The sequence below is a fragment of the Eretmochelys imbricata genome, chromosome 1 (genome assembly GCF_965152235.1).
Source record: "Eretmochelys imbricata isolate rEreImb1 chromosome 1, rEreImb1.hap1, whole genome shotgun sequence".
NCBI lineage: Eukaryota > Metazoa > Chordata > Testudines > Cheloniidae > Eretmochelys > Eretmochelys imbricata.
The window spans coordinates 159129830-159245710 of NC_135572.1; the positions used below are offsets into that span (position 1 = coordinate 159129830).

The following is a 115881-nucleotide window of genomic DNA, read 5'->3' on the forward strand; positions in this document are numbered from 1 at the left end:
TTAGAGAATTAATATGGTACACCTTAGGCTTTCGGTTGGAGGTGGGAAATGCTATGAGATAATTAACAGCTCCCAGGCGCTCCTGGACTATGAATGGCCCTTACCACGATGCTTCCATTTTATGGGCCTGGAGCGCCTTTAAGACCATGACCTGGTCCCCTACTTTGAAGGAACGCTCTCTGGCATGTTTATCATACCAGGCTTTTTGCTCTTTTTGAGCATCCTGTAAGTTTTCTTTAGCAAGGGCTAAAGAGGTTCAGAGGGTGTTTTGTAGTTGGTTACAAAGTCCAGAATGTTAGTTCCCAGAGAAGGTGTAAATCCCTCACATTGCTGCTTCACCAACTGTAATGGCCCCTTAACCTCACGGCCATATACAAGTTCAAATGGGGAAAACCCTAAACTGGGATGTGGTACAGCTCTGCAGGCAAAGAGCAACTGCTGCAACACTAGGTCCCAATCATTGGAGTGCTCATTTACGAATTTACGTATCATGACCCCCAAAGTTCCATCAAACTTCTCCACCATGCCATCTGTTTGATGGTGGTAAGGAGTGGCAACCAAGTGATTTACCCCATGAGCTTCCCAGAGGTTTTCCGTAGTTCCTGCCAGGAAATTAGTCCCTGCATCTGTGAGGATGTCGGAGGGCCAACCTACCCTGGCAAAAATGTCTGCTAGTGCCTGGCACACACTTTTAGCCCTGGTGTTGCTTAGAGCTACTGCTTCCGGCCATCGGGTGGCAAAATCCATGAAAGTCAGTATGTACTGCTTTCCTCTGGGTGTCTTTTTGGGAAAGGACCCAGAATATCCACAGCTACTTGCTGAAATGGAACTTCAGTGATGGGGAGTGGCTGGAGAGGGGCTTTGACCTGGTCTTGGGGTTTTCCCACTCTTTGGCATACTTCACAAGACCGGACATAGGTAGAAACATCCTTGCCCATTCCCTCCCAGTGGAATGACCCCCCCAAACGGTCTTTGGTCCTGTTCACTCCAGCGTGGCCACTAGGGTGATCGTGGGCTAAGCTCAAGAGCTTGGCCCGGTATTTAGTTGGAACTACCAACTGTCTCTGAGGATGCCAGTCTTCCTGGTGTCCACCAGAAAGAGTTTCCTTGTATAAAAGTCCTCTTTCTACAACAAACCTGGATCGATTAGAAGAGCTGAGAGGCAGTGGGTTTCTCCGTGCCGCCGTCCAAGCTCTCTGGAGGCTTTCATCTGCTTCCTGTTCGGTCTGGAACTGTTCCCTTGATGCTGGAGACATCAGTTCCTCATTGGATTGTGAACCTATGCTTGGTCCCTCTGGAAGCGATGTAGGGGATGGGGCTGTTTCCATTGACTGTGAACCGCTCTCCGCTGGGACACTATGTTGGGGTTCAGGCTCCGGCTGAGCCTCTTGTGTAGGGTTATGGGCTGCTGCCGGTTCAGGTTCGGTGGGGCCCTCTGGTGTTGAGGTTGCAAGTACTGGATTCAGTGCTGGCAATAGGTCTGGTGCTGGTTGTTCCGCTGGTTCTGGTTCTGGGACTGGTTCCGTCTGAGTCTCTGGGACTGGATCCACTACTGCTGTTGCAGACATTGGCTTGGGGTCCGGGTCCATCACCTCTGACTGGGTCCTGATAGAAGTTTCCGGAACAGAGCTAGGCCTCATGGCTTGTTTAGCCTGGCTGCGGGTGACCATTCCCACCCTCTTGGCCTGCTTCACATGATTGGCCAAGTCTTCCCGCAACAGCATAGGGATGGGGTAATCATCATAGACTGCAAAAGTCCACGTTCCTCACCAGCCCTGGTACTGGACGGGCAACTTGGCTGTAGGCAAATCAAAAGAGTTGGACTTGAAAGGTTGAATCATGACTTGGATCTCTGGATTGATTAAATTGGGGTCCACTAAGGAAGCATGGATAGCTGACACTTGTGCTCCGGTGTCCCTCCATGCGGTGACCTTCTTCCCGCCCACACTCACAGTTTCCCTCCGCTCCAAGGGTATTTGGGAGGTATCTGGACCTGAGGACCTCTAGTGTGATTCCGGTGCAATGAACTGTAATCTGTTGGGGTTCTTGGGGCAGTTGGCCTTTACATGCCCCAGCTCATTACATTTAAAACATCGTCCAGCTGACGGGTCACTGGGGCGAGGTGGGTTGCTGGAGAACAGGGTGGTGGGACGATAAGGTGTCTGGAGGGTTCTTTGGGAGGTAGGTGGGGCCTTGGGCAGTCCCCAGTAATAGGGTGTTGTCTGGGGTTGTGCCTTCTGGTCTCTGCTCCAACTGCGACCAGTTTTCTTCTTCTCTGCCACCTCCACCCGTCTGGCTCCAATCTCTCCTGCCTCGATTACAGTTTTGGGTTTCCCTTCTAGGATGTATCTTTCTATTCCTCAGGAACACCCTCTAAGAATTGTTCCATTTGCATTAGGAAGGGCAAATTTACTGGAGATTCAACACTGGCTCCTGATATCCAGGCATCCCAATGTTTCACAATGTGGTAGGCATGTTGGGTAAGTGACACGTCTGGTTTCCACCTTAGGGCTCTGAACCTCCGACGAGACTGCTAGGGTGTTATCTGACTCTCGCTTTGGATTTAAACAGTTCATACCTGTTCATCTGTTCTTTAGGCATTTCAGCTGCCACCTCAGCTAAGGGTCCACTGAGCTGTGGCCTCAGCTCTACCATGTATTGGTCGGTAGAGATGCTGTACCCAAGGCAGGCCCTTTTGAAGTTTTCTAAGAAGGCCTCCGTATCATCGCCTGCCTTGTAGGTGGGAACTTTCTGGGATGGGAAGTGGTACCTGGAGAAGGATTGCTAGGGTTTGTTGGTATATTCTGCTGAGCCTTTATCTTCTCCATCTCCTCCACATGCTTCCTCTTTTTCCTTCTCCTCCAGTTCTTTGGCCCTTGCCTCCATTTCCCTCCTGTGGGCAGCCTCCTGTACCTCCTTCTCCAGCTGCATGAGTTCTATCTGTCTTACATGTTCCTTTTGTTTTTCCTCAGCCTGAAATCTGGCTAATTCCAGCTTTTGTTGAGCCGTGGATTCTGTCATCCTAACCTCTCTGTTTTTAACTAACTTTACACCCGAGGTTTAGAAATAAACAAACAAAACTTGGCTGTAAAATTTTGCTGTGCTGGAATAGGATACCTATTCTCTGATAGTGATTGTCAGCCTACAGAAAAAGATCATTCCCTTTGTCTCTGCTCTGGCCCCAAATCAAAGAAAAAACCTCCAACTACTTGGAAACCTGCTTACCAGCAGCCCAAAGGAAAAAAAAAAATCCTTTCAAACCTGTGCTCCATGTAAAAAAAAAAAATAAATAAAAATCCTAAAAAAAAAAACAACCTTGCCACTTTTGTCTCCAGGCAAATGGGTCGAACACCACCTATTTACTTTTAGGAAAAAAAAAAACTTCTGGTTTGTGAAGACTGTGAATTTCCGTGCAGGAGGTTAAGTACCCTGCCTCCAGGCAAAGAAAACCTGCAATTCACAAAGATAATCCCCTTTTGTCTCTGCTCTGGCCCCAAAGCAGAGAAAAAACTAGCTGCTTTCAGTTGGACCTCCTTTTCAGCAGCCCCAAAGGAAAAAAAAATCCTTTTTAAAATCTGTATTTCTGGTTCAAAAAATCTCAAATTGATCTCAAAATGATTTCAGGTTAATCCCACCTCTGCCACCATGTCAGGGTTCCTTCCCCACTCTGAACTCTAGGGTACAGATGTGGGGACCTGCATGAAAGCCTCCTAAGCTTACTTTTACCAGCTTAGGTTAAAACTTCCCCAAGGTACAAATTAATTTTATTCTTTGCCCTTGGAATTTCCACTGCCACCACCAAAGTTTAACTGGGTTTACTGGAAAACGTGGTTTGGACACGTCTTTCCCCCCAAAAATCCTCCCAACCCTTGCACCCCACTTCCTGGGGAAGGTTTGGTAAAAATCCTCACCAATTTGCATAGGTGACCACAGACCCAAACCCTTGGATTTTAGAACAATGAAAAAGCATTCAGTTTTCTTATAAGAAGACTTTTAATAGAAGTAAAGGAATCACCTCTGTAAAATCAGGATGGTAGATACCTTACAGGGTAATTAGATTCAAAACATAGAGAATCCCTCTAGGCAAAACCTTAAGTTACAAAAAAGACACACAGACAGGGATAGTCATTCTATTCAGCACAGTTCTTTTCTCAGCCATTTAAAGAAATCATAATCTAACACATACCTAGCTAGATTACTTACTAAAAGTTCTAAGACTCCTTTCCTGTTCTGTCCCTGGCAAAAGCAGCATACAGACAGACACAGGCCCTTTGTTTCTCTCCCTCCTCCCAGCTTTTGAAAGTATCTTGTCTCCTCATTGGTCATTTTGGTCAGGTGCCAGCGAGGTTACCTTTAGCTTCTTAACCCTTTACAGGTGAGAGGATTTTTCTTCTGGCCAGGAGGGATTTTAATATTTATGACAGGCCCTTTATATTTATGACAGGCCCTGTCCTCCTTCCTTCAGGGGTAGATGAAGAACCCCTATAGGGGCCCAGTGCGTTCCTGACCAAAAGAACCCCAGAATCGATGTCTGGAGGTTGGTCAGGAAACCCGGGGCTGGGACCAGGGTGTTGAGCGGCTACCAGAGCATGGACAGGACTAGTTGATTAAGCACCAGCGCTCTCCCTCGGAGGGAGAGACATTGGAGTAGTCCTGTCCATTTCCGGAGCCACTCTGTCATCCCGCCCTCTAAATTTTCCCAGTTCTCCGGCGGAGAGGGATGCATGGCAGAAAGGTAAACGCCGAGGTAGAGCAGAGGACCCGCGCTCCACCAGATGGTCTGAAGCGCGGGTGGGAGGGAGCTCACCTGCCGCCAGTCTCCCACCACCAAGCCAGAGCTCTTGATCCAGTTGACCCGGGTGGAGGAGGCTGCCGAATAGATGGCCTGGCAAGCCTCCACCCGCGCCAAGTCGCCGGGGTCCTGGATCACGAGGAGCACATCATCGGCGTACGCCAACAGGACCAGCCACACCTCCGGCTACCGCAGTACCAATCCTGTCAACCTCCTGCGGAGGAGACAGAGGAAGGGCTCGATTGCCAGAGCGTACAGCTGGCCCGAGAGGGGGCACCCCTGCTGTACTCCTCGCCCGAAGCTGACCGGTTCAGTCAGAGTCCAGTTGAGCTTAACCAGACACTCTGCGGAAGCGTACAGCACCCGGAGAAAACCCACGAACTGGGGTCCGAAGCCAAACACCTGCAGAGTGCTCAGGAGGTACCCATGGTCCACCCTATCGAACGCCTTCTCCTGATGTAGGGACAGGAGGGCGAACAACAGACCGTCTCTACGCCCGAGTTCCAAAAGGTCCTGAACCAGAAATAGGTTATCAAAGATATTGCAGTCCAGGACGGTGTAGGTCTGGTCTGGGTGGATCATGTCCGCCAGCACAGACTCTAGCCGCAGCGAGATTGCTTTCACTATGATTTTCTAGTCTGTGCTGAGGAGCGAGACGGGACGCCAATTTCGTAAATCGCGGAGGTCCCCCTTCTTCGGCAATAAGGCGAGCATAGCTCGCCTGCACGAAAGAGGGAGGACCCCACTCTGCAGAGACTCGGCCCAGACGGTGACTAGGTCTGGGCTGAGGACGTCCCAAAACACGCGGTAGAACTCCATGGTCAGACCGTCCATGCCTGGAGACTTATTAGTGGGCATACGATGGAGGGCTTCCGAGAACTCGGCCAGAGTGAGAGGCAACTCTAGCCAGTCTCGGTCGCTCGCGCTGACCGTAGGGAGCTCCTCCCAAAGCACTCTGCAAGTGCTAGGGTCGGTCGGATCCAGGGAGAAAAGACTTGCGTAGAAGGCTTGGGCCCTTCCGCACATCTCCACCGGTTCCGTGACGGGGGTGCCGTCTTCTGCCAGGAGGCAGGTGACATGTTTCTTGGCCCCCCTCGTTTTCTCCAAGGCATAGAAGAAGTGGGAGCCGCGATCCATCTCCCGAAGGAGGCGGATGCGGTGTCGAACAAAGGTGCCCCGGGCCCGATGGTCCTCGAGGGCCCAGAGCTCCTCCTTCTTCTTCCGGCACGCTCCGCAGAGGAGCAGGTCTTCGGGGCTGGTGGCCAAATGCCTCTCCAGCTCTAAGACCTCCCGTTCCAACTGCTCTATCGCCTCATTTCTCCGTCGGCTGGTGCCCTGCGGCTGAAAAGCTGGGTGCGCACCTTCCCCAGGTCCCACCATCGCCGCGCCAAGGGAAAGGCATGCCGCTGCCCTCGCCAGGCCAGCCAGAATTCCCAGGAGGACGTCACAAAGCCCTCATCCTCCAACAGGCTGTTGTTAAAATGCCAATAGGCTGGCCCCAGCCTCTCCGCACAGAGGGAGGCTGTCACGGTGGCTAGGTGATGGTCAGAAAATGGGGCTAGCCAAATGCTGGAGGAGTGGGCTCGTGAGAGATGGAAGCGTGATAAATAAATGCGGCCCAACTGGGAGTGGCTCGACCGATGGGCTTCCCGCCGGACAAAGGTGAATGTGGAAGTGTCATCCGGGAGGTGGTCACGCCAGATGTCCACTAGGGAGTGATGTTCAACTATCTCCCGGAGGGTGTCCGTGGCGGCTGGGCACTGCTTGGTCCCCGAGCGGTCTCGCTCCTAGAGGGTGGTATTAAAATCCCCTACCAGGACCAGGCACTCATGAGAATCCAAGGTGCCGAGGAAGGCAGACACCTGCTGATAGAATTGCAGCCACCTCGGGCCCGATGTCGGGGCATAGACGTTAACGAGGTTAACCACGAGCTCCTCTATATGGACCTGGAGATGCAGCAGGCGACCCGGCATGGCCTCGGCGACCCCTAGCACCTCGGGCCGTAGGTCAGGGGAGAACAGGGTCGCCATTCCAGCCTGCTGAATCGTGGAAAGGCTAAAGTAGACCCTGTCCCCCCACTCCAGCCGCCAACTGTCTTCGGCGGTCGGATCCGTATGGGTCTCCTGCAGGAAAATCACAGAGTACCCTCCCTCCCGAAGGAAGGAGAGCACCTGGGACCTGCGGAGAGCCATCCTACAACCCCAGGTGTTCAAAGTTGCGATGGTGAGAGGTGTCATGGGGGAGGCCGGGGGGATCCTCACTGGCAGGGACGCTCGCATCCCCCAGCGGGCCGTGCAACAGTCCTTGACCCATCCTGTAGGTGAGTAATTGGTCACAGAAGACGCGGACCTGCCAGTAGGCCACGGCATCCTGCTTCCCCGTCCCTTTATCTTCCCCCATGAGGGCCCTTGTGGCCCGGAGGATTTGAAAAAAATCCCCCCATTGCTGGAGAGCAAGCTGTACCTTGTTGCGGGAGCCACGGACATCCTCTAAAAACTTCCGCAGCTCTCCTCGCAGCTCATGGGGGGGTGGGGTTACGGTTTCCCGGTTGTTTCCCGGTGGGGCCCTTGGTGCAGCCCCGTGGTCCACTAAAACGGACAAGCAGGGTGCGGACCCCCGACAGGGTGCCTGATGGGCTGGAGCTTCTAGGCCTGCCTCAAGCTCTGGGGCGATAGAGGGCGGTGGAGGGAAGATAGCAGCTCCTAATGGGTCGGGGCAGGAGAACACAAAGGCCGCTCCCTGGGGGTCATCAGTTGGGAAAGGGAAGGAGACAGTCCTGGTGGCAGCAATGACATTGCAGGAGGTAAATTGGATAGGGGCAGAGGCGAGGTTCTGGGTTTTGGGAGGCAAGCAGCTGGATGGTGGCGCCTCCCGATCAAACTCGAGGGTTAAGGGGGTGGAGAGGGAGCTCTCAGTGATATCGGGCGCGGGCTCTATGGTGAAATTAGCGGCCACAGCATCGGGAGGTGGATTATCTTCTGTTGGGCCCCAGCCCGGGAAGGAAATCGATTGCTCCGCACCAACGGGGGTGCCCCTGGCGACTCGTGTCCCAGCCGCGTGGCACCGGTTGTCACCTGAGCAGGCTCGGTGGTCGTCAGCAGGGTGCCATCAGCGGCCAGGTTGGTAGAGGAGTCCAAGGGCTCCTCGGAGGTGGGAGCAGAAGCAGCAGTTAGGAGGAGGGAGCATGGGGAAAAGAGGGGTGGAGTGAGGTCGCCCAAATCGAGGTTTGCTGGCAAAAGGTTGTCCTCCCCTTGGGCAACAGGGGTCAGATCTAGGGCCTCGAACATGGAGGAGAGGACACTTTCCGTCGCCCCAGGGTTCTCCCCGCTGGCACCTGCCATGACAGCTTCCTCGGGGTTCACGGGGGTTTCGGGTAGTGTCAGGACAGAAGGGGCTTCCTCGAGGGTCTTGGAGGGGAGGGTCTCCCATGGAGGGGAGACACTACCTGCTGGTGCTACCACGTCTTTCCCGGCTGACACCGATGGATGGGACGCACTCGTGGGCAAAGCAAAAGGTTCGGCTTCCTGGTCTTCCGGAGGGCCTCCGCCTCAGCTAGATGAGGCGGAGCTTGAGCCTTCTGCTTGCCTTGCTTCCCCTGGACTAGGGCCCAGCCCTCCAAGGCATCATCTGGGGGCTGGTTAGCAGGAGTCGTGTCAGGGGGTAAAGGCGATGGCTCAGGGATTTGGTGGGGGGATGGTGGGGCGGCATAAGGGAGGGAGGATTCTCCCTGGGGCAGGCTCTCTCCCATGCCTGGTGGTATCTCTGCCACACCCTCCTCCATAGGCCCCGCCAGATTGTCAGCAGCGAGGGCGGGGCTCTCCTGCTCGTCTGGGCGTTGTAGGGTAGGTGCCCCTGGGGCCTGAGCGGGAGAAGTGGTGGTCCGAAGGAGAGGAGTGGGGTTCGGGTATCGGGCGGCCAGGGGCATCGGCAATGACGGGGCCGATGTCCTGCCGGGTCTCGGGGATCCCAGGTGCCCCTCCTTGCCGGGCTAAGGGGCATTGCAGCCCAACGGGAGATGGCTGATGACAGAAACCGGTTTCCCCAGGGTGGAGAGGGCAGGGTAACAGGGCAGCATTTGGGAGAAAAGGAGGGACAGAGGTCAGGACCAGGCGGACGCCCAGGTCCTCTAGCGGCTCTAGGGGGACAACCCCCTCCCCCACCGTCAGGTCTCTCCCCACCGCCTCCTGGGCGGCAACCTCTGATGCTAAGAAGAAGACGACCTTCCCGTACATTTTGGACCTTCCCACCACCCTTGCCAACGCCCGCACGTAGGTCTCCACGTGGGGCGAGGCGGGCACCAGGAGGCATCGGACACCGTGCTTCCTTGTCATGGTGGGGAAGGGGCCCCGGCCCCTGTTGATGGTGGCGGAGGCGGTGGGCGGGAGAGATGACGAGGCGGCAGGCGGGGGGGCTGCCGCCGCCCAGGCATACGTCCTGGGGGGTGAGGGAGGGACACCCGCAGAGCAAGGCAGCAGGGAGGGACGCCGTGGTTGGTGGCGGGGGCACAGCAGTGGGGGTGGCCCCTGCCATGGAGGGCCTGGTGGTTTTAGCGGGGCCCTTCCCCTTCTTTTTGCCCTGGCCTTTCCCGCCGGCTCGGGGGGCTCCCCTAGAGGCTGGGGAGGCGGTGGGCATGGCAGCGGTGGAGGTCACCCCCGTGCCCTCCATTGCCGATGCCCCGGCGGTGGCGGTGGCAGGTGGTTAACAGGAGTTGGGGTCAGGTAAAAAGGGACAGGCTGCGGGATGGGCAGTTCGGGGAGGGTGGAGGGGCGGCACATGAACCACCATATGCTTGTCCAGAGAGTCCTGTTTGGTTGGCTGGTGCTTCTGGCCCACACGGTGGAATCAGGGCGAGCAGCTAAGTCCAGAGGCAGATGTTAAACAGCCAGCAATGACGATGGAGGGGGCAGTGATGAGGATAGTACTGTGGGGGTTGGGAGGACACAGATGGATCGGGGGGCAGCTCCGTGCCACACCCCCTGTGTCCCTACAAACACAGTCACAACACAGTCAAGGCCTCCCCCCACACAAGAGCACAGTTCGAAAGTTACTCAGTCTTGGGCCCCCTCCACAGCGATTTGTAGATTCCCTGGGCATTGTTCCTCCGGTAGACGGCTTTTTCTCTGTCTGTTCTGGGCTTTCTTTTTTGCATTCCAGAAATGCCGGAGCAAGTGATAAGATTCCTCTCAGCCAGAGATGGGTCCGCAGACAAACAGCAAGCGGTTGGGTCTGGGGGCTGGATCCCTCCACTCCCCCCCTCTGGGGAGCAGGCCGGTAGCCCCCCCGCTCTCGGGGGGCGTGTTTCAGCTGGAGCGGCAGCAGCATCTGAGGGCGGGCAGGCGGGGGGGCTAATAGCCAGCCGGCAGCCGGCCAGCACTCTAGCAACAGCAGAGAAAGAAAAAAAAAACAACAAAAAGAAAAGAAAGGGGGAGAGCATCTGGCCCGGTCAAGGGGGAAGCCGAAAGCAGGGGCAAAAAGCAAGGAAAGCCCAGGCCAGAGGGCAGCGGCAGGAGAGCAGGCTAAGTAGGTCCCTTTTCCCTGGGTAAGGTAACAGGGAAGGTTCCAGAAGAAACTCGAACCTTCTGGAGACAATTAAGACAGGCTGATTAGAACACCTGCATCCAATCAAGAAGCTGCTAGAATCAATTAAGGCAGGCTAATCGGGGCACCTGGGTTTTAAAAAGGAGCTCACTTCAGTTAGTAGTGTGCGTGTGAGGAGCTGGGGGCAAGAGGCACTAGGAGCTGAGAGTGAGAACGCAGACTGTTGGAGGACAGACGTGTACAAGCATTATCAGACACCAGGAGGAAGGTCCTATGGTGAGGATAAAGAAGGTGTTGGGAGGAGGCCACGGGGAAGTAGCCCAGGGAGTTGTTGCTGTTGCACAGCTGTTCCAGGAGGCACTTTAGACAGCTGCATTCCACAGGGCCCTTGGCTGGAACCCGGAGTAGAGGGCGGGCCCGGGTTCCCCCCAAATCCTCCCAACTCCTGGTCAGACACAGGCTCAATGATCTGGACTGTGGGTTCAGAAAAACGGCCAAGCTGAGGGCTGCCGTGAAGCTCTAAGGCGAGCAAATGCGCCAATAAGCGCAAGACCCACCAAGGTAGAGCAGAAACTTTTTCACAGTACCCACAACTCCACAGTACCCACAACTGAATAGTATTGGGGAATTATTTTTCTTCTTGCTTTTGAGTGTGGTCTTTCAGATCTGTTTCTGACTACCTGACCTATTCTAGTTATATAATAAAAATAATAATGCCTAACTAGAAATTACAAATATATTTTTAGCTTAGTATTTTGGTTTCAAGGTAACAAACATGCTGCATTTAGTTCAGAACTTACTCTTTTTCTATATTGCCTGACATGCCAGATCTTAGTCTATTACATGCTATTTCAAAACTTCCAGTGAAACAATTATTTCAAATATAATCTCACCTAAATGAAAGTTTTGGGCAATTTGTAATGCTTTTTTTCTTCAAAAAGGGTCTTTCTAATTTTTCCATCTTTCTACATTTAACATGTCAATCTAGTTCATGTTTATTTCTTTTCTTTCATTGATTTGCTCAGCTAATACAACTAAAGGACAAGAGAAAGGGCAGCAAAAAGCTGCCTTCTGTTCCAGGGTATGGGAACCCCCACACCACTGAAGGCTTTATTTTCATAGAGCCTAGTGTAACAGAGGTACTCTCTGGGTTTTAATGAAGTGTTAAAACTGAAAAAAAAAAAATGAACTCTGCTGCATGGTTTTCCCACATTTAACAAAAAAGAGGAGTGTGGGAAACAAAATCTCTTCATAATATCAGTTTCAATGAGAAACTTTTGCTTTACCTGTAAAATTTAACTCCAGTTGTTCTTGTTTGTTAAGACCTTTGACAGTCTTAGCCCCTAACTATAGCATTACTCTCAAGTGAATCCTGTGATTATTTTTTACTGTAGGTCACAGTGCTGTACTCTCATTATAGTAATGAGAATAAACAGTCAAAACTTTGCTCGTTTGCTGTAGTTGAAATAGTTGTAGTACAAGACTCATTTTCAAATAAAATTGATTTAAGAAAAGTTAGCTTTCAGTACAGCTAGCTAGTCTATTAGTTAAACTCTCCCACTTTTGTATAAAATAAATCATTCTTATTTGTAAAGAAAGAGACAGAAGGGCTGATATTGAGAGCACAAAAGCTCATGTACAATATTACAATCTTCATAAGTTTCATGGATCTTACCTGAGCACAGACTGCACAACCATGAGAAGCAGAGAGCAATTTTCTCTTGCTTGCCTATTTGTGTAAGGGGTTGGGACAGAAAGCTGTATCATCCCACTGGGAGAACCGGGATGCATTTTCCCTCTGTTGCTGAATGCCTCTGTGAGCTCCCTATGTGCCAGATCTATGGTGTAGGCTGGTGTGGAAAGGAGGCGGGTAATGATCGTGCCTTCTCTCCTTTCCATCCCTTTTGTGGAGTTGGGAAAATGGAACAGCCCAGTCTCTGTAGGTACTGCTCTTAGGCTAAGCCCTTCTGAGAGTTGCAGAATGATTAAGGAAGAAGGCTCTTTGGGGCTTCATGACACCCTGTGTTACCTGAATTTAAGCATAAGAAAGAAAGGAAACTAGCCAAAAAAAATATTAAATTTTGAGACCAACATTGTAACTAACTAACTGACTGCCTCCAAGTTTTCTAGCTTGGAATGATTTACTCTCTCTTCTAAAGTTTGTGACTATTAATGTTGTTCGGTTGTTGTTACATACTGGTACCTTACTCTAAAGGGCTGTATTGTTACCATTTCAAACTCAGGATAAAGAGATTTCAGTACATGCAAACAGGCTCGTAGTCATTACCTTCACATTCCTAAATGTGATGCTAGATTTTTTATGTTTTTTTAGGATAAAGGGGAGGAAGAGGAAGAGGAGGAATCAGTGTCAATTATTCCAAAATGGAAAGCAAAAAATATTACTAAATTAACTCTGTGGACACCAGGGGTTGAAAAACCACCACCTCCTGAAGAGCCTCTAGCAGCAGAAGAGATGCCAGCAACTGCAGGTTTGTCCCAATGAACTGTTGGAAACCCCTGCCCCCCAAAATTCCCCAAACTGTTTCTGCCTGATTAATTTGAATATATCGTAATGAGAGAGTTGTACTTTTTGTCAGTTTACAAGGTGCTGGATATTAGTGACAGCTAAAAGTTTGAAGGTTCATCTTATTGCAGCACATTCAGTATGCATTGTGCAGCATATGAGTATACTTCCATTTGATATAATGTGTTATTAGTAACAGACACAACTGTCCTGGGAAGCCTGTAACATTAGAGAAATTATTACAATCTGATTCAGGGCTTGATACTGCAAACCGTCTATAAGCATTCCCCATGAAATCAGTGGGACTACTCACATGAGCAAAGGCTACAGGATTGGGCCTAAGATGTTAGCTGTTACTTAAGAATAAAAATAATGGCAATGAGCAGATCTATACAATTCTTCTCCCCGCTCCCCCATAGTCTGGCATATATCTCCTTTTCTCCCATTTCAGTTACTGAGGAACCTCCTGCTGAGGAACCTGTTGAGGTTGGGGAACCTCCTGCTGAAGCTACAGAGCCCATTGAAGAGCTGTCCTCACTTAAGGAGGGAGAAGAAGAGGAGGAAGGGGGCAAAGACGATCAAGTGGATCAGGGTGAGGAAGAAAGAGGAATGAGTGATTATAGTTGGTCATCTGAAATGGTGCATGTCAACTAGCTGAACATGTGTCACTGTGTGGGGGTACATTATCATTCTGAAAAGATAGTAAACTCTTGTTTTTCATAAAGGGCCAAATCTTCACAAGGTGGCTTCTAATTTTGTATACTGAATTTTATGTGCATTATTGTTTGCACATAATGGATATTTGAAACTTGCGTGTACAAGGAGGCCGGGCTACATGCCTTACCAAATTTAGCCCCTCAGAGTGAAGCTTTTCCCCCTTATGAGAGGAATGTTCTCCTCACTGGAATGAAAAAACAAAACAGAACCAAAACACCCTAAGAGATAATGAAACAAACCTTTTATATTAATGTAAAATTTGTTGAGTTAGAAAGTTAAACTGACACACAGGACTTCAAACGATATCACATCACACAAAGCTTTGTTCTGAAGAAAAGAAATATCATTACTATTGATGGGTCTGATCTTTGTAATACACTAAATGGAAAGCCAGAGCTAACCAACACCAGAACTTTGGATGTTTGAAATCTACATATGGATTTGGAGGTTGATCCCGTTGGTGACACTTGCACACTCTCATTCAGAAAGCTGAATGAATTATTAAAAGAAAATGTTTTGTTTTAGTTTTGAAAATGAAGTTATTGCTTTTTAATGTTTGAATGTTTTAAGTATAGTTTCTGAATTTTCACTATTTTTTAAAAAAATATTTCAAATTATTAAAATTATTAGAAGGTATTATAAAATGAGGCCTGTGTTAAGCCATATTTTATGAGTAAATCTCTGCCTAATTAAAATACGGACTGCATAAATTAAAACATATCCAGATTTGTAAACTTTTATTCTAATGTTTCCAACCACCAAGTGTTTGATTCTCAGTTTTTCATCAATCCATTTCACGTTAAGGTAAGGTGCAAAACTGACAACAGGAGCCGGAAAAACAATTAAATGGCTTGAAAATATGCTGAAACATACCCTAAACATGTAGAGCTAAGTTCTTTGATTTCAGTGGAGTTATGTCCACAAAGAATTTGGCCCCTAATATACAGAATGGGATGATGCTGAATATACTTGTAATTTTTAGGCCTCATTATTACTTTATTGATGAATGTTCTCTAATAATGAAATATTTATTGAGCAGCCCACACCTCAGTAATTAATAGTTTTTGTAATGAACTGAATCCGTCCATTTAAGTCCTGCAGCAGTCTGTTGATGAACCTAGGACTATGAGTATGGGTTATATGGTTATGTCCTTATTCGTTTACCATAGGGTCTTTACTTTGGTAATGTGAATACAGTAAGTGGACTCTAAATTTAAAACAGTTTAACAGTAATAGGGATTTTGTTATACCCCATATATGCCTATCTTCTAACAAGAGTAGGATTTTCTAAAGCACTCCACTTTGGCCCACTCCTAATAACTAACTAGACAGTATATGTAAGGAGCTTGCATTATATTTTCCAGGATAAAGTATTACTACAATGAGTGAATTAATTAAAAAAGATTTAAAGCACTGTTATTTTATTAAATGTACCCCAAATTTCATGTTTTTCCCCCAACAGTAAATACTAGTTTAGAAGAGAAGGAGGAAGAATCAAAGGAATCAGAGGAGGCAGAAACAAATAAAGAAGAATAAAACCAAATAAGGAAATTACACGGAAAAAAGCTAGGTACCATAGCCCTGTATTATTCTTATTTAATTGAAAGGTCTGTTACATTGTTTTGAATAAACATATTCTTTGGGATACTTTGTATAGAAAATGCCTTTTTGGGTGTTTTTCTGAACTCAGAGTTTATGATTTCTAACTCCAAGGCCATTTTATTTGCTATATACAATAGGTGTAACCACTGGTTGAACTCAGTGGGACTCCTCACATGGATAAAGTTACTCATTTGTGTAAGTGATTACAGGATCGGGCAATATCTTTGGACTCCTTCATATTATTACTTTAAAATGGAGTTTACACAAACAAGAAGAAAAATTCTCAGTAATTTCCCATAACATATCAAACCATTGTTCACTGAAGTCTGTATCTTAACTGTGGCATTGGTCTATGCCTAATTTTTCGCGGGAAGGTGAACCTTGGATCTTATAGTCCTCAAAGTCCTGAAGAGCAGTACCAAAACAAAGCCTCTACGTTGGAAACTAATTCACATCATCAAAAATATTTTTGAAATTCTGATGTTATAAAGCAATTAAAATGACATTTGTACGTGCTTCTTCAGCAGTTTTACTAACTTCAAAGACTGTGGCAGTGTGGAGTTGCACAAAAAAAATTGCACTAGTGTACAGTTTTTGTGCATCTTCAGTGATTGAGTGGAACAGCACAAAAACAGTTGCAAAATCTCAGTGCTTCAGCTGTGGGGTTTTTTCCCTTTATAGAAAAACAAAATAAGAAGAAACTAACCACAAAATGCTAAAATTGCAAATTTGACTGCACAAAATTCAGACAATACAAATTTAAGGTTCTCATAACAACACTAACTCCCCCATGTTGATACAATGTTTAGGCCCTGATCCTGCAAATACTTCAACACTTGTTTAACTTAAAGCATACAAGTAGTCTTATTGACTTCACATAGGATTACTCACGTTCTTAAAGTTAAGCCAAGTATGTATGTATTGGAGAGTTTGTTCCTAAGATATTTTACAGGTCTCTTTTGGGGTAAAGTAGCTGTTTCTAGCTCTGGTGAGTCATGAGATATCAATGTTACTGAAACAGGACTAAATATTTTAGTCCTAGACCTCAGACCAGAATAATTTGAGTGACATTCCACATTAAGGGGAAAAGGAGTTAACATTTTAGTGTCAGGTTCTTTTTATTGTAACACAGAACATATCTGAAGTTGTTGTAGAGGTTTGGAAATTAATAGTAGAGATAGTTAAAAAGGAAGTGATAGGTGTAAAATAAATACAGTTTATCACTTGGGTTTGCAATCTTTCTCCTGTCTACAATTTCTTATTAAGGAAATGCTCATTTAATTTTTTTTCTCCTATCCTGCTTGGAATTTTGTTTGCAATTCCTTATTACATTTTAAGTTGAGCTTCTTATGTGGTTATCTTGTTTAGTTATTGAATATTCTTCCCTCTCCTTACATGGCTTCCTGGGTGAATGGAAATATTATATTTCCATTAATGGCACGGCTAGTGTAAATTTTCCTTCTTTTTTAGAAGAACTCACATAAATTAGAATTCTATTATATGCAAGCATTAACATAGTCAGAGGCAAATTTGGTGAACAGCTGCATGACCTAGTTAATCAGTCCCTGCTATCTCAAGGTTGTCTTCCGTTCAAGCTGAGTTCATTCTTGGTTGGTTTATGAAATTACTTTTTCCTCAGGCTTCAGAGTAGCAGCCGTGTTAGTCTGTATCCACAAAAAGAAAAGGAGTACTTGTGGCACCTTAGAGACTAACAAATTTATTTGAGCATAAGCTTTCGTGAGCTACAGCTCGCTTCATCGGATGCATGTATGGTAACACCCATTGTTTCATGTTCTCTGTGTATATAAATCTCCCCACTGTATTTTCCACTGAATGCATCCGATGAAGTGAGCTGTAGCTCACAAAAGCTAATGCTCAAATAAATTTGTTAGTCTCTAAGGTGCCACAAGTCCTCCTTTTCTTTTTTCCTCAGGCTCATCCATGAACTGACTTCCAGGAAACTAAAAGCATTTTTTGTAAGTGTATTTACTGGTGCATTTGGACTGCATTCCTGTTTCTGTAATCCTTACTGGGGTTTATGGTACAATCTCAATGTGCAGAGCAAACTATAAAACCTGCACCCACCCAGAACAAATAAGGATATAGCAACTAAAGTTCAATCCACAGACTTATTTTATAATACATTGTTCCCCTTTTCTTCCTCATGTTGCTACAGCACCATTTCTACCCTTTGAACTGAGACATGCATGACCTCTAGTGGTATGACACGTGCTTCGCATCCTCTTACATATAGTGTAGCCAGGGCTGCTAAGAACCTTTCCCTACTTTCCTCAGAGGCCTGAAGTTATACCATCTTTGTTGTTTCAACATCTTTCAGCAGTATGTTTCAGCTTGCTTACCGCTAATGACTAATCAGAGCTCTGACCCTGAAGTCAGTAAAAAGTTTGCCTGAGTAAAGACTACAAGATCCGGCCCTAAATCAGAAACAAGCACCTCAAGAGCCTGAATAAAACTGATTTATTAGCAGGTACCTGTGATAAATGTTGAAAGATAATGCCTCTCCCTCTCTCTCTCCTTCTTGTGTTCCTCTCCATTCTCCTGCTGCTGCGCTAGGGGATGTTCATGTTAGAATGGTGAGATTATGACATCACAGTCTGTGGGCTCAGTGATGGAGCACAGTCAAAAAGAGTTCTGCACATGGATTCTGGAATCAGATTAATTTACTTTGTTTGTTGTTATTGTGCCACTTCTCTTGCAATGGAAACTACACTTTAGCCCAATTTACTGATAAACCCTCTTTCCCAGCCCTCTGCATGTTCTGAGTCATGGCTGACAGTCCCTGTTTTGTTCTTCTAAAAAGACTTCACAGGCAGCAGATCTTGAATGGACATCTTTCTCATCACTTTTCTAGCAGGAGTCTGCTGCAAAAGGTCCTGCTGCCAGTTTCAGGCATTTACAGAGCGTGTGGGTTCTTCTAACCTAGCAGAAACATTTTTTAGGTGTTCAGATTGGGGTCTATCTTAGCCCATAAAGTTCAGAAACTAGGAAAAGATACCAATGTTAACACTATTTTAAAAGACTTCAGAGATCAGAAGTTAAGGAGAGGAAAATGGAATAAAGAAACATGAAGTTGCTTTCCGAATTTTATACACATATGTGTATATATTCACAAAACACACACACGGTCTCTCTCTTACAGAGTTATTTTCATTGACTGCAATTTTTTCAGCCAACTTCTTCACAAACCACTCCTTGGAGATTTTCAAATAGCACAGTTATTCTCCTGTGCTGTACTTATGTTACTCATGAAATATCTTCTATTTTAGTGACATAACAAATGATTTACATCCTGATCCTGAATACCATAGAAGATAATAAATTAATGATTTCCTCAACTAAATTTATGGGACTACATATGCATCTGGTTCACTGGTTTTTAAACTGATGTTTTGGCAAACTTGTTTGCCTGTATTGTCACGGGAGATAGATGATACTTCATATATTTTCCATTTAGTGTATTACTCATTCAGTTTGCCAGCATTCAGGTGGCAAGATGGAGAAGAACTGCTGGAAATGGCTTCTTAGCATAAGATTTCGGAACAAGCTGCTTTTGCCCTCCCTGGACAGTGAATGAAGGTTGAAATATTTTAAAACCAGACTCCTGGGCTTTTGTGAACAGATTTACAACACAAGTACCCACTATGAATCAAAAGGATGATTTTAAATCCTCTGAGGTATACATTTTCCTGTAGAATCAATAAAGAATTTAAAGGTGAAAAGTTTCCCCCCCTTATTTCAGCTGAAACCTAAACAAGATACAGACTTAGTTCCAGATCCTGCAAATGCTTATGCACATAAGTAGTCCTATGGACTTAAATAAGACCATTCATATCAGTAAAATTACTTGTTTAAGTGCTTCCAAGATCGGGGCCTTAAAATTTCTTTATTACATTCTTATGGGCAGATCATCCCCTATGCAGGATTTCTTCACCGAGAGTACAGAAAACTCAGTAAAATCCCATTTACAGAGTTCTCACCTGGTTGTTCATGGAGGGGAGGGGCATGGAGCACACACACCACACACATGCAGAACTGGCAGCAGGTTACATCAGTTCTCGAAAACCATGCAGACCTTGGATGATCCACCAGAGTTATCTCCATGGAGGTCCTGTGGCCTCCACACTGCTACAGGTCCTCCTACCACACGAGCGGGAACTATACGCCCATGAACTTCCCCAGCTGTTGTACACAATCCCCCTTCCGAGAGAGGATAATGGAGGAGGAAAGCAAGTAAAATAAATGTCAACACACTCAACAGGGTTTTTTCCTCTCAGCATTTGGGTGATTGTGGAAGATGATTTGGAATGAGGCCACCCCACCCTCATGGAACCCAATCTCTGCAAAACACTCAGGTCCTAATCACAAGCCCAGGTAAAGGATTGAGGAGCACTTATTACCTTCTATCCTTCTATCTCCACTATAAACAGAGTGGGTGGATGAGGTGACCTAAATAATTTGGTGATTCATTAACTCCCTCCCAATGTGACTGGACTGGTCTGAGTTCTGTCCTGAGCTTTTACACTGCTTTTTCGATCGTTCTTCATGTATAAGGAAGAAGGCTTCCATAGGTAAATGTCTACTCTTAGCAGTCTGTTGAGCTGAGGAACAAAGCCCTTGTCTACATGTATCTTTTTCTTAAAATTTCCTATTGTTACTGGGAGATTTTAAGCAAAATCGTAGTGGAGACATAGCCAAAGGTCTGGCTCACTGATTTGCCCCTAGTGTGATAATTATACCTGTGCAAAGTGAGGGAGTATGTGTGATTGGATAGTGTTTTAGACTCACTTGCACAGGTATAAATGACTGCACAAGGTGCAAGGATCTGTATTATCAAGCCCCAAACAACTACAATTTACCTCCCTTACATAAGACCAGAAGAACTGATTTGCAGTTTCTACTTCAAACTTTTTCTTTTGCCTATATGTAAAACAAGAAATTATTAATTGATCACTGGAAAAATGAAAAATGTGTAAACAGTGAGGTGGCAAAGTATGCAGGTGATACAAAACTATTCAAGATAGTTAAGTCCAAAGCAAACTGCGAAGGGCTACAAAGGGATTTCACAAAACTGGATGACTGGGCAACAAAATGGCAGATGAAATTCAGTGATGATAAATGCAAAGTAATGCACATTGGAAAACATAATCCCAACTATACATATAAAATGATGGGGTCTAAATTAGCTGTTACCACTCAAGAAAGAGATCTTGGCGTCACTGAGGATAGTTCTCTGAAAACAACCACTCAATGTGCAGTGGCAGACAAAAAAGCTAACAGAATGTTGGGAATCATTAGGAAAGGGATAGATAATAAGACAGAAAATATCATATTGCCTCTATATAAATTCATGGTATGCCCACAACTTGAATACTGTGTGCAGATCTGGTCATCACATCTCAAAAAAGATACTGTAATTGGAAAAGGTACAGAAAAGGGCAACGAAAATTATAAGGGATATGGAACAGCTTGCATATGAGGAGAGATTAAAAAACTGAGACATTTCAGCTTGGAAAAGAGACAATTAAGGGTTATGATAGATGTTTATAAAATCATGACTGGTGTAGAGAAAGTAAATAAGGAAGTGTTATTGAAGGGTTAAAATCCATTGCTGATGTAATAACCTGGTATACGGATTTGTATACAGGCCCAAAGTCCAGAGTTCGGTCAAGAGATCAGAGGCCTAGCAATAGCTAAAAGCAAGCAAAATAACCAAAGATAACCTTGATTTTGCTAAGATATGCCTGGTCAGCAAAACATCAGATGTTGGGGGGCAATAATTATGTTTTCTTCAAAGTTGCAAATAGAACAAAGAAGCCCTGTTTCCGTTGTGTTAGTTTTTTCTCTAGGGAGATGTTTTTCCCACACATTCAACCTTGAGTTTATAAAAGGTTCAAGCATGTCAGTATAAGATATGGCCTCCTCCCACCTCCCTTTCCCAGGGACCAATGCCTGCCTTAAAACACAAATGAACAACTTGAAAGACAATTTTTATTGCCATATACTTTTACTGTTTCTTTGCTTTTACCCCTAGATATATATCTGTTGAACAATCAAAGGAGCTACTTCATTCCTATGAACCCCAAATCAGAATTCAAAATATCTATATATATTATACTAATACATTTATTAAAGTACTAATTAAATGTTAAATGTTAATTTGTCGACTTGAGTCCATGGGCGGAGACACTGTGTAACCTTTGACCATTGACTACTGTGCTATCATGTCTTGCTGTTAGCCCTATCCAGGGAAGTGGGACTGCCTACCCTGTCACTTTCCCCCGCCCATGAAAAATCCATATATTCCACTGTAATCAATTGATTAACTGTGTCTCTGAGCCTAATAAGCAAGGTAACACTCCCTCAGCGCTGTACGTAATAAACTTCTGTGCTTGACCTCTACACGGTGTGGATTTATGTCCTTCAGTTATTTACTCCTTCTCATAACACAAGAACTAGGGGTCATCCAATGAAATTAACAGGCAGCAGGTTTAAAACAAACAAAAGGAAGTATTTCTTCACACAATGCACAGTCAACCTGTGTAACTCCTTGACAGAGGATGTTGTGAAGGCCAAGACTATAATAGGGTTAAAAAAAGAACTAGATAAGTTTGTGGATTTCCTGTTCTGTTCATTTCCTCTGAAGCATCTGGCATTGGCCACTGTTGGAAGACAGGATACTGGGCTAGATGGACCTTTGGTTTGACCCAGTATGGCTGTTTTTATATTTCTATTTCCTATCTCTTTTGCTTCAAAACATGCACACGAGATTGGCTCTTAGACTATTGTTAATTTTTGCTCAAAACAAGAAATGCTATATTTTCCCTATTAATCTATGGGGCAGTATGTCACTTAATCCAGGAGATCACATTTAGACACATGAGTTTTTTACATTTCCAGTATATTCCCCCAGAGTCCTTGTAAGTTAATGATAGTACTGAATTCTTATATAGAATTTCTCAAAAGTAACTGCAAAGGGAAAAAAGAATGGATTGCCTTTTTAAAAAATTGGTAATTTTTCTTTTTTAACGTTATATATTCAAGTCTTGTCTGGCCTGTGAAAGACTTTAGTGAAATAATGATATCACAAGAGCCAACAGAGTGAACCATGAGTAATTAAAAGGGAAAGGGATTTTTAGATAGACTGTTAAAAATGAACAGCTGTTTTTTTTGAACACATATTTAACTTCAATGACTAATTAACATTTTGGAGAAAGGAAGCGTTATTGAAGATTCAACACCCTCACCCCTTTAATAAAAATTAAAGCGCTAACAATATGCATTCTTTCAGACATCCCACAGAGAAGAACAGTGTTGATATTCCTAATATTTCTAAACCAAAAAAAGCAAGCAGAATTTTTTAATATAAAAACATTCAGGTTCTTTTTATACACTATTAAACACCCCCCACCCCCAAAAGTATATAACCCTATTTAAAAAATTCCTTTTCAGGTTTCCTTTAAGTAGCTAAACAGAGAGAGATCTACGTAAACCAAATTCAAATGCAATAGGTTAAAGTCTATTTTGAAAGTTTCATAAGAATGAAGAAGTTGGAAAAGACTTCTTACCTTTTATCTACTCACATTAATCAAGCTGAAAACTTTCAAAGAAAAGTCCAGGGTTTTGCAAGTATTCCTCAATTGATTTCACATTTATGAATGTATCACATTGAAGAGGGAGTTGATTTTCAGACGTGCTGCTGCAGGTGCTCAGCATCTATTAAAGTTAGGTCACTCTTATTTTTAAGTTTGAAAATATTGGCCAATTTTTTTAAAACAAGTCTTCTTATCATTTGAGGCACTGACAAACGGTTTTATGGAAGTGGACCCCGGTGTGGGGGTTCTCATGAAGGGAGCAGCTTATCTATGTCCTTAAATTGTTAAAACTGGAAGATGTTTAATTGTTCTTCATTTATGGTGTTTACTCTTTCACCACCCTTGACATGGACAAAAGTAGACTGCACAGTTTCAGTCTGTGGTTCTCATGCATTAGCACAATGCTGCAATGTTTGTATTAAAAACAGCAAAAAGAAGTGTTTAAATCCAGAAAAACCTTCTATTTTCATTTAATTTAAATAAGTTAAAGTGTAGGTCTGCTCTGAGAAATGCATATGAAACTAGCACACTGTGGGAGTCCATGTTTAATGTCTCATTGATTTCCATATCAAGTATATGCAGCCGACAGATAACACAAGTATTTATAAAATTGCCAGCCCTACAACCACAAGCTGGAAACTGAGACTCAAAGGATGTTCTTACACATCATGACCTGTAATAAAAGGTCTGTTAGATATATCCTTCAGATACACCTGTGCTAGTCCACTATCTTTAAATTGTGCTCTCAGTGACACCTGTGGAACCCTCACCCCACGCCTGTCAAGGAGTTTGTACAGGTGTAACTGATGGAAATTTAGTGGACAATTATGTTAATGATGCATAAGCAGGAATAGATTACAAGTTGGTGTCTCTCAGCTCCATTAGCTGTGCAGAGGTAATAGGAATAAAATGTAATGGATTTATTTAATCCTTATAGTCACTAGGTGTCACCAAAAGAGCAGTTCTATTGAGTGAAAAGATGCTATTTTTTTCCAGAGTTGGAAGACTTTTAAACATTTCTATTTTTTTTTAAAGCAAAACTTATTTATGAGCCCAAACTACCTGACAATGTCTGTAGTGTGCCCTGAGATCCTTGCATGAGAGATGCTGTAGAAGGGCAAACCATAATTATTTCAACACAGGTAAAGGAAAATTTCCACTGTGTTTTACAAGACAGACCATACTGACCGATAATTATATATTTTTTAAAAAATATCATTTACAATTTAAAAAAATTCAGAAACTGAGCAAGTTTTGCCTTCTCCACAGCTGATAGTTCCAGTCATATGTCCTGCAGACAGGTATGTTCGTGACAGGTAGAAACCTGAGGTGGATCTTATAAACTTTCTCTCTGCACTCTTTTGGCTGTATCTCCAAACAGGGAGCATTCCACAACTCCCCTCTCTTACAAGGTGTCATTTAAGGAACAAATCCCACCCCTCTTGCAACCTGGACTTAGAGCACAGCTATCATTCCAGCTCTGACTCACTCTTGTTACATCTTGGTAAGTCTCCATACCTGGTTCATCCTTCTTGAAGCAAGCTTGGGAGGCTTGCAGATTCCCTCTCCCCTAGGACAGCGAGCCAAGGCCGTTCACTGGGTTTGTAGAGGGGACAAGTGTGTTGAGGTGACTGACCTGGCCATTTTTTCATAATAGCAGGGAAAAGTGAAGTGGGATATGAGGTGGGAAAGGAGAGCAGAGCATGTGGCTACAGAGCAAGGAGAGCAAATTGAAGCAGGCTTGCTAGGATCCAAGATCAGGCTACAAACTCAGTTTGCTGTCTATGTCAGGCCTGGATGGAGGAGTGCTAGAAGGTTACTTGGTGGGGTACTATTGTTGACTGATTACAACATATAAAATTGAATGGAGAGACCTTGGGTCCAGAACAAGACTAAAAAGCACCCGTCCAGGTGCTGGGTGCATTGGGTGTAATTTTAAAAGTGCAATGACATTTTAAAATTGTGACACAGCAGGGCCAGAAGGCAGCAGGAGAGTGGTAGATGGGAAGTATTTAAGCCCTCCTTTGATGAAGGCCTTAGTCCCTGGGGACTAGGGAAAGGTTATTACAGTACAGGGTAATTGGAGCACCTGGAGCCAATTAAGGCCCCGCCCAAGACCTAATAAAACTCCCCTGCTTTGGGAAGGATCAGGAGCAGACTAGTGTTTGGAGGAGTGTTGCTGCTAGCTTGAAAACCATACTAGGGGAAGGGAAACCCTATCCAAGAGGAAAGAGGGTAAGCAGCTCACAAAATTGAAGGGGCTGGGACCCAGAGTAGTAAAGCAGACCTGGATCCCCTCCCCTCTTTCTCCCACTGGGGCCCAAGTAGAGTCCATAATGACCAAGATTAGGGGCAAGGAGTGGCACCCTGACTCCCCTACGTGAAGGAGAAGCATGGGACCCACCACAGTAACATTGGTTATTTGCCACAAAAATAAATAAATAAAATAAATAAAAAAATAGCTTCCTCAAAACCAGAAAATCAAAGCGAACCATCCAGAGGTTGACACTAACCCACCCACGGCACTTATCACAGTGAAAATCTAGTCCTAAATATAGAAAATGTTTTTCTGTCCCTCTAATGACTACTCTGACTGTTACCATCTAATTTTAGCAGGCTGTTTGGCACCTATTTTTGCAAAGATCTCATTGAATTTTCCCCATACCTCTGTCTCCCCAGAAGCCTGAATAAAAAGATAGGCTTTGCAGCATACCCAGAAAGTCAATGGAGACAACGTTAAGGGTTTGTGAGATGTAAGGAAGAATTAGAGCTGGACAAATAATGGATTTTTTGGTTTGGTGGTTGAACCGCTAAAAAATGTTTTGGATCAACCCACCCATTGTTCGGTTTCCAACTTTTTTGACCCTTTTAATTATTTAAAAATAAAATGGAAGTAATTTTTTAAGAAGTTGTTTCAACTTGCAAAACAAATGTTTTTTTAAATTATTGTTCATTTTTTTCCAACCAACACAATTTGCTGAATTCAACACATTAATATGCTTCAGTTGACCCAAATATGGGGGGGTTTGGAGGAAAAAAAGTTAGGTCTGAAAAATTTTGCTCAGCTCTAGGAAGAAACGGAGAATGAGTCATGTCTAAGAGTGAAAAATAAAATGATATCAGACAACATAAGAGAGGAATTAGGGACCTCATTTATTTCTCATTGAAACAAAATCTCCCATTTTCACATGGGATAGTCAGGGCATTATGAGGAGGATAGTTTAAAGAGGCAATATGAATCTTTTGAAGAAGTGTTTGTGAGCATTTGGGTTGGTATCCCTTTAAACAAACAAGGAATGGATAGAAATGGTGTACATGGTTTGTGAGTAACCAAAAAGTTTGTCATCTCAGGTCTGGGGGTAAAACAATAAGAAACAAGCTGTGCGGTTCTGTTACGTGACAGTCATCTCAGAAAACCTTCAGCGGGTAGAATTACCCACAACATGGCCTTGTGACCATTAGGACAATGTATTGTACAATCTTTTTTAGCAACAATGAGGCCATAAATTCAGTTTTCTTAAACTTTTTTTCTGCAAGTCATTTATTAACAATGATGCGATATTTGCATTGTGAGTTGCTTGATGGAAAAGCTCCTGTGATGGAACCCTATTATGCATCAGAAGAAAATAAATAGTCTGTATGATACATCATGTCCACTCAAACTCTGGATAAACTAGAAGCAATCAATAAGAAAACAAAATGTCTACATGTCTGAAACAAAATGTCTAAATCTTTATTGATTGTACTTTGTTCTTGAAGACATAACCATATGTTTTCCTGAGTGCATCAAGCAATGAGACTTATAGTCAGTTATATATATATATATATATATCATTGCAGATGTTAGTCTAAATACAGAGTTTTAAAAGTTCATTCTTCAGCACTGGATGAATTATCGTTCATTTTTATGTCAGTTAATAGGTTTTTTCTTCTGTGTCGCTGTAACAAGAACAGAACTCAGGCACAAAAACTTCAAAAGTGCTTTCCGTGCGTTGACAATTCATACAAGTAGTAGAGGAAAATACCCTCAAGTTCTAAATATTTTGGACAGACCACTGGCCTGTGTTGAGCCAGGAGGAAGAATATTTGTCTTTGCTTCTTTTTTGAAATATATAATGAATGAGTATAGATTCTAACTGTCCAGTATGCCATTTCTCCAGTTAAATGCTGCATTTGATCCATGGGTTAACGTTTTAACTGGTGGGTTAATCATCTGCCATCTATTCTCCTCTTTAAGCTCTTCACAGAAACACATGCCCAGTGAAGGTATCTGGAAAAACAGAGAGATTTCAACAGGACTTTGTATTAGAACTTTCCTGAATACACTGGAAATGGGGAAGACATACCATATAGATTGAAAGCACAGTGTAATTAAACAGTTTTCATTGTGGAACAGGGGTGTGTACCTTGAGAGTGTTTTAGGAATACATATCAAGATATTCTCCCACTTGACCTAAAATGAGTTGGTAGCATGAGGGAGTCTTATCTGTTGGACAGTAGTGTCAGCTCCACAGGCTCTTCCAGAGATCTGATGATCAAGCTATGTTCTTTCTATTTCATTCATCATCACAGTAATAAACACACTGCTGACCAAATTCTCCCCTCCCTAACACCAGAGCAACGGGTAAAATGGAAGGGAAAATTTGGCTTACAGAATCTTTGTTATCGGTGATTCTGGTACAAACCAGAAAGCATTGACTGGTCATCTGATCCCAGGATGAGCTTGTAGTGCTGGCAACACAGATCACCTTTTTATTCATAAAGTGAGCAAATATGATTTGGGCTCACTGAGACACAGTGAACATGGCACCTCACTGTACCGCTTTACAGACCGACTTTTCCAAATGGGAGCTGTGGTTTCTTGACGTAGGCCGCACAACACCTTGGGAGATGCAGAGGGGACATAGTTATCCATCTTAGTGACAGACAAACCAAGACCCCAAGGGGTAGATTTTCAAAGGCACACCTGGCAGTTCGGTGTGTACCTCTCAGTGACTTTCAATGGGAATTTGGTGCCATGGTGCCTTTGAAAATCTTCACCAGAGAGGGCATGACGTGCCCAAGGTCACATGGCAGTTGACTGGTAGAACTCACATCTTTTGACAGCCAGTTGTGTGCTAGAACTACGGAGTGCAGTCCCTCCAGAATCAGAGAGTAACTCTCGTTCGTGAGCAATTGAAAAAACAAACAGCCCATTGCTTGACTATGTTCCTTACTGAAAATATACCAAGGAGAAAATGGTGGGCAAGAGCTTCCTGTTGGAAAAACTTCTTACCTTTCTAACCAATGGGGCAAAATCCTTGCTGTCTCTGGCAGGGAGCCCTAGTACAGGTCGAGTGAAGGAATCCAGGGATGAGCCATGACCCACTATCAGGATAATACCTGCGACACCAAGATAATTAAAAGAAGGAAAAAAGAAAACTGTAACTTTAGAATTCACTGCGTGTTGGTTATGCTTATTGGCTGTTTTTGTGTTGTTCATCTTTGCAGAGCTGTGTGACATATAGACTGGGCAGGTGTAAATATCCTGTTTGGTATGTTTCATGCAATTCAACTAATGAGAGCAAGCATTTGCTTCAGGGGGGGAATGAAGCTTTCAAAAAAAAAAAAAAAAAAAAAAAAAAGAAGAGAAAAGAAGCTGCCTTACAGCATCAAGTCACATCCTGACAAATTAAGACTCTGCATATAATATGATTTAGCAATGGAGTATTTTACTGCCTTATGTTTAGTCTTGTCTATTTCTATTTTAAGTAATAGATATATTAATTTAGTATGATGTTCAATAATCTACCTCAAAGACAGGGCAATACCAAGCATCCACATTAAATGTATTTCATATGGCAAAGCTGTTTCTGATCCTGTCATTGAAAACATGAGGCTCTGAACGCGAGAATGTGAAATATTTACCGTTTCTTGTACAGTCACTGACAATCTGTTTTATAACTGCAGAGCATCTGCTTATATACTCTTCATAACTTTCCGATGGCACCAGGGAGGAAAGTGGGAAAGTACATCTGATAATAAAAACCACAGAGGAGTCACTCATCTAGGTAACATTTGTTTGTCTGTTGGGACATTATCAACATTATCAAAGCTCAGTAAACAAACCGGTACCTCTACACCATCTCTACCGGAGAGACTGCACTGATCTGAAGCATGGTACTTCAACTCACACCAAACAGTAGCTTTCTCTGCAAGTAGTCCAACTGAATCCAATAGAGGTACTCACAGAATAAGATACTATCCAATGTGAATAAGGGTAGCAGAAACCATCCCTTAGTAAACCTCACAATGGATCATGCAGTTTATAAGAATTATACCCGAGAAATGCTTGTGTTTGAAAAAACAAAAAACAAATATAGGCTCCTCCAGGCAAGAATATTAAAAAAAAAATCATTGTCCAGGTAGGATGGATTTTAAGCTTAAAAACTGAGCCAAATCCTGAAGTCTGTACTCAGTTCTTACCTATACAGAACTCCCACTGACACCAATGATATGGCTGATTCCAGGATTTGGCCCCTTGGCTTTAGTGTCCCTTTAAAAATCCCTACCTGTACCTGGTTTGACAAAGCAAATTAAACAATCCTTGTTTGCTTTTTACTTAAAAATAAATCTTTATAAAGACCAGTAAGAATATTTATTAATATCGGGCCAGTCTTAGGATTTTGGGCAGTTTTGCCTTCAAGATCTGACCTGATAGTTTCTTTTACATATAGGTGTCCCCTGCATGTAAAAAATATTGTTTAAAAATTAAGGGCCAGATCTTCAGCCGCTATAAATCAGCGTATCTCCACTGAACAGCTGAGGATCTGGCCTGAAAGATTTAGGGTTCTGCCATCAAGTCTCGAGTAAACGGACAAAGGAAAGTTTTTATTTCCTTCATTATTTCTTCCTATAAAGTCACCTCTTCTGTTAGCTGGAGACCTGCACAGCTACATGTTGCTCTGCCACATACAATGACTGTGTTCCGGGAAACTATATCAGCTAACTTCTTTCAACCACACAGAAGATCAGAATCTGATCATCTTATTTCACCCATTTAAAACCAGCGTGCAGCATGAGCAGTGAAAATGTAGAAAGTAGATTGATGTACGGTAGGGCTATTGTACTATACCTGTCAGACAGTACAAAAGTGAATTTCAGACTGTCCTCAGAGCTTTTAAACCATGGGACCAACACTGAATAAGAGATACAATGACTAGATAGGCGATTAAGTGTTCCTCCTCTACTTTTACAGGGACCCATTCAACAGAGTATCCAAGCACCAATTCAGATAGCAGGGAATAAGTAGTAACTAAAAACCTGTGAGGAATGCAGATATCTTTCAGTGTGTGATCATCGATACTACGTCATTCTGTGTATTACAGTAGTGCCAAGAGACCTCAAGTGAGATCAAAGCTCCATGCTGTAGGTACTCTACATATTGGATATGTGTGGAAGCAGTCCCTGCCCCAAGTAGCTTGCAATCTAAATTGACAAGAAAGACAAAATGTGAAAGAGGAAACGGAAGTAGAGAGGTTAAGTGATTTGCCTAACACATCAGTGGCTGATTCAGGAGCAGAACCCACGTATCCTGATGCCCAGTCCAGCACCCTATCCATTACAATGCTGCTTCTTTAATGCCATTAAAGATCAGTTTAGTTTAGACTGAGTACCTCTACTGATGGAGAGTGATCAGGGACCTGACCAGAAGATGATCATGACTTTTACTTAAATAATCTAAATGTGAATCAGTGGGTAGAGATATCTTACTTGACTTTGCAAAAATCTCACCACTGAGAACAGTCCTTTCAGGAAGGTTACAGATTTCACTGACTCTTCTGTGACCTAGAGATGCTATCTTCTGCAAAAAGTACTCGAAGTGATGTGAAACCTTGATGGCGTCTACTAATTTGGAGAGCCCCCATGGTGATGGAGTATTTGAGGACTATAATATTTGTATATCGATAGCAAGGGTCAGCATTACTGAGCAAGAGTCAGCGATGGAGTTAAAAAGCAAAGCTTAGACCTCAATTGGCCTGGCCATAAACATGGAAAAGAAACACGTGCAATGGCTCTTCCCAAAAGAAATAATAGTGAGGATTCTGAAGACAGGAGGAGCCAAAGGAGTTGGAAGGAATGGTGTTGCAAAGTTACATGTATCCGGAGAATATGGTAACAGTAGCTACTGGAGACAGTGGATTTTGACCCTGGCCATGTGACAGGAATTAACCTTTTTTAACTCTGATTTATGGCAGATGACTGGGGCTAGGACATAATAGTCTCTTATAATCACTCACGTGGGGTGGGGATAGAGCGAATAGAAATGTGAGCTTTACTCCTGAATGACACTCGGAGGAAGGAGCACAGGTTTCAGCAGGGAAGGGTTTGGAAAAGGTACCAGGAAGCCAGTCTGTGTGCATATGACTAGAATGCTAGCTGCAGTTGCAGCATCTCTACAAACAGTTGTCTTATTAAAGAGCCAGTTTTGTTTTAGAAACATGGAGACTTCTCATGTTATTATCCAGCACGCCGTACATGCAACATCTGGGGAAGGACGCTGCACTGTTTTCACTGATGTACAAAATGCATATTTATGGTTTATTTAGATATTTCAGTTGCTGGCTGGCTGCACTGTTGCAACACTTTACAGTTTTCCCCTCCACCCATTAAGCACTTTACCCATCTTCAATCATGGCCTGACTTTGTGGAGTCTTATAACAACTGTTTTTTTTTTTTTTTTTTTTAGATTAGTGAGTTTGTATGGAAAGTGAGAAACTAGGGAAAATAGTAACTTTGCTGTGAATAATTTTGAACCTAGGAAAATGAAAGGGGTTGTCTATTCACTCACTCTGAAACTAAGGATTTTGCTCTGTGTTGAGAAATACTATAAAGGCACAACACTTTTTCACTTGTCCACACATGGGAAACCCCAGAGTTACGGACCTTTATTGACCGAGTGATTTTTCTGGGTTTGGCCATGCACTGCAGGGGTAATGCAGCATGGCACTGTGAACAAGAAAAGAGGCTAGAATAGATTCAAGGCCTGTTGTCGTTTCCTGTTCTGCTGTGGTTTACAAACATTCAGAACCTGCACCAAACCACAGAATTGCATTGTGGAAGGCAGGGACCAGAAAGGAGACTTTGCCGAGTCCAGTGATTATTTTTGAGCAAAACAAAAAACAGCACAGAATGCAATACAGAAATCTATTTTAATGGAACATTAACATCCTGACAACCTATAAAATTAGAATGACATATGCCTTGCTTTGTTCATCTCTGTTCCCCCAACACCTTTGGGCTGCCCCTGGTTCCTACAACTCCCTGCTCCAGCGTGTGTGGGACATGGGGTCTGTCTCCCTTACACTTGCTGTTTAGAGGGGCTTAGTTGAAAATTGGTGACTTTTTCTTACTGTTGAGAAGTTCACATGTGGACCTGGGCGAATCTTGGCAGCTACGGGATCATGTGAGATCAGCCCCCATTGGGACAAATTCTGAAATCCTCACTCAATTTTGAGCTGTGCACCAAGGAAAGGACTTGACCTCCCCAGCTCACCCCCCATCAAAATGCAATACAATTCTTTCTTGGCTGAAATGTGACATGACGGGAATTTTTTCACATTTAGCAAAACATGGCTCATAGTTTTTAGCTAAAAGTAAAACAAAAATATGGATGTCCATCATGAGAGTCTAAAATATTTAGATAATCAGCCATAGGCCTGATCTTGCAAACTTGAAGTCAATGCCATTCACTTTGATAGGAACAGGATTCAGACCCTACGCACACACTCACCCATCTGTATACATGTAAGAATGATTTGCCCGTTAGTATGTCACCTTGCCCAAAAGCAGTGAATTATGTCGTGAAAGAACTAACTATATATCTGCACATCATATCTTGGGACCAAATAGGCTTTACTCAGCCCCTAATCTCTCCGTTGAAGTCAATGGCCTAAATCCTGAATCACTCATTGCAACACTGTCTTGTGGGACTTAAGAACTGCCAAAAACAAGAGAAGTATCAGAAATACACATTAACATACTGTACGTGCAGCATTTACCTGTAACTGGGATCTATATTGTAAGTAGCCTCTGTCAGTTCTGTCAGTGCCATAAAAGAGGGAATTATTTTGTTGGCTTCCCATTTGGTCCATTCAAAGAGTCCAGGTTCTACCCTGATTTTAATTTTTTGTTCTAATTTAAGCCCTGCAATAAATAAGAGATTTTTAAAAAGGAAAAGAGCATTCAGAGCTTTAAGCTTTGACTTCACATGGCACCTTATTCCTGGTAATAATTTTATTAACAAAGTAAAAATATAATGTAGAACAAAGACCATTAAGAACACATAATGTTGACTACATGGAGTCTCAGTCCTTCTAAATACCCTTCTCCACATGCATAAACAATACTTGGTAAAGTTCTGAAGCTAGCAACCCAGGGGGAGGAGAAGAAAGTATATTATATTCTTGCCAGAGTGACTGTAAGTGTAAATGCTCAAACCATTATTCTCAAACCTTTGTTATTTGCAGAGTGATGCCACTGTGTTCTGTGGGGTACAGAACAAGATGGAGACAACAACTCGCTCCTCAAAGGTGTTACAGGGTAAGTAAATATCAAGAAGAAAATTGTTTCATGCTATTTTTATATACCCTGTAGTTCACTGAGCCTATGTGGAGCAGTAAATCCAAACTATAAACACAGTGTTAAAGAAAAATCTCCCTGTTAAAGAGGTAACCTGAGTTTTACTCTGTATTCTCAGAAAGCCACAGTGATGTGAATTCCCAGCAGAAACGCAGTGTTCCTTCCCAGTTCTGGAATCACAGAGTCTTATCATCCATGGCTTTGTGATTTTAAAAGAAATTTTATGAGTCACCTATCATGCGGGATTCTTCATTTAAAAAGACTAGTTTTTAATAATGTGGTGGTCTCAAACCTCTTGTTGGCAAAGGCAAACTTCCAGGAGAAAGTCTCAGGTTTCTTTCCCCTCAATGGAATGGAAACACTTGATTTTATGACCAAAATCATTCATGGAAGAGTTAAGTATAACAATTTGAGTCTAGCCAATAAGTTAAATTCTACTTATTCTGATATGTCTTTGTCTTATACAACATTAGATTCTGTTTTAACTTTATTGGACATAATTCAATTGAATATGATTGTACTATTATAGCAGGGAAACTTTATTACTTCCTCACTTATCACCTAGCCCTTGCTCTAGACAGAAATATCTGTCAGCCCTGATTAAAGGCAAAAGTAAATTTTCAAAAAGCCATGCAACATTTTAGCTGCTCCACTGTCATTGGCTCAGAAGAAGATTGACTCAGAAATGTCCAGTGTGGCATAAGAACATAACCATTCTGCTAACCTACCTTCTAGCACGTGTTGAGCTGTCTGTATGCAGCGGAGTGCAGGGGAACAGTATACATGGCTAACTGCCTCTTGTTTCTCCAGCAGAGCTTCTCCTGAAATACACACGAGAGTTGCTCTTTACAATCATTAGTACTACTGCAAAATGTTTCCCACAGATATTAGTTTGAACTTTACAATAAACTGACTTTGAATGCGCTCATGCCTCTCTTTAATTCACTTTCCAAAAATACTTAATTCACTTTCCACAAATATTCTGGTGAACAAGCTTACCAGAAGGGATATTTGTTGGGAAGAGGAAATGCTTATGCTCTAATAAATGTGTTAGTCTCTAAGGTGCCACAAGTACTCCTGTTCTTTTTGCGGATACAGACTAACATGGCTGCTACTCTGAAAGTAGAAAAACAGTCACAGAAAGTAAATTTTAAATTTGTAAATGGCACTTAGAGAAAGACAGGTATTTTCATCACAACCCTTTTTCTGAGAGTTATACTCATCAAAGCAGGGAACAGAAACACATCATGGATAGATGTATTCAATCTGATTATCCAATACAGCTCAAATATCAAATACTCCCAATGAACTGCTCTCACACAGTCTACAGACCAAGAAACTGCATGTCCTGCCCCACTCTAGCTAGCCAACAGAGATGCTACAGTTCACTGCTCCGGTTCAGACTAGAAGCGGAATGTACAGTGTTGTGGCACGTTGCTCTGACCCTTCCCTGACATAAGGTAGCAGGCTGGCTCTTGCACTACATGAGAAATTGGCCCTGCTCTCCACTCTGCTGTAGAGTTCCCACGTGAAAGAGCAAGGTCCCTTTCCTGCTGCCCATAAAGGAACTCTACCAGTTACGCTGCCAGGAAGCATTCCTATGGTAAAGCCAATGTGCACTTTCGCAGATTACAGAAGTCTTTCTTCCACCCCTTTTCATTCCTATTAGAATAATATCTAACTTACCTACAAGTCTAGACTGGAAAACACCACAGCATGATAAAGGAGGATCATATTCAAAATGTTTGATGCTGTCTCTTCGTTTTGGCAGACTGGCAGGGAAGTTCAGATCTGCTCTGTGGTAATTTCCTAAAACAAAACAGAACATTTCATCCCTCTATATAAAGGCCGTAGTAATACATACATAAAGCATTTCTGTTATGCATGCACAATAATTTTCTTCTGCATTTTAGGCAACTATTTCTGAAAACCCGAACCTAACTGTCCCCTTGGTGAACAAAAGGAGTGAGTGATTCCTTAATATTACCTCAGGGATACTGCATTTTACATTCACGAAAGCAAACCAGGGAAATTGTTTATTCACTATGGCCCAGTTTCATTAGGTTCTGGGAAAGACAGCCAGGGGGAGAATCCTCTGACAGAATGACACATGTCCTCTGAGTTCCAGAGTGGCAGAACACCAGAGAAAACAGACGCTCTGTAAAATTCACCGGAGACATATATTCACATCAGAGTGGTGGAAACCCTTTTTTTCCATTGCCAAAGTTATCAAAAAACAATGTTTTCATAGCAAAATAGAAAAGAAAATAATTCACAGATTTTAAGGGCAGAAGGGATCATTATGGTCATCTTGTCTGATTTCCAACATAACCCAGGAGACCATGAGCAAAACACAATTCCTCTCCCACCCTCATGCCCAAATGTATACATATAAAATTTTTTTTCACCTCAGAATCATGCTTTGAAGGCCAAAAAAACCTTCAACCTTGACTTTCCACCTAAGACAGTGTTAACATTTGGTCATTTCCCCACAAAATCTCATTGTCTACTCCAGTTATTCTTGACTGGGTTTGACTAGCACAGCGTCATGATTTTGATCAGCACTGTAATGTTGAAAAGCTATGGCTATCCACACAAAATAGGGAAATTTGGTCATTGATCAATTTTTTAAATTTCTGAAAATGCTGGTAAAAAATTCATGTTTTGCACATCAACTCGAGACAAAAATGTAAAGTTTCACACAGCTCTATTTGTGCAGTATTGCGTATGTAGGATGACTACATGGGAAGTACAGTGACTATAGATAGTATATCGATTGTGCATATCTCAAATACAGTAGAACCTCAGAGTTCTGAACACCTGGAGAATGGGGCTGTTTTGTAACTCTGAAATGTTTGCAAAAAGAAAAGGAGTACTTGTGGCACCTTAGAGACTAACCAATTAATGTATTAAATGTTTGTAACTCTGAACAAAACATTATAGCTGTTCTTTCAAAAGTTTACAACCAAACATTGGCTTAATACACTTTAATATGTGTATTGAACTTTACTATGCAGAAGAAAAATGCGGCTTTTTAACCATCTTAATTTAAATGAAGCAAGCACAGAAACAGTTTCCTTACCTTGTCAAACCTTTTGTTTAAGCGTTCCCTTTATTTTTTTAGTAATTTATGTTTAACACAGTACTGTACTGTATTTATCTTTTTTTTCTTTTGGTCTCTGCAGCTACCCAATTGCATACTTTTGGTTCCAAATGAGGTGTGTGGTTGACCAGTCAGTTCGTAACTCTGGTGTTCGTAACTCTAAGGTTCTACCATATCACTTTGACTCTATGATACAACTAGGCTTTCTGTGTAGGAAGGGTATTTCTGAATAACTGCTTTCTTCAGCACTAAAGTTAGTCTGGTCTGCAGACATTTACAAGTAGTAATTTAGACTTTACGCATCACTGCCATCATGGTACAATATTTTCTTTTCAGTCTGGTTTGCCAAGGTCCAGTCCTCCTGTTCTTTTATTTACCATCTGCAGTTAAGCATTGCTGAATCCAGGACTTCCCAAAAACATGATCCACTCTCTCCCCATGGCGCATCACCAACAGGCCTCTTCTGAGAGCAACAGTCTGAGAAAGCTGGATGACGTGACACATTTACATTTTAGTGTTATTAGTTAATATTATTGCAGTGGCACCTAGAACCTGCAACTGAGATCAGACTTGCAATGTGCTGTACACACATACTAAAGGACAGTCCCTTTCCTGAAAGGCTTACAATCATTTGAATAAACTAGACAGACAAAGGGTGGGAGAAAGGAAGTCGTATTATTCCCATTTTACAGATGAGATGCTTAGACACATAGAAATATAAGGCCTCCTCTACAGTCCACTGAAATCAATGGAAAGAGAACTATTACTTCAGTGGCTATAGATTAGGTTATAAGACCATGTTTACACTAGGAAAAAGCTGTTTTAACTAACACATGTTAAAATACTAACATAGACAGAGCAAGCTGGATAAGGAGAATTTGAATCCTTACAATACAGACAGACCTGCATTCAAATTTTCCACTGTACACTGCATCTTATTTTATCTCAGTAGCGACAGATTTTGTTTTGCGTCTGAGGGTGTATTTATGCGTCTGAGGGTGTATTTATGACACAAATGGAGGAGTGATTGTAGCACAGAGAGACACACCCATGTTAGCTTTAATCTAGCTAGCACAAGGTAACGATAGCAGTGAAGATGTGGCCGTATGGTCCCCAGTGTGGGCTAACAACCCAAGTATGTACTCAGGGTCCCCGGTGGGCTTGTACTGAGGCAGCTAGTCTGAGCTGAAATCCATGCCACTATGATTGTTACCCACGATAGCTAGATTAAAACTAGCATGGGTGTGTCTACCCATGCTACAGTCACATCTCCATTTGCTTTGCACACATGCAGTACCCTTAGAAAGAGATATTAATAAACTGCAGTGGGAAGATTATGATTCAGGGTTTTGCAGTCTTGCTTTTCTGTTTTGAGGGAACTTGAGTGCAGGAGCAACTTCCATCATAGGGCCTCTCAAAATGAACATGTGAACTTCTGCAAGAAACATACAGCAGTTCAAATTAGAACTCCAACATGGAGCTGGGCTCTGTGAGAGAAGGGAGGAGGAGCACACAAGCTATGGTGTCAAGGAGGTGTTATGCCCATGGAAGTCATCATATTTTCAGGGTGCTGAAGGGAACACGATGAGGTCTGGTTTTGAGCAGGACATCCTCTACATTCTGGCTGCTAGCTACATTCTTCTGGGGATTAGTATTTCTAAGAGCCTTTGTTTCTAATGTGCAGGGTTCTTGCAAATTTCAGGCTCCTACCAGGTCACAAGAAAGGACTGCAGACACAATATACTAATGGTGCTACACACACAAATGCACCCAGGTCACATGAACATCAGACCCCATGCACCCAAGTGAGGAGCCCATCTGAGAAGCTGAGATTTAGTCAAACTCTTGCCCTTTGCTGGGCGATCTGTTAATAAATACTGGGTATACACTGTAAAAAATCAAAACCAAAACAACCCCCCCAAAAAACAAACCACATCAATTTTGAGGGCAGAGGTTAAAAATTTAAATCTGCCAGTGTTGATGGTGAGCCTTTAAACTAATTTACTCTGCTATTGTCTTACACACCTATTTATTATAGATATATATAAAAAACACATAAAGACATTACAGACTAGGTGCTAAGATCCTACTATAAGGCATATAAATATCTAAAATAAAATCAGTTTGGCCAAGGAAGTACAAACAAAGGGCCTAATTCTGCTCTCAGTTACACTGGTGTAAATCCATTGAAATCAGTGGTGTAATGCAGGCCTCAGACTGGTATGAGAGACGAATTAGGCCCAATGCCTACTGTTAGCAATATCTGCACATTGCTCCCCAAGCCGTATCTCCACAGTTGGACACAAGCCTTGCTTATACTTAGAGGATCTGTTTACTCCTTGCACATAAAGAAAGCTGACAGCTGGAAACTATGTATTTTTTTCATTTGCTTTGCTATTTTTTACAGGCAGAGGTAAAGAGTCATTAAGAAATGTAAAAGCAATTTCTCTATAGAAAATATTGAAATTTGATATTAAATGTTCATTTAAAAACATGTATTTGTATAAGCATGTTACCTGCACTGATATTTATGCACCTGTCAAAGAGTAAGAAATGAAGAATTATTACCTGGAAAGCAAGCGTTTGGGTTACACTCTTTGTCATTATTGGGTTATGGACTTCACCATTCAGTTTAGGTCTTGGCTCATTTTCATTCTTGGGGAGCAGTCCTGAAGCTGGAGTTAAAGTGTATTCTCTGTGGGAAAAGTAGAAGCAACAGACAGATGCACATAGAGAGGTGGGATTTTTAAGGCCTGATCTTGTATCCAGGTGAAGTCAAAGGCAAGATTCCCATTCACTTCAGTGGGAGCAGAACCATAAAAAGTTTTGACATGCTTTGCAAAATTGTATATGAGAAAGTCTGATCCCACAGTACTAATATAAGTGCCAGGCTATTGCCAGATTGCGGTTAATAAATAACGTTGCCCCTTTTGATCTGAGTGGCTAGTCAAAGTTTGAGGTCCTGGAGATGTTCCAGTTGGAAGCAGAAATTGAAGGAGTCTTATTGATGTAGTTTTATTTATGTACAACGAATGTACAAAGTCCTGCTTCTCTGAATGCCAGAGAAACCAACAACAAAAGAGCAGTTTCTTAGTTTATGGCACCAAGTCTCTTTAGCCAACAAACCCACAAGATCACTCTCTGACTTTTTCCAGAATCATACTACGCTTACTGGCTATTGCTTCACTTTCTCTCTCTCTCTCTCACACACACACACACGCACTCACACGCAAACGCACACACCCCAAACCTCCTCTGCCCACTCAGTCCAAACTCCTGGGCAGGTTCACAATCCCTGTTTGCCTTAGGGGGAGCTTCTGATTAACTTATCCAGACAGTTATGTTAATTGAAGGAGGCGTTCACTCCCAGTCTCAAAGAGGTTTGTGATCGATGCAGTCACCAGTACCTCTCATCATAACGCTCCTCCTGTTTTAGCACTGTCCATAATTCTGATGGTACCCAAAATGACGATACCCTCTATGACCCACGCCAAATGATACAAGGCTATCTACATATGACAGGTTTCAGAGTATCAGCCGTGTTAGTCTGTATTCACAAAAAGAAAATTTTCTATCTACATATGACCGCTGTCTTTCTGTCAAGATGTTTTCACCTCATCAATCCAAATTGATTTAATTCCCACCCAAAACCCTTTGGGATTTTTTACTCCCTGACGGACTTTCCTTCAATCACCAGGGCAATCCCTATTGTTTCTGTGGAATTTGTTGGCTGAAGCAGACCCTGCTCATTCTGTTTGAATGGGGGTTGTGGGCTTGATCTCTATAACAACTTTTCTAGGCCATGTCTACACAACAACGCTACATGAGCACAGTTAGGGCCGGATTTAGGGGCAAGTAACCCAGGTGACTGCCTGGGGTGCCGGGATTGGGTGGCGCTGAACTCAGGGTGCAATTTTTGGTTGTTACTGAAAAAAAGGAAAATAGAAGGTATGAAGTAAAATGTTTCAGGTATTCCATATGTGGATTCATTTTTCACTAACCTCCTAGAATGTTCTGGACCTTGTAGCATCTCATGGAACCTTCCAGACTTTGAGAACTACATTTTCCTCGAACCTCCTAGAATGTTGTCAGCCATGCCCTCACTAGTATATCGGGGCGTGGCATTGCCAGTCAGTCAGTGAGTGAGATATAAGAACAAACTGATCTGAAGTGAGAGCCTAGCTGCAATATTGTGAACCTTGTTTTATTGTGTAATTATGAAAGTGTACTGCATTTTAAAACTTAAGAGTGTAAGTAGCAATTAATAAAGGACATATTTAATGAGATGCCAGAGATATCTAGTGAACCTATATCTATGCAACAATATAAAAGAAATACTGTTTCTTCTTTTGCCATGCTTTACACATAATGTTTGAGGACTTTCTAAGACTGCGGAACACAGGCTTTTGCTCTCCCTAATACTGTTTATTTTCCCCTGTACAAAAAAGATGCCCATGAAGAAGACTTCAGGAGCTCAGTATAGGAAGCGAAAATCTCAATTGCAATCTAGTTTGCAGTCAGGGGTAAATTTAATGGGAAGATATCTGAAACAGAAGAACATAGACCAGACTTTAAGCAGTTGTGATCGTCCCAGTGCAGAAGAAATTGAGGAGTGAAGCGTAAATGATGGAAATCTTATTACTTAAGGAATTAGCAGATTTACCTGAAGATAAGGAATGGAAATGTGAGGAAAGTGATGGAGAATCATCCAGTTTTCCTGGTGGCATAAAGGAGAGTGATGATAAAGAAGAATGTGGCTCACATGAAAAGGAGAATAATGACAAAGAAAAATCTGGTTTACATGAAAAGGAGAGAAACGATAAAGAAGAATCAGCCTTGCATGATGACAGAAACAGCAGTGAGAAAAATTGCACATCACAAATCAATACATCAGATCCTTCTTTATGGCCAGTGATCCTAAATGCTGCCCATACTGATTGCACAATTTTGAAAAGGTCAGACAAAATCAAGGATATGAAATTTCCATTAAATGAGCAGAAGCGACACTTCTCAAAGTCACACTGTGAAAGAGTGCTCAAGTATGGTGACAGGTTTCAGAGTAGCAGCCGTGTTAGTCTGTATTTGCAAAAAGAAAAGGAGTACTTGTGGCACCTTAGAGAATCCGATGAAGTGAGCTATAGCTCATGAAAGCTTATGCTCAAATAAATTGGTTAGTCTCTAAGGTGCCACAAGTCCTCCTTTTCTTTTTGCAAGTATGGTGAGAAACTGAATCGGCATTGGCTAGTTTACTCGAAATTAACTGACAAAGTGTTCTGTTTTTGTTGCAAAATATTTGACAAGAATGCCAAATTGTTGCTTTTGCTTTCTGGGTACAATTACTGGCATAATTTAGCTGATGCTCTAAAACAACATGAAAAATCACCAGGCCATATTACAGCCTACTCTAAATGGATGGAGGTCAAATCCAGGCTCAAGATGAATAAAATACATAGATGCAGAAAACCAGTGCGTTATTAATGTAGAAACCCAGCAGGGGAGGAACGTGCTTGAGTGTCTAATCTGAATTACCCTCTTCCTTGCAAAGAAAAATTTGATTTTCTGGGGCTTGTCAGATAAGTTGTTCAGTGAACATAATTGTAATTTCCTCAGTCTGGTAGAACTCCTGGGAAATACGACGATGTCATGCATGAACACCAATATCTAGTAGTTCATAGAGACGCAATGGACCATTACTGCAGCAAAACAATTCAAAACGAATTGAGTGACCTTATGGCAAGGAAGGTGCTTGATAACATATTGATGCAACTTGGCAAAGCAAAGTACTACTCTGTAATAATGAACTGCACTCCTAACATTAGCCACAGTGAAAAGATATCATTTACAGTAAGATTTGTTGATGATGAGAATGGCCGTATCCAAATAAAGGAACGCTTTATCTGTTTCTGGTCTGTGGACGACTCTACTGGGAAAGGCCTAACAGAACTGTTTATGAACGTTTAGAATTAGAATAAAATAAAGCTTCAGGACTGCCACTGGCAAGACTATGACAACAGTGTGAACGTGAAGGGAAGAAACAGTAGCATCCAGGCAAGGATCCTTGTGCTGAATCCAAGAGCTTTCTTTGTGCCTTGTGGCCGCCATTCCCTCAGCCTGGTTGTGTCAGATGCAGCATCTCTCTCTTCAGAGTACTGCAAAGGAGATACGTCCTGTTTTCAGCATCAGCTCTCAGATGGAAGATCCTCGTGGGCAATGATACAAATCTGACCATGAAGCCACTAAGTGACAGTTGCTGGGAGAGGCACATTGACAACATAAGGTCACTGAGGTACCAAGTAACTGAGGTTTACGACGCCCCGATGGAACCGGCGCAGTAGAGTAAAGCCGAGGCCTGAATCCGACACGAGGCGCAAAGCCTGGCAAACCAGATCACTGACTTCCAATTTTTGGTCTCAAGTGTGGTTTGTCACGATATCCTGTTCCAAGTAAATGTTGTAAGCAACGCATTACAAACTTAGTCAGTGGACATCGCAACCACTACTACTTGGATGAGAAGCTGCCTTGATTTCATTGTGGCCTCCAGAGACACCAGATTTGAAAATGCCATCACTGCTGCCAAAGAAATGGCAGAAAACTTAGGAGTTGAGCCTGTCTTCAAGGAAACAGGCGTTCATCAGAAGAAGAGACAGTTTCGTTACAAGGGCAAAGATGAAGTGAAGGGAAGCTTGGAAGAAAAATTCAATAGGGAGGTTTTTTTTGCTCACTAGTTGACGCTGCTCAAGTGTCCATTGAAGAAAGGTTCAGACAAATGAAGCACCACGAATAGAGCTGGGAGTTTTTGTAGCTGCTGGCAGATAGGAAAACATTCTTGAACAATTGTACAGACCTTCACTGGACGCTGACACATGGAGAATGTTTGGACATCAATGATTAAAGACTTGTTTGTCAAATTAGACAACATTCATCACATTTTGCCACCCGGGAAACACTCTCCATTCAAAGTTCTCCAGTTCATTCATGATGCAGAGCTGAAGGACACTTTTCCTAATGTGTGAATAGCTTTGAGGATTCTGCTCACGCTGCCATTCACAGTCACGAGTGGTGAGTGCAACTCTTCGAAGATCAGGCTAATTAAAACATATCTTTGTGCGACACTGGCCAATGACAGACTGACATCACTTGCTATTTTATTGCTTGAAAATGCCACTGGCCAATCTTTGAATCTCTCTGAAGCTATGCTTCAGTTTGTGGGGACAAAGGTGAGAAAAGTGACCTTTTGAACTAAGGGACTAGGTTTAAATTCTAAGACTGTCACCTACTGTAACACTAATTAATACTGGTTCACCCAATGTTGGTGCACAGTTCAATTTATTGATTTTAGTATGTTTCAGTTATTCTTAGAATTAAAAAGTTTCTATAAGCTTAGAGGAAACAATTTTTTATTTGGTTATATATGGCATGAATAAATAACAGATTTACAGATTCTACCATGCACATTTATCATCTTATATGACAGGGTTAAAGAGTGTATGCAAATCGTGCATCAAAGTTGTGAAATGGGCTACAAATACAGTAAAAAATAAGATATTGAAAAGTTTAACAAATGGGGTGGGGGGAGCGCCAAAGACACTCCTCGCCTGGGGCACCATTTGGTCTAGGGCCAGTCCTGAGCACAGCTGTACTGCTGTAGCACCATAGTGCAGATCCTTCCTACAGTGAGAAACAGGGTTTTTCCATTGTTGTAGGAACTCCACCTCCCTGAACAATGGTAACTAGGCCAATGGATGCATTCTTCTGTCTACCTACTTTGCATCTATGCCATCGGTTAGATTGTCATGGCTATGGTGCTCAGGGTTGTCAATTTTTCCCACCCCTGAGCACCACAGCTATGTCGACCTAACTATTAAATGTAGACCAGGCCCCAACCTCAACTTCCTCAGCTACATTTTCAAATGATTCAAAAGGAGAGGAGGGAGGGCAGCCAAGCTGAAATTCTCCCTCCGCCCTGCCTCCCCCCCCCGGAACAGTAAGCACTAGGATCTGTGTCCAATATGAAAGGGGCAGTCCCAACAGCCTTTTTCAGCTGTGACAATGCTAAAGCTCACCCTGCTGTCCACTGAAATGGTTTCCTTGTTTTGCTATTTGCTGCTTGTCGGAAGCACTCAGCAAGCAAACGGGGATCAGTTCTTCTTTCAGATCCACAGGAGCTTTAGCTGCTAAGATTCCTCCTAAGATGCTGGGTCTCAAACTAGATTTCAGCTGCTCCCTATTTTTCCTGTGCTGCAAAGCTACCACAGTATGTAGCTGGTACAGTGGTTTCTGGCCCCTGGGGCAGGCCAATTTGTTCATTGCAAACAAACAGCCTCCAAACCATTTTTCTCATCTGCGCTATATCTTTAAAGGGAACATCCACAGACTGAATTTGTAAAACACCTTTCCTGGCACTGATTACGCAGTTATTAGCCATAATCAAATCCAAGCCAAGCTCAAATCCGATTAGCTCAGCCACTATTTCAGCCACCCAGACCTCTGGCTTGAATTCCAGAGGTCCAATCTTCAAACCCAATTTTCCCAGTTTTTGGATGGGTTTCATTGCCTCAGTCACTGTCTCCATTTGAGACCAAGGAGGGGGTTCAGTTCTGGATCCCCTGTTCCCTAGCTTTTTTAACAGGTCTGGTTTAATAACTATTATATTTGAGGCAGTGTCAATCACCACTGTGCATTTTGCAGATCCTACTACACACTCAATAGCCAAACCCCCATGTTTGTTCAACTGCGCACATTGAAACGAAAACTGAGGGGCTGATGTTTGTACCCTCCACCACCCGTTGACCCTTCAGCATGGTGTTCCACCATTTCCTGAACTGAGACAGAGGCTTTCACTACACACTGGTGACAGTCTGTCTTGACCTGAAATACAGTTTTAAAAGTCCTTCTTGTTGGTGGCCAATTTTGTCAGCATTTGTCAGTATTAGCATTTAACTGACTGTTTCCTTTAAATTTTGTATTATTGCCAATTTCCCTTCTTTACAAACCAAATTAATCAGTTTTTCTAATCGTTCAATATGGTCATGAACCAGAATAGAATCTCCTCTTTCATCGTATATATTAGACACAGAATGGTACTTACAAGGCTCCTGGCATTCAACTTCTATCTTCCTCACTATCAGCTGTTTCCTCTACTGGTGCATTGCTGCAAAGAAATGTTCGAGTTCTGTGGGAAATTCCACAGGCTCTCAGAGTGTCTTTGGTCTCCTTTCACTGATCTTGATCTGCAAGTCCAACTCCAGCTGATCATCTAGAAATTGGTCCATCGCCAATGTATCCTGGAAGGCCTCATTCCTATCTGGGTATGCTACGAGCACAAGCCTCTGCAGGTCCTCTGCCAGATGGGGTTTCTTCTCTCTTTCTAGCTGTTAGCTGCATTCTGGACAGCTCAGATTGATGGCTAGCTTCAAAGTGCATGACCAGGGCTTGTACCAGGTCTGGATAACTCTGTCTCTTTTCTGCAGGTAAGTTCTGCAGCACTTTCAGAGCTGGGTCACCCACGTTGGCTGCTAGTAACCCCCTTTTCTGTCCATCTGCCATTGATTTGAGCTATAATGTTGAACTGAGCCAAATAAGTGTCCTAGGGGGTTTCCCCTCCCTTTTGCATTATCTGACCTGGGACAGGCTGAACACTCCCCTCTGGGCCTTTGTAGATTACAAACGGCGTGAAATCTGTTGCAAACATCTGGTCTTACCCAAGTCCTCTGGCTGGCTCAATTTCTCATCCAGGTGGCTGCCTGCCACTGTGTTCTGTGATATTTAGATTTCCTTCTGGAGCCGAATTTTTCAACTCGTTAAGTCCTTGCTGCAATTCATTTCAGTTAGCAAGTTCCAAATTGGCCAAAGCCTGTTTGATCTCCACTATTTTGTGGAAAAACTTCTGGTGTATGGCAGTCAGACTGTTGGTCACCTCATCAAGCCATTTTACCGTTCCAACCCAAGCGTGTTTCCCAGTCTCTCGAGGCACTTTGTAGTTGCTCCTCCAACAAGGATCTTATCTCATCCTCCAAATTTTCTCTAAGCCCTTTCTTGGAAATCTCTTGTTTTAGGCCTTGTTTTAATTTCTAGTGGCCATTTCCGATTTCTGTAGGCATCTCCATTATTTGTTCCATCTTGGTTCAACAGGAATACCATAATCTGTATCCTTGGAAACTGGATCCTACTACTACTGTGCATTTTTTGACCCATGTGACTAGTCAAAATTCAGAGCCCTGGCCATATTCCAGCTCAAAGTAGAATTGATGGAGTCTAGTATTTTCTTTGATGCAGTCTTGTTTATGTACAAAGAATGTACAAAGTCCTGCTTCTCTGAACACAGGAGAAACCAAGAACAAAAGGAGCTGTTTCTTAGTTTATATCCCCAAGCCTCTTTTAGCCAACAGACCCCAAAGCTCTCTTTGTGTGGGTCACACTGTACTCACTAGCTACTACTTGGCTTTCTTGCTTTTTGCCTCTGCCTCTCTTTCTGTTCTGTTTGTTCTCCCTCCCCTCATATGCACAACACAAACAATACTCAGCAAACCCCCTCTGCCCTCTCACTCCAAGCTCTTGGGAAGGTTCACAACCCCCATTTATCTTAGACCTGGTCTACACTTAAAAATTAGATCAACTTAGCTAGGTCACTCATGACTGAAACATTTTGTGCCTGGAGGACCACAGTAAGTTTGAACTAGCCCCCCACCCCTGGTGTAGACATTGCTAAGTCAATGGGAGAATTATTCCACTGACCTAGCTATCACTTCTCAGAGAGGTGGATTAAGTACATCAATGGAAAAACTCCTCCTGTCAATGTAGGAAGCAGCTACATTATGGTGCTACAGCGACACAGCTGCAGTGTTGTATCTGTGTCACTGTGGCTGCTGTAATGTAGACATGGCCTGTGTTGGGAGGCTTCTCATTAACTCAGCCTGGCAGTTACATTCAAAGAAGGGGACATTCACACCCAGTCTCAAAGAGGTTTCTGAATGATGCAGTCACCAGTACCTCTCAGCATAACAATAATAACACTATCATACCATACGCATTCAATGAAGGTTAAGGTAGTAGCTACCATATGTCCACCTCTGTAATCTTGTGAACTGGCACAGGCATGTGGCGGGTGGGAAGGCAGCACATTCTGCACCTCCTGAAGTCAATGAGAACATTTCACTGGCTTCAGTACTGGATCAGGCTCTATATAGTTCTAAGGCTCACCCCAATATTTAGCCTAACATTGCAATTTTGCCCCATGAAAGGGATGCAATAATAATGTGCCAATCAAGGAGACTTCAGAAGATGCACTTTTACGCTTTTCTAATACTTGAAATCCCCAAAACATGTATATTTAAAAAAATCTGCTCCCTTGAATAAATAGGCCAATAGACTATGCAATGATGTGATGATCTGGGATGTATGTATATATTTTTAGCTGCAGTCTCAGTACAAGGAATGAATATTGAAAAAATCTGATTCACAAATTAGAGTAAAGCCAGATCTGTACCAAACCTTCCAGTTAGCTAGTTTGTGATTCAGGCAACCACATGAGCAATGGGTTAAGCTGAACCACACTCTGGGGCCTTCGGTGCAATATAGCAGTGTCCACACAGGACAATACTGGATAGCAAGCTAGTGCACTACAGATTCACACCTGGGCTTGCAGCACAGTAACTTGTCATGTAGACAAGCCCTAAGCTGCACACCTCAGGAATAACTGCAGGAGGATTGTGCATCCTGAAGAGACACCCATCTAATACAAAAATTTCCTCCTACTTCCTCCTGGTGGATAGTAATTTACTGCTGGTCTACACCAGTGCCAAATTACTACAGCTCATGTTCCCCCCATGCTGGCTCAGCTCCTTGGCCATTGAGTGAAGGGTGGTGGAGCTAAGGCTTCATCCCATCCCCACCCACCCACCAGTTGGTGGGACAAGTAGGTGAGTAGACCTGCTTTTCCTATATAGTCAGATCTAAGGACTGTGTAGCCCCAGGAGGGACATAAGTGAGTCCTTAGTCCATGGGTATGCTTCCTGTGCCAAATTATTTTATACACTTACCAAAGCATGCTGTTTCTGACCTACGAACTGTCCCGTATAATGTTAAACAGATATTAATTCATGGCAAGGAGAGTGTGTAAACCCTCTTAAATGTGTCAGACAGGAAATGATACACAGTTAGCTCCCTCCCTTCAAGGATACAGCAAGGACTGTTTTTCAGCTTTTTGTGTAGAAGCTAAGCTCTTATCTATAAATACCATCTGCAGAGCTTGCAACTTCAGAGCAAAATGCAGCACAGAGACAGATGCCTTTGAAATGCAGTAAAATCATCAAGATCAAGGTGGCACCTATGTGGGGAAGCAGCCTCCACATTTCCTCATTTCTAATTATCACTGTAACCTCTAACAATGCAAAACAAGAAGAAAGAAGATGCAATAAGCAGAACATAGGCTAAGGGGCCGATCTGTATTGCAGAATATTTTCTTCTAAAATTCATTAAGATTTTTAAGTTACACAGGGACCAAAAAGCATCTGCAGCCACAATTCTTTTATTTTAATGTTCCTAAGCCCTCTAAAAACAACTTGCGCCAAATTTGGTATGAAAAGTGTTCCTGGGTTGAGTCTTTGAACGCCAAATTTCAGTGTAGAGTGAGTAACAATCACTTATGTATAAGACACAAATTGGTCTCTGCACTCATGAAAGAGGCTCTTGAATTGATAGGACAGACACTCCTCTTCTGTGACACAGGCACAGGGGAACAAACTGGTGAGTAAATGCAACAGGGAGCATGGATGTGGGAGACATTACAGTTCCAGTGCATATTTGTCCCCTGCCCTGAAGTCCATGGAAGCCCTCACGCAAAATCTCTGCATGCTAGAGACCCTGCAGTTTGAGGGGTCATACCAGGGCGGCTGGAGGGCACAGCTCTAGAGAGCATTCTTCAGGGTGTGTTCCCCCTCTAACCTAAGATTTGCTAGCAGAAATTCTTGAAAGATGATCCTTGTCTATATTTTAATAGCTCCAAAAGATGTTTTCCAAACACATAAGCCAACATAGTTCTTGCTCTGAAGAAAATTAAAGATCAAAACCGAAGGTGAAATATGGGGGAAAGGAGGCATCCCACACAGAATGTGAATATAGGCCTGGTCTCTAATTCTGTTGGTTTGTTTGTCTTTGTTTTGTTAAGTTATGGAGGCAGAACTGGGATACAGTGAATAGCATGAGAGAGAGAGAGAACTAAGAGAAAACAAGAGTAGAAAAAAGAAAGGAAGGAAAAGAGAGCTCCACAACTCAGCCACACACTGTATAGGGTCAAAATTAATTTCCTGCAACTTGGCTTAATTACAAATAAACTAATGACAGCATGACATAAATTCCAAGCTCAAATCCCCCCCCCCCCCCCCCGCCAAGTTTCCTCCTTAAGGACTGTTGATGCTTACTGGCTTACGCTGTGTAATTGTGGATGCCACTTCGCTATAAATGTGTACACTGCATGCTATGTTGTGTATCAGACCCTATGCCAGCTCTGCCCAGAGAACCACTCTCACCTCCTTATTTCCCAGGTAGTGTTAAGGCACCCACTTCCTGTAATGGGTCAGCAAGAATCAATCAGCATCTTTGCAGGGTTCCAATACCTTCCAACAGGGTGGGTCAAAAGACCTCAATCACTGCATTTGGGAGCTAATATAGAACAGTACCTATAGCCATGCATGGAAATTACAGAGAGGAGCTTTACTAACCTGTGTTTGACCCAAGTATCTGACTCATTGGCTTTTTCTGTGTAATTTTCAGGAAGAAATCCTCTGCAGCCAGTCCGGTGCGAGGTACCAATCACCCAGCCATCACTAACATCGGATTGTTGTGATCGGTCAACATATATCAAATCTCCAGTATTCAGCATTAGTTCATCAATGTTCTGAGGCTTGTATTGGAAGAGTGCTTGCAAGATCTGGTGGGTAATTTAAAAAAGGAAATGTCTTCAAATGCATGCCAGGTCTCATTTCCAGAACATTAATGTTATCAGTGATGGAGCATTTCAGAGAACAGCTGCTTAACTATGTACCGTAAATTGTTTCTCTATTTTTTTTTAATACTGTAGCTTATTCTTTAATGACATTTTTCGTTATCATAGAGAAAAAGAGTGTAGTGGACTCTTACACTATATATAAAAATAGACGTTTGTTCAGAAAAATCTCATTTTCTGTAACAAGTGTAGAATAGTTTAAAAAAGACAGAAATATTTGTAGGTATGTTTTCCATAATTTATAATTATCTGGCATATGAAAAAAAATACTGTAAGTTTCATAGTGTTGCACACTAGGCTATCTCTTATCTTGTACTTAGATTGTAAGATCTGTGGGGCAGGGACTGTCTTTGTGTTTTGTTTGTACGGTGCCTAGCACAATAGGGTCCTGATCCTTGACTAGGGTTCTGAGGTGCTACCATAATTCAAATGATATGCTGTACTTATCTGGTTGAAAAATGGTGAAAATGTCATGAAAAAATTTAGACTTCTTAATGAAAAAACTTCATTGAAAAGTTGAAAAATGTTGACCAATTTTAATCAAGAATCCTTTGAGCAGAAAATCCACAGGGATATAGTCATGCCCTACATTAGGGTATTCAGCCCTTACCGGTTTTTCCAAGTTAGGTACAGTCAACTAACTTATGTTTTTACAGTTATGCAGTGATCTTGCCTGGAAAAATGCTGGTACTTTCAAATACTTCATGCTTATTTTCTGTCTTCTTATTTTCACACTCCATAATAGTCTAAAATTAAGTTTTCCTGTTTGAGTTTGGAATTAGATCTGACTGGTCTGCATATCAACAGCCACACAATGTCGCATGGTTATCTTCCACTGATTTGAGAATACAATTTTTCAGCCAAAAGAAGCACCTTGCATTGTAATGTATACTGAAACTGAGTTATGCACACTTTTTTGTTCATAAATAAAAAACAAATCTACTTTAGGAAGGCTTTTAAATACATGACTACAGAAGACTAAGTAATGTTGAACGCTGTACCTGGTAATTTACAAAGCGCATATCTCTAGAATACAGAGCAGCTGTCCAGAGACAGCTTTGTCCTGGGTTGATAGATTTGGCTAATTGTTCCAAAGTCTTTTGATGGTGAGGATAAAACTTATGAGCCAGGGTAAGGTGCAGCTGCTTTGTGCAGGGTTTCACGCGGCAATCTAGGAATAAAATAATAATCCTATAAGGTCACAAAATGAGGTGAAGTGTACCTAGGCTGTTTATTTAGCACCATGAAGCAGAATTTTATTCCATAGGCTTCTGCACAGTATATGAAACAATGTAGTAATCAAAGGCAATCTTTCAGACTATTACACTATTTCCAAGTGAACATTCTTAATCTGGTGATGTGCACAGTTCACCCTTGCTCTAAAAAAATATTTCATTCTTTCTGGTTCACCAATGAATACTCCCTTATTTTCTTCGACAAAATATTACTTCTCAGAAATGAAAATACTATCAACCAAATCCTGCTAAGCCATCAGCTGGTGCACAGTCCACTTGGGCTCTGCAGTTGCATATAACTCCATGGACCCTGAGAGAGGTACTCTCTCTCTCTCTCTGATGCAGCTGCATAGTGCCTATCCTCCATGATCTCATGACCCCACCCCAAAGTCCTTTGCACACTTGACTCCTCTCCTTTCCCTGCAACTGTCCTGACTGCCAAACATAGAAATCAGAGTGTTGGAAGATGACATATGGGCAAAGGAGCTGGACCTAGGGATGCTGGGGGTGCTGCTGCACCCCTTGGCTTGAAGTGGTTTCCATCATATCCAGGGTTTACAGTATAGTTCAATGGCTCTTAGCACCCCAATTATACAAATTGTTCCAGCCCCCCTGCATATGGGGAGGCCGTGCCTCCCAATTAGGGTAGCGAGCTGACTGTGAGGAGGAGGTGGCATTACAGCTTGGAGAGAATGAATGGGACACATGGTCAAGAAGAGGTTGCTTAGATAATGGCTTTGAAACAGCCCCCTCCCCTTAGCCCACCTTTCTCTCTCCCACGAGGAGATAGCTGGAACCCTTAACCCCAAGGCTATCTCTTTCCCTTCCTCACACAGGAGCAGTACTGGGTGACTGGAGCCCTAGGCCTGCAGTAACCTCTGTTATCTCTGGAGCAGGAGAAAGGAGGTCAGGATCTATGGAGATTGCTTGGTGGGAAATCCATGGCTCCTACCTGCAGAACACTTGTACGCTGATGTGATGAGTGCTAAGGAAAACTCAAAGAAAGACAAATATACAGATCAATCCCCCCCTTGACCTCTTTTGTATCAAGCCTTATTGCACCCATTATTGTCTATATATTATAAGGCTATTTATAATACTCATCACTGTAATATCCAAGAACATACCAGAGCTGTACTGCAAAGTCCTTATTGGACTTCATAGAGTCTTCAGTTCTTCTGCCTTCCCCAGCATAAGAAACATTGCTTTGAATATATACCTACCTTTCCCTCCTCTTCTTATTGCAGTGTAAGATGGACCCAGCATTTGGCCTTTTGTCTTTTGAATTACACTTACAGATGCTTAACATTAGTCTTTGGCATTCTTAGCGATATTTATTGATTTGATCTGTGACATCAATGTAGTAAACTTCTATTTCAGTATTTCATGTCTCACTTATGCAGTTTTCAAGGATCACTGCGAAGCACAGGTCCCTGAAGGGAAATCTGTAACTCAGTAACAAACCATGAGAGCTGACTAGTCTGTGGGGGCATTGCAGGAATTCCAGACATTTACAGATCTGTTTGGATGCCTATCTTTCTTCCTGCCTCCCTTTCGTCACAGCATGACCTTAGTAACCTGAATGTCACCAAAAGCCAAAGGGGCCCATCACCTTCCCACACTGCCATAACTAAAGAATAGAGCTAGAGGATCTGACATGATAAGGCTTTGGCTGATGTATTGCTTCTGGACTCATTTGTTTTCTCTTGCATTTCCTCATCCATGATCATAAAACTCACCATTATCCTAAATTATGTGCCAGGCTTCAAGTTTAAGGGTGGTGAAGTTTTATACTCTCTGTCCCTTTCCATTTTGGAGGCTCAGAACATTAATACTTCACATTATGCTTCCACTTTATGCATTAATTTATTTTTATAAAAAACCCATGACACCTACTAAGGTAACCCCTTGACCTGAAACTGCTGTTTAGCAATGCAACACTGAACAGATATCAAGCCTGCCTCAGAAACCATGGAGATGACCACAGTTAAGTGCCTAAATACAGAGAGATACACAGTATATATATATATTACAGATAAATCTACCCAGTAATTGCCTACAGAATGTTACAAAGTGAAGGCTTTGCTTAGATTTCTCAAAGATAATAAGAACACCATGAAGTGTTTCTATTAACTGCCATTTTATGTGTCTGGCTTTTGGGAAAAAGAGATATCTTAGGCTGATACATTATGTCTGCTGGGTAAAATAAGCGAGAAAGCAGGGCCCCCAACTCTTCTCATCCCCTGCCCCTCACTTTCCCCAAGCATGATTTTTTCAAAACTTTGGGGCAGGATGGTTGCATGAAGCGAATACCAGAATCTGATCTGAGCCCCATCAGAAATTCAGGAGATACTTAAATTACTACAATTTCCAATTGACATTGATGGTACCTGCCAAGATTGAAGCCTCAGTAGCAAAAGCCACAGCAAACTCTTTGATGACATTTGCATGGGCATCATTAATGAAGAAACCAAGGTAGCTGACAGACGAATGTAGTGATACAGAAATGACAGGTGGGAACAAATTTATAAACCTGTCACCAACTTTCTTGAGGGCTTCATGCAAGAATTCCACTTTCCGGTCTTCACACTAAAAGAAAACATATGGGGGGCATGCATTACAAACCATCAGCGGCACCCACTGCCTCCTAAACAATTCCTACTGGTCAGTATCCAAACCATAAAACCACTACCATCGTTCGGTATTAGTTGGCACTCCGGCTGGCAGTCACAGCAGAAAGAACAAGTACTGAAGATTCACAGAGTTTACATTACTTTCTTATCCCCTGAAATATTCCACCTATGATGGGGTTGAGATACATTGTACGGAAGCTTGACAGTGCTGCTGCCCATACATGCTTTCTGTGGTTAATTCAGACTTTGACATCTGACACCTTGCAAGAACACTCTACGTGCATTACAAATTAATAAATGTTTATTTCCTATAAATGTCGTTAATGGCCAACTAGTTCCACGGTGTTTGACATTTTGCTATGACACTTGTTCTCTTTATTTTGTAGTCTCAGCAGCATTATACAGTATGAAAGTATAATGAATATAATTTCTTTGTCCAACTGCTCCATCGCGGCACTTTCCATATTGCTTCAATAGATCGTTGTCTAAGCTAATGGCGAAGTGCTGCAAGGATGCTAATGTGCAACTTTGCCAGCAACGAAAGGTCTCTAAAACTTTTACAGATCAATATAGTTTTAGTGATACCCATGCCATTCTTCCACTGAAGTGTACACATTGATCCTTTGGGGGGATGCTGTTTAAGACTCATTCTGTAGAGAGGTTTCAGAGGAGCAGCCGTGTTAGTCTGTATCCGCAAAAAGAAAAGGAGAACTTGTGGCACCTTAGAAACTAACACATTTATTTGAGCATAAGCTTTCATGAGCTACGGCTCACTTCATCAGATGCATGCAGTGGAAAATACAGGGGGGAGATTTTATATACACACAGAAAGTGAAACAATGGGTGTTACCACACACACTGTAATGAGAGTAACCATTAAATTAGGCTTGAATAAAGACTGGGAGTGGATGTGTCATTACACAAAATAAAACTATTTCCCCATGTTTATTTCCCCCCTCCCCCCCACTACTGTTCCTCACACGTTCTTGTCAACTGCTGGAAATGGCCCACCTTGATTATCACTACAAAAGGTTTTTTTTCTCTCCTGCTGGTAATAGCTCACCTTGCCTGATCACTCTCGTTACAGTGTGTATGGTAACACCCATTGTTTCATATTCTCTGTGTATATAAAATCTCCCCCCTGTATTTTCCACTGAATGCATCCGATGAAGTGAGGTGTAGCTCACGAAAGCTTATGCTCAAATAAATTGGTTAGTCTCTAAGGTGCCACAAGTACCCCTTTTCATTCTGTAGAGAATATCTCGATATTCATAGGGCGTATTATTTAGATTATATTATCTTTAGATTCAGAAAACACTCTGATCACAGGTCAAATTTTCAAAAGTGCCTAAGTTATTTAGGAGGCTAAGTTCCATTTTCAAAACTGACTTAGGTACTTAGGATCTTAAGTCTCATTGATTTTCAGTTGGGCTTTGTCTACACTGGAACTTTGTCTGCAAAACTTTTGTCATTCAGGGGTGTTAAAAAGACAACATGTTAGGTTAAAAGGCATGAACGACAAAAGTTTTACTGACAAGAAATACCAAAGTGAACAGCACTTAGTCGGCAGGAGTGCTCTTCTGCCGACTAAGCTGCTGCTGCTTGTCGGGAGCGGAAATTTTTTGTGGGCAGGAGAGCTCTCTCCTGCCGACAAACAGCAGCTACACTGCGCACCTGTTAGCGGCTTGGCTGTGTCACTGAAAGCTATGTAGTGTAGACATAGCCTTAGACTTAGGCTACTAACTGCCAAAGGACAAGATAAATCATAGATAATGTAGACATTGTGGACAACTAGTTTAGACACACTGAATTATATTGAAGCAGAAAACAGTTGCCTGGTGTATGTAATTGCTGTGACTATCTAATATGCAGCAGTTAGTGCATAAAAACTCAGTGCAAAATTACCCTCCTGGGTAGTTTAGGCTTTACAAAGATATTTTGGTGCCAAAAGCATCTAGGTGAATTTCCTGTTTAGGAGCTTTTGAAAATCCCCCTAGGTACCTATCAGCATCTTTAGGCCCCTAAATCTGTAAATCTGTCTCTAAAGTACTTTTGAAAATAGGATTTAGGCTCCTAAGTCACTTACACACTTTTTAAGATTTTACTCCATGGCAATACTAAGGTATAGAATGTGAGCTGCGATGGGCAGGAGAGCAAATGGAGCCCCAGCCAAAGCAGGAAGAAAAAGCAAAGAGAACCAGCTTTTTTTCTATACCTATTTTTAGTATGTGAAACTTTCTCAACAGTGAGCTGAGAGCAACTACTGTTCTTCCAGTCAGCATCCAAAAACACTGACAAACGAATGCACAGAGGATGTTAAGTAGATAATATGGCTGAGGGTTTGCTTTTCTGTGCACACTGCGTATGCAACTGCTTGCCTAATTTGTATGCTCAGAAGGCAAAAAGAGATACTATTGACCACTTGCACATGCAAATACATGATTTGCAAATACAGCCATGTTAGCTGCATGTACAAATTAGGTGTGCAGTTGCACTGACATATTCATACATAGAGTTTAAACGATCAGACCTCAAAAAAGCCTAAATCCAGCCACTCTGCTCTCATGAGATTTGAAAATCTCCCTCTAATCCCTACTTCCAGTTCATAACATTTGTTGGCCTGACTATTCCTCAATATCCACCATCTGAATATTTTTATTGATATTTGTAAATGTAGAGGGGAATAAATGCAATTACCTTAGCCTGTGTCCCAGCATACTTTGTGATGGGATACTATTGCTGGGTTTTCAAAACATGACATTTATTTGAACACACTGACCTTTGCATATTGAATTCCTCATCCATATAATTTTTACACACTACCATTTGTGCTCCTACTTGCAGATAGAAAACAATCACACCTGAGTTTCTCCAATTATGTGAGGAATTATTAGTGCAAAATAATTGTAAGAGCAAGTGAAAATACATGCTCAAGAGAGCCCAGATTTCAATCTTAATTTTACATTAGCATGTTTTTTGTGCTCAATGGAATTGTTAAAGGCTTTCTTACCGTAAAGAAATCACAAAGAGTTATGTGTGGGAAAATCTCATGGGCTTTGTTTCTTGCACATTGGTTCTTGCTCTCTTTCCAAAATTCCTGCAGTTTGTCAAGCAAGGGTCCAGTAGGGCACAAATAGAGCGCGTACTCCTGAGGGATTGGATCATCCAAAGAAGGATCATTACAATGAGAGTGCAACCTGAAATTGAGAGTGCATCGCACAGGGTAAGTTAAGGCACGATTGTGTACACATTCCTCCGTTGCTCTGGTGAAGACATCCACAATAAAAGCAGAGAAAGAAAAGCGACCAGTCATTACATGAGCAGAAACTCATAATGAAATAAGAACAGATTAAAACTAGAGTTAGTCAAAAAATTCCCCCTTATGATATTTATTGATGGGATGAGTTCTTTTGGTTTTTAAATGAAAATTTTTATTTTTTTTTACATTTGAAAATGAAAACATAATTTTCAGTATTTGAAAACAGAAAACTTGTGCTATTGTTTATTTGATTTTCTCCCCCATTTTCTATTTTGCCATTGGAAAAGGGAGGAAAAGGGGTGGGGGGAGCAAACCACCAAAAAATGAAAAAAAAAAATAAAATTGGGAGGTCGTTTTGAAAAAATAGGTTTTAAAAAAATCCTTCAAAAAACAATTGGCATTTTTATCCACCTCTAGTTAAAACAACAACAACAAAACAAAACACCCCCACCAAAAAAAAAAAACCCCAAAAGAAAATGCATCAACTGAAATTAATAAATCGTAATCCAATCTGTAATAACAGTCATTTTGCTTTGGGAACTGCAGCACGATCCGCTTCCGATTTTTTTCAATTCACAGCATGAAGTAATTTCTGATGGAGCTTGTTTTGTAGCCTATGTTGAACTGGACATATGCTGGGATGAACATGCAATCCACCACTTGATCACCACTCTGGTGTCAGAAGTATATGCCACATATCAGCATGGTTTGCAACACATGGACCCAGATCCAAAAAATCCAGAACCACCTTCTTTGTAGTATAAACTCTAAGTAAAAGTCATAACTTGTGTCCTCTCAGCCTTGCTGGAAACACAACAAAGAGGAATATACAATAATGCATATTTCAACTGTGCAATGTTCTCATTCTAAGCCTTTGTATCTGGATGATTAACTGTATTTGCCTCACATTGCCCCACTTGAAGCAACATCAGTTGCTTTGTAGGAGGCATTGTTGGTGCTGCGTGCTCTTTTATCTCTCTTCTGTGTCTCACAAATATCAGCACAGAGTGTGGGTTTGAGATTTGACTCAGGTCTGGTCTACATTTAAAAATTAGATTGACCTAGCTACGTCACTCAAGTTTGTGAAAAATGTTGTGGCCTGAATGGTGTAGCTGGGTCATAGAATCATAGAATATCAGGGTTGGAAGGGACCTCAGGAAGTCATCTAGTCCAACCCCCTGCTCAAAGCAGGACCCACACCCAATTAAATCTCCCTTGTGTCAAACTAATCCCTTGTGCAGTCGACAGAAGGATTCGTCTGCCCATGTCACTGCTGCCTCTCAGAAAGGTGGAATAACTACATCAACCGAGAAACCCCTTTCCATTAACGTAGGAAGCATCTACACTACGACTCTCTAGTGGCACAGCCGCAGCCTTCCAGCTGTGCTGCTGTAGGGGTATAGTGTAGACATGCCCTTAGATTTGGGATTTAAATTGCAAAATAAATCAGCATCAGCAACATCTCCATACTCCATCACCTGTGTCTCAAGCTGGAGAAAAAAATTCAGATGACCCACGAATAGCAATTGACATTACCCATGGTCATGCCTATCCTGGATTCTTATTTTTAAAACCGTAAACTCTTAGCCATTCCGCTTGATTTTATAGCCTTTTCCCACCTGGGGTTGTGTTCCCTCCAGTCAATGCCTTTTAACCTAACATGTTCCAAATTCATTTACAATTGTAATCTCTCTGATCTTGAACACCTCCTTTTCTACTTTTGCCTCATGGGCTGAGTATCTAAGCTTTCCTCTCCGATCTATAGTCACCATCCAGTTCCGTGAGAGCAAGAGTTTTTTGTGCACGAGTGGAGGTGTGAGAAATTGGACACATTTATTACATAATGATTCCTCACAATCCTCCCTTCTTTGACTATGTCAAAATTAGGTGATCATGACAGCATCCATCCGCCACACCCACAGGTTCTCTCATGTTCCATAAAATAGAACCATCATCTAGGAAGCAGTAACTCTGCTCTTACTTTGTGCAAATAATTTTATGCCTACAAGAAACAAGATTGAATAAAACTATTCCCATAAAGCAAAATAAAGATGAGTTCAGATTTAATTTCATTTTTATCATGAAGTCTGCTAAAGCCAAATCCCGTGGGGAAATAGCCCATAAGCAGCTACATTTCATTCAGTTTCATGTGAAAGTACTCTTTGGGGAACTGTAAATTGTTTCATTCTTACCACTTTGAAGCCTCTTCTGCTGTCTTGTGTCCCGTAGCAGCCAAAGCTTTTTGCCTAAGGAAAATAAAGTGGATTCACCATGAGAAAAGAATAGATGCAGTAAGACAGCAAATTCTCCTTTGAGTTCTGGAGACTTTTCCTTAATACACTGTATAAGCATGATTTGTACTGTATATGGGCCCACATTATTATCAGAGATGAGTCAAACAAAATCTCAGCTCCAAACACTGTATTTGGGCAGAACCAAAACCTTAGATCCAAACACTCTTATACTTGGGATCTGGAAATCTGGATCCAAATTTTCCCAAAGGAGTCAGTGTTTGGTTTCTGCCCGTTAGAGAGACAGATTTGAGCCACAAGTTCAGGGATTTTGGTTCAGGTTTGGCGTTTTGGTTCAGGTCTATCTCTAATATGTAATTACTGTTCTATGGAACCAAATTATACCCAAATTCAGTTTCTTTTTCTATCAGGGCAGTATGTTCCTGCACATACACGTCTTTGAGACCAAGTCGAGTTTCTTGGGGTGGGGGAGGTGGGGAGAAGTCCAGCAGAGGAACTGGATATTTCAACCTGGCCACAATTCTAAAACTCACTATGACTAGTGTGTTTCTTTTGCTACACCCAAGAGACAATATTTGCTACACTTGAAACAAGATTTTCTGCCTGTTGGGGTCTTGAAGCCAAATTTGTAACATTTAATTCCCTTCTGTTCAAGTTCTTATACTGCATCCAGCCCTGTAGTATCTGTGCACCTTCCAGCAGCACATTAAACAGTGCGGCTGATCTCATGTGCTTTTTTCTGTCTTCTTCGCCCCAGGGAGAAAATTGTATGTGGATTTGTAAATAAAGAATTAAACGTGTTACTTATGTATGACATGCTGTGTCCTTTTATTACTGAAGGCTCAACATGGCCAAAATACAACTCTTAATCTTTCCCCCAAGCCCTCCCGCTACTTTCTTTCTGAGCACTGTGGACACCACCACAATCCTTCCTGTCACTCAGGCCAGTAAACTGGGTGTCAGCTTTGAATGACTCAAACCTCTCTTTAGGACCTTATGTCCTAACTATGTGCAAATCTTGCTGATTCTTTCTGCACGACATCTCTAAGGTATGACCTTTCTCATCCGTCCTCACCGCCAACACACTCGTCCAGGCTCTCATCATCTCGTGTCTTGATTACTGCAACATCCTTCTCTCTGGCCTTGACAAATGCAATCTTACCCACTCATATCCATTCAGAATGCTGCTGTGAAGATCACTGGTTGCTTTAATCATGTCACCCCTCTTTTTGCCTCCCTCCACTGGCTCCCCTTTCTCCATAGCATCACGCATAAGCAACTTGTTTTCACTTCCAAGGCCCTTCAGCAGCGATCCGTACCCTACCTATCATCTCCCATACACTATCAAGAGGTCAGCTCCTGCCTTCTCTTTGCCAATGCCATCCTCCATCAATTTTCAAATGAGCTTTTGTTCTTTCTCCCATGCAACCCCCAACTCTTGGGAATGCTCCCGGTCAACATCTACAAAGCCAAATCATTGTTTTCCTTCATTTTCCTCCTTAAAATTATCCTTTGCCATTAGGCTTATAGAAAACTTGACAGATGGCTAGGCAGCTGGGGTGCTGAGACCTCTGCCTACCATACCAATCAGCATTGTCTCATTGTTTCCTTGTGCCGGTCTGTATCTATCTGTTGTCTCAGCTCATATTAGGACTTTAAGCTTATTGAAGCAGCAACTAGGGTTCTTCTGTGTTTGTATAGCACCTTGCCCGGTGGCATCCTGGCCTGTGACTAGGGCTCCTGTGCACTTCCACAAAGCAAATAGTAGACAATAAGGCAATTTAATGCAAAAATGGATCCTAGGTCTACAAAGATCATTCAAACAGAAAGGAGAAGAGTTCTTAAATATATATATTTTAAAGTACTGTTTTAGAAAAAGAATAAACTACCAGATCCCTGTCTGGAAATGCTAATAACAATGAGTACTCTGTAAGCCTGGGGGTTAACGTGCTGCTGAGATTCTGCCTGATTCCCATTTACATGAATGCTCCTTTAAACTGCTCCATGTAAAGGGGCCTTAGTGTAAAAGAGATTATGGCACTGCAGCTCTGAATCATGTAAGATCAGGCTATCTTAAATATATATATTTTAAAGTACTGTTTTAGAAGAAGAATAAACTATCAGATCCCTGTCTGGAAATGCTAATAACAATGAGTACTGGTTTGGGCCAGGCCAGGAATGCTGAATGGCTGAAATCAGGAACTGAAAACACATGCAAAAGGTTTTAAAATAATAACCAAAGTTTCTAAGCTCAGAACGTTGTTCGGTTCAAATTTTAGGCAAAAATCCAGGCTACTTTTTAAATTTTATCCAAACTTGCTCAACACTTTGACTATTTATCTAACTGTTTCCTTTACACTAGAAAGCACAAATACACTCCATAGGTAGCACCACTGTGCTTTAAAGATTTGAAGAATTTAGACTACAGAGCCAAAAATTTTCAAAACTGGCCACTCGTTTTGGGTATCTCAGTTTTGGGATGCCCGATGGGAAAGACCATGAGCCAGATTTTCAGAAGAGCTGTGTCCCCAAAATTTCAATTGACATATAATGGGAGCAATGGGAACTCAGTACCTCTGAAGTCAGGCCCAAGGTATCTAAAGCTGGCACCTGAAAATAGAGGGCTCTTTAGAAAATTAATTCAATACTTTTGATACTGACATAGTTGCTTCACTGGTTGGTTTTATTTTCAGTAAGAAGCCAACATATATATATATATATATATATATATATATATATATATATATATATATATTAAAAAACAGATTATGAAGATGTACTGTAGTCAGTTTTGAATTCACATTGATGGATGCTTATTTCACTCTCTGTCTCTCACACATGCACACACACACACACGTTAAGGAATTTGCAGGAAAGGGAGTAAATTTTTGAAGAATGAGATTTTCACACAGGAAAATTAAACTGCCCAACTGTCACTGAGTTGAGGACCTAGATTCCCCCATATCCCTTTGAAAATCTCACATAAAATGTGCTTATCCCATCTGAAGATGTTTGGGGGAAAAGTGACCTTAATACTGCATTTTTCTTTAATGCAGAGTCAAATTCTGCCCTCAGTTACGCTGCTCCCTCACAGGGGTTGCCAGTATAACTGAGGACAGCATTTGTATTTGTCATGGAGCTACTATTTTCCCCTCTTCCCTTTGGCATGTAATTTTTTAACATGATCCTAAACTGAGAAAAATTCTTTATGGAATAAAAAGAGTAAAAATGACAGTTATATTGAATAGTTTTATATATTTAAAAACAGGAAGACAATGTCTTGTGAAAAATAAACCCAGTCTCTAATGTCGTACATATGGTAAGATGCCTTTGCTTTGTCGTAGAACCCAGCATAGGCTAAAAGGTGTCTTTAAACTTAACTGCGTTACAGCAAAAGTGATGAATGAAAAATGTGACTCGTTTTTGGTAATACTGTGGGAGATAATTGAGCGCATCAAGTGTTTAATACATTTTACAATCTCTCAACCCAAAAGTGGATAGTTTTTAGATTTAGATATAATAAATGGATGCACTGTAGGTTCTTTTTAGGATAAGATTAATACGCCACAAAATGCTATAAATTAAGCCCAAAGCAGAAGATCTTATCCACATACAGAAACATCCCTGTCAAGCTGTTGCCTGTTTTCTCTATTAAAAATGCAAGCTGTCTGTGTTCAAATTTTTATGAGAAAATTCTTTTAATATATTGAGGTAACTTAAAAATACTACTCACGCTGTATGTGCAGGGAATCCCATAGATAAGAGGGATTCCAGTAAAGCACAAGTGCTTCTGTTTCTGACTTTGTTCAAGACCTTCGAATATAGTTGTGTTTCAGCCACTGCCATCTCTTCCACTCCTCCTGTGAATGTATGTTCAGTACAGGCAGAAATTAGTAGAGAGAGAGAGACAGAGAGAGAGGGAGGGAGAGGCAGCTAAGATAAAAAAACCTCAAAACCCTTGTGATCTTTTTGACAAAAGCTGATATCCTGTTTTCATAGCATGTTAGTCTTTGCACTTTTACTTTAGGGTGGTTGAAAGGCAAGAACTATATGCAGTCTTTGTATGCCTGCCACAGACTGTAGCACAACAAGACTAACCTAGTATATGTCCACAGTATAGCACAATGCATAGTAAGTGCAAATTTGCTTACAGCAGGGAACTGAATCTCTCACTTTCAGATCACCATTTTAAATGCACCCCAAGGCAGTAATGAGTCAGTGAGCATGAGCTGTTGCCATGCATTGGTTGTCCAGCGGCACACGTGAAATAAGTTGGTGGTCTGAACCTGGTTCTTAGCGGACAGATTTCCGCCTCACAGAACCAGCACCACAGCTGGGCCTCTTGTTGGCACCCCCATCAGACAGGCTAAGAACTGAATGAGTATGGAGGCTGAAATAGAATTTCTCCTTTAAAGGTGGCCCCTCCAGGTCAGCTTCAAAGCACGTAGGTTAGGCAGCATTGGAGAAATTGTACTTCCACAGCCTGAGCTGCTCTTGGCAATCAAGCACGAAGACCAATGATGTACTGGGTAAACTAAAGCATTCCCTTGATGACTCAGCAGCAGGGAGAGACAGGATGTCAGACTCTCCAGTTTACACACTATAGAGCGAGTTTAAAATGGCCAGAGATTGCCCAGAAAAAATCCCCACATGAGGGGAATCTCCACTGAATCTCCTCTGCCTCCTGTGCTGCCATGTCCCTCCTGGCACAAGGGCGGGGGGGCTGAGGGGGCAGGGTGTATATCAGGGGCTGGGAGAGGGAAAGGGTCATCAAGGAACAGGAGAGGGCATGGTAAAGCAATCCTTTGCTATGCCTGATTCTCCACTGCTGTAAGGTTCCTGAGGGCCCTCATGTCAGTGATGCAAGTTGAAGATGCCTCCACACCTCAAGCTGGAAACGTTAACTTACGCCAGGTCCTAGTGGCTGAGGATCAGGGAGTTGTGACTAGTTCCCTAACAGCCTCCCGTCAGGCATAGTGGGGAATCAAACCCAGGTCTTCCGAGGCTGAGCTCAGAGCAGCCGAGGATCAAACCCATGATCTTGCTCAGTACCCTAGGAAAAAAGAGAAATATTAGTCATTTCCATGCGTAGACAAGCCAATTCTGCTTTCACTCCTGCCTCTAACTGAACCAAAACTGAACCTTTTTGAACAGTTTTTTTTCTTTTTTCTCCTTTTTTTTAAATGCCTCTGCTTCCTAATTCCTGCAATGACCAGAAGCAGAACTGCCAAAATAAGCAAAAAGAAAAGGAGTACTTGTGGCACCTTAGAGACTAACCAATTTATTTGAGCATAAGCTTTCGTGAGCTACAGCTCACTTCATCGGATGCGTTCAGTGGAAAATATAGTGAGGAGATTTATATACACACAGAACATGAAAAAATGGGTGTTTATCATGCACACTGTAAGGAGAGTGATCACTTAAGATGAGCTATTACCAGCAGGAGAGTGGAGGAGGGGAGCAGGGAGAAAAGCCTTTGTAGTGATAATCAAGGTGGGCCATTTCCAGCAGTTAACAAGAAAGTCTGAGGAATGGGGGGGGGGGGGGGGGGGGAGAATAAACAAGGGGAAATAGTTTTACTTTGTGTAATGACTCAACCACTCCCAGTCTCTATTCAAGCCTAAGTTAATTGTATCCAATTTGCAAATTAATTCCAATTCAGCAGTCTCTCCTTGGAGTTTGTTTCTGAAGTCTTTTTGTTGAAGAACAGGCACTTTTAGGTCAGAAATCGACCGCTATTCCTACCTACATGCCTCCAGCTTTCACCCAGACCACACCACACGATCCATTGTCTACAGCCAAGCTCCAGGATAGAACCGCATTTGCTCCAACCTCTCAGACAGAGACAAACGCCTACAAGATCTCTATCAAGCATTCTTACAACTACTATACCCACCTGCTGAAGTGAAGAAACAGATTGACAGAGCCAGAAGAGTACCCAGAAGTCACCTACTACAGGACAGGCCCAACAAAGAAAACAACAGAATGCCACTAGCCGTCACCCTCAGCCCCAAATAAAACCTCTCCAATGCATCATCAAGGATCTACAACCTATCCTGAAGGACGACCTTTGCTCTCACAAATCTTGGGAGACAGGCCAGTCCTTGCCTACAGACAGCCCCCCAACTTGAAGCAAATACTCACCAGCAACCACACAACAGAACCACTAACCCAGGAACCTATCCTTGCAACAAAGCCCGTTGCCAACTGTGTCCACATATCTATTCAGGAGACACCATCATAGGACCTAATCACATTAGTCACACTATCAGAGGCTCGTTCACCTGCACATCTACCAATGTGATATATGCCATCATGTGCCAGCAATGCCCCTCTGCCATGTACATTGGCCAAACTGGACAGTCTCTACGTAAAAGAATAAATGGACACAAATCAGATGTCAAGAATTATAACATTCATAAACCAGTTGGAGAACACTTCAATCTCTCTGGTCACTCGATTACAGACCTAAAAGTGGCAATACTTCAACAAAAAAACTTCAAAAACTGACTCCAACGAGAGACTGCTGAATTGGAATTAATTTTCAGACTGGATACAATTAACTTAGGCTTGAATAGAGACTGGGAGTGGATGGGTCATTACACAAAGTAAAACTATTTCCCCCCCCCCACCCTGTTCCTCAGACTTTCTTGTTAACTGCTGGAAATGGCCCACCTTGATTATCACTACAAAGGGTTTCCCCCCTCCCCCCACTCTCGTGCTGGTAATAGCTCATCTTAAGTGATCACTCTCCTTACAGTGTGCATGATAAACACCCATTTTTTCATTTCTGTGTGTATATAAATCTCCTCACTGTATTTTCCACTGAATGCCTCCAATGAAGTGAGCTGTAGCTCACGAAAGCTTATGCTCAAATAAATTGGTTAGTCTCTAAGGTGCCACAAGTACTCCTTTTCTTTTTGCAAATACAGACTAACATGGCTGCTACTCTGAAACCTGCCAAAATAAGGTAATAAAAGCTGTTCTTGTCACAAAGGTGTCCTGACTACGAGGAGGAAGTATCAGAAATATTGTACAACCTCCTTTTCTTGTAAGAGTTCAACTCCCATCTTGCAGAGCCAAGTCTGAATAAGATTCCTCTGAAACTTTTGAGATTCTCCCATCATTAGTAAATGCGACTAACCTAGTCTAAAATATTAGCACTCTCATTAGGGAAGCCACAGTCTCTCAGTAGCCCTGTCTTCACTTCTACATACCAGCATGGCTTTTCAGCTTGCTTCACAACCTCCCGTTCCCCTCCCATCAAAAAAAGAAAAAAAAAAAAAAGATGATCAAAACAAGATCATGACTATACTGTTATTCTGACCAGGATTTTTCATTTCAGCTGCTCCATGAGCTTCTGAGTTTAGAGCATGTGGAATTTTCCCATTGGCTCAAGTGCACAATTTTCAAAATTATGGAGGTGGAATTCTTTTCATAGTTAAAATGCAGATCTATCCTGGGAACTATCTTTTGGTTTGCTCTTTGCCTCATGCCTGCTGGGTGCATTTAGCAAAGAGCACACCAAATTCACAAAGAGCAATGCAACCAGGTAAAGGGCCTACTGTGCCAAACTGACTAGCTTTGGGGGGCTCATTCACCAGAGCCCAGAATTCTGGCATATGCTTTTCTCCAGCCACTTTATTTAGGATAAATGGAACAAGCAAGCACACCTGTGACTTAATCTTTGGAGCGTTTCCTCTCAGACAGGTTCACGAAAAGGTTTACAAATACCACAATATTACCTTACCTGATTACACTGATTAAAAGAGTTGCTGAGTTTTTGCCTTCCTGGTATCCATAGCTATGTCATCCTAGGCTACCTGATATCTATGACCAGGCTGAATTACACAGACTACAGTAATAATGTCATTTGTTACAGTGGTTGAGCCGGCAATTCTGGGTGGTTTGATGAAAATATTTCCTGAGTGGTCTGGTTTAACAACAACTAGATTTCCCTCTGGCTTATTGCTATAATGAAAAAAGAACATATTTTTGTTTTTAACGATGACGTCTCAAGAAGAGGTGAGTAACACCCTACACCAGAGTAAATAATGATTCTCCAACATTTTGTAACTGTATGTCATGTGTCTTAATGCTGTTTTATTTCCAGAGCAGCAACACATGTAGCAATGAAGGTATTCTTTATGTTCAGAAACCATTTGCAGTAGTATGCTCTTTCCTTATTTCTGCCCTAAAAACAGCAGTTTATTCAATACCTCTTGAAATTTTTAGTTACCAGGAATGTCTATTATATCTGAGAGAATGAGAGAAAAGTTGTATTTTGATAGATAATGCTCTGCTAGATGGTGAAAAGATATTCTACGTTCCCTAAAAGTTGGTGGCAAAGCTGAACTGTACTTTGTCCAAGGCAAACATTTCCTGGGCCTGATATTCTGGATTTACAGCACACTAGCTCCTCTGACTTTAAAGCATTTACTCCTGATTTACACCAGTGTGAGTGCAGAATCAGACCCACTATGTCATTGATTGTACGGAGCTTACAGAATCAGATACCGAAGTTTTCTGTATCCTATACCTTCCTGTTAATTTTAAAATGTAAGGTTTATTTACCCAGAATTACATTTTAATTGCAGTTTGTGATCTGCATACAACATTCAAAGGTTCTTCAGCATAAGCTAAATGGGAAGTCCGACAGATCAGAGCAGGCTTTGCACAGTTCATAACTTATACTTTCCTTTACAGTATTTACAGTAGCAATTAAAAAGCACCCTGTGGAAAATGCCTTGACATTTAAAGAAGGAGCTTGTCAGAATTTCTTGATGTGGTGAATGAATTACTCTAAATAACTGTGGTTATAGGCAGGCTCGAGCAACATTTTAGTTTCAGTAAATTGCTGGTTAATGCTTGCTAATTAGCTGTCCATCTGTGCAAGTTGCTGAGTGCCCCAGTTCTCACTGAAGTCAATGGGAATTGCATGAGCTCCTCAGTAACACACAGGAGGTGCTCAGCATCTTGCAGGATGAGGCTATTTTGAGGCAAAGAGAGAGCAGGCCTGGAAGCTGTCCCTGGATTTGCTTTGTATCAGCTGTTCATTCCAAAAGTGTGCTCAAAGCAGGGCCCCCCAACAAAAAAAAATCATCACCACTAGAAAGGCATTGGGGTGGTATGAGGAGAATGAGTAGTCGGTTTTAAAAGTGACTTCTGTTCTTTGTTGGTCCAGATACTGGAGAATAATCCCAATACTGGACATCCTGAAATCACCTCTGTTACTGAAGACAAATTGCCAGGAGCTGAAGTTCATTTTTTCTACAAAAGATTTTTCAGCATACAACAAGCAAAAGTAGATCCCAGTGCAAATGGACTTGGTAGGGACTCTACATCCCTTTGTAATGTGTACAGTCAGGGGGAGTCAATGGTTTTTTGTCATCATCCAAATGTATTGGTCAAGGTCCAGACTCCAGAGAAAAAAATAATAACAATGATAATAATAAGTAAATGAAAACAGATTTGGCTTGTGGTCTGCCTATTGACTACCCCTGCTTTATGTAGTAATTTAGCCTTGCAAAACTATACTTACACAAACAGGGTACATTTTTTTTTATTAGTGAGAAAGTAGCACTTATTTTTTTCACTAGCTTCATCGGGTGAGAGTGGGTGAGGACATTTTTTGCCTGGGCGGATATGTTTCCATGACACTTTTGCAAGGCTGCATTATTCGTATAGTTTCATCCAGGTAGTAGATTATTTGTTTTTTTACTTCAGATATGACACAATTTTGAATGTTTGATATGAAACCTTCCAAGTCTGGAAATCCATATCATTAGAAAAAGGCAATGCAGTAGAGTAGGTCACGGATAGCAGAGTATGCATTTTGGTTACATTCTACGGGCCTGATCTTGTTCCCATTGAAACCAGTGACAAAACACACATTAACTTCAGTGGGAGCAGAATCAGACCTAAGGTCATAGGTAAACCAATATTAATTCACACAGACTATTTAACTAAGACAGCTGCAAAATATTCATTATGACACCTGAAACCAGATAACATTTCCTGATTTCACATTTTGCTTGTCTAAGAGATTTGCTCAATTTCTACTGAACAGGTTTGAGTGAAACTGGATGAAACTCAGCAGTTTTGTCTGAGCTTCAAGTTTTTGCAAATCCAAAATTCAAAGGTAGGTTTAGGGGTAGGCTGGGCACAGCTGCATGAATCAAAACTGAAGACCTCCTGTATATGTAAATGGCACATTTCCATTATTTACACTTGCTTTGGCCTTTGTGTATGAAATAGGAATAATTCCCCCCCGCCCCCCCCAAAGCCATCCATATGTTCAGTGGAAACTGTTGCCTCTCTTGTTGATCCACTGCTATGGATTCCTGTTCTTTAATCCATTTCACAGGAATAGGCTAGGTCTCTATTCCTGCCTCTACCATTGATTGACTGTGTGACTTTGACCAAGACAATGAGGCTCAAATTTGCAAAAATCGCTTCTAATTTTGGGTTCAGTTTTCTACACCTATATTTCTAACTCTATTGCTCCAATTAGCCTTGCTTCAAAAGCCAAAGATCTAGAGCTTTATTCTTGCCCTGTACTTTTGCTTTCTTCTGCCATCTCCTTTATATGTGGGCCTGTCTATCATCTCTTCCAAAACACTGGCCAATTTTGTCCTTCTCTTGATTCTGTCCTGCCTCTGTTTCAATTTTTAGCATCTCTTATTCACTTCCAGTCTTTGCTCTGAATCTTTATTTTTCAGACTTTAGGAAATGCAGTGTGCTGCAGCTAGACTTCCTCACTGTCACAAGTGGACCCATACCACCTCCTTCCTCTTCACTGGATTTCAGTTGTCCTGAATACAGCAGACAATGTAGCATCCAGCCAGAGATGATGGTAGCAGAGAGTGTCAGAAGTACTAAGCTGATACAGGAGAGATTCAGAAGTCGTTTTGGGCAGAAGTTTTCATAAAAGTGACATTCCGAGCCATTAATTCTTTGAAGAGAATTGTATTTCTCCATTTGAGAGTTTTATAATCTATTCTAAAATTCTCAGTAGATCCTACACTTTATTCAGGTTTGATTATATAAACAATTCTGAATTTTCTTTTCTCAGAGTCATCTAACTCTTTAGAGAGAGAGATGTATACTTTTTATCTTCCTGATCATGAAAACCAGAAGGTTTAGAAGTCAAGTTTTGAGTTCAGTGGGGCTTAGCCTAACCACTCACTAACGGCCTGATTCTAACCCGGGGTGGGCAAACTATGGCCTGGGGGCCACATCCTGCTCTCCTGACATTTTAATCCAGCCCTCAAGCTCCCACTGGGGAGCGGGGTCTGGGGCTTGCCCCACTCTGCACGGCTCCCGGAAGCAGCAGCAGCATGTCCTCCCCTCCAGCTCCCACATGTAGGGGCAGCCCGGGGCTTCGCACTCTGCCCCTGTCCCAAGCACCTGCAGACAGGGCAGCATGCAGAGCCACCTGGCTGATCCTCCATATAGGAGCTGGAGGGGGGACACGCTGCTGCTTCTGGGAGCTGCTTGAGGTAAGCGCCACCCAGAGCCTGCATCTCTGTCCCACTCCTGTGCCCCAACCCCCTCCCCCAGCCCTGATCTCCCTCCCACCCTCCGAAACCTCAGTCCCAGCCCGAAGCGCCCTCCTGCATCCCCACCCTTCATCCCCAGCCCCACCCCAGAGCCCGCACCCCCATCTGGAGCCCTCACCCCCCCCTGCACCACAACTCCCTGCACCAGCCTGGAGCCCCGTCCCACACCCTGAACTCCTCATTTCTGGCCCCACCCTAGAGCCCGCATTCCCAGCCAGAGCCCGCACTCCAACCCCCAATATCGTGAGCATTCATTGCCCGCCTTACAATTTCCATTCCCAGATGTGGCCCTCAGGCCAAAAAGTTTGCCCAGCCCTGTTCTAACCCATCAAAGGCAAAGGGAGTCTTTCCTTTGCTTTCAATGGGCTATGGATCCAGTCCTAATGTGCAGACCACCCTTTGCAAGGTTCCAAGTGCTCTCAACTCCTTACAAAAGTTAGTCGGTGCTTCAAAGGATCAGGCCATACCATAAAATTGAACAGAGCTGTTACTACTTGAGTCTATTTTAAATTTAAAAAATGTTTTCACTGAAACTCCAAGTGTGAATATTTCATAGAAGCGGCTGTTTCTCACTTTTCTTTTTGGTTTCTAGGAGCTACCCAGCCATCTTCGAAGTGCCATGTTTTAGTCTCCCTAAGATTTCTTCCATTTATCCTTGTTTTATTACTTGTAGTAATCCTAGCAGTTGCCATTGGCCTGGGTGGTGAGTACAATTAGTTATTTATTAGGTTCTCAATTAACCATTCAAGCACTTAATTTTTCATGAGTCTCTTACTGAGAATGGAATTAAACTGCCACCAAAATAGTTTACTGAAGTAAAACATCCTTTTGGTGTGATGACTTGAAATTTTATTTACCTGTATGAACAAAATTGATCTGGCACACAAGAGAGACCATGGGCATAACCCTCACTCACACACTGGGAAACCTGAAACAGTAAGAAACTTTCAAGTCAAATACTGTAATTGAAGACATAACTGACTGAAAACACAGACGTCAGTGATTCAACAAAATGATCCCCATTCAAAAAATGCCAAACATTTAAGCAGCCTGTGTGCTTGAGGAATAAAGACTAGATATGGCTTCAAACAATGCCATATTTGTCCTGTATGTTTCTCATATATACTAACAAAAGACTGACATCATTGTGTTTGAGTGCTCTAATGTCCTTTCCCCCAACCCAAAAAGATGGGAACAGGAAAAAGAATGAGCTTAGTTGCAACTGAAAGGTAACACCTGCACAAGTGCAGACACAGAATTTGTTAGTGGTAAAGCAAAACCTTCACACACAGAAAATTCATAGACTTACAAGGCTGAGATACACATTGGAGGAAACAACTCAGCACTGCAGCTCTGAGGAGGTTCTCCTTTCCTTCTTTGCTGATCCAGAGTCAGTCATATATACCAGACCCAGAAACTCTCCCTAGAATGAAACATAAACTGGGGATTAGAGAAGTTGGAAAGGAGCCATAATTGACAACAATGCTGTTTCACTATAGTTGCCATTACCAATGGATAAATTTAACAGCATTGTGTAGCAACCTCCAGATTGTAGTTCAGCATTCCTAGAATTCGAGGGTTGTCTTTTCACAAACAACACAAAATTGGGGCTATATAATCAAAGTAAGAAAAAAAAATACTACCAGCACACAAATTACTATCCTGTTGTGTTCATGTTAGTGTGTTCTCTTTAATTTCTGGCAGTCCAGTACAACTGCATTGGGAAGTTTCGATGCAGATCGTCCTTCAAGTGTATCCAGCAATCAGCGAGGTGTGATGGTGTCTTTAACTGTAAAGGAGGAGAAGATGAATACAGCTGTGGTAATTTTTATTCTATTATGGGTCACTTCTAACTCTTCTTGGCAGCAGAGCGTTTGGCATGTTATAGCAAAATGTGTGCTATAAAGACTTCAAGGGAGAGATGGAAAGAGAGAAATGAATAATTGAGTGACGCACAACAAGATGGCATGAGAGCTCAGAGCAGTGACTGACCTTGCTGCCACACATGTGACACATGTATTCAAGATTCCAACATTTCCCTGTAACAACTTCTGGTGCCACACAACTATTTTAAATAGGGCCTTCCTGTGCTGTTTTATAGTAGCTGATTGTGATGTTTTCAACAGCTGAGGAGAAAATTAGAACCCTAATTTCAGTAGTAGGTAGTGAAGGAAAGATGGACTGATTTTCAAATAAGTGGATTTGTAATTTGGAATCATTTACATGCTGTTTGTTTTGTTAATGATTTGGAATCCTAAACCATGTACACAATTTTAGAAAAGTTTTGCCCTTCTCATTTTTCAGCCTGCCAGTAAGAGAATGAAAAGTTAATCTTAACATTTTGGAACCAGCTAATAATAGACTGATCCAGGCCTTGATCTCTCCTTTCCACTTGAAAGTGTGGGGGGTATGTTGCCTCTGCTCTGCCATTTCCCATGTGAATTCTCCTCAGCTGGAGCTCTGCAGACCATGGGGCAGAACTGGGGAAAGGAATGGGTGAAGCAGGGGATGTGTTGTGTTCTACAGCATCATCCCTGGATCTATTAGACTCATAGACTTCAAGCCTAGAAAGGATTATCGTGATCATCTAGTCTGACCTCCTGCACATTGCAGGTCACAGAACCTCACCCATCCACTCCTGTAATAGACTCCAACCTCTGGCTCAGTTACTAGACTTGTCAAATCATGATTTAAAGATTTCAAGTTACAGAGAATGCACCATTTACACTAATTTAAACCTACAACGGACTTGTGCCCCATGCTGCAGAGGAAGCAAAAAAACCCCTGGGTCTCTGCCAATCTGAACTGAGGAAAAATTCCTTCCTGACCCCAAATATGGTGATTAGTTAGACTCTGAGCATGTGGGTAAGACCCACTAGCCAGACACCTGGGAAAGAATTCTCTGTAGTAACTCAGAGTCCTCCCCATCTAGTGTCCCATCACCAGCCATTGGAGATATCTGCTACTAGCAGTTGCAGATTGGTTACATGCCCTTGTAGGCAGTCCTCTCATATCATCCCCTTCATAAACTTATCAAGCTCGGTCTTGAAGCCAGTTAGGTATTTTCCCCCGCACTGATCCCCTTGGAAGGCTTCTCCAGAACTTCACTCTTCTGATGGTTAGAAACCTTTGCCTTATTTCAAGCTAAACTTGTTGATAGTCAGTTTATATCCATTTGTTCTTCTGTCAACATTGGGTCTTAACTTAAATAACTCCTCTCCCTCTCTGGTCTTTATCCCTCCGATGTATTTATAGAGAGCAGTCATATCTCCCCTCAGCTTTCTTTTACTTAGGCTAAACAAGCCAAGCTCTTTGACTCTCCTCTCATAAGGTGGGTTTTCCATTCCTCAGATCATCCTAGTAGCCCTTCTCTACACCTCTTCCAGTTTGAATTCATCATTCTTAAACATGGGAGAGCAGAATTGTACACAGTATCTGGGACTTCTCCATGAAAATCTGGTCAGGAAGTAAATCAACTCCAAGCTGTATTATCTCCCTCTGCGCCCACTCTGAATCTTCTACTAACCAGCCCATAGAACCCAGGCTTTAGAAGCACTGCCTCAGCGGGAGTTGTGCTGGCTCATGGCTGGTGACCTGTAGAGGGAGCACTGCAGCTCCCAACGTTGTATCTCCATTTTCCCTCCACAGTCCCCAAGATCCCTTCCATCAGAGGTGATAATGCAAAGAGATCTCCACAAAGGGATCCTTGGGAGATCAGGCTTGATGTGATGATCAGGCATGTCCAACAACTATGTTCCTACAACTATGTCATTCTACTAATATAGCAACAATTACTTTTAATTACTTTCTTCAAAGCTACTCAGCTAGGGCTTGATTTTCGGAGGTTCTGAGCACATGCATCTCCCATTGATTTAAAATGGCATTCACTCACCAAGAAACTCTGAAAGTCAGGCTATTAATCTCTCTATTACTGCTAGAATTCTGGCAAAAACGTTCTGAATCCATGTCCATTTATGTGGGGACTTGCCAGGTATGTCAGGCTGCACTGGTGAAGCTGCATTTGCTGGGTGTCCCTTGGTGTATTGTCAAGTAGTGATGAAGGTAAAGGAAAATCAATTTTCTATTTGGAAAAAGATACAGGTGAGTTATCTCAAAGAAACAAGTGTTCAGAAGAGACAAGTAACACAGACAGAATGAACCAAGAGATATAGAAGCTATGGTGATTTTCTTACATTGTTTTGTACGTGATAGATTTCTCAGTGGTTTTTATTAACTTCTTATTGATGCTTTTCATGTTTTTCTGAATCCCTCAGTCAGGCTGAGTGGAAAGAAGGCAGTGCTTCAGGTGTTTACTTTTGGTTCCTGGAGGACTGTCTGCTCAGATGACTGGAACGATGGGAATGGAAATGCTACATGTAAACGCTTAGGTTTCTCAAGGTACTGAATAAAAATGTGGGAGTCTCTAAGTGACATTTTAAATAAACTTCTCTGGTGGGAAGGGCTACTTAGTTCCTGCAGGAATTCTTGCCAGGCTTGGACTCACCCCCTGAGAAAGCTCTATCTACTGAACAGACCAGCTTCATTCAGGAAATAAGAGCCTGCTGTGCCATGCTGCTGGAATGTTCACTTCCAGATTCAAATTTCACCACAAAATGTTTTTTCACTGAACTGATATTTCCTATAAGCTGTAATGCAGCAGATACTGTCCACCTCTATTCAGTCAGATCACATGCAACAAACTTCAGCCTAGAGCTAGGGAAAATACAGCAAAAGGTTTCCTTGGAATCTTGATTCACCTTTTAAAGTAACTCACTTTGCTTGTGTTCCCACCCCTTCTGTGTTTGTTTCCCATGAATATCCTAGCACATGTTTCACTTGATGGAAACTGAAAAAATTAAGTGACTATTGTAGAATATTTATTAAAGGTAAAATTTGAAAATAAGTGAGTATTTGCACCAGCAAACTGATTCGAAAATAAACACATATCTGATAGGTACATAAACATCAAGTGATTTAGTGTCCAATTAAGTATAACCAAAACAGCTTGAATTTCAGTAACAACTATTCAGAATGAGCTAATCACAAATGATCTACAGAGAAAGAATTATTTGAAGAAATTTAAAAAAATATTCACACTCTTCTCTAGAAAAATTTGTAAACCGAAAGAAAAGCAAAATTTGTTGAATAAAAAAAACTTGTTACAATTTTTTTATCTCCTCTACTATAAAAACTAAGTCTTTTTTTAGAGGGAGAAGAAGAAATGTATGTTAGTGTTACAGAAAATGTACTGCCCAATTAAAGATAAAAAGCTCAGTACAAAATTAGAAGTAAAACCTATTTTCTCTGCCAAATTAGGGAGTCTGTTCTGTTCTCAGTGTGTGTAACTTCCATACATATTAATGGCAGTTCCATGCAGGCATGATAAGGCAAATAGCCTCCTTTGTGAGAGATGACTGTATTGCTTTATATGCTCTTAGTATCAGACTGATATATTTACTACTTTGAATCTTTTAGTAATACCCCACTGAATCATTTAAAAGTATTATTGGAAATTCTGTATCAGCAAGCTGAGTTTATGATTAGGTTTTTTTTTTTTTTTTTTTTTTTCAGTTATATAAGTTCTGATTACCTGCCTGTGGCTGCAATCGAAGAGGAGTTTCAAAGACATTTTGTTTCTGTCAGTCATTGGTCATCAGCTGATCAAGTGATAGCCTTACACAATGCATCATACTTAAGGTATGTTTCAGATTGTTTAGTTAAATTGAGAAAAGTTACTGAGCAAATCAGAGTATATATGGTGATAGAAATGGTCTAAGTAATGGAATAAGAATTGTTAATAGATTAAGTTTGTTAGCTTATTTTCTCAGTAAGTTACACCTTTTCTCAGACGTGTAGGCCTTCATAAGTGTTTCATTCTGTTATACAGCAGAGACCCAGGTTCAGTGGCAGCTTCATTACTTGTTCCCCAAAGAATGAGAGTTCATGTATATTAGAGGCTTGATCCAAAGCCCATTAAAATCAAACTAAAGACTCCAATTGACTTCAGTGGACTTTGGATCAGGCCCTTTGTACATCTGTAGATATATTCTGAGATGTATGTACTCATTCAAATGCACATACCTACACATCCAGTTTATTTCTGCATGCAAATATATATGCACACTCACACAACATTCAGTGTCTATTCTTTTAATTAGACCCTAAATATGAAACCAGATATATATCCCAGACAGGGCCGGCTTTAGAGAGTGCAGGGCCCGATTGGAACACCTGCTTGTACTCACCCGGCAGCACTTCGGTGGGGGGTCCTTCACTTGCTCTGGGCCTTCGGCGGCACTGAAGGACCCGCCATCGAAGACCTGGAGCACCGCCGGGTGAGTAAAACTTAAAAAAGCTCCAGCGCGGGGGCCTCTTAGGCACGGGGCCCGATTCGGGGGAATCGGCCCAAAAGCCGGCCTTGATCCCTGAAATTTGAGAAACCAAAGAGCATGCTTAGGAGCTAATACTAATGTCTTTTCATCTTAGAGAAGAGTGTACTGCAGGCAAAGTAATCATCCTAAAATGTTTGGGTAAGTGTTTGTGAAAATTAAAAGTAACAGATCAAAAACTATCTTCAGTTATATTCAGTTGGCTAATGTGTGGGGAATGAATCTAAGAAAATCCAGGAGTATATTGCCACGTTGTAAACATTGAGTAGTGTTTTTGTGATGTCCAGGAAGAACTGCTTTCTATAAATAAAGTTTCAAGGAAGGAATTATAAAAGGGCAGAGAAGAAGATGTGGGGTGAGGAGGCAAGTGATGGGGCACGGGAGCATATATGGGGAGGATTTATGTGCAAGCGAGGAAGCAAATCTTTAAGGATACTGAATGTGTTCAGTCAGTGGATGGATATTATAACTCCACCTAACTGTCACTGGGGAGAGGAAATTTTTGTCTTACCTGTGAGTTTTCATTCTAGGACCTTCCATGTCAGAGAGTCTTTAGAGTGGGACCTTCTCCATTTCCATGGCAAATAGAAGCAGACCAGACTTCGCTCTAAGCATGGGTGTGTAACTGCGCCTCAGGAAGTGTTCACTCTAACAACATCCAAAGCTGAAAAATACTATATAAGTTTAAAAGTGCTATTTAATTCAAACCATCTGCAACAGAGCCTTGAAATGAAATTTAGGGTTTTCCTAGAGAAGCACCCTCCTTCCCTTTCCAAACTACTTGAAAAGTGAGCAATAGCCAGAAAAAAAATTGGACATAATGCAATCCTCTGAGGGAGGGTCAGGCTGTCTGACATGGTGCACCCTCAAATGAAAATTCACAAGTAAGACAGAATTTTCCCTTTTCCAGACCCCTCCATGTCAGTCTTCACAGTGGGATGCAGAAAGCAATAAATCATCTCTTGGAAGGGAGGCAGGATTCAACTTACCCATGAGGAACTGAAAAGGAATTTAAAAGTTATTGGGGCACCCCTTTCCATAACATTCTATCAAACACTGCATCACCTGGGATAAGGATTTTGCCCTGATAGTGTTGGAGAAAATGTGGATGGAAGATTCTGTAGGACTCTTTCAAACCTCTGCATAAGACGAGTGTGAGCTCTCCACTCCACAAAATCACTATTCTTTTCACTGAGTGTATAATAATGAGAAGAGTTGTAACTAAGGCTTTGAATGCCTCTGCTATATAGTCCTTATTCCGCACTAGGCTCTGCTCATATCTAACTTCTCTACTTCCTTAAGATGTTTGGATTCAACCAGAAGGGCAACAATACCACTTCCTATTACATAAAGAAGATTGCATTGACCTTGGGTTGATAATCTTGTGGATCGAGGCATCCTTAATTACCATATTTGACAGAGTGTTTCATTGAGAGCACACCAAGCTCCAAAATCCCCTGTCAAAGAGGTGGCAAATAGCCAAAAGATATTTTCAGTGACAAAAGGAAGAGACCTACCAACTGTGAAGCTGAAATATGGTTTCAATTAGGATGTATAGTTGTCATAAATATAAAGGGAAGGGTAAACCCCCTTGAAATCCCTCCTGGCCAGGGGAAAGCTCCTCTCACCTGTAAAGGGTTAAGAAGCTAAAGGTAACCTCGCTGGCACCTGACCAAAATGACCAATGAGGAGACAAGATACTTTCAAAAGCTGGGAGGAGGGAGAGAAACAAAGGGTCTGTGAGTCTGTCTTTGTTGGGGATAGACCAGGAATGGAGTCTTAGAACTTTTAGTAAGTAATCTAGCTAGGTATGTGTTAGATTATGATTTCTTTAAATGGCTGAGAAAAGAATTGTGCTGAATAGAATAACTATTTCTGTCTGTGTATCTTTTTTGTAACTTAAGGTTTTGCCTAGAGGGGTTCTCTATGTTTTTGAATCTAATTACCCTGTAAGATATCTACCATCCTGATTTTACAGGGGGGATTTCTTCATTTCTATTTACTTCTATTTTTATTAAAAGTCTTCTTGTAAGAAACTGAATGCTTTTTCATTGTTCTCAGATCCAAGGGTTTGGGTCTGTGGTCACCTATGCAAATTGGTGAGGCTTTTTACCAAACCTTGTCCAGGAAGTGGGGTGCAAGGTTTTGGGAAGTATTTTGGGGGGAAGGATGCGTCCAAACAGCTCTTCCCCAGTAACCAGTATTAATTTGGTGGTGTTAGCGGCCAGTCCAAGGACAACGGGTGGAATATTTTGTACCTTGGGGAAGTTTTGACCTAAGCTGGTAAAGATAAGCTTAGGAGGTTTTTCATGCAGGTCCCCACATCTGTACCCTAGAGTTCAGAGTGGGGGAGGAACCTTGACAATAGTACATAGATTAAGATCATGACACGAATCTGCATATTGCCAGAGAACTGATAAGAATAGTTAGTCTTCAAGAATCAGTTATGTGACAGTAATACGAGATTCTCATGGGTTTCTTACAGGACAATATGCCTGCAGTCACTAACTTGTCTTTCCAAAAAGCATTGTTCTTGAGCCTCATGGTCAGGTCATATTGTAAAAAGACTAGAAAGTCCTTTGCTTCAGCTGGCTTTGCCCTGATGTGTGTCCCTTGTAACACCAACATCTAAATCCCAAGTGATGCATAGACATCAGACAGAATTTCCACCAAGACGGTAGAAGGATGTTCATTACCTTCTTAGAATGACTGTAGCTCCTTCCTTTCTGCTGATGAGTTAGGCAGGACTGGATTTTAGTTTAAGCTAGGTCCTGTTTGCACTGTGTTTTGTTTGTGCATGTGTTGGCAGTTTGAGAAGAGGTTTCAGTTACATTTAAATCAGGTCTGAGAACCAGGACCTGAGGGTTAATGAGGTGGTGATTATTTTCACAGTGGCTTATACCTTCATCATCTCCTTTACCATCTTTACTCTTAGTGGCAGGGGGTGGAAAGACATAAAGGAGGCCTTTTAGTCTACTTCTGAGATAAGGGGACCACAGCCTCTGTTTCTGAATGTCTCTTCCTCATGTAGTACCTCTTTTGGTTTTCCAGCTGGTCTTGGATGCAAATAGGTTCATCATTAGGCTTCACACCTGGCCTGTGATATGCCAGATGGTCTAGATTGAATTCCATTGGTTTTAAGTGTGTCTTGTTGAGCCAGCCAACCCTGACTTTCCTTCTTGGCATAGAATTCTGAGAAAGAGAGACACAACTTCTCCCCAAGACAAGAATAAGGCTACTTCTCTCAATAATGCTGAAAGTTCTCTCCCCTTTCAACAGTTATATATACACCTCATGTTCCCGAAGAACTATCTGCTGCAAATGAAGGAGGGTGTGTGATGGTCCATAGAACAAGAAATGTCTTCTCCTTCAGCCACATCCTACCCAAGTCATAGAGGAGTCTAGATATTTTGTCCCCCTTTTCCCAGCTAGCTAGGGTCAGGTTGCCATACCAGTCTTTTCCAAGCTTGCTGGTCGAACATTCATTCCATATTCACTGCATCTTCCTGTACACAGTGTTTCAACCATTTTCTTGGCTTTTCTCTTGTTTTCCACCTATGAATTCTACTCTCAAATGCCTCCCTAATGGGATTCCCTTCATCCATTCTTTGTACATGCTGATACCATCTCATTCCATTCCTCTATGGCAACTTCTCTGATATCGCAGACCTTGGTCGCGCTCCTAATTACATCATTTTATTCATGGTCCAGCAATGTCCTCCTCTCACTGCCCTCAAATATCTCATTTCAATGGTGTCAGGTCTTCTCAAGTGCCTCTCTTTGGTCACCCATGTCTCTGATCTGTACAGACGATCTGCTCTTCCCCAGGTTTTGTATCATTGTCCCTTAAGTAGTCTGAGCATCTGTTTATTATAAATCACTTCACTTATCCTGCATCAGACTTCCCCCACATTCAGCATCCTTGCTTGCAGTTCTCTGTTGATCTCTCCATTTGCTGTTAAAGAGCCCCCAAGATACTTAAATGCAGAAATCTGATTTAGGCCTTGGCTCTTCATGTTATATTCATCTGTCTTGGTTCTCCGCAAGTTGTCCACATGACTTCAGTTGTTTCTTTACTCATTTTGAGGTCACATTTTCTCTGTTCCCTGTTCCAAGCATCAGTCACTTCGACCAAATTGTCTTCACTACTGGCCATTAGCACAATATTGTTTGCATAGATCAACTTTATACCACCTTCCTCTTGAATTTGCTTACTTATGAAGTACATCACAATTATGAATAGTAATGAAGAAAGCAGTGATCTCTGGTGTAGTCCAGCCTTCACCTTGAAACCCTCTATTACACTGAAAGGTGTCTGCACTTTTGTCATGGAACCATCCTACAAACCCACTGCCATCTGGACAAAATCCTCTGGTACCCTAAGATCTTCCAGTACCCCAAATTGTAGCAGGGGCACCAGCAGTCTCCTAGGTATGGTACTTTTTCAAATGCTTTCTCCAAATCAAGGATTGTCCAACTATGCTTGACATTTCCCTCCAGCTTCTTTTCCACCAGCTGTCTAACAATGAACATACCATCTGTCCTCCCTTTTCTTCTTCTAAAGCCAAACAGCTCTGTTCTTAAAATAGGCTCCACTATTCAGCAAATGCAACTATCTATGATTCTCTCTAAGTTTCATGAAGTGGGGCAGTGTGCTAGGGTGGTCCTGATTGGAGCACCTTCTGCCAACATGCCATGCCATGCCATACCATACACCTGCCTCAGTTTCCCCTCCATCAGAGTCCCCACTAATTCACAACCAGTCTATCTGAGTATAAAGATAGCCCTTGTGGGGTGGGTTAATTACAAACAAAAGCCCTGTGCATAGAAACCATTACCCGTGTCCCATAATCATAGTCTCAACAGTACATCACAAACAACCTCAGCATCTTTCACTACATCCTAGAATCATTCACTACACTCCAGCGCTCAGTACAGCTCTGGCATCCATCACCACACCTCTTCCTCACTCTTAAGACCTCTCTCCCTCCATCTTCAGCTCTCTGGCTCTGAGAGCCAGCAGGTACTGCCCCCTCCCTTCCCCCCCCCCCACCAAATGCTCTCAGCCTTCAAGCCACTTCATGGTTCTCTGGCCTTGGCTTTCTGGCTCAGGCAGGTCAGATGGCTAGCCCCTACACTGGCTTCTAGCTTTCAGCCCTTTTCAGCCTCCCACCACTGGCTCCCTAGCATGGGACAGTCAGCAAAGTAGCCCCTCCACTGGCCTTCTAACCAACTCCTCCCACTTCCCAGGATCTGCAGAACTTTCTGATCCATGCAGACTCTCTCCCAAGAAGCTCTCTTTTCCTTTGCTGGTTCTGATTCATCAGACCTGACTCCCTCTAGGCCAGGGGTGAAAATAACATAAATGTCTTACCTCTATGGGGGCCTGGCTCTGGGCCCCTGGAAGGGGCAGGGCCTCAGGCAGAAGGGGCAGAGGCTCGGGTAAAAGGGATGAGCTGGTGGTCAGCCTTTCCAGCCAGCCCTTCCGCACTGCCCGGGGCTCCGGCAGCAATTTAAAGGGTCCAGGGCTCTGGCCACTGTCGCAGTAGCCTAATGGCCAATTAAGAGGATGGAGCACCATCTGGGGTTTATAAAGACAAAGCAGTACAATACAGAAAGGAAAGAGTTAATATGTTATCAGACCTTTTGGGTAGCAGTTCTCCCAGCATTCAGTACCCCTTACACAGAAGGTGTGCTCCAAAATATGTCCCCCAAACCTACCTATTATTTATATCATAGCTGTTATGAGCTAAAAGCACTCTGTATATCACCCAAGACTAAAATTTACGAATTAGTTTGTTTTCTTGTTTTTCTGGTACCACGTACCTTTCCTTATCTCTGTTTTGGATACTACATTGCAAGGCCAGAAGGAACCACTGAGATCACCTAATCTGACCTTCTGTATAATGCAGGCTAAAGAATTTTCCAAAATAGTTCCTAGAGCAGATCTTTTAGATAAACATCCAATTTTGATTTAAAAATCATCAGTGATGTAGAAGCCACCCCAATACTTTGTAAACTGTTTCAATGGTTAGTTACTCTCACTGTTAAAAATTTACACATTCTTTCCAGTATAAATTTGCCTAGCTTCAACTTCCAGACATTGGACCGTGCTATACTTTTCTCCGCTAGATTGAAGATCCCATTAAATATTTGTTCCCTATGTAGATACTTATAGATGGTAATCAAGTAATCAAATCCCTTAACCTTCTATTTGTTAAATTCAATAGATTGAGCTCTTTGAGTCTATCACTATATGGTATGGTTTCTAATCCTTTAATCATTCTTGTGGCTCTTCTTTGAACTCTCTCCAACTTATCAACATATTTCTCGAACTGAAGGCACCAGAACTGGACACAGTATTCCAGCAGCAGTCACACCAATGCCAAATAGAGGTAAAATAACTTCTCTATTCATACTCCATATTCCCCTGTTTATGCATCCCATGATCACATTAGCTCTTTGGCCACAGCATCACATGGGGAGCTCATGTTCAGCTGATTATTCATCAGGACCCTCAAATCTTTTTTCAGAATCACTGCTTACCAGTGAGTCCTTCATCCTATAAGCATCCTGGGCTTCATCCTGGGCTTTTTTGTCCCCTGATATATACATTTACAGTTAGCTGTATTAAAATACACAGTTTGCTTGTGTCCAGTTTATCAAGCAATCCAGATTGCTCTGAATCAATTAATGGGGCCTCTTCATTATTAACCACTCCCCCAATTTTTGTGTCATCTGTAAACTCTACCAGTGATGATTTTATGTTTTCGTCCACGTCATTGATAAAGATGTTAAATAGCATAGGGTGAAGAACCGATTCCTGTGGGACCCCACTGGAAACACATCCAATTGATGATGATTTCCTGTTTACAATTAAATGTTGAGATCTGTCAGTTAGCCAGTTTTTAATTAATTTAATCCAGTTATCTGTGAAAGTAACTACCAACTTCTACCAGGACACAGAATGAATATATTTTGTCTTTGATAGATTTCATATTTTTCAGAGCCTAAAGCTGGCTTTCCCAAAGCTGTGGGACATATATCTTGACGTGAGTGAGCAGAAGTGAACAGTATTGTGGGAAAAACGTAATATAATTTGGTCAACATAACATATACGTATTGGCTAACACTATTGTTCCAATGCATAGGAGATGAACTATTGCACCTTCATCTTCTGATATTACAGATGGTCTCGTTGATAATGTTGATATATTTTAATTTACTTTGCGGAAAAGAATAAACCTGAGTTTGGGGAATAAGAGTATGTTCTGTTGGATATCCTTTCCTGACTCCAGCACTTGCTTTGTGAAGTGGTTCACTCCAAGATGAGGGCCCACCCTGAAGCACCCCTCATGGGGTGAGGGAGGGATAAATCTGCTCAGACTTGAGAGCCCCAAAAGAAGCTTTTGGGGTTTGATACTTTTCCATAGACTCCCAGCATTGGTCTCAGGAAAGGCAGCAATGGCATCCTCCTAATGGGTAATCACTACACTGGAACCTGGAGGAGCAGCAGGTTCAAAGGGAACACCTGCCTAGACAAGGTAGTTCAGAAATTCTCACTGGAAGTAGGGTGGAACTTATTCCCTTGTCTAATGCCTCAGTGGCTGCTTTGTCTTCATGCTCCCCAAAGTGCTTACCAACAAAATATTTGGAAGACTATCAATGTTAGCCTGCAATTTTCTCATGTTTTTCTTCCTGTTTTGTTTTGTGCAGGCTGAAGATGGCCTCCCAGTTGAGCATGATCTTCATAATAAGAAACTGTAGCCAATATGAGGCTTTTGTATCCAAGTTTAGACTGAATGATGATCTTATTCTCCTTTCTGTGGGTTTGGCAGGACTAATCTCTCAGATGATATGACAATGCCCTTTACTAAGAAACTGAAGCAGGCCTAACAAGCAGAGTTATGAAGATCTTTTAGTCCTTAGGTATAGGTATGTCTTTATAGGGAATTCCCACTTCACCTTAATCACACCCTCATAAGCTAGGTGAGGAAGAATTATACCGCTCTTCAACTTTTCAAGGCTTTTTTTCCCCTTTGGTTTCATTTTCTAAAAATAGAAGCACCTATGAAGATAAACACCCCTTTGTGATTAATTCTGCATGCTTAGCTAAGAATCTGAGATATGTTGCTCAAAGTCCCATCTGTAGAGATTTCTCCTTCTCTTTAGAGGATCTAGAGGGGAGACTCTCTCCTGATTGTGAGCAATATCCTTCACCGGTCCCTCAGCCAAACCCCTGAGACCAAGGGGGAGGGAGTCTGTGAGGGGAGAGTGCATTACCAGGGAGATTGAAAGGACAGTCTGCAGGCATGTATCCCACATGTCTCCCTTAGGAAAATCATATCCACTTTATTGTTGCTTATGGAACCCCTGGAGGCTGGAAAAGGAGAGGAGGTAGGTCCATCTCACATGTAAGGAGATTTGAATTAGAGCTGGATGGGGAACTGTTTTCCTGTTCTGTGAAAAAATTTGAGATATCAAAAGATGTTTCAGTTGCAAATTAGGCTGAAATATCTAATTCCCAAAAAGAATTCCGGGGCAGGTCAAGTGAAACATTTTGTTTCTATAACTTCAAAATATCAAAACCAGAATGAAACCATTTTAATGTATTTTACTGTAGTTAGTTTAAATTACAAAAAAGTCATCTCTAACCAGAAAACTAGATTTTTTTTTCATTTAGAAAATGCCCAAATGGAACACTGACAATTTAAAAAAAAAATTTCAACATTCTTTTTTATTTGAAAAAATTGTCAAAACCAAGTCTTTCTTGCAAAAAGTTTTGGTTTCAATAAGTTGGTGCTTTTTGACTAAGTGTTTCCATCAAAAAATTCCCAACCAGCTCTAATCTGAATCATATCATTCCATACCTTGATGCTGGGTCTGGGCTGAGTGGGGGCTGACTGACCAAGAAGAATGGAGGGGTGAGCCAGAGCCATTGGAGAGAAATTACTCATTGGTATCAGAAAGGTTGCAGGCAACTTGTGGGAAGGGAGGATACTTTGTGGTCTTCTCGATCACCTGGGCATAGACCTGTCTGTGAGCAGGCGTTTCTTTCTTCCTGGTTGTGATGTGGGAGCCTTGCATTCCCTTGAAATTCAGGAGGTTCCAGTGAAACTTTCCTGCTTCATCTGCAAGTTGTGGGAACAGGGGTCCAATACCTGAGGCAGAGGCAGTGGGGACTTTGAACTTTACCCACAATGCTCTACAACACAGTCTTTGGTCTGGTCTCAGTGAAAGGAGCTTTGATGTGGCCTGCTCTACTGTCTTGGTGGGGACCTTGCCCTTAGGAGAGCTTGAAACTGGTTTCACGGTGGTCTGTTCCACTGTCTTAACCTGGACCTCACCAACAGACCAACTGGGAGCTGAGCTCCTGTGGCCTGCTGGATGTCTACCATTCTGAGGGGAGAGAAAGCCAAAGGAATGGGGAAAGTGTGTGTGTGTGGGGGGGTGTTGTTTGTCTGTTCTGGGTTTTTTTGAGTTTAGCAGTTTTGAGGAGAACAACCTTGAAGCCAATGATGGAGAAAAGAAACTACTGAGAGACATTTAGTTAAAATCTTTTTAAAAATCCTGTGAAAGCTCTGCTCCAAAGGGAGCCCTGGAGCCTGCTGTGTGTACTGCTTGGAGGCACAGAATTCTGGGGAGTTCTTCCTGAGGTGTGGTCCTAATCCCAGGCTCAGAGCCAAGACATGGTCCGCGTTTAGTTGGAGGATGGGGAACATCTACTGTGAAGACTGTCTGACATGGAAGGGACTGAGAACAGCTGGAATTCAAAAAGTAAGGAATAAAGTTGTGTTTCACACAGATAGGATTGTGCTTACCATGTTTATAATACTCTCCCATCCATGCAGAGTGTGGTACTAGGTCCAGGTACTCCTCCCGTATAGTCGGTGGAAATGCATCATTGCCCTGGCAATGGCCATGGCAGGTCAGCCTTCAATTTCAAGGATTCCATCTGTGTGGAGGATCCATCATCACCCCATGGTGGATTGTCACAGCAGCCCACTGTGTTTATGAGTAAGTATCTTATCTACTTACCTTGTGGATAGTTGCTTTCATGCAGGGGAAGGATAAAGGAAACAGAACGACAAATGACTTTGAAGAACAGTTCTGCACAGGAGCAAAGTGTTATCCTTATTTTACTTCCTCCAATGAAAGTATCTCACGTGTTACTGTATAAAGAGGGCACCTGTTGAAAAAATGCATACACTAATAATGGTCTAACTGTTGTGACATCAAAATCTGAGGTCACATCTGGGAAATTGGGCCTTATTTTCAGAGGATCTGAACACTCAATCTCCTTTGGATGTAAATGAGAACTGTGGGTGCACAGTACCTCTGAACAAATCAGGCCGTAGGCCAAAATTGCTAACCTGGGACACCTGAAATTAGGTATCAAATCAATCCTAAAATAAGTGGCCTGATTTTCTGAGATTCTGAACGTGCATGAAATCATGTTCTTCTGAACAGTGAGGTCATCTTTAGTAAGTTTGAAAAACCAAGCCTAAGTATTCATTTAGGTGCCTGACTTTAGGCACTCAAGTTTGAACATTTTGACCATATTGCATAAGACTTAATAATTTAGGAGGAATTTGTACCTGACGATTCTTATATTCACAATCTCCAAATTATTTTATGAGACCATTTTAGCTTGTCCAAAATCAGTTAATTGTAGGACTGCTTACAGTCTAGTGTGAAAACTGTAAATGGGTAAAGACTTGCTTAGATTTTTCTTCTTAGAGTAATATTAAACCTATTCTCCTTCCTTATGTGTAATGAGAATAGTCTCCCAATGAGAGATCTTGTTTGCATGCCAGCATCGGAAGGCTCCCATCCTTACTTCTAGGAACTCACAGGTTAAGGATTTGTGACTTGTTCAATATTTCACAGAGAATCCGTAGTAGAGCCAGGAACTGAACACACATCTCCTGAGCCCCCATCCAGCAATCTAGCTAACCCATGATTAGCATCACAGGCTAAATCCTAGAAGAGATTGGAATTACCGCATGCCCTGAAGATCAGCAGAAATGAATAGTGGTGAACTAGTGACAGAAGTGAGTTCCAGAATGCAGGTCTGTCCACTGAAAATGCCATGCTACTAGCCCTCTTAAATAAATCTAGTGACTATCTCAACCACTCTGGTGTCACACAGGGAGAGAGGTGGTTTTTCAAGTAGGCAGGATGCAAAACCACATAAGTCTTTATAGAGAAAATCAAGATCTTAAACTGCATCAAACTGATAGGGAGCCAGTGCAGCCTTTACAGCATTAGCGTAATTTGAGATATATATCTCTATATACACATACACATGTATGTGTACTCAGCTAGTCACTGGACGCAGACGTGCCGTCTTTCTAAGTTGCCGGGGATGTTCGACCCCGGCCACACCCCAGGCCCTGCCCCTACTCCACCCCTTCCCCCAAACCCCTGTCCTTTCCTACCCCTGCCCCACCTGCCTCTTCCCACCCCTGCTCCACCCAGCCTCATTCTGTCCCCTCCCCTGAGTGTGCCCCCCCTCGCTCCTTACCCTCCCTACAGGGCCTCCTGCACGCCGCTGAACAGCTGATCACAGCAGGCGGGAGGTGCTGGGGGGGGGGGAGGATTTGAATGGGGGGGTGCCAGTGGGTGCTCCAGAGCTGGAGCATGGAGTCAATGCCTATGACTGTATGTATGTTTATTTATGAAGTGACATTTAAAACGTGGCGGATATTAACAGATAGCTAGAAAAGTAGTGTAGAGTATAAATATTCCGAGTCCTATAACTATTAATTTTGCATGCAGGCGCAGTCGCCAATTTTAAAACTTGACATTTATAAAAGTTTTCTCCCTCCTGCCTCTTTGTTTCAGTTTGTACTTGCCTAGCTCATGGAGCGTGCAGGCGGGCTTTGTGACTCAACCAGACACTTCAGTTAATCCATATTCAGTGGAAAAAATTATATACCATAGAAATTATAAACCCAAAGCGATGGGGAATGATATTGCACTGATGAAGCTGGCAGCACCACTTGCTCTCAATGGTAATTTTTTCCCCTTTGTTTTTTTCTCTTTTTTTAAATTAAAAGCGTGGGGTAATTTCTAGTGATACAGACCAGAAAAGCTTCTGAAGCACAGATGGGCTTGAATCAGAACACTGGGGAGAAACCCTGGCTCCTCTGGAAGTCAGTGCAAAACTCCTGTCACCTTCAATGGGGAACCCGCAATGAGTTTTGGGGCAGTTCAGATCCAATCCACATTCAAACATTGCAGCTCAGGCGTATGTCTATAATGGGCCTTATAACAAGAACCCCGAGCCAGACTTCTGGAGAAATTCTGATTTGGATCCAAACTGGATCTGAACTTTGAAGGGCAGACTCCTGTCTACTTCAAAGCAGTTGCAAAGCAGAGCTGTCTGCTCATACTTTATCATCTCATATGCTATGACTCAATGCACATTGAAATTAAGGGAGAAAGTCCCACTGATTTCAGTGGGTTTTGGGTCAGGCTCACAGTACAGATGGACTAGTCCCAAAATATCTAACATTAGGAGATATCCTGTACTTAATCTATCGAATTCACATGGAAATGAATATCATTAAAAGACACAAACTAGTCTTTAAAATATTTCCAGTCCATTTATATACTACTTACAGTGGTCACCATTTTAACACATGAATATCAAAGATATGTGGGCTGCTGGAAATCACACAGAGAGAGGAAGCTACTTATCTGAAACATTTATTCTTATTCTTCCAAACTAGTTTTTCCATCCCTGGTAGAAATGAGCTAGCCTCTCACCCTTCCAGCTCACAGGTGAGACTAAAGTGTGAAGTTTATGCTGCCTGTGCCCCTGCTAATTTCCCTGTGCCCGGCCTGCCTGTGCCCCCGCTAATGTCTGTGAATATATGGAGGTGGGCAGTGCCCGAGCCTTTGAATCTGGCACCTTTCAAGAGTATTAACATTTCAAATAAAAGTCGAGACAATTAAAATAAAGTGATGCATTTAAATTAAAAACAAAACAAACATCACTCTAACTTTCAGATCAGGATGCCAACTTCAACTGACATGGCTGGTGAACCAAAATACAGAACCATTGGTAAAAAGAGCATCGTGCTGTTTTCAAATACTCTATAAATATCTCCCCAAAGATGATGCCTTTCTTCATGGGGGTAGTTCTACAAATGTTGTCGCTTCTCAGCTCCATATTTTCTAGTTCCCCAATTGGCTCTTCTTTAGAAACCATATCTACTCTGCTGTTAAATAAAAATTAAGCTTCAGGTTTTTTTCAAAATCTCAACTACTGTATTTAAAAAAAAAGTTTAGGATAGTATCAAGATTATAAGCATTCTGCAGTACATGACCATCTCCGAAATGTATTCACAATATGATCAGAACAGCTGGAATGTATCTAAAGGGAACTTGGAAGGCTACACACTTGTGGCCGGATGCTTTGCACAGAGACAAATTCAAGCTGGAGAACTGAACTGTTTGTGAGCCCCTGAATGCTACTAGTATTTGTGCGATGAAAACTTTCCTTTCTTACTGCCAGTTTCTTTAAACACGTCGCGATCTGCAGCTGCAGATATACAGTGATACCACACTCACTGGTAAAGTGCATCAAATAAATCGCACAACATTCAATGCCCCAAATCCTAAGCCTATATATTCAGCTGACTGAAGAAAGATAAAAGCACTTGCAGAGCCCCGACAGTCTAGTCAGTAGAGGGCAGTGGTGTGCTCCCATGACTTATACATAGGTTACTAAATATGTACTTTAGCAAGTAAAATGGTATATACTGTTTTTAGATGCAGTTTTGGATTTTGCGTGTGGGAGGAGACTATTCTATTTTTTAGATGGATTGATTTTCATTACATGTTTACCTCGAGGCAAACCTTGAAGCCCTTACTCAGGCATAAAACTCTCATTGAGGTAAAGACTGAGTGATAGTTAAAAAAAACAACCTTCCAGATCTGGCATTATAGCAGCTTTAGAGCGGTTCCTATCAAATACACATTTAGTGCAGCTACAGCTTTTCTGAAGTTACACTTTCTTGTTTTAAACATTTCAAGACATATCCCCAGTGAGCGTAAATTGATTTACGCTAGCTGAGGCTCTGACTCAATTATTTTATATGTAATAATAATAGTACTTAAATAGCACTTTTCATCAGTAGATCTCAAAGCATTTTACCAAGGAGATCAGAATCAGATATATGGAATAATACACATATGAATACAAGTACCACCTTACCCCCATGTAGGTCTTCCTCTGCATGTTTTAAGAGCAATTGTGTTTTTTTTTAAATAGGCCTGATAGAACCAATTTGTCTGCCTAATTTTGGTGAACATTTTCCAGAAGGGAAAATGTGCTGGATATCAGGATGGGGAGCCACAGAAGAAGGAGGTGGGTATTTTTAATGTCCACTGTAAATGATATGCACTAAAAAAAGTCATGTGGAATAAGTACAGTGTTTGGCAGTTGCAGTTACAGCATTAAATCGTCAGAAAAATCTGGAAAGCAAAGCTATTCCTAAATATAGGAATAATTTAGGGTCAAATTCACCCCTGTGCAGCGGGTCCAAAAAAAGCAGATGCACCACTTAAAGCCTCAAAGTAGGGCTATGCACAGGGCTAAATTTCGTCTCTACCAAATACCACCCAGAGTATTATTAATTTACCTAATTTGATTGGTTTCTTTGTTTCTAACCTCAAGTAGAGGAAGTATAGCATGATTTCAAGGATCCAATGTACATTGTCTACATTGATGTACTTTAGAGCTGGCTGGATAACAAAGAAAACATGTGTAACAAGAGTTCACTTTACTCTGAATCATGGGGGTCATCACATTCATCAACCACTGGATGAATCACTCCATGAAAGTGAACGTTTTTGAATACTCACACTGGAAGGGCACTTACCGTTCATTAGTCACCTCTTTAAAACGTTTCAATAATTCAGTCAGAGAGCAGAAACACTATGGGACCTAGGTAAAGCCAAGGCGAGAGGTGCCTTCAGAAAATCAAAGGAAGAGAGAGAGGCAACCAACCATACAACGTGAACAGCAAACAGTCAAAGCATAGTTTGTGAGCAACACCTATTGTGGAAACCATTTATCCAAACAATTTGGTCAATAGTTACAAATTATGAATATACTCAAAGAAAATTAGGCTTATTTTCAAATAATCTGCCAACTAAACAGAGGGCTGAATTAACAAGTATTGTTTGTAATGAATAGTTTGACTAGCTCTAAAGTTCTTTATATCACCATCAGCTGTCAAGTTTGTAGAACTACATAATGCATAACTTTCACAGCTATATGCTGTGGCTCATTAGTGGGTAATGTAGGCAAGTGGCAGGATGTCTAGATTTCCTGTTTGCGTATTATCATGTTAAGCTTAAACCATATTCTTTTATCCTTGTCTTGCTAATTCTTCATATCCTTAAACTTTTGTTCTTTACTATAGGACATTGGTTTCAAGGAAATAATAGCACTGTAAAAACTGTAGGACTTTAAAAAGAAGAGCATTATTTATGTTTTTAAACAGGTGATACTTCAGAGACCATGAATTTTGCTGGTGTTCCTTTGATTTCTAATAAGGTTTGCAACCACAGGGACGTCTATGGGGGAATCATAACCTCTTCAATGCTTTGTGCAGGTTTTTTAAAGGGAGGTGTGGACACCTGCCAGGTATGGAAGTTTCTTAACTACAATTGTATTGGTTAACACTGGTTGTAAAAATAAGAGTAATACCTTATCAGGAGACAACTCCCTGCCTTTTTCTCAGGAAATATTTGCAGATTTTTATTATGTGTGTATACGAGATACTGTGACTGTTTGCATTCAGAAAGTATGGCTCCCTTCCTTCTTTTAATCTGTGTACTTTACCAGCTAGAGCAGAAGGTAAATTTACAGTTCTAAAGAAAAATGTACTTAAGATATTTTCAAACTTTTCTGATGTGCTTAAGCACGGTGCCATCCACTCTGTGCCCTGCTCACAACCACTGGCAAGGTGAAGAGTTCTCACTTAAAACAGCTCATAAGAGCTGCAAGGTGCAGAAACTCCATGGTTAACATACAGCAACAAGAGCCTTTCACTTTGCTGACTGACTCAAGTGAGAAATGGAAATGTGTAAATCTGGAAGAGAACTAGATTTGGAAAAACTAAAACTAGATAACTCAGAGGATTGGTAATGAACTATGGAGTGTTTCACAATATCTATAAATCACAAATACAAATACAAATCTTAAATACAAAAAAGAAGCTTACAAGAAGTGGAAGATTGGACAAATGACCAGGGATGAGTATAAAAATATTGCTCGGGCTTCAAAGAGTGAAATCAGGAAGGCCAAATCACACCTGGAGTTGCAGCTAGCAAGAGATGTTAAGAGTAACAAGAAGGGTTTCTTCAGGTATGTTAGCAACAAGAAGAAAGTCAAGGAAAGTGTGGGCCCCTTACTGAATGAGGGAGGCAACCTAATGACAGAGGATGTGGAAAAAGCTAATGTACTCAATGCTTTCTTTGCCTCTGTCTTCACGAACAATGTCAGCTCCCAGACTGCTGCACTGGGCAGCATAGCATGGGGAGAAGGTGACCAGCCCTCTGTGGAGAAAGAAGTGGTTTGGGAGTATTTAGAAAAGCTGGACAAGCACAAGTCCATGGGGCCGGATGCATTGCATCTGCAAGTACTAAAGGAGTTGGCGGCTGTGATTGCAGAGCCATTGGCCATTATCTTTGAAAACTCATGGTAATCGGGGGAGATCCCAGATGACTGGAAAAAGGCTAATGTAATGCCCATCTTTAAAAAAGGGAAGAAGGAGGATCCCGGTAACTCAGGCCAGTCAGCCTCACCTCAGTCCCTGGAAAAATCATGGAGCAGGTCCTCAAGGAATCAATTCTGAAGCACTTAGAGGAGAGGAAAGTGATCAGGAACAGTCAGCATGGATTCACGAAGGGCAAGTCATTCCTGACTAATCTAATTGCCTTCTATGACGAGATAACTGGCTCTGTGGATGAAGGGAAAGCAGTGGACGTGTTGTTCCTTGACTTCAGCAAAGCTTTTGACACGGTCTCCCACAGTATTCTTGCCAGCAAGTTAAAGAAGTATGGGCTGGATGAATGGACTATAAGGTGGATAGAAAGCTGGCTAGATTGTCGGGCTCAACGGGTAGTGATCAATGGCTCCATGTCTAGTTGGCAGCCGGTATCAAGTGGAGTGCCCCAAGGGTCGGTCCGCGGGCCGGTTTTGTTCAATATCTTCATAAATGATCTGGAGGATGGTGTGGTTTGCACTCTCAGCAAGTTTGCAGATGACACTAAACTGGGAGGAGTGGTAGATACGCTGGAGGGTAGGGATAGGATACAGAGGGACCTAGACAAATTGGAGGATTGGGCCAAAAGAAATCTGATGAGGTTCAACAAGGACAAGGTGCATCCAATGCACCGCTACAGACTAGGGACCGAATGGCTCGGCAGCAGTTCTGCAGAAAAGGACCTAGGGGTTACAGTGGACGAGAAGTTGAATATGAGTCAACAGTGTGCCCTTTTTGCCAAGAAGGCCAATGGTATTTTGGGATGTATAAGTAGGGGCATTGCCAGCAGATCGAGGGACGTGATCGTTCCCCTCTATTCGACATTGGTGAGGTCTCATCTGGTGTCCAGTTTTGGGCCCCACACTACAAGAAGGATGTGGAAAAATTGGAAAGAGTCCAGCGGAGGGCAACAAAAATTATTAGGGGACTGGAACACATGACTTATGAGGAGAGGCTGAGGGAACTGGGGATGTTTAGTCTTCAGAAGAGAAGAATGAGGGGGGATTTGATAGCTGCTTTCAACTACCTGAAAGGGGGTTCCAAAGAGGATGGCTCTAGACTATTCTCAGTGGTAGCAGATAACAGAACAAGGAGTAATGGTCTCAAGTTACAGTGGGGGAGATTTAGGTTGGATATTAGGAAAAACTTTTTCACTACGAGGGTGGTGAAACACTGGAATGCATTACCTAGGGAGGTGGTGGAATCTCCTTTCCTAGAAGTTTTTAAGGTCAGGCTTGACAAAGCCCTGTCTGGGATGATTTAGTCGGGGATCGGTCCTGCTTTGAGCAGGGGGTTGGACTAGATGACCTCCTGAGGTCCCTTCCAACCCTGATATTCTAAGATTCTATGATTCTATGATCACTGTCTCAAATCCAGCCCAGATTAGTGATCAAAAGTCATTAATTATTTGTTTTATGGTAGCACCCACAAAACCAATGAATTACAAAGTGTCTTTACCAAAGAGTGCCACTATGTGGCCAGTGATCATAGGGTTACCAAAAGCTTTGTTGGCACAGTAAGATCACCAGTGGTGGACATAAACTGAATATCCAGCCAGGCCATCTTAAGGACCTAGCTAGAGTTTGACCTGGATGGCCCTTCATCTGCAAGGAGGCTACATCCCTTTGGGATTTGTCCTAGTGATGATGGTGAGCTCCCACAATATACTAGTGTGTGCTGTCTAAATATAGAGAAATACTAGTAATACTGCTCTGCCCTAAGAAGCTCACAAATGAAGGGCAAGGGAGAGGGATAAAATGTACCAGTTTACTAGCCCTGCTGTTTGCATTGAATATTCATGTTTGGAAGTGGCCTCCCCTGACATAAAGAGTTCCCTCTGGAACTGCTGACAGTGTTGAGTTAAATAGAAAGAGGGATGGGCTTAATAGATATGGGATAGTTAGAATGCCTTCAAGTATTGTCATAATTGTCAAACCATGGACATACTAGTAGTACTGTCGATCAGGAATTTGACTAGTCACATCTATTATTCTGTGTTCATACAGTTAATGGCAGAATGGGGCTTCAATCTTGGTTAGTTCCTAGACGTGACCATAATAAACAAAGGAAATGCTACCCTGAGAAGCGGTACTTCAGAGTCACGGGGTCAGGCAGCCCTGGTTGGCAGGTGTAGCAATGCAACTTCATGGATGGCATTTCCAGTAGTGAATCATTCGTGATGGGTTCTCTTGCGCCTCAGCATACCCACATGTAAATTGATATTTGTGGATTTCCCATGAACAGTTAGGAAAAGCAGATACCCAATCCCTGTGTAACTCTAAGTAGACTCTTTATCCATCTATCCCAAAGAATCTTCAAGTAATTTTTGTTCCAACCTGATAAAGACCCCAATTTGGGGATTTAAATTCAGGGCTTCTACTTCTCAAACCATTAAACAGTGAGAAAATCATGGGCCGATAGTGACCCACATCAAAACAAAACATTTCAACATTTCAGCGTTCCCAGATAGAAATGTTTTAGTTTGGCTTGTTGAACTGACCCAAAATACTTTGTTTCAAGTCATTTCAACATTAAACTACATTTCCCTATTATGGTGCATTTTCTTATGGGAGTTGTAGTTCAAGTTGCCAGATGCCTCCATTCTTCTCCATGGGCAAAGCTCCCTGGCCTGACTACATTTCTCATGCGACTCCCATTATGCACCATGCCACTCAGTGAGAACACTGTTGCATCATAGGAGATGTGGTCCAGTCAGGGAGGTCAGCCCATAGGACAGAATGGGGGCCTGAATGACAATTCCCATGAGGCAACGCATCACAGTAGGGAAATGCAGTTTAATGTTGAACTGACTCTAAATGAAGATTGTTCAACATTGGGTTTGTTCAACAACTCTTGAACCAACCAAAAACTAAATATGTCATTTTGCTTTTCCTAATGAAAACTTTCAACAAAATACAAAATTTCCACAGGAAAATTTTGATTTCATGGAAACTGTATTTTCTGTGAGAAAATCATTCCCATGGAAGATTCCCTACCAGCTCTAACACCTACTACATCTTTGCACATATGAATGAGAAATGACAGATAACACTTTTTCACAGCAAAGAGGGATGTAATTTCACGTGTACTTGTCTACCCTATAGAAAAGCCACTTGTCTGTGAAAATCAAAGTCCCTGTAGTGTATGTTTTTCATAAGATTCAGAAGGGAGAGGAATTAAGAAACTCTTTTAACCAGCCTTATTTGTTATACTCCAAAATAAATAGCTCCTCTAATTGTTTCTTTTTTGGAGATGCTATTTGTTTTATTTCTTTGGTCCTTCAGGGAGATAGCGGGGGACCCTTAGCCTGTAAAGATATGAACACCTGGAAGCTGGTAGGAACTACCAGCTTTGGGATGGGCTGTGCAGAAGTAAATAAACCAGGAGTCTACAGCCGTACCACCTCATTTCTTGACTGGATACATGAACAAATGGAGGTTTGTTTTTCCCCTCCCATCTTTTGTCTGATAATCAGATTTTGCTCTTACTTCAAGCAGGTCCATTGGTTAGAATGAGAGGACTCCAACAATGCCTATACAAGCAGGGCAGCTACCTTACTGGGGCAGTCAACATTTTAGTTGTGTCTGGGAGACACAAAGAGAAAGGAGGGGATGACCACTTAGGATGACTACCAGGCAATTGCTAGTGGTAGCCGATGATGTGATGTTTTATTTCTCAAAAAAAAAAAAGCTTTAGCAATAAAGTATATATTTCACTTTTATAATTTCTTACAATGTGGATTACCAGTTTCTGGACTTTGTTTAAATCTGAGATCATTGTGCCCAGGGATTGGTTGATATATTATTGGTGGGGGTGATAGCACTGCCTACGGTTAAGGTTGCCCAACACTCTCCATGATAAGACCCTGTTTTTCAGTCATTTATAACTTTGCCAATCTCTGATTGCCTGAGTTGAAATTATCCATGCTGGGTGTCTGCCTCAGGCCGAATTTTTTGGAACGTTTGAGCCAAAATAGTTCAACCACTTCCAAGAACAAAGCTAGGGGGGAAAATGATTGTTTTGCTCAAGTTAAAAAATTTTGGTGACCTTTTCTTTGAACTGCCCGATCACCCCCATGCTTTAGAGAAGGAACTTGAAATTTGCAGGGGGGTGGCCTCTGTGTCAGGGATATGTCTTTTACTATCCTTATGAAATTCTGCCCAAATTTGGCCAAATCATAGTTTAGCTTTAGAAAAATCACAGTGCACACGTGCTGAATAGAGACCTCAGATTTTAGCAGCTAAATTCCCACAGTCCATCTGCACTGACCATGCTATAGCTGTACAGTGGGCTGTACTGGGCACCAAAAACCTCAACGCTTGAGAGTGGATAGCTTGTCTCTCCTGTGCTCTCAGTGACCCCCCCCTTTCATCGATTCATCCAATCCATTCTCCTAAGGGCTCCCGTTTGAATGCGGGATCATCAAGCTTTAGCCACCTACCTTGTCCCTGGCCTGGGAGAGAAGTGCTACAGCCCTGATGGCAGATGGTGGATTCTACATACACCACGGGATCCAATGATACAGCAATTTCATAAAATCAACCAGAATTAATAAGTTGCACATAGATTCCCCAAGTTGTCACACAGATGATACCCTTAAAGAGCTAAACAGGGCAAGGCTGGAAGCCGTGCACTGTCTAGGGATGTGGCATTTGCATGTACATTCCGTTTTATAATGCAAAACTTCATTTAGACACAGTCAAACTTGGTCTCAGACTTCTAGAAGCACACAAAGGCTTTGCTAAACCTCTGTCTGCTGTAGTCATAATGAAATTACTTTTTATAACCCTATAATACCTGAGGAAAGTCAGTTGGTGATGTTTAATAAGGTATTTTCTCAACATTCAGACGAGGTTTTCCACCCCACACCCTCACCCCTATTAATGACATATCCCAATGGGGAGGAAATGAAACCACGTTAGGCCTTGTCAGAATGTAACTGATCTATTATTAACCTGAATGAGTTACACCCTGAGGAATATTACACATTGCCAATTAAACTTGAATTAGTGAGATGTGTCCCCACCCCAGCAATAAAACCAAAACCCTGCCTAGTACCTAGTACCAACCACCTGCACCCATACACAGTACTTCCATCAGCCCGACTAATGTGCCTTTCAGCCTCCTCATACAGTACCAGTGCTCCCACACTTATCCTCAGTTGTTCTGTCCCCCACCTTCAGTCCCCAGCAAGGCTGAGAACTTCTGGATTAAAGCATTCAAAAATATCAATGAGATTTGGTGAGCAGAAAGGTGTTTCTTCTGATTCTCAGTAAATAGAATGGGAGCTAGTCTGTACCTTCTTTCAGTGCAGGGCATATTTTTCTGAAGAGTTCTTACTACAATCTAGAATTAGAGGTAATTTCAGCAGTCATTTACTGTGCTATATGGATTAAAGAAATCATGTGACTTTAGAATCATTTCATGAAGCAGTAAGAGGAATATTTTAAAAGATGCAAACATGTTTTTTATTTTCAGAGAGAAGAACTGCGAACCTGAAGATAGCACTGATTCACTAAACTTTTGAAACTTGATTTCAAATTCCTGCTCCACAGAATCATGTACCCCATCCCATGGACTCTTATATAGTATTTTATATTAACAGCAATTACTTTCTATCATCTCTTCATTGGTACTCAGAAATTACTGTATTTAACAAAAAAGAACAATGGTCTCTTCTGGTTGCATTCAGCCCCTTTCAGCTGTGAAAGGCAAGTAGGATTTGGGATGATGTGCATGTATGCTTTTTGGCACCTACATGTCTCATGTAAAGAAAAGACAGCAAGAAGACTGATAATACAGAGTGCTACAGGAATTAAAAATTGACTTGGGTGGTACTAGATAAAAATTGCAGAGCAGGAAATTCAAATCAGTGGCTATTTTTATACTTCCTTTCCAGGGATCAGAGTACAAGAAGTTTATTCTTCTCCTAGATCTGTGCACATTCAAGCTACATACTCCAATACACAGCTATCGTCAGATTTCTTTGTTAACTAAATTGACAGAAAGAAATATTTGGTGATTTTTCAAGTATGCTCCATTCTCCATTATTAAGAGAGATCTAGCCCAGATCCACTTGTATTTTGCTGAAAACATACCTTAGTTTGACTCAGATATTTCACGGTGTTGTAAATGATTGGCTCTGAAATCGGCAAAATGGAATTTTGCACATAAATTCAGAGACCGCCTTGAAGATAGTTTAGCAGAGTCTCCTTTGTTGCTTTTTGATGGATTATTAAATTAAACACACATGTTGCTACAACTAAAACATGCCATAGAGCACGATAGCACAGCATGGTGTAGAACCACAGAAATATCTGGCCGGAAGAGACCTTGAGAGATTATCTGGTTCAGCTCCCTGCACTGAGGTAGGACCAAGTAAACCCAAACCATCTATGACTATCTATAAATATATCCAGTGTTTCAAAATTACACAAGAAGCCCACAAAATCTCTCTCCAGAGAGAGCAGTAGGTTTTGTATTGTTTGTGCACCTTACCCAAAAATAGCATTCTGCTTGAATCAGTCTCACGAAGATAACCAGCTTATGAGGGGGAAAGGCATATAAAGTGCTGCTGTGGTTTCCTGACTTACGAGCTGTTAAACAGCTGCCTCTTGTGGTTATGTTACAAAATACCCAGTATTTTATACCCGTTCTTTGTAAAATTATAGCAAACTAAGTATTTCTTATTTTAGAAAGCACTTGTGGGGGGCTGGATAGCTCAAGTAGTTGATAAGGGTATACAGAAGTTTTAGTCACTGATTCAAAGCTGGTCCAACCTAATACCACCATTGGATGGCTGACTGCAGGACGATATATTTGTAATGAGGTCTGGACTCAGGCAAGTTGCCAGCAGATAGTTATCCACATCACAAAAACCCTTCCTGGCCATCTCAGCAGAGAGCAAAAGGATGAAATCGGAATTATGCTGTCACCTGTGGAGATCGGGTCAAAGTTGAGAGACAATGGCAAACCAATGTGAGAGATTTCAGAGTAACAGCCGTGTTAGTCTGTATTTTCAAAAAGAAAAGGAGTACTTGTGGCACCTTAGAGACTAACCAATTTATTTGAGCATGAGCTTTCGTGAGCTACAGCTCACTTCATCAGATGCATACCGTGGAAACTGCAGCAGACTTTATATATACACACAGAATATGAAACAATACCTCCTCCCACCCCAGGACAGTGGGGTGGGAGGAGGTATTGTTTCATATTCTCTGTGTATATATAAAGTCTGCTGCAGTTTCCACGGTATGCATCTGATGAAGTGAGCTGTAGCTCACGAAAGCTCATGCTCAAATAAATTGGTTAGTCTCTAAGGTGCCACAAGTACTCCTTTTCTTTCAATGTGAGAGAGTTTGAACTGTCACTGCCCATATTGTGCTGTGGATACACCGAATACTTTGGTTTCAAAGATGGCTATTCTAGTAACTTTCACCAGGACTAAATGTTCATAAAAGAAAACTAAAGACTGCATTTAGTTACAAAGAATAATAAATTATTCAATTAAAATATATTAAGTGTCAGAATAACAACAACAGTAAGCTGCCATTTTGATACTTAGTGGCAAATTAGGACAGAAAGAATTCAGACCTCATTGTGAATCAGAGTTTCAAAGTTACTTTATGGTTTAATTGTTTATTAATTTCTCATTTGGTTATTCTAATAGATCTAATCAGTCTCATGTATTATTAAAATGGCAAACACCAAGAGACATACCAGTACCATTCACCGAACTGAGACAGTGATGTATTTCTAGAAACTGCTTTGAAATTCCTTTTAAACTATTCTTATTTCCTAAGTAAGATTATATAATAAATAATCACTGCAGTTTTCCATTAAATGAAAACATATATATATTAATGCAAAGTTCAGGTGACAATCCTTTCAAGAAAAAGTGATATGCAAAGATGAAAGAAATTCTCCACAAGGTAATTGAATTTCTAGTCTCTACATGTGCAGTTTTGCAGTTGTGGTTAAAGTCTAATTTGCAGGATGATTTTAGGACCATATTGTATATGTGTAAAACATCTAAATACCATACTGGCATGTTTTCAGTTCTTGCCTCTGGCCGTGACTTCTATTCTTTTCATCCAATGGCTATTTTAAAAATATGCACAACCCTTCCCCGCCTTCATCAGTTTAATAAGGTTTTCTCTATAATTCCCTGGTAAGTGACTCAGTGTTTGAAAATCTTTGTACTATAGACGTGTATATTTGTTACATTATTAAACAAGCTGATTAAACAGCTTGAAAATTGCTAACTCACAATTGAAAGAACTGGGATTGACACAGGATTACATTATAGTCAAAAGGAAAAGGAGTCCTCCTTTTCTTTTTGCGGATAGAGACTAACACGGCTGCTACTCTGAAACCTGTCATTACGGTCAAATTATCCCTTAGATATATGACACACTTGGTGTGACATACTATGTGCAAGGATACACAGACAGCAACACCTTAAAAAAAAAGGCTACAGTCTCAGCAAACTGATTAGTGGTTTTAGAGTTAAATGTGCAGCATGTTTTGAAAAATCCTTCACCATCATCAGTGGATGGCAGGAGAGGACCACAGACTTCATTAAACCAAAGGAGGCAAGGTTAAAAAATGTACTACCATGATCTGGTAATTATAAAATGGAAAATTGTACTTGCCTTTGGCCAATCAAGAATTCATTTTTTTCGCTTAAGATATTCAAAGGAAAATGAGATACATGTTTGATTCTTTTTTAGGTGAATGAATGACAGCTGTTGTTTCTCTTTGTTTTGAATTACTTCTCACTTCTCTAGTTCTGTATCAGTCTAAGAACATAGACGCAAGAACTGCATAGTGAATTTTTTAAAAAGGGCAGAGAAGCCTCAACCAACCCTTTTAAAGGCCTCTAGGGAACTGAAACTGACCTGAATAACAAGTGAGTGCAACAGGGGAGTAGTTTGAACTCCTATACCCCATGCGCCTCACCACAAACCTATAGGATTTAACTGTTGTGTTGCTGACCAATGCCTCAGAGCAGCATTTGGGTGTAGTCTAACCATCAAGGGATATGCTGTGTCTGATTCCTCTATTAAAAGCCTACCTTCTGCGGGTACATCTTTGGAAGCATTTCACAATATGTATATTGGCTTTCTTCTTTTCAACAAAGAGCCGGCACGTAGCAAGGGAAGCAGTATCTCATTTACATGTAACTGAAATCTGAGATTTCACACAGTACAGGAAGATGCAAGCCAAATTTGTCTGTTTAACTTTCGGGTAGGTACAAGGTAGCCATAAGGCATGCTTACCTCGAGTGTACCTTGACTTTGATCTCAAGAGTCGCATCCAATATTTAACTTTAATCTCCATTTTCATGTAATCTAGGCTGAGTTGTTGCTGTGATTTTTTTATGTTTGCTTTGTCTTTTTTGCAGTTTTCATGTCTGTTGGACACTAGTCTCGGTGATGGAATGAAAATTCACCTTTGTCAATTTGGAAACCAGCTGGCAAGTGACTTTAATCGTTATGCTGCCAAACCTCATATAGGGGAGGTAAAATACAACCTCACAGATTGCTCAGAAAAATGGTGATCTGCCCTAGGGCCAGATCCAAATCTCACTGAAGTCAGTGGAAAAGCTCTTACTGATTTAAAAGGGAGCTGGATTTGAACCCTAGTCTTTATTTTCAGAAGTGCTTTGGAAATGTATCAAAGTCTTAGACACACAAAGTTTTTATGAATCAACAGCAAAATGAACAGTTAATTCAAGGCTACTTACTATCTGCTTTTACAAGACACATATTACGTATGCCTTCAGTGTTTAATACATTCACACAGCGAAAATAACTTTAAAAGAAAATTAGGAGGTTTTGAAAATAGGCCATTGAAGCAAGTTAATTATAGGAAAGGAGTAAACAAGTCTTAACTAGGTGCAGTTTTGTAATATCTGGCGTCTGATTCTGCTACATGTACTTATGTCGCGTATCACACTCCCTGACTGGATCCCTTGCAGAGTACGGTACAGCTCACTGTGAGTGGAGAATGATCAGTCCCTAGCTGCTCTGAGGCAGTGGTGGCACTTTACATTGAACTTAGAATTTGCTTGTGTGTGTATGATGGTAGCACCCAAAGGCCACCGTGGAGACTCGGGCCCCATTGTGCTAGGTGCTGTGCAAATATATCATCCATGGAGAACTTACGGTGTAAAGATGAGATGCAACACATGAATATGAAAATAGGAGGGTAACAGTAACAATGTCTTGCAGTTACACGGGCTCACAGTACAAATGACTTGAAGGGTTTGATCATTTAAATTTGTAAAAATTCCCCCATAACAACATAATTCCCCCCTGCCCCAAATTCGTCAAGCCCCCTCCCTCCCTCCCAAGATCCCTTTATTCCCTTGTTTCTCAGCCAGTTGACTCTGGGATTGCAGCCTATTTTCTTTGTAGTTATTCATGTTTTTTCTCCCTTTCAATGCAAACCATCTTCCAACTTCCCTTTACTTATGATGTCTTTAAACAACAGCTTATCCCCAAAACTCCCTCAGATGAAATATGTGTGTGCAGAGGGGCTAAGCCTCTCCACCTGGGCTGTCTTTCCCATGAGGTGCTGGAGGCCTTTGGAGCCCTAAGGTTCCTCTCCCCCTCTCAGAGATAGCAGTCAGTCCTTGCAGGGTTCAGGTGCAAGGGGGCATAAAGTCCCTTGACCTGTTATGGCACATATGCTCTGATGTTACTGTGATCCAGTTGCCATGGGGCTGTTAGGATTAAGCCCCCTTCTCAGCTTTCGCCCACTTCCCCCATGTAGGGTGACCACCTTTTCAAAAGACAAAAGCAGGATGCATGCAGGAGCCCTGTCCCGCTCTATGACCCCAGCCCCCGCTCCTCCTCTTCCCTGAGCTGCCCGAGGAGCCCAGACTGCTGTGGGGAGCCCCAGGCCTTCCACCTGTCCGGGGCAGGGGGGCAGAGGGCCTCAGCGCAGCCCCTGGCCCATGTCCCCCCCCTTGGGGTGAAGTGCCCAGGGCAGGTGGAAAGTCTGGGGCTTCCAACAGTGGCCCAGGCTCCCTGGGGGCTTTCACCACAGCCCAGCTCCGGCTTCTGGCCTGGCCAGGGGGTGGAGCCTTGGGCGGGAGAGGAGGAGCAGGGCCCCATGGCGAGCGAGGGCTAAGGCCCACCTCAGCCCCTGCCACCAGGAATAGGCTGGTACCAGCCCTGAGCCTCGGGCATGCTCAGAGTGGCGCTGTAGGGAATCCGGGACAAATACTGTTCTGGAATCATTCGGCCCAGGACCGGGACTTGAACTCTGCATTTTGGGACTGTCCCACCCAATTCAGGATGGGTGGTCACCCTACTCCCAACCAACATTCATATCTGGCCTTCCTGCCACAGCCAAATGGTGGCTGCAATATGTTACAGACTCCCCAAATGAGTGACACTCAAAATATTATTCATTCAGGAAACTTAAAACACTGTTTTGCTTCCTTGACGCAAACAGCTCTTTCTATAACCTCAGTTTTTAGATACCAGATCTGTGTGGAACGTAGGTAACTTTAGGACTACAGTGAAAGATGTTGGAGGGGTGAGCCTGCAGTCATTCTTCCAACCTCACAAAATAGCTCACAGAGACTCAAACTACTGACCTCACTGAGGTCCCGAGGTTGTCTGAGCTGCACACTCTGGTGTTGGTGGGACTATTGGTGGAAAGTGAGGGACTACTAAAGTTATGGACCCCCAAAGTCCTGACTGCGTATGTACAGAAGAAGCAAATTAAGATTTTTTAGGGCCCTGGGCACAAAGAACATTTGGGCCCCCTGCACCCCATTAAAAACACGAATATATCAAAATGCATTAATACAAAGACTTCATTCAATGCTTATGCACTGCAATAATAATCAAGCTCATCATATCCCATTTCATTATGCCTAAATTACCTGCTCAATTTTTCCCACATAGAAAATGAAGATGGCTAGATATTATCCATACCATTACGCAAAGGTGTTCACTGCTAATCTGGACAACACTGGTGTTACAAGAATCAGTCGTTCACAGGTCAACACGTGGTTCTTTCATCTCCCCCAATTTTCTTAAACCTGACCATTATGCTTTTTTTTCACCTATTGATCCTGTTACAGTCCAATTTTTCTGCTGTTGAGCCAAAGATGTCTGAAAGACAACAGCCACGGTTCCAGAAAGTAATTTAACTAAAAGAATAATCTTAACCTGAGGTAAAATTATTCCATTATTAAGAACTTTAAGTTTCAGCTAATGGTGAGAACTGATTTAAAACAAAGCTATGAAAAAAAATTTGAAAGAATCTGATGTGTGCCAAAGTGACTCTTTTGGCTTTCTGCCAAAGGCAATTCATGTCAGTCCAGGAGAAAGTTGGCATTATACCAGTTAAGTTTTAGGACTCACTATTTCAGCTAATCAGAAACTAACTTATACGTAGACATTAAATGACACTTTTAAGAATAGGCCAGGTTCTGGTAAACCAGAGCAAACAACAGGATGTTCGGTCATTACTAAGCCAATGAGAATATAGTTTTTTCAACGATACTGAAGAGAGAGACTATTCATCACTCCATTCTACCAATGCCTCATCATCAGTGTAATGGAGGGGAAAAAAAGTCACTGGAACTGAAGGTCCTCACAAGATAAATTTCTCCTACTTCTATAACTACCTGGGTTTGTCCTTTATGTTTTATCCCCCAGCCAGGCGTGGCTTTGGCCTTCATATAGCAACAGTTAGCTCGTGACAACAGCTGATACCACTGACGATCTTTGTTAAGTAAATCTGGATGGGCCACAATTCATTTGTGAAATTCATAGTTAAGTGAGTGGGGTCTGGACCAGTGTAAACAGTATCACATCAGTCCATGCTGGATGAGGGGGGAAATACACACAAAGATCTTAAAAGTACGGTCTAGGATAAATAGCACTATAGTCTTCCAAGCAATGCTAAAGCGGGAGAATTATACTATGGAAGGCCTCATATCAGCTGAGCAGGCAGGTAAGTAATGGCAGGTAAGTAATGCCACATCACAATGTGCATGGCAAGAATCCACACTAAGATCCCAAGGCTGTGAGGTGGGATCCACAAAGGTCTCAGTGGTGCAGGTGGGCTGTAAATAGGGCTAAATCATGACATAATAGGATGGGGTAAATAATACTCCATTGTGAGATGCAGGGATGGGGCATCCAAATGGAGGCATAAAAACAAACAGAGCCTGTGTCTCACCATATATTTTGCAATCACCAAATGGCACAGAAAAAGAAAACTGGAAGAGGAGGGGAGAGAATCGGTCACCCCTGGGGGAGAGCACTGATTGAACATTTAGAGGCAAGGACGAGGCGAGGGGGGCTCCCAGGGTGTGTGTGCATGGGGGTGGGCATTGGGGGTTTCCATGTTTCCCCCACTTGAGCAAGACAGCGGAGAGTTCCCCCCTCCTTGGTTCCTCGTGGGGTTGCTTTTCCCTGGGGACTACCCCTGTGGGTTGAGGTAGTGAGGATTTTCCCAGCTCCCCAGTCCCAGCTCCCCTCCCCCCCCGCCCGCTGCCCTACTGTCTGTGTTCTCCCAGTTGCTGATGTGCTGCAGATTGCAGCCCAGGTCCTCGTGGCTCAGCTTGGGCTCAGGGCAGCAGGACTCCAGCTGGGAGTGGGCATTTCTGCCCAGCTTGTGGCTGGGTGAGACACAGCAGGAGATGATGTTCCCCATCTTCCATCGCTGTCTAACCCTGGCTGCCCGGCCACATGAGGAAGGATGCAGGGAGACCCCCATCAGCAGTGGCAGCAAGAAGCCATGGGCAGCAGAGAAGAAAACAACAAGCAGGAGAGGAAGAGGTGGCAGCTGCTGCTTCTCCCTCCAGCCACACTCACAGCAGATCCCCTCAGCAGCTCCTCCAAGCAGTCTTGCCCCAAGCACGGCCAGCAGAGCAGAGGCCGCAGCAGCTAAATCATCCTGGCTTAGCACCATGAAATTTTTATGGGGGGCCCCCAAGTTGGACAGGGTCTCTGGGCATGGCCCCATGCATTAATCTGCCACTGCGTGAGGGAGGGAGGGAAGAGGAAGGCAGTCTTACTGCTAAATTTTCAAAGATCTGGGTGGGATTTTATCCCTAAATTCTCTTGGCAAGTTATAGGAATTACATAGCGATAAACAGGCGGTACTGGCAGAAGCAGCACTAGGGCAACTCAGCTTTCAATGTCACATCCAGAGAGAGTGTTTATCTTTGTGTGAAGGATAGAGCGAGGAGCTGTAAATTTACCACTGCCGTATATTACACTGCACTGCTACTGTGGTTCTCAGAACTTTCTAATAAGCTTTATGACCTAATTTAGCTGTGTTTAGCACTTTTCACAGAAAGCTGGTTTTGAAATATCTATTCCTTTTGCACGTAACAGGCCTCAGATTGTTAGGATACTGAAACTTTCAATCTTTTTCAAAAGAAGGTTAAGAAGTGAAGCAGTTATTCCCAGGTGAAGCCAATTCACTTTTTGTTAACCAATGCGACTGCCATGAATAATTTATCTAGAGAGCCTTACCCGCAGCAACAGCGGTTACTGACACAAACAAAATAAAATAGAAACACAGACGACTAAATCTTAAACCCACAGTAGATGGCTGTGTAAGTCAAAATTTGACCTATATTGCTACTCCCTCAACTTCTAAGTACAAGCTGAATCAATTCAAGTGGTAATATATGTTTCAACACAGTCCCCTAGGTTAAATTTTTCAAGCTTTGGTACATAACTAAGTGGACTGAGTTTTCAGCTCCCACTTAAGTCAGCTGTTAGTACTCTGCACTTGGAAAATCAGATCACTTTTATGCCTATGTGAAGCAAGACCCATAAATGGCCCTATTGTTCAATACATGTCTACTGCAATTAGTTTGCAAAGGTTAAACTGAGTAGTATTACAATGGTGAAGATGGAATGATGCTTTCAATCGCTCTTTGAGGCATTGTCAGCAGTATACGCTGTTGCATTGCCTAGTGAAAAGATCTCTGCCAGTTTTGAATGAATCTTTGCAGCAATTTATCATTGCTACAGAATTCTTTGCAATTTCATCTGCATTGCCATTAAAATCAGTGTATGTGTCCTTCACATATACAATCTTTTACTATTCAAGGAAACGTACATTATGAAAATGTACACTGTATATTTATTTTATTTGATAATTCACTTGCAATTGAATAAAGGCTTGCTGTTCATTAGCTTTTCCATATTAGCAGAATGGGGAGCAGACACATTTCCCACAATCCTCTCACACTGTGGGACACCACAGTGGAATTTCTTACTAATTTTGGAGCCAGCACCTCCTCTTTGCTTGAAAGCTGCTTGCTGCCGTCAATTGAAAAAAAAATTGTGATGGAGAAGGGCACATTAAGCAGAACTTTAGATGTTGTTAGTTTGTCCTTTACAGTGAAATACTTAATAAAGACTTAGTAACATGAGTGTTTCATGCATTTAGTTGCTGTTATCTGATTTCATTTGGATTTCTGAAAAAAGCCACACTTTTTTAAAAAAATAGAAAACCCTAGGAGACATACCAGCCACTAGCTATCCCACAATCACCCACCAAACCATCCATGATTTGAACTCTAGATCAAACAGCCATTTATCTCAGAGTGTGCAACTTAAATTTTCTCCTCTTTGGGAGTCAAATCCAAATTTGTTAGTTTCATGTTCATATTCACTTGAACTTCAAGCCATCCCTTATGGAAAAGTCTTGAATTTGGTAGAAAATGGTAACCAAACTATAGAATTCTAGGGCAGGGATATTGTTCTCTAACAAACCCTATAGAAGATATAGCTTCCTCTGTTAAATGGTACTGATTTTTAGAGTAATTTCTAATGAATGTTCTTGAATCACTTTAGAACCCCTGGGCTTCATCTCAGCTTCTCTGGGATGTTCCCAGGTAGAGGTCACCATAGGGGAGAACATAAAGATCCTCATAGTAGGGCTAGCCCCAACCCTAGCCTACCCCGTTATCTTGGGTTGGGTTTGGGAGCACTTCTCTGACATATTGAGGGGATGTAGACCTGCTCCTGGAGGAAGTGCTCAAGGGAACCAGGGCAGTCAGGGATCCCCAGCCCATGACACTGGTTGGAGTAGGCAAGGAGCGGGACCCCAGAAATGGGGGGTTCTAGCTAAGAGGAAGTGCTGCTGGAAGATCCTCCTAATGAGGAGTCATTACAAACCCCACTCCAAGAAGGGGACTTACTGACCTGAGAGGCGGACTTTGTGAAGGACCAGAGGGAGGATGAGACCTTGAGTAGTGCATATGAACAACTGCCAGTGGTTAGCAGTGAGGTCGTAGATCCCCACTGGGCTGCACAGTACCCCCACTTTGAACTCCAGGAGGAATGACTATATTGGCTGAAAAAAGACCATCGGATGTGGGAAACTGGATCACAACTCATTGTTCCTCAGCCACTTTGATGAGAAGTCATGTGACTGGCCCATGCTATCCCCTCCGCAGGCCATCTTGGACAGGAGAAAACTCTGGCCCAGATCTTAGACTACTTCTTCTGGCCTGGCGTACATCAAGAAGTTAAACATTTCTGCAACTTCTGCCCTGAATGTCAGCTAGATGGGTCAAAAGAAGGGGTGAAAACCCCACTCTCCTCTCCCGGTCATTGCTGTCCCCTTAGAACAAATTGGTATTGACCTTCTTGGCCCTCTAGAAAAAAGTGCAGATGGATACAAACACTACTGGTGATAGTCAATTATGCTATTCGCTATCCTGAGGCAATCCCACCACGTAACACCAATGCAAAGACTATTGCCACAGAACTATTGAAAGTGTTTGCTCAAGTAGGGGTTCCCAAAGAGATTCTCACCAACCAAGGCATGAACTTCACATCCTGCTAGATGAAACAAGTTTGTGATGGTCTGAAAATAAAGAACCTCTGCACCTCAGTTTATCACCTGCAGACGGATGGCCTGGTTGAACCAAACCCTGAAGCAGATGCTGAAAAGGTTTATGCCAGAAGACCTGTGTCATTGGGACCAGCTGATCCCCGTCCCCCTCCTGTTTGCCATTTGGGAAGTCCCACAATCCTCTACTGAGTTGTCTTCAGCTCTTGTATGGGAGACGGCCCTGGGGAATCCTCAACCTGCTCTGGTAGATGTGGGAAGGACAAACTCTTAGACCTCAGAATGTCCTACAGTATGTGTTGAGACTTGGGGGAGACTTGAGATTGTGGGAGCTTTGGCTAAAGAAAACCTCCTCACTGCCCAACAGACACAGGAACATCCTATAATAACGGGGCACAGGTATGCACTTTCAGGCCAGGTGATCAGGTCCTCCTTCTACTCCCAAATATGGAGTCTAAACTACTGACCAAGTGGCCCTAAAAAATAGCACAGTCAGGCCAGTCATGATGAGGTTAGACAGCCCGATGAACAGAAACCCACCCAGATCTATCAGATCTACCTGCTGAAGGTGTGGAAAGAACAAGAAAGCCTATTCATCGCCCTGTACCCCCCCGAACCAGAACTGGGGCCCCAAGTGCCTTACACCCTGTCCCCAGAGGCTATACAGGTAGCGGAACAACTTTGTCCCTAACAAAGGGCCCAGGTGCAGAGCCTCGTGAAAGCATTCCCAACGATGATTTCGAAAACCTCAGTACAAACTGGCAGGAGCACCGTGCGGGTGGGTGGAGCAGGTCAGGGCGCAGGGGCACCTATTTTTCCAGGGGCCCCCAATTGGCCGGGGCCCCTGGGCACAGGCCCCGTTGGCCCAGTGGCTAATCCGTCACTGGGTAAGGAAACTGTTTCTGTGCTTGTTTCATTTAAATTAAGATGGTTAAAAGTAGGGCTGTCAATTAATCGGCGTTAACTCACGCGATTAACTCAAAAAACTAATTGTGATTAATCACACTTATAGCAATAGAATACTAATTGAAATTTATTAAATATTTGTTGATGATTTTCTACATTTTCAATATTGATTTCAATTACAACACAGAATACAACGTGCACAGTGCTCACTTTATATTATTATTTTTGTTTACAAATATATGTACTGTAAAAATGATAAACAAAAGAAATAGTATAGTTCAGTTCACCTAATACAAGTACTGAAGTGCAATCTCTTAAAAGTGTAATTTTTTTTGGTTACATAGCTACACTCATAAACAAAACAGTGTAAAACTTTAGAGCCTACAAGTCCACTCAGTTCTACTTCTTATTCTTGCCAATTGCTAAAGACAAACAAGTTTGTTTACATTGACAGGGGCTACTTCTTCCTGCTTCTTGTTTACAATGTCACCTGAAAGTGAGAACAAGCATTCACATTCCAGAGGACATGCTTCCATGCTGATGATGCTCGTTAAAAAAATAATGCATCAATTAAATTTGTGACTGTAGTCCTTGGGGGAGAATTGTATGTCTCCTGCTCTGTTTTACTCACATTCTGCATATATTTCATGTTATAGCAGTCTCGGATGATGACCCAGCACATGTTCATTTTAAGAACACTTTCAGAGCAGATTTGACAAAACGCAAAGAAGGTACCGATGTGAGATTTCTAAAGATAGCTACAGCACTTGACCCAAGGTTTAAGAATCTGAAATGCCGTCCAAAATCTGAGAGGGACGAGGTGTGGAGCATGCTTTCAGAAGTCTTAAAAGAGCAACACGCTGATGCAGAAACTATAGAACCCAAAACACCAAAAAAGAAAATCAACCTTCTGCTGGTGGCATCTGACTCGGATGGTGAAAATGAACATGCATTGGTCCACACTGCTTTGGATTGTTATCAAGCAGAACCCATCATCAGCATGGACGCATGCCCTCTGGAATGGTGGCCGAAGCACGAAGAGGCATATGAATCTTTAGCGTGTCTGGCACATAAATATCTTGCAACGCCAGCTATAACAGTGCCATGCGAATGCATATCCTGACATTTGGGTGACATTGTAAACAAGAAGCAGGAAGCATTATCTCCTGAAAATTGTAACCAACCCTGTTTGTCTGAGTGATTGGCTGACCAAGAAGTAGGCCTGAGTGGACCTGTAGGCTCTACAGGTTTACACTGTTTTACACTGTTTTATTTTTGAATACAGTTTTTAGCCATTCACAGTCTTTGTTTAATCCTGAGCATTTGCAAATTTGACTCCATCAGCTCAGGATTAAACAAAGACTGTGAATGGCCAGCCAACTACAAAAGCAGTTTCTCCTCCCTTGGCTTTCACACCTCAACTGCTAGAAGAGGACCTCATCCTCCCTGATTGAACTAACCTCGTTATCCCTAGCCTGATTTTTGTTTGCATATTTATAGCTGCTATAAGGTGTCTATAAGGTGCCACAGGACTCTTTGCCGCTTTTACAGATCCAGATTAACACGGCCACCCCTCTGATACTTAGTACTATTATACAGTACTATTATATTAGTATACAGTACTATTGTTCTGCTATTGACCTTCTACAGCTAGGATCCTCTGTCATCCAGTAGCCATCAGCACAAATCCCACATGAAGGGCACAAAAAGCTGGTGCAGATTCCAGTTGTGGGATCCCAGCCTTTATGCAACTTCCACTATCAGGGCCTCTGCTCTGATCTTACTCACCACCTCCTGGGTATAACCGAACTAAAGAAAAAGAAAATCTTGACACACTTTCTATCATAGACCCACTGAACTCCTATTTCCAGTCATCTGAGGATGTGTAAAATTTATCAGAGCTTTGCTACTGTATGATTCAGAAAAAGACTTTTCACTGACCTGCAGACTTGATGGGAAAATCTGACCCTGAAATATTGGTTTTCCCTTTTTTGTCTACCCTCAGATTGTTAAAGAAAATCTACCCTAGGAACATACACCAGTAACTTCTCTGCCAGGAGAGCCATTGCCTAAGGAATGTGTTTAAATCTTGTGGTTTGTACTCTGTAATAATTCTGATTTCCAGGTCATTCCTGTCTTGGTTCTACTACTTTACAATGACACAGCTAATCACTGGACGGGGTGGGGGTTGGGCACCAACTCATTTTTAAACAAATTCCTCTTCACAGGTTAGTACTGGGCAACTGTTTATCATTTTCAGTTAATCCAAATAAAATATATAAATGGTGTGTCGCATACCAGTTTGTTTTTAATATTTCTAACATTTCCTCTTCCTTTCAAAATTATGACCCTGAGTCTCCAGTTTGTCTGTACTGCATAATGGGGAGTGGTGGCCTCAGAAAGCTGGCTGCAACTCCCTGATCCCTGACTGCTCACACCAGGGGAAGTTAGAACAGCAGAAGGCCTGCTCTAACTTCTGCCTTTGATGCCAGTGGTCCATCTAGCCCAGTATCCTGTCTTCCTATAGCAGCTCGTGCCAGGTGCTCCAGAGGGAATGAACAGAACAGGGCAATTATCCAGTGATCCATCCCCTGTCATCCAGTCCCAGCTTCTAGCAGTCAGAGACTCAGGGACACCTGGGATTGCGTCTCTGACCATCTTGGCTAATAGCTATTGATGGACCTATCCTCCATGAATTTATCTAATTCTTTTTTAAAAACAGTTTTGCTTTTGACCTTCACAACATCCCCTGGCAATGAGTTCCATAGGTTCACTGTGAGTTATGTGAAGATGTACTTCCTTTTGTTTGTTTTAAACCTGCTACTGAATAATTTGATTGGGTGACCCCGGTACTTGTGTTATGTGCAGGGGTAAATAACACTTCCACATTCACTTTCTTCACACCATTCATGATTTTATAGCCCTCTATCATATCCCTGGCCCTTGACTGTCTCTAAACGGAACAGTCCCAGTTGTCTTAATCTCTCCTTATATGGAAGGTTTTCCATACATCTAGTCATCTAGTCCCCTGTTTCATCAGCTTTCCCTATACTTGAGGTACCTGTCATGTACAGTGCTTGGTCTGTGTGTTGTCAGTTTGATTTCTTCACTCAACCCTATTTACACAGCACATAAGGAATATAATTTAACCAAATTGCCTCTGTACAGAAGAACACAGGAGATGGAAATCAGAGTTAGAGTGTGTCACAGTTTCAGGGTAACTGAACCTTTAACCTCCTCTGTGGTCTACTGAAGGGACCTCTAGCTGTCACCTCCTTTTGGGCAGGGACCCTTGTCCTGCTCCCTTCTGACAAGGGGTTTAATCTACAGCCCCCTTGTATTTCACTGTATTGCTAAAATGTATCACTAGTTGCTTGACTACAGTTGTGGTTTGATATTAAAAATGTTGAAGAGATCAAATAACCAAGCTTAGCCAATTCTTTGTCCAAGACAAAGCAATACCGTAGAGAAAAGAATAAGTTAATACATTACCAAAT

The 115881-nt window shown here is 42.2% G+C and overlaps 3 protein-coding genes across 4 annotated transcripts in view; 2 read left to right on the forward strand and 1 right to left on the reverse strand.

Moving 5' to 3' along the window:
• RSPH1 (radial spoke head component 1) overlaps positions 1-15107 on the forward strand; it is a 25058-nt gene extending 9951 nt beyond the window's left edge. Inside the window, exons 7-9 of the mRNA XM_077807235.1 lie at positions 12663-12819; positions 13306-13446; positions 15034-15107. Of these exons, the coding sequence (XP_077663361.1) occupies positions 12663-12819; positions 13306-13446; positions 15034-15107 (372 nt within the window). The remainder of the gene's footprint in view (positions 1-12662; positions 12820-13305; positions 13447-15033) is intronic.
• Positions 15108-26498: 11391 nt separating this feature from the next.
• UBASH3A (ubiquitin associated and SH3 domain containing A) lies at positions 26499-63777 on the reverse strand. Of its 2 annotated transcripts, none has more exons than XM_077818143.1 (14): positions 63624-63768; positions 59831-59884; positions 57390-57576; positions 54137-54335; positions 51513-51682; positions 50228-50436; positions 39078-39204; positions 36887-36995; positions 35093-35215; positions 34135-34227; positions 32827-32971; positions 28694-28800; positions 28062-28168; positions 26499-27056 (listed from the first exon to the last, which is right to left on the reverse strand). In XM_077818143.1, exons 1-14 carry the CDS (start codon positions 63734-63736, stop codon positions 26919-26921), a joined length of 1881 nt encoding a protein of 626 aa, XP_077674269.1. In that variant the 5' UTR covers positions 63737-63768; the 3' UTR covers positions 26499-26918. The 2 variants fall into 2 exon arrangements, 1 of the variants encoding a protein (XP_077674269.1); XR_013346306.1 differs by lacking the exon at positions 26499-27056 and adding an exon at positions 30089-30253 and having other exon boundaries at positions 28139-28168; positions 63624-63777.
• Positions 63778-67897: 4120 nt separating this feature from the next.
• Positions 67898-104189, forward strand: TMPRSS3 (transmembrane serine protease 3). The gene is made up of 14 exons (XM_077812973.1): positions 67898-67915; positions 69075-69219; positions 70612-70764; positions 72008-72154; positions 73156-73272; positions 75726-75849; positions 77023-77148; positions 77938-77981; positions 87692-87857; positions 89688-89857; positions 92125-92220; positions 93362-93504; positions 97912-98064; positions 104034-104189. The coding sequence occupies exons 1-14, from the start codon at positions 67898-67900 to the stop codon at positions 104187-104189; spliced, it is 1758 nt and encodes a 585-aa protein (XP_077669099.1).
• Positions 104190-115881: the final 11692 nt, after the last annotated feature.

Coding starts and splice junctions, on each gene's coding strand:
- UBASH3A (XM_077818143.1), bottom strand. CDS start 63,736: ATGGCAGTGGCTGAAACACAACTATATTCGAAGGTCTTGAACAAAGTC. Junction 57,577..59,830: donor GCAGAAGAGGCTTCAAAGTG/GTAAGAATGAAA, acceptor TCTCAATTTCAG/GTTGCACTCTCATTGTAATG. Junction 39,205..50,227: donor GATACTTGGGTCAAACACAG/GTTAGTAAAGCT, acceptor CTTTTCCCACAG/AGAATACACTTTAACTCCAG.
- TMPRSS3 (XM_077812973.1), top strand. Junction 69,220..70,611: donor TCCCAGTGCAAATGGACTTG/GTAGGGACTCTA, acceptor TTTATTTTTCAG/ACTTTAGGAAATGCAGTGTG. Junction 77,982..87,691: donor AATCATCCTAAAATGTTTGG/GTAAGTGTTTGT, acceptor CCATCCATGCAG/AGTGTGGTACTAGGTCCAGG.